Source organism: Papio anubis, chromosome 9 (assembly GCF_008728515.1).
Source record: "Papio anubis isolate 15944 chromosome 9, Panubis1.0, whole genome shotgun sequence".
Classification (NCBI taxonomy): domain Eukaryota; kingdom Metazoa; phylum Chordata; class Mammalia; order Primates; family Cercopithecidae; genus Papio; species Papio anubis.
This window is the reverse complement of record NC_044984.1, coordinates 106,759,880-106,904,058: the sequence shown is the minus strand read 5'-3', so window position 1 is coordinate 106,904,058 and position 144,179 is coordinate 106,759,880. Positions and strand designations below refer to the sequence as shown.

Below are 144,179 nucleotides of genomic sequence, written 5' to 3'. Positions count from 1 at the left end.
TTTTTTTTTTTAAGAGACAAGGTCTCACTCTTGTTGCCCAGGCTGAAGTACAGTGGTGTGATCATAGCTCACAATAGGCTCAACCTCAACTGCTGGGCTCAGGTGATCCTCCCACCTCAGCTGCCTGAGTAGCTAGGACTACAAGGTGCACACTAGCATGGCAGGCTATTTTATTATTATTTTTTTTTGTAGAGACAGAGGATCTCACTATGTTGCCCAGGCTGGTCTTGAGCTCCTGGCCTCAAGCAATCCTCCTGCCTTGGCCTCCCAAGGTGCTGAGATTACAGGCACGAGCCACCGTGTCCAGCCCCCAAACAGCTATCTTTTAAAGAAGATTTCTTCCGGGCCGTAGCTCACACCTGTAATCCCAGTATTTTGGGAGGCTGAGGCGGGCAGATCACTTTAGCTCAGGAGTTCAAGACCAGCCTAAGCAACAAAGTGAGACCTTGTCTCTACAAACAATACAACAAATTAGCCAATCATGGTGGTGCACACCTGTAGTCCCAGGTACTCAGGAGGCAGAGGCAGGAGGAGGGCTTGAACCTGGGAGGCAGAGGTTGCAGTAAGCTGAGGTCGTGCCACTGCACTTCAGCCTGGGTGACAGAGCCAGACCCTATCTCAAAAAACAAACAAACAAACAAAAAAATCCTGGAAACTGTTATCTGACACTTCCCCTTATATGTCATCTACTACAGGGCCTTACCTAGCCACAGTGGAAGCTGGGAAATATATTATTTATTCTGGGTGGCTGTCCTGTGACTATGGAGCGATGGGAGAACCAATAGTGGGGGACAGTCAGAGTCTCAGCCATATCCTCTTAAGTGAAGGTGAGAACCAACCTAGCCGCCCTCCCTTTGCCCTCTCCTCCTTCCTTCCCCACCTCCTCCTCTTCCTTCTCGCCCCCTCCACAATCTCCAACTTATAGGGCACCACACAAACATCCACTGAGAAGGCAGCTTGCTTTATCCTCATGCTTTGAGTAATGACAATGACTCAAACACTACCGTGCCCTCAAGCTGCCCTCTTGAGTAAGTCTTTAGAGTTGTCCATCCATGGAAGGTCAAGTTCCTTTCAATGACAAGTCTAGAGTCATTGACACTAATCAGGCTGTGAGCCCCAAAACCATAGGGACACTGTCCTGTGAGGGTCTTATAGGCATAGGGAGTGAGGGAAGGAAAGAAGGAGAAAATGCTATCAAGCAAAAGGGACTTGCTGCCTGATGGGCTAGAAAACCAATACCATGACACTGGGATTCTGAGAAAAGAAAAGCTTTATATTGAAAGTCAGCTCCCGAAGAGACAGGAATCAAGCTCAAATCTTGTCTCCCAGGGCTGGCTTTAAGCAGTAATTTTATTAGAAAAGGTTTAGGAGGTGGATATTGGAATTAGTAGGTGATTGGTGGAAGGAAAGAGGAAGGCTGGAAAGTTTTGGGCCATGGGCAGTCATCTCTTCCTGCTATCTCATTGGTCTCATGTGCAAATTTGAGGGGAGTTAGTATGAAACACATGGCGGAAAGTCGGGCTGTGACGTCAGCAAGCCCGTTCTGCGCAGACTCCAGTTGGCCCTATTGGGTCCAACCAAGTTCAGCCAGTTCCTTTATCTCCTAAGTGGAGGGAGTTTCCGTGTGTCAGCAAGTTGTTCCTTTTCTTATCTGCCATTCTGGAAACTCAAGATTTTCTGTTAGTCATTGGTTTCTTTAACTCTTTGGAGGATGGTTTCAAAAGAAGTTCTCGCTGTCCAGATTCATCTAGAGCGAGGACTTGTGGTGGTGGTTGAGATTGCACACAATCACCTTGGGAGAAATTCATTCCCTTTTCTATTCCCTTCCAATCCTTCTGCTTATGAGGAGGAGAAAGTCTCAGGCTAGTGCTACAGCGTTCTGAACACCTCTCCCGCCTTTGCTAGTGTCTTTTTCTTTTTCTTTTTAATAAAGAGGGAACAGATCTCAGCCCAGAGCTTTAAGTATCCCTAGATATCCCTCAATATTAAACCTGGCGTGCAGGGCAGATGCTAACTTTTGTTTCACAAGAGTTGATGTTTTATCGAGTAAGTTGCCTTGCTAGAGCTTAATAACGTTGTTTTGTTTGCCTCGTATTTATTGTCATTTACTTTCATTTGGCAAGCAAAAGGATTTTCCATTTATATTTGTGACATTTTTCCTTTTAAATAAATGTCTTTACATTTTAAAAAGTGAATCGATTTAAGGGGAAAAAGAGTTAGCTAAACAATAGTATGGGTGGTACAGGGATATGTTAAAAGCGTAACTGAAATATGAGATACACAGGTTTGATGGAAAATACAATTTATTTACTTATTTTTGTTTGTTTTTATATATTTAGAGACAGGGTCTTACTCCATCTCCCAGGCTGGAGTGCAGTGGTGCCATCATAGCTCACTGTTGCCTTGAACTCCTGGGCTCAAGCGATCCTCCTGCCTCAGCTTCCTGAGTAGCTGGGACTACAGGTGCGTGCCACCACAACCAGCTAATTTATTTTTATTTTTATTTTTGTAGAGGTGGGGGTCTCACTTTGCTACCCAGGCTGATCTCAAACTCCTAGTTTCAATCTATCCTCCCGTCTTGGCCTCCTAAAGTGTTGGTATTACAGTGTGAGCCACCATGCCTAGCTGAAAATACCATTTATAAGGCTAGAAAAGGCCTGTATTCTAATCTGAGTTCTTCCACTGCCCTACTGTGTGGCCTCAGACAAGTCTCTTCATCTCTCTGAGCTTCTATGTCTTTACCTGTAAAAATGAAGAAAACTGGGCTCAGTGGTTGCTAAAATCCCTGCTGTAAATGACAGGAATTCTGGGCATCTATAGAACCCCAAAGTAATTCCTGGGGACCCCAGACATCACTCCTGTAGCGACTTCAGCTTCAATTGTGGCTTGCCTTAATGAACATTTGTGACTACCTAGAACAGCAAACACTTAGCTTAGCGATGGAGATTCATCTGTATTCAGAGCCAGGCGCACTGGTTCATGCCTATAGTCACACCACTTTGGGAGGCCGAGGCGGGAGGATCGCTTGAGCCCAGGAGTTCAAGACCAGCCTGGGCAACATGGCAGAACCCCACCATCTCTACCAAAAAAAACCCCACAAAAATTAGCCAGGTGTAATGGCACATGCCTGTAGTTCTGGCTACTTGGGAAGCTGAGGTTGGAGGATTGCTTGAGCCTGGGAGGCGGAGGTTGCAGTGAGCTGAGATTGTGCCACTGCACTCCAGCCTGGGTGACAGAGCAAGATTCTGTCTCCAAAAAGAAAAAATATCTGTATTCAGAACATTACCAATAAATAAAGATTTTTAAAGCCAGTGGAGAGCCATCTCCCAAACATGCAAAATTAGACTTAATTATTTTTAAAACAATACATCTCTTAATTTGCAAATGAGCAGAACTGAATGCTAAGTAAGGTCTTATTTTGGATGCTAACTACAGTAGCTTTTTCAACTGGAGATTTTCATACTCTGTCTTCACACCTCCCCCCAAATGTTTATTAATAACTCTGCCTTTTCCTTGGTTTTAAATTATCTCTAAATATTAAAGCTTGTGTGCAGAGCAGATGCTAACTTTTGTTGTACATGAGTTGCTTGTCTTATTATGACCCAAAACAAAGACTCATTTCCCATTTTCTCAAAAAATGCTGGGAGATGGTCTATTTCGGAGCTCTGGACTTCCAGCCAGAGGGAGACAAAGACCCACTCTCTGACCCTCAGACATGTCCATACCTGAGTGCCCAGGCATCTCAAGAAATGCATGTTAAAACCACAGTCGGATACCATTTTACACCCATAAATTAGAGAAAATGGAAACATATGACTATAGCAAGTGTTAGCAAGGATGTGGAATTCTTATAAACAAGAAGCCAGTGTAGGAAGGTGGCAGTTTGTGTGGTGGACAGAATGGTGGCTTTAGAGTCATTCATTCAACAAATACTTATTGAGCCCCTACTGGATGCCAGGCGCTATTCTTGGTGCTGGGAATGCAGCAGAGAGTAAGACAGACAAAATGCCTTGCCATGGAGCTGATGTTCTCATGGATAAGCGTGAACCACACACAAAATAAGTAAGTCATAGGGTATGTTAGATAATGAGAGGTGCTAGAGAGAAAAAGAAGGAAAGAAGGAGCAATTGAGGTGGTAAGAAAGAATTGCAAGTGTCAACAGGGCTGTCAGAGAAGAGTCAATGAGATGACTGCTGGGTAGAGACTTTAAAAGGAAACAAGCCTATGTGGATATTTGAGGAAGAGTATTCCAGGCAGGGGGAATAAAAGCCAGTGCAAAGACCCCGTGGTAAGAGCGTGTCTGGTCTGCTTAAGGAAGAACCAGGGGGCCTGTATGACTCCACTACAGTGAGCAAGGAGACGAATTGCAGGACAGAGAGGGAACATCTGGGGCTTATAACCAGGGTAAGACTTTTGGCTTCTACTATAGGGGAGTCACAGGAGAACTCTGAGTAGCATCCCTCAGGCTACTGGGTTGAGAACAGACTATAAGGTGGAAGGGAGTAGGGAGGACATAATCAGGGAGACCCAGGAAGATGCTATTACAATAGTCCAGGTAAGAGGTGATGGTGGGTAGAACAGGTGGGAGCAGCGGGCGTGGGGAAGAGAAGGGAGGTACTGAGTATATTTTAAAAGTAGAATCAGTGGCACATAGACACCATGGAATACTGTGCAGGCATAAAAAAGTATGAGTTCATGTCCTTTGCAGTGACACGGATGAAGCTGGAAAACATTATTCTCAGCAAACTAACACAAGAACAGAAAAACAGCTGGGTGCGGTGGCTCATGCCTGTAATCCTAGCACTTTGGGAGGCCGAGATAGGTGGATCACGAGGTCAGGAGATCGAGACCATCCTGGCTAACACGGTGAAACCCCGTCTCTACTAAAAATACAAAAAATTAGCCGGGTGTAGTGGCGGGCTCCTGTAGTCCCAGCTACTCAGGAGGCTGAGGCAGGAGAATGGTGTGAACCCGGGAGGTGGAGCTTGCAGTGAGCTGAAATTGAGCCACTGCACTCCAGCCTGGGCAACAGAACAAGGCTGTCTCAAAAAAAAAAAAAAAAGAAAGAACAGTAAACCAAGCACCGCATGTTCTCACTCATAAGTGGGAGCTGAACAATGAGAACAGATGGACACATGGAGGGGAACATCACATACCAGGGCCTGTCGCAGAGTAGGGGGCTAGGGGAAGGATACCATTAGAAGAAATATCTAATGTAGATGATGGATTGATGGGTGCAGCAAACTACCATGGCATGTGTATACCTATGTAACAAAACTGCACATTCTCCACATGTACCCCAGAACTTAAAGTATAATAAAATAAATAAATAAAAATAGAATCAATAGACTATACTGACTCCAAATAAAATTAAGTTCGAATCCCAGCTCGTAGGCGTATCAGCTACCTTTGGTGAGCCTCAGTTTCCTCACCTGTAAAATGGGGATAATCATTCCCAACAGGGCTATGGATGAGGAGGCAAGTGAGCTGGCGCACAGTGAATCGAAGTTGCTATTAGTGGCAGTAATAGTAGTTATTTATTTATTTATTTATTTATTTTAATACAAGGTCTCACTCTGTTGCCTAGGCTGGAGTGCAGTGGCATGATCATAGCTCACTGCAACCTCCATCTTCTGGGCTCAAGTGTTCCTCCCACCTCAGCCTCCCCAGTAGCTGGGACTATAGGCACACACCACCATGCCTAGCTAATTTTTGTATTTTTAGTAGAGATGGGGTTTCACCATGTTGGCCAGGCTGGTCTTGAACTCCCGACCTCAAGTAATTCTCCCACCTTGGCCTCCCAAATTGCTGGGATTACAGGCGTCAGCCAACTCGCCTGGCCATTATCATTTTTATCGTCTGCTTCAGCCAGTGTCCCTCTCCCCGGGGCTCTGCAAACCACCCCACAAAGCCTTCTGGAGGCCACCAGGGGTCACGGAGCCATGTTCTGGTATGGAAAAGGAAATGGGTCTGATTGGAGATGGACTCTAAGATGCCAATGTCACCAGCAATGTGCAAACATGGTGGATCACAGGCACAGGAGGGGACTGGCCTGCCTATGACCCATCCTCAGCCAGAGGCCAGGAGCACTCACTGCCTGTCTTCCTTCCCACTCTCCAGCCTCAGCTTCTCTCTCTCTTCCTTGTCCATCTCCTCTCCACCCTGAACTAACTGCAGCCTCTTGTTCTTTTTTTACCTTTTTTTTTTTTTTTAGACAGAGCCTTGCCCTGTTGCCCAGGCTGGAGTGCAGTGGCGTGATGCCGGCTCGCTGCAACCTCCAGCTCCCAGATTCAAGCGATTCTCCTGCCTTGGCCTCCCAGAGTCCTGGGATTACAGGCGTGAGTCACTGCGCCCGGCCAGCCTCTTGTTCTTGATGGAGAAGGTTTGAGCTGCATCTGACAGGCTTGAAGATGTAGGAAAAACATAATAATTATGACCTGCCTTTCCTACTGTCTTTCAGCAAGAGACCCAAAGTGCTTTCCAATGTTAATGAGGCTGCTGAGGTTCCCAGCTGCCAAGCAAGTGGGGCAGGTCACAAACACAGCTGGAGACAGAGCTGTCAGGGTCTTTCTTCCTGCTGCCTTTGAGAGGCCTCCAGGAAGAATCAGAGCTAAATCTGAGAAATATCTGTCCAGTTCCAAAAGGAAAAATGAATCTATGATTTTGGGTCACTTCTTTCAGTGATAGTAAAATGCAACACAGAAAAGAGAAACCAGAAAAGCTTAAAATGTTTGTGAAAGGAATCTTACATAATTAAACTGATTACCAGCAATCAGCTTGTCCACCTCTGCCACAATCAAGCTGGAAATCAGCATCATGTCATTCAGTCGATCAACAAACACTCACTGTCATTTCTCATGTCACTCAGACATGCTCTTTCTTGTTTTGTTTTTTTGTTTTTGTTTTTGTTTTTGAGATGGAGTCTCACTCTGTAACCCAGGGTGGAGTGTGGCTCACTGCAACTTCTGCCTCCCAGGTTCAAGCAATTATCTTGCCTCAGCCTCCCAAGTAGCTGAGATTACAGGCATGTGCCGCTACGCCTGGTTAATTTTTGTATTTTTAGTAGAGATGGGGTTTCACCATGTTGTCCAGGCTGGTCTCGAACTCCTGGACTCAAGTGATCCACCCACCTCAGCCTCCCAAAATGCTGGGATTATAGGGGTGAGCCACCACACCCAGCCTAGACATGCTCTTTCTGACCTCTGTATTTAAAATAGCATCCCACTGACCACCCCCCGCACCATCTCCACCATTCTGTGTTGTCTTACCCTACTTTGTCTTCTTGTACTTATTACTCTACCAAATTAGGATTGTTTATCTGTTTTCTCACTGTTTCCTTCCTCACCTGAAAATAAACCTCATGTCTGCCTTATCTGTGGCTCTGCCCCGGCCCCTAGCACAGCGTCTCACACATTGTAGGACCTCAATACATATTTGTTGCATGAGTGAATGAGAGAGTGAAGGAAGAAAGGTACAGCACTTTGAGGTAGGCAGGACTGATATATCTACATCATTTAACAGCTGAAGAAACAGGCTCAGCCACACGGAAGCCAACAGCCCAAGGAGGAGAAGGGAAAACGACGAACAGGGATGCCTGCTGTGTGCCAGGGACTGCGCCAGGTGTATTGCACAAGTTCTCTCATCTGAACTCTTTAAAAACCCATGAAAAAGTCAGGGTTACCCATATATTACAGATGACTAACAAAGTTCAGAAACTGCCTTGTGGTAGACAGAATAACACCCCCTACCCCCACAAGATAGCCACATCCTAATCCTTGGAACCTGTGAATATGTTACTTTACATGGTGCAAAGGGTAATTATGGTTGCACATAGAATTAGGTTTGTTGACTGGATGCAGTGACTTATACCTGTAATCTCAGCACTTTGGGAGGCCAAGGTGGGAGGATCACTTGAACCCAGGAGTTTCAGACCAGCCTGGGCAACATAGACAGACCCCATCTCTACAAACAAATAAACAAACAAACAAACAAAAAATAGGCAGGCTTGATTTTGCATACCTGTAGTCCCAGCTACTTGGGAGGCTGAGGCAAGAGGATCACTTGAGCAGAGGAAATGGAGGCTGCCGTGAGCCATGATTGTGTCACTGCACTCCAGCCTGGGCAACAGAGCGAAACAAAAGAACTTTTAAAAAATTAAACAGAATTAAATTTGCTAACCTTAAAATAAAGAAATTATCCTGGATTATCTGGGCGGACTCAGTGTAATCACAAGGGTCCTTTAAAGATTGATGAGCACTTGGGAGGCTGAGATGGGAGGATCACCTGAGCCCAGGAGGTCGAGGCTGCAGTGAGCCATGATCATACCGCTGCACTCCAGCACTCCAGCCTGGGCAACAGAGTGAGACTCTGCCTCAAAAAAAAAAAAAAAAATATATATATATATATATATGTGTGTGTGTGTGTGTGTATATATATATATATGTATAGAAGAGGGAGGCAGAGTCAAAGGGATGCAACATGAGAAAGACTAAATCAGCTATTGCTGGCTTTGAAGGTTGAAGGGGCCATGAGCCACAGAATGCAGGCATCCTCTAAGACAGGAGTCGCCAACCCCCAGGCCACCAGTTGGTACTGTCTGTGGCCTCTTAGGAACCAGGCCACACAGAAGGAGGCAAGCGTCAGGCAAGTGAGCAATGCTTCATCTGTATTTATAGCCACTCCCCGTCGCTCACATTACTGCCTGAGCTCCGCCTCCTGTCAGATCAGCAGTGGCATTTAGATTCTCATAGGAGCACGAATCCTATCGCGAACTGCTCATGCAAGGGATCTAGGTTGTGCACTCCTTATGAGACTCTAATGCCTGATGATCTGTCACTGTCTCCCATCACTCCCAGATGGGACCGTCTAGTTGCAGAAAAACAAGCTCAGGCTCCCACTGATTCTACACTGTGGTGAGTTGTATAATTATTTCATTACACATTACAATGTAATAATAATAGAAATAAAGTGCACAATAAATGCAATATGCTTGAATCATCCTGAAACCATCCCCCACACCATCACCATCCCGCGGAAAAACTGTTTTCCGTGAAACCAGTCCCTGGTGCCAAAAAGGCTGGGGACTGCTGCTCTAAGAAGCTGAAGAAGGCAAGAAAACAGATTCTCTTCATAAAGACTCCAAAAAGTGGGCCGGGCGCAGTGGCTTGCGCCTGTAATCCTAGCACTTTGGGAGGATGAGGTGGGTGGATCACCTGAGGTCAGGAGTTTGAGACCAGCCTGACCAACATGGTGAAACCCTATCTCCACTAAACATACAAAATTAGCCAGGCATGGTGGCACATGCCTGTAATCCCAGCTACCTTGGACGCTGAGGCAGGAGAATCCCTTGAACCTGGGAGGCATGGCAAAGGTTGCAATGAACTGAGATCACACCACTGCACTCCAGCCTAGGCAACAGAGCAAGACTCTGTTTCAGAAAAAAGACTTCAAAAAGCAATGCAGGTTTTTGACACCTTGATTTTTGCCTATTGACTTTAGCCCATTGCGGTTCTGACTTTCAGAACTGTCAGATAATGAATCTGCGGTTTTTAAGTCACTGAGTTTGTGGTCATTCATTACGGCAGCCATGGAAGACAAGCACACGCTTCCCCATCACAGAGGAGTAAGGGATTGCAATTAGACCCACAGATCATTGACTGCTTTTGAAGGGAATGTGCTCAGCTCTCAGAGGGACTATCCTGTCCTGAGCTGAGTGAGCAGCAGGGACATGACCCCTCCTGGCCATGACTGATTGCACCTGGGAGGGACAGCCAAACCAAAATAGGTCAAATAGGCCAGGCTCAGTAGCTCATGCCTGTAATCCCAGCACTTTGGGAGGCCAAGGCAGGCGGATCACTTGAAATCAGGAGTTCAAAACCAACCTGGCCAACATGGGAAAACCTCATCTCTAAAAATAGAAAAAAAAAATTAGCCAGGCGTGGTGGTGTGCACCTGTAGTCCCAGCTACTAGGGAGGCTGAGGCAGGAGAATCACTTGAACCCAAGAGGCAGAGATCGCAATGAGCCAAAATCACACTACTACACTCCAGCCTGGGTGACAGAACCAGACTCCATTTAAACAAACAAACAAACAAACAAACAAAAAAACGTCAAATAGCATCTCTCCTTCCTGGGGAATTTGGAATTGAGACAGAAGCCCCAAATAAGTTTCTGTTTAGAGCATCCTCAGGCCAAATCTGGCTTGTGAATGGGATTTACTGGACTCATACAGCATTTTAAAACCATTTTTGTTTGTTTTAACTAGTTACCAATAGGTTTTAATCTTGAAATTTCATAATTTCAGATTCTGGATTGCCTACTTCTCTTCCAAGTTCAGAGCCCCTACCACTAGGAGCCCACATTCCTGCACGGCAATCATTGGCCAGAGCTTAGTGCTTAAAAGGGGGTTGCACTTTCCTCTTGGTCCTATGAACCACAACATCCCATTCGCTTCCCAAGACCCAGTATCCATGAACATCGTCCCTCAGGTTTAAGCTACAGTGTGCCTTTCAGCAGGGAAATGTCTCTTACCCACATGTGGCAGCTGTCTTCCCTTTGCCCCTCCACACCCCTCTCTGGCTTCCCCATCCTACCCAAGGACTGCATCAATGGGCTTTCTGGATTTCAGTTGGGTTTGGCCAATGGGCAATACCAGCAGGAGATCCAGGGCATGGAGAGTGTGCTGTCAGGTTATTTATTTGACTGGCTCCTTCCCAGTGGGGTTGCTGAGGACTGACTGCAGCTCTCCAAGGAAAGCCCATTGGGAGGCCAAGGCAGGAGGATCTTTTGAGTCCAGGAGTTCAAGTCCAGCCTGGGCAACATGGTGGGACCCTGTCTCTACAAAAAATTTTAAAAATTAACTGGGCATGGTGGTGTACATCTGTAGTCCCAGCTACACGGGAGGCTGAGGTGGGAGGATCGCTTAAGCCCAGGAGGTCAAGGCTGCAGTGAGCTATGATCATGCCACTGCATTCCAGACTGGGTAACAAAGCGAGATCTTGTCTCTTAAAAAAAAAGAAAAGGGAACTGAGAAGGCCCTGTGAGTTTCCCTCCACTGTTGTTCCCATTGACATCACCTGCCTGACAAAGGTTCTAAGTTTGAGATCCCCATGTTGTATCTCTTTCGAGTCTTTGAAGAAAGCCCGTGAAGCCACTCTGTTGTTAGATGCATAGAAAAGTAGAGAGAGGAGAGGCGCCCTGATCCTCAGCAGCTTCCCAGTCCTGGCTCCTGTCCCTCAAGAGGACTGGCCATACTTCCACCCTCCTGGGTCCAGGAGCCACCCCTATGGATACCACCACCACCACAGAGACCCCTTGGGCTCAAGCCAGTGTCAGAGTGGGCTTCTCTCTCTTTTTTTTTTTTTTTGAGATGGAGTCTTGCTCTGTCGCCCAAGCTAGAGTGCAATGAGCGATCTTGGCTCACTGCAACCTCCGCCTCCTCAGTTCAAGCAATTCTCCCTGCCTCAGCCCCCCGAGTAGCTGGGATTGCAGGCACCCGCCACCATGCCCAGCGAATTTTGTGTTTTTAGTAGAGGCGGGGTTTCACCATTTTGGCCAGGCTGGTCTTGAACTCCTGACCTCAGGTGATCTGCCCAGCTTAGCCTCCCAAAGTGCTGGGATTACAGGAGTGAGTCACTGCACCTGGCTGGGTTTTTCTTTCTTGATACCAAAAGACCCCTAGCTGCAGAAAAGACTAGATAACACCTCAGGTGGGGTAAATATTTGTCTTCTCTCTATGCAGCTTCTATTTCCTTTTTGATTTGAGGAATTGCCCTGCCCCTTTTACTACAGGTGAGCAGGCTGTCAATTTTGGTGCCAGGCCCACCCTGCCCTGGGGACCACTCTTTAAAGGGTCCTGCTTGGCCTCTGGCCATGTGGGTAAAGAGTTTGTGGGGTCCCAGGAATGTGCCCACCCTGAGTCCATGCCCTTCCTTCCCAGCCTCTCAGAGTGCAGGACAGAACCAAGGGTTAGAAGAGAAGGCAGAGTGGACCATAAACCAAGGGCTGGCCCCTCCCAAGTCACCACATGCTGGTCCATAACTCTGAGGGGTCCAAGATTCTAATTCAAACCTGGCCTTCCAGGTCCTTATTCAGGTATATGTGCCAAGGTAGGAGGACAGATCATACTTCATCTAATAGTTTATCTGGTTGCTTTACCACTTGTAGACAAGTGGTGCAAAGGCTTCCTTTTGTACTCTTGCTTTGAGCGCCGCAAATGTGGGGAGTGGTGCTGCAAGGTACCTCCACCACCCCAGGGCAAGAAGCAGGCATGGAAGCCAACCTTGGCCAATTGGATACCCCCTGCCTACAATCTACTTCCTAAACCTTTGGCTTAACCAAAAACGAACAGATTTCTGTTGCTTGCAACCAAAGAACACTAACAGGACTGCTCAGCCCCAAAGCCCATTTTTCTTTCCATTAGAAAAGGAGGGGCTGGGCGCAGCGGCTCACACCTGTAATCCCAGCACTTTGGGAGGTTGAGGTGGGCTGATCACCTAAGGTTGGGAGTTCGAGACCAGCCTGACCAACATGGTGAAACCCTGTCTCTACTAAAAATACAAAATTAGCTGGGCGTGGTGGTGCATGCCTGTAATCCCAGCTACTCGGGAGGCTGAGGCAGGAGAATCGCTTGAACCCAGGAGGCAGAGTTTGCAGTGAGCTAAGATTGAACCATTGCACTCCAGCCTGGGCAACAATAGTGAAACTCCGTCTCGAAAAAAAATAATTTTTTTTAAAAAGGAGGTAAATACACACTAGGTCTGTATCCATTAAAGACAGAGGATACAGAGAGGGAGGAAGAGGGGGTCGGAAGGCCTCCTCAGGTACATCTCACAAGGAGGTGTCCAGAGACTGAGTTGGTCCCACTCCTTCCTCCCTACCCTTAGACCTACTTCTTTGTCCCCATCCTCTACCCCTCTTTCCCCCACCCCCACTGACTCAGGCATTAAGATCCACTAGGTTATGAGGCCAGGTGTGGTGGGAGCTCATGCTCATAATCCCAACACTTTGGGGGGCCCTGTCTCTACAAAAGAATTTAAAAAGTAGCCAGGCATGGTGGCACCTGTAATCCCAGCTACTTGGGAGGCCAAGCCAGGAGAATCTCTTGAGCCCAGGAAGCTGAGGTTGCCATGAGCCAAGATGGCACCACTGCACTCCACCCTGAGCAACAGAGTGAGACCCTGTCTCAAAAAAAAGATCCACTGAGTTGCACAAAAATGTTGTACATTCAGCTCCAGTCTCCACCCTCCAATGCATCAAACCAAACAAGACAAAAACATTTTTTTCACTAGAAATCATCAAAGCCTCCACACTTGATCCTCTGTCTTCTGTAAATATTTCTGTCTCATCCCCTAAAAGTGATCTCACTGAATGAATGAATAATAATCTGAAGAGAGAACCGAGGGGTGATTTACATCATTTCAATGAGAGCCTCTATTATGCAAAATTATTATTCAAATTATGCAAACATCATCCTCTCAACTGGATGAACTTGCTCCAGCTGGGAGCCGACCATTCTCTGCAGGGCAGCAGGAGGGAGGAAGAGAGATTGGGAGGGAGGAAGAGAGATTATGAGACACTAGAGTGGCTGGGAATGGCCCACGGAAGTGATCGGTGTTTGTGCAGTAAGTTTGCTCCTGCATCAATTTCTCACTTGAAATATGCAAAAATCTCAGTCGGGCTTGGTGGCTCACACCTATAATCCCAGCACTTTGGGAGGCTGAGGCGGGTAGATTACTTGAGGTCAGGAGTTCGAGGCCAGCCTGGCCAACATGGTGAAACTCCATCTCTACTAAAAATGCAAAAATTAGCCAAGCATGGTGGTGGGCGCCTGTAGTCCCAACTACTCAGGAGGCTGAGGCAGGAGAATTGCTTGAACCCGGGAGGCAGAAGTTGCAGTGAGCTGAGATTGCACCATTGCACTCCAGCCTGGGCAACAGAGAGAGACTCTGTCTCATAAAGAAAGAAAAAGAGCGAGAGAGAGAGCGAGCAAGGGAAGGAAGGAAGGAAGGAAGGAAGGAAGGAAGGAAGGAAGGAAGGAGGGAGGAGGGAGGAAGGGAGGGAGGGAGGAGAAGGGGAAGGGGAGGGGAGGGATGGAGACGAAGGAAGGAAGGAAGGAAGGAGAGAGAGAGAGAAAGAAAGGAAAGAAAGAAAAAGAAAGAAAAGAAAGAAAGAAAGAAAGAAAGAAAGAAAGAAAGAAAGAAAGAAAGAAAGGAAGGAAGGAAGGAAGGAAGGAAGGAAGGAAGGAAGGAAGGAAGGAAGGAAGGAGAAAGAGAGAGAGAAAGGAAGGAAGAAAATATGCAAAAATCTTAGTCATTCCTCTTAAATCACAGGAAATAAATCCTTCAGATATTGTGGCTGTAGATCAAGAATACTTGTAACAGCAGCTCTAAATATTCCAAAAATATTGGGAAGAATGGGATTCCTTTCCAGCAGAAGGTCTTATAGATGTGAGACAACCTGCAAAAAAAGTTCAGTTTTCAGGTAAATGAGAGAAAGGACAGACGTTTTGCACAACAGAGACCAGCATCCATTATTTTCAGTGTGGATGTTAATACCGCTAGTAATAACCTTATTCATTTGCCAGAGTTTTGTCCTCTTTTTTTTTTTTTAAGAAAATTGTATTGTGACTTTCACCTGTTTAAGGGCTTTTAGCGGCTTCTACCCAAAGTACAATCAAAGCCCTCATGCTGAGGCCTAAGGCCGCTGTACCCCTTGCACGATGGGGCTCCTTTCTACTTCTCCAGCTATTATCAGAAAGCGGCCCCAATCCAGGCCCCAAGAGAGGGTTCTTGGATCTCATGCAAGAAAGAATTTGGGGTGAGTCCACAGAGTAAAGTGAAAGTAAGTTTATTAAGAAAGTGAAGGAATGAAGAATGGCTCCTCCATAGGCAGAGCAGCGGCATGGGCTGCTTAACTGGGTACACTTACAGTTATTTTGTGATCATATGCTAATCAAGAGGTGGATTATTCATGAGTTTTCTGGGAACTAAGTGGGCCCCGGATCAGAGGGTTCCTTCCCCTTTTAGACCATTTAGGGTAACTTCCTGACGTTGCCGTGGCATTTGTGAACTGTCATGGTGCTCGTGGGAGTGTCTCTTCGAATGCTAATGTATTCTAATTAGCGTGTAATGAGCAGCGAGGACAACCAGAGGTCACTTTCATCGCCATCTTGGTTTTGGTGGGTTTTAGCTGACTTCTTTATGGAAAACTGTTTTATCAACAAGGTCTTTGTGACCTGTATCTTGTGCCAACCACCTATCTCATGCCGTCACTAAGAATGCCTAACCTCCAGGGAATGCAGCCCAGCAGGTCTCAGCCTCATTTTACCCAGCCCCTATTCAAGATGGAGTCACTCTGGTTCCAATGCCTCTGACACAGCCTTTTCCCAGGCTGCTAGCCTGCTCCCTCATCTCCTGCAGCCATACCTTTAACTCCTAGAATAGGCAGGACTCCTTCCTACCCGGGACTGTTGCCTGTGCTGTTTTCTCTGCCAGGAAAGCTCTTCTGCCCATTCCTTGGCTGCCTGCTTCCTTCTCATGCTTCAGGTTTCTTTTTAAGTGTCCCCTCTTCACAGAGACCCTCCCTGACCTCCTAAAACGGGTGCCTCCAACCACCTCTCCCACCTTCCACCCATGCTGCCATTTTTCCTTCACAAGATGCAATTATATACTTATTTGTGCCTTTATTTAATTTTTCATCTGTTTCCCCACCAGGCTATAAACTTCAACAAGGTAGGGATCATATCCATCTTGTTCACAGCTGAAGTTGCAACACCTAGCACAGTGCCTGGCACAGGGTGAACCTGCAATTCAGAAGGAATTAATGGGGTTTGGTGTGGTGGCTCACGACTGTAATCTGAGCACTTTGGGAGGCCAAGGCTGGCGGATCACTTCAGGCCAGGAGTTCGAGACCAGCCTGGCCAACATGGTGAAACCCTGTCTCTACTAAAATATATATATAAATATATACACACATAAAACTTAGCCAGGCATGGTGGCTCGTGCCTATAATCCTAAGTACTCGGGAGGCTGAGGCATGAGAATTGCTTGAACCCAGGAGGTAGAGGTTGCAGTGAGCCGAGATCACACCACTGCACTCCAGCATGGGCAACAGAGCGAGACTGTCTCAAAAGAAAAATAAATAAATAAATACTGTGTATGGAACGGACACAGTGGCTCATGCCTGTAATCACAGCCCTCCAGAAGGCATAGGCGGGAAGATCTCTTGAGACCAGGAGTTCAAGACCAGCCTGGCAAATGTGGCAAAACCCTTTCTGTACAAAAAATACAAACATTAGCTGGCCATAGTGGTGCACACCTTTAGTCCCAGCTACTCACGAGGCTGAAGTGGGAGAATTGCTTGAGCCCAAGAGGTGGAAGTTGCAGTGAGCCGAGACCACACCACTGCACTCCAGCCCGGGTGACAGAGTAAGACTCAGACTAAAAAAAAAAAAAAAAAATTACTGTGTATGATTATGTATGATTTAGCCCTCTAATTATCACATACAAGTTCCTGGGGCACAGAGAGTATGCCTAATGGCCTAAAGAGTAATTATCATAAATGGTGGTAGTGATAACTGTCATTCATTGAGCATATACTGTATGGCAGGTACCATGCTAAGCACTTTATTTACAAGGATTCACTCATCAAATCCCCCTGGACCATGAACCAACCGTGTGACCTTTGGCAAGTCTTGGCTTCTCAACTGTGAACCAGAACTGACAATGCCCACTTGTGTCTCCGTGCCCTGAACAATGCCTTGCACCTAGTGAATAAATATGCTAATAATGACACTATCTGAACACTCACTGTGTGCCTGCTACCATGACTGCCTCATTGATCCCCAAAACAAGGCAGTGGTGTAGGTGTGATTACCACCCACTGTCCAAAGTGGCATTCCCCAGGAAGCTGTCTCTGAGATCAAGTTCAGCATCCAGGTGACATATTAAGGATGTCCCTTGGAATCAATCCCTGGGGACGATTGAGGAAGGAAGCAGGAGTGGGCATAGGCAGAAGTTGAGCTGTGATGCAGGGCCGACCACATCCTAGCCTACCCTACAGGGAGTCCTGGAGCTAAACTGGTAATGTCTCAAGTTGGGTCCAGATGGACAAGCCTTTATGCCCCATCTCGATCTGCCTTGGGCTGTGAACTGTCCCAGGAAGTGGAATAACCTTGAACAAGGTGATTCTGCTGCTGAAGGGATTGCTAAAGGGGTTAACAGCTGAGAGCCACCTGCTGTCAGCACCCCCAGCAGCTGGGGCAGCAAGTCCTCCATTGGAACTGAGGCTTTGATGACATTACCAAACTTGCCCATAGCTCATAGACAAAAACTAGCAGAGTCAGGAGTAGAACCCAGGACTATCTGATGCCCACGTTCCCCGACTCCTTTTTTTTTTTACCACTAGATTGCAAAAAGCAGTGCATTCACCAAAGGAGTTCATAACTACTTGGATAGAGGGAATAAAAAAGAAAACATTCAAAAATGTATCAATCCAAGGTTGGACAGCCTGGGAGCCTGGATATATGATAAATAGGAAGGCTGGGCTGTGGGGCCAGAGCAAGGAAAGATGGCTGGGTCAGGTCTGGCCAAGGTGCCTTTAGCAGAGGTTGCTAGAATGAAAATTTTGCATTCGGGGAAAGATAATGAAATCATCATTTTTAAAAACATCTCTCTGAGATGGCAAAAGGCCAGGGAGATAACCCAGGTTTGTTTTTGTTTTTTTTTTTCCTTTGGAGCGTTGCATGACGGGAAGCACCATTAACACTTGGGAAAGATGAAATGCAGCCGGAAAGATTAAAGAATCTCACTGCACTTTCTTCCAGAGACTGTGAGGACTCAGGCGTGTCCCCAGAGAGAGGTGGCAATTGCAGACAGTTTCACAGATGATGACGAAGTAAAACAAGCACACGATGAGGAAGCAAGCGGTCTAAGCCCCAGCCCCAGCTCTGCATCGACAAACATGCTGTGTGTCCTTGAGCAAGCCACTTGCCCTCTCTGAGCCTCAGTGAGAATGAGTTACAGTGAATAGAGTGAGGCAGGTCTGCTTTACAGAAGCCAGGTATAATAGGGAGTGAAATCAAAAAGGGTTGTCTCCTAATAATGTCTTAGATTGTTTTTTATTTCTTATTTTTTTGTCACAGACACACTTTGCACATCAAGCCTGTAACAAGAGCATTATTTCTACAAAGAAAAGTGCTCATTTCTTTTCCCAGCACTTTGGGGGGCCAAGGTGGGCGGATCATGAGGTCAGGAGTTCGAGACCCCGTCTGGGGTCATGGTTTCACATGGTGAAACCCCATCTCTACTTTAAAAAATACAAAAATTAGCCGGGCCTGGTGGAGGGTGCCTGTAATTCCAGCTACTCGGGAGACTGAGGCAGGAGAATCACTTGAAACCAGAAGGCAGAGGTTGCAGTGAGCCGAGATTGTGCCACTGCACTCCAGCCTGGGCGACAGAGCAAGACTCCATCTCAAAAAAAAAGAAAAGAAAGAAAAATGCTCATTTCTCATTGACTTTGAACACAGTCTCAATCCACCTTTTGTTCTTCCCCTTTCAAAGTGGCACTGGTTAAAATAAATACTTCACTTTTCTCCTAACTCTACTGTAACAGCAGGAATGTGCTGATACATGACAACAAGTGGCACTCAACCACCATGTCACAGACACAGGAAGTGGTAAGGACTCTGGCGAAAGGAATGCTTGGGCCCCCTGGAAAGGGGGTGGCTGCCATTTGTTGCCAGGGAAAAATGCAGACCTGGTATTACCAGGCAGTCCTGTTTTTCAAGAGAAAGCTGAAATCTGGGCTGTATGTGGTGACATGTGCATGTAGTCCCAGGTATTTGGGAGTCTGAGACAGGAGAATTGCTTGAGCCGTGGAGGTCGTGAGGTGGCTGAAGTGAGCCGACCACACCACGACTCCCCAGCCTGGACAACAAAAGGAGACCTGTCGAAAGAAGAAAGAAAGAAAGAGAAAGAAAGAAAGAAAGAAAGAAAGAAAGAAAGAAAGAAAAAGAAAGAAAGAAAAGAAGAAAGAAAGAAAGAAAGGAAAGAAAAAGAGAGAGGAGGGAGAGAGGAGGGAGGAGGAGGACAGGAGGGAGGGAGGGAAAGAGAAATAAAGAAAGAAAGAAAGAAAGAAAGAAAGAAAGAAAGAAAGAAAGAGAAAGAAAGAAAGAAAGAAAGAAAGAGGGAAAGAGGGAAAGAAGGAAACAAAGGAAGGAAGGAAGGGGGAGAGAGAGAGAGAAAGAAAAAGAAAGAAAGAAAGAAAGAAAGAAAGAGAGAGAGAGAGAGAAAGGGAAAGAAGGAAGGAAAGGAAGGAAGGAAGGAAAGAGAAAGAGAGAAAGAAAGAAAGAAAGAGAAAGAAAGGAAGGAAGGAAGGAAGGGAGGGAGGGAAAGAGGAAGGAAGAGAAGAAAGAGAAGGAAGGAAGGAAGAGAAAGAAAGAAAAAAAGGAAAGAAAGAAAGAGAGAGAAAGGAAGGAAGGAAGAGAAGAAAAAGAAAGAAAGGAAGGAGGAAAGGAAGGAAGAAAGAGAGAAAGGAAAGAAAGAAAGGAAAGAAGGAAGGAAGGAAGGAAGGAAGGAGAAAAAGAAAGCTGAAATCTAAATTTGAGTGAAAAATCTCCTTTTCCTCTTCATGTTAACTAATTTGCTTTTTTTTTTTTTTTTTTTTTTTTTTGAGACGGAGTCTCGCTCTGTCGCCCAGGCTGGAGTGCAGTGGCACGATCTCGGCTCACTGCAAGCTCCGCCTCCCGGGTTTGCACCATTCTCCTACCTCAGCCTCCCGGGTAGCTGGGACTACAGGCACCCGCCACCGTGCCTGGCTAGTTTTTTGTATTTTTTAGTAGAGATGGGGTTTCAGCATGTTAGCCAGGGTGGTCTCAATCTCCTGACCTTGTGATCCGCTCGTCTCAGCCTCCCAAAGTGCTGGGATTACAGGCTTGAGCCACCGCACCCGGCCTAATTTGCATATTTTTAAAACCCTGTCTGGGAGGAGAAAATGGGAAGTGACTGTATGATAAATACAGGATTTTCTTTTGGGGTGATGAAAATGTTTTGGAACTAAATAGGGGCTATGGTTGCACCACAATGTGAATGTACTAAATGCCATTGAATGGTACTCATTAAAATTCTTAATTTTATGTTATGTGAATTTCACCTCAATTTAAAAGAAACAAAAACAAAAAATCCTGTCTGGGATCAAATAAAATGCATGTAGGCAGATGCATCTGTAATTCCAGCACCTTGGGAGGCCAAAGTGGGAGGATTGCTGGAGCCCAGAAGTTTGAGACCAGCCTGGGCAACATAAGGAGACTGCATCTCTACAGAAAATTCAAAAATTAGCCAGGCATGGTGGTGGGTATGTGTGGTCCCAGCAACTCCAGAGGTTGAGGTGGGAGAATTGCTTGAGCCTGGGGAATGCAGGCTGCAGTGAGCTATTATCATGCCACTACAGTCCAGTGTAAGACCCTGTCTCAAAAAAGAAAAAAAAAAAAAGATGCATCTATGGATCTATGGGCCACATGCCACCTGAGGGTTGTTGAATGGGATCCCTGGACCAAGCCTCCCAGCTCTGGCTCCATGAATGGACAACAGCCTGGGCACTCCAGTACAGCATCCCATGGGAGACAGGTACATAAATAATGCCATTTGTGGTCCCTAAAAGAGGGCATATGAGGTGTGTTTCATTCCCCTGAAAGCCATGCCAGAGATAGCCGGGGGCCATCCTCCCTAAGTTGTCCTGCCAATTCCAACCAGCGCTGGTGGCTTGGCCTCACCCAGCCTCTGCCTCCAGCACTTGGCATTTCTCGCGCCTGGATGCACCACGCACTGAGGAGCAGCGTGAAAAAGATCATCTGTGAACAGAAGCTTTTTCCTGCAAACTGCTCTCCACAAGTCCTGTGTCCTTGTCCATTCCTCTCTCCCACCCCATGTCTTCTGGTCTCTGAGGTTCTATTAACTCCTTTAAGATCCTTAAATCCTGGAAGATGCTCAACTCTTGCCACACCATGCCCCAGCCCACCACTGCACCCTCATGGCCTTTGTCTGGACTGTCACTTCCACCAGGACAGGCGTTTTGTCTGCTGTGTTTGCTGCTGAGGGCCCCAGGGCCTACAGTAATACCTAGTTTACCCGGCTTGGTGAATCTCTGCTGCTGGATGAATGCTGTTCCCTCTCGAAGACTCAGATCCAGGTCTTTGCCTGCCTGGTTCATGACGAGCCCTCTTGTCATTCAGGCCTCAGGTCAATGTCACCTCCTCAGAGAGGCCTTCCTTGACCACCCTATCTAACCACTGCCTACCCCCGCCCCTCCACCTCCACCACCAAGTCATTCTCTAGCCTAGAGATCAGCAAGTCAAATCCTGCCCACTGCTTGCTTTTTTGTTTGTTTTTGTGTTTTGAGACAGGGTCTCACTCTGTTGCCCAGGCTGCAGTTCAGTGGCACCATCATAGCTCACTGCAGCCTCGGATTCTTGTGCTTAAGCAATCCTCCCACCTCAGCCTCCCAAGTAGCCAGGATTGTAGGCACACACCACCACATCAGCTAATTTTTTTATCTTGGAGAGATGGGGTCTTGTTATGTGGCCCAAGTTGGTCTCAAACTCAAGATCACTGGGCTCAAGTGATTCCTCCTGCCTTAGTTTCCCAGTGTGCTGTACCAGTCTGTTTTTGTAAATAAAGTTTTATTTGAACACAGCCATGCCCATCCATTTGCAGATCATCTGTGGCTGCTTTTGTGCTACAGTGACAGAGTTGAACAGTTGTGGCAGAGATCCTAGGGTTCATGAAACCAAAATATCTAACATCCAACCCTTTACAGAAAAAAATGCGCTGACTCTGCTCGGTCCATTATCCTTCTTTATTTTCATGGCATTTCTCACTGTTTGAAATTGTCTTGTCATTTGTTAACTTGCTACTTGGGCTGTCTGCTCTCACTACAAGGCAAACTTCATGAGGATGGGAATTTTTTTTGAGATAGAGTCTTGCTCTGTCACCCAGCCTGGAGGGCAATGGTGCGATCTCGGCTCACTGCAGCCTCCACTTCCCAGATTCTGCCTCAGCCTCTCAAGTAGCTGGGATTACAGGCACCCACCACCACGCCCAGCTAATTTTTGTATTTTTAGTAGAGATGGGGTTTCACCGTGTTGGCCAGACTGGTCTCAAACTCCTGACCTCAGATGATTCACCGCCTCGGCCACCCAAAGTGCTGGGATTACAGGCGTGAGTCTCCATGCCCAGCCAGAGTGTAGGGATTTTAGTGTGCCTTGTTCACTTGCGGTTACCCTAGGCCCAGAACAGTGCCTGGCACACAGTATACATGCTGGTTACCCTCATTTCTGTCCACTCCCCCCTTGGAGCCATCCTCCACCCTGCCTATGTCCTGGACCAGGAGCTGACCCCCAAGGACTTCTACGCCCTGGTTCCAGGCAGGTCCAGCCAATAGAAACTAGTACTCATAGAGGCCAGGAGGGCAAGAGGAGGAGGAGGTCCAGGTGCTCCCTTCCCACCCGCTTCCTGATCTGGGCTGTTTCATGGCAAAAACTGCGACAATGCACCTCCCTGACAACAGTGCCTGCCAGCAGCCCCTCCTCTAGAGCACTGGCTGTCACTGGGTTCCCCCAACACTCCCTTCACCCAACAGGTGGTAACTGCTCCTCACCACGCTAGCCCCCAGCTCAGTGCCTCAACATACGCTTCAGTTCCCTTGACCTCACCCACCTCGTGATAAACAGTCTTTTTATCAGATTCACCTCAATTGAGACACAGTTAAACTGTGCCTTCTCTTTCCTGGTGGAACCCTGACTGACAGAGCAGATGCTCAATAAATATGGGTGGAAAAAAAAATGAATGAGCAGACAAATAAATGTGTGGCTACAGAGGAGAAATGGAGGATTAGGGGAAGGATTAGGGTTCAGTGTTAGGGACCGATAAGGGTTACAGTTAAGATAAAAGTTAGGAGTAAGGGTTAAGTTTATGGCAAAGTTTAGGACGAGGGGACAGGTAAGATTAGGATTAGGATATAGATAAGGGTTAGGATACAGGTTAAAGTGAGGGTAGGTGTTGGGATGGGGTTAGGGTTAGCATAGGATTAAGGTAAAAACTAGAATTTGGATCTGTTTACAAAGCAGAGGGAGACTGGATGACACAGAAGTCCAGGTGAAGGATGGGCACAGTGGCTCACACCTGTAATCTCAACACTTTGGGAGGCCAAGGTAGGAGGATTGCTTGAGACCAGGAGTTCCAGACCAGCTGGGCAACATAGTGAGACACCCCTCCCCCCATCTCTACAAACAAGTTTTTAAAAATGAGCCAGGTATGGTGGTGCACGCCTATAGTCCCAGTTACATAGGAGGCTGAGGCAGGAGGATGACTTGAACCCAGGAGTCCCAGGGCACAGTGAGCCGAGATCGTACCCCTGCACTCCAGCCTGGGTGACAGAGCAAGAGCCCGTCTCTTGAAAAAAAGAAAAAAGAAAAAAAAAAATCCAGGTGAGCTGCCCACAGCTGTCCCTGATGTAGCATTAAGACTCCTCCATCCGTCTCTGCTGCCTGTAGAATGGGAGGTGCCTGTCCGATGCAAAAAGCCCATTAATTACCCTGGCTAGAGGTCAGCTCCCACACCCACACTCACTCCACAGACAGTACATTTTAACCACCCGCCCAATGATGGCCCTTCACGAGGCACGGGCATCATGACTAAAGGACATCAGACCCCAGCCTTGAGCAAGGTCAGATGCAAGGAGTCCAGCTCTCCCCGTCCCCTTAAATGAAGGCACCAGGCTCTGTGGCTGTGAAAGGAAGACATTTCTCCCTTCAGATAAGCGATTTTATCTCATTTTATCTTAGAGACAAGGTCTTGCTTTGTCACCCAGGCTGGAGTGCAGTGGCACAATCATAGCTCATTGCAGCCTCAAACTTCTGGTCTAAGTGATCATCCCACCACAGGTGGGAAACATCACACCCAGCCAGAGAAGCAGTGTTTTTTTAAACTACCCAGTACTGTTGTTTAGCATATACTCAAGTGCTTCCATCTGGCTTCCTCCTGTGTCCAGTGCAGGCATGTTTGTAATGTATAGAATTCTAGATACCTTGGCCAGGCACAGTGGCTCACGTCTGTAATCCCAGCACTTTGGGAGGCTGAGGCAGGTGGATCACTTGAGGTCAGGAATTCGAGACCAGCCTGGCCAACATGGCAAAACCCCATCTCTACTAAAAATACAAAAATTAGCTGGGTATGGTGGCACATGCCTGTAATCGCAGCTACACGGGAGGCTGAGGCAGGAGAATCACTTGAACCCCAGAGGCTAAGGTTGCAGTGAGCCAAAATCACGCCACTGCACTCCAGTCTGGGCAACAGAGAAAGACTCCATCTCAAAAAAATAAAAAATAGGCCAGGCGTGGTGGCTCACACCTGTAATCCCAGCCCTTTAGGAGGTCGAGGTAGCCAGATCACCGGAGGTCAGGAGTTCAAGACTAGCCTGGCCAACATGGTGAAACCCTATCTCTACTTAAAATACAAAAAAATTAGCCAGGTGTGGTGGTGCACGCATGTAATCCCAGCTACTCAGGAGACTAAGGCAGGAGAATCGCTTGAATCTGGGAGGCAGAGGTTGCAGTGAGCCGAGATCGTACCATTGCACTCCAGCCTGGACAACAGAGTGAGACACTGTGTCAAATTAATTAATTAATTAATTTTAAAAATAGGCAAGAAGATCAATTGAACCCAGGAGTTTGAGGCTGCAGTGAGCCATGATCATTCCACGGCCCTCAGCCAGGATGACAGATTGAGACCCCTGTCTCTTAAAAAATTAAAATAAAATACCAATTACTTAAAGTGGCCAAGGTGTGGAGATTTGTTGTAAGGGGGTGTCACTTCTGTCCTTGACCTGTTGAGAAAACAGTAAGGGTTAATAAAAGCCAGGCACAATTTAAGAGACAGCCTAGGCCAGGCACGGTGGCTCACATCTATAATCCCAACACTTTGGGAGGATGAGATGGGCGGATCACCTGAGGCCAGTAGTTTCAGACAAGCCTGGCCAACATGGTGAAACCTCGTCTCTAATAAAAATATAAAATTTACCAGGGCATGGTGGCGCATGCCTGTAATCCCAGCTGCTCGGGAGGCTGAGGCAGAAGAATCGCTTGAACCCAGGAGGCAGAGGCTACAGTGTGCTGAGATTGCACCACTGCACTCCAGCCTGGGTGACAGAGCGAGACTCTGTCTCAATAAATAAATAAATAAATAAATAAATAAATAAATAAATAAATATGGCCGGGCGCGGTGGCTCATGCCTGTAATCCCAGCACTTTGGGAGGCCAAGGCGGGTGGATCACGAGGTCAGGAGATCAAGACCATCCTGGCTAACAAGGTGTAGCCCCATCTCTACCACAAATACAAAAAATTAGCCGGGGGACCTGGCGGGCGCCTGTAGTCCCAGCTACTCGGGAGGCTGAGGCAGGAGAATGGCGTGAACCCGGGAGGCGGAGCTTGCAGTGAGCGGAGATTGCGCCACCGCACTCCAGCCTGGGCGACAGAAAGACTCCATCTCAAAAAAAAAAAAAAGGTTAGTATCTTCCAGAGAAAGGTGCCTCAAGCTTTGCCTCCTTAAATCCTTGCTATATCCCATAATGGGCCTCTTTTATTTTGCTGTCCAGTATGCACTCCCCCTCATCTGGTAACAGCACCCCTGTTTTCTTTAGGAGAATTCCCCTCCCCAACTTTTAGTCCATGAGGTGTAGGAAAGGCCAATCCACGCTCTCTTCCTAGGGGTTGTCACAGGACCCAGGCCTGATCAATGAGTGCATTCCTTCCTCCTGCCCATAGGGATTGGTTCAGGAGTAGACATGGGACCTGTGGTGATCCAATTCAAGCCAATCCCATAGTCTGTATAAGAACTATCAGGAAAGAGGGGCTCTCTTTTCATAGGCGCTACAGAGAAGGTAGGATGTAAGCCTGGAGATACTGGCAGCCATCTTGCCACCATGAGAAGAGAAATGGCCTCCACACAGCCAACACTGAGTCAAGAGATAAATTCCCTCCAACTTTATTGGAGCCTTGGGATCCAGTCATACCTGAAACTGGACCACTCCCTAGTGAGCACACAACGCAAACTGTTATCTTAGTGGGAGAATAAAAGAGGTGTGTCTCTGGCAGAAGCACTGTAAGCATATGCAAAGGCCCTGAGGCAGAAGCATTTTTGTGAAACAGAAAGCAAGGCATTGTGGCTGGGTTCAAAAAGCAGCCACAGGCAAGAGAGGAAGAAAACGAGATCTGAGAGAATGGCAAGGGCCAGGCCATCCAGGGTAGGTCACAGTAAGGATTTAGATCTTTATTCTAAGGGCAATGGGAGAAGTTTCAAGGAGAGGGTTAATCGTCTGATTTGAGCAGGGGGGTTTGTTTTCTGGTTGTTTTTGTTTTGTTTTGTTTTGTTTAAGACAGTGTTGCTCTGTCATCCAAGCTGGAGTGCAGTGGCACAATCTTGGCTCACTGCAACCTCTGCCTCCTTGGTTAAGCCATTCTCCTGCCTCAGCCTCCCAAATAGGCAGGACTACAGGCACGCACCACCACACCCAGCTAATTTTTGTATTTTTAGTAGAGACGGGGTTTCACCCCGTTGGCCAGGCTGGTCTCGAACTCCAGACCTCAGGTGATCCACCCGCCTCAGCCTCCCAAAGTGTTGGGATTACAGGCGTGAGCCACCGTGCCCAGCCTGATTTAAGTTTTTGCAAAGTTCACTGAGGTTGCTTCAAGGAGAATGCACCGGGGTGAGGAGGCGAGCAGAGTGGATGTTGTGGGGGACCATCTGGGGGACAATTATAATCATCAGGTGAGAGATATGGTGGTCTGTAACAGCATGTGCCTGAGCTGCTGCCCCTGGAAAGACTGTAGAGAGGAGGGGAAGCTGGCCATGTCCTGTACTTTGGCAGCTACGTGATGTGAAAACTAATGCAACTTCTCAAGAAAGATTTGCTGCACCCCGGCAGTCATCCGAATTACCGAATCATGAAGAGTTAACACAATCAATAAATCTACACTTGCTGGGCAAGAGTGCTGTTTTGCATACATACAGCCATGGAGCAAAAAGCCATCAGCTATTTCACTGGTTGCATGCAGTCGCCCTTAAGCTCTAAGAACCTGGAAGCTGGGCCAACCGTGTCTGCCAGACAGAGCCTCTTACACCTGTTTTGTCTTTTCCTGCTTACACTCGTCAATGATTTCTTCACCTGAATGATATTTCTCCTGAGTTACAAAGTGGCAGATGTTAATTATGAATGGAAAAGATTCCTTTACAGGGGAGAAATCTGACAATATCACTTTAACCAGGTAATCAAGGCTAACATCATTGATAATGGGACAAATGACATTACGTGCCTGGTGATGGAATGCACTAAGAACACAGCATCACCCATATCATATTTTTACCAGAAATATTTAACTCCAATGCAATCACCAGGAAGCAATCAAACAAATCCACACTGAGAGACTGTAAGAAATACCTGATCCATGCTCTTCAAGTACCCATGCCATGAAAGACAAAAAGAAGCAAGGGACTGTTCTGGATTCCAAGAGACTGAATAAAAGTGACTAATAAATGCCAGCATGATTCTTAATTGGGTCCTGGGCTTTTTTAGCTGTAAAATACATTACTGGGAAAACTCAAATACTGACTGTATCTCATGTGATAGTATTGTATCAATGTTAAATTTTCTAAATATGAACAATATATTGTTATGAAAAAGGATGTCTGTGTTCTTAGGAGATGCATATTGCAGTATGGAAGGGGTGAAATGCCATGATGTCTGCACTTCGTACCCAGGAAAAAATAATAAGATAGAGATAGATAGATAGATAGATAGATAGACAGACAGACAGGATAGATAGATAGATAGATAGATAGATAGATAGATAGATAGATGATAGATAGATAGATAGATAGATAGATAGATAGATAGATAGATAGGATAGATAGATAGATACAGAGATACAGATATATAGATACAAAATAGATGATAGATACAGATAGATGAATACAGATAGATCAGATAGATAGATAGATAGATAGATAGATAGATAGATAGATAGATAGATAGATAGATAGAACAGATAGTTGGATTGATAGCTAATGATGATAGATAGATGATTGATAGCACACATGTGGCACAGTGTTAAAGATGGCCACATTAGGGTGATGGGTGTGGGTGTTCATCGAATCAGTATATTATTTTTGCAGCTCTTCTGCAGACTTGAAATTTTTCAAATTTAATACATTGTGGGAGGCTGGGCGTGATGGCACTCACCTATAGTTCCAGCTACTTGGGAGGCTGAAGCAAGAGCATTGCTTGAGATTAGGAATTAGAGACTGCAGTATGCTATGATCACACTTATAAATAACCACTGCTCTCCAACCTGGGCAAGATTGCAAGACCTTGATTTAAAAAAAAAAAAAGAAAAGAAAAATTCATAATTTTGTTCAGCACTCTCAGGCATGTGTGCAAACACACACACCCACCCACCCACACACACACACACACACACACACAGGGATTGGTGTCCTACTGTCATTATGGCAAAGAATCATCTTCCTGGTGAAGAACATTGGCATAGCCATGAATCCTGGTTTGCCTGAGACAGCCCCAGTGTACACCTGTAATCTGACATGATTATTAATATTGCACCAAAAAAAAATGCTAGGTATGTCAGAGTTGTTGTCCAAAGTAGAAAGAAACATCACCTTCACCTTCTGAGATATCAGCGTACATTTACTCATTCATTCAACAAACTTGTTCTGACCACCTGGTGGTGAGTCAGAAACTGGGCATACCACACTGAGCAGGGTCAGCAAGGTTCTAGCCCTCAGGGAACTGATGGTCTAAAGCCAGGCTTGGCAAACCACAGCCCGGCCCACAGGCCAGTTCCAGTCCCACTGCTTGTTTTCATATGACCTGTGAATTAGGAGCCATTTTACATTTTTAGATAGTTGGAAAACATTAAAAGAAAAATTAGCTGGGCATGGTGGTGTGTGCCTGTAGTCCCAGCTACTCAGGAAATTAAGGTGGGAGGATCCCTTGAGCCCAGGAGGTCAAGGCTGCAGTAAGCTATGATCCTCCCACTGCACTCCAGCCTGGGTGACAGAGTGAGACCCTCTCTCAAAAAAAAAAAAAAAAAAAGGAAGGAAGGAAAAATGATATTTTGTGATTGTTTTTACGTGAAAATTAAATAAAATTTAAACTTCAATGTTCCTCAATAAAGTTTTATTGGAACACAGTCGTGCTCATTCATTTATGAATCATCTCTGGCTGCTTTTGCACCACAGCAGCAGAGTTGAACAGTCTCGACAGATATCATCGTATGACTCCCAAAAGCATCAAATAGTTACTATCTGGACCTTTATAGGAAAAGTTTGCCAACACTGGTCTAAAGTTGTATTTTCAGTATAGTTTCTAAGGTTTCTGGAAGTGAAGTAAGATCATGCATCTTACTTCAGTAAGATGGTGCATAGCACTTAATAAATGCTCAACCAACAGATGGCAGCTAATGGCCTTGTATTAGTCTGTTCCCACAGTGCTATAAAGGCATACCTTAGAGTGGGTGATTTATAAAGAAAAGAAGTTTAATGGACTCACATGGGTGGGAAGGCCTCAGGAAACTTACAATCATGGCAGCACGTGAAGGAGAAGCAAGGCACGTCTTACATGGCAGCAGGTGAGACAGCGAAGGAGGAGTGCCACACTTTAAACCATAAGATCTCATGAGAACTCACTCACTATGGCAAGAACAGCAAGGGGGAAATCCACCCCCATGATCCAATCACCCCCCACCGCCAGGCCCTTCCTCTGACACGTGGGGATTACAAATTTAGATTATGAGATTTGGGTGGAGCGCAGAGCCAAACCATATCAGGCCTCAATTTACACATCTGTAAAATGAAGATAACCATAGCACTACCCAGTGTGGTTGTTTTGTGGATTTAGTAAGAGAATGCATGTCAGGCACCTTAGCACAGTGCCTGTATATATAAGGGGACTTCAAAAAATCCATGTATATTGAAGTAAAAGATAAAAATATAAAACATAAATTTTATTTCTCAATGTAAGCTCCATCAAGATCATGACTTTCTTTCTTTTTTTTTTTTTTTTTTTTTGAGACAGGGTGTCACTCTGTCACCCAGTCTGGAGTGCAGTGCCACGATCATGGCTCACTGCAGCCTCAATCTCCTAGGTTCAAACAATCCTCTCACCTTAGCCCCTAGAATAGCTGGTATTACAGTAACGTGCCACCATGCCTGTCTACTTAAAAAAAAAAAATTGTAGGGACAGAGTCTTACTATGTTGCCCAAGCTGGTCTTGAACTCCTGACTTCAGGTGATCTTTCTGCCTCAGCCTCCCAAAGTGTTGGGATTATAGGCATGAGCCACTGTGCCCAGCAAATATCATGACGCTTTTGTAAGTCATGATACCAGCCATTTAGTCCATCCCTGAAGAACTGAGCACCCTGGGAATTGAACCATGTCAATGCAGTCTTTTTTACATTATTAACTGAAGAAAAATGGGCCCTTTGAAGATTTTTTTAAGATTAAGAAACAAAAAGAAGTCAGAAGGTGCAAAATCAGAAATGTAAAGTGGACGCCTGATAATTTCCCATCAAAACTCTCACAAAATTGCCCCTGTTTGATGAGAGGAATGAGCAGGAGTGTTGTTGTCATAGTGGAGGAGGACTTTCTGGTGAAGGTTTCCCAGGTGTTTTTCTGGTTAAAGCTTTAGCTAGCTCTCTCAAAACACTCTCATAATCAGCAGATGTTATCATTCTTTGGCCCTCCAGAAAGTCAACAAGCAAAATGCCTGGAGCATACCAGAAAACTGTTGCCGTGACCTTGCTCTTGACCGGTCTGCTTTTGCTTTGCCTGAACCACTTCTACCTCTTGGTAACCATGGCTTCGCCTGGGCTTAGTTTTCAGGGTCATAATAGTAAAGCCATGTTCCATCTCATGTTATAGTTCTTCGAATAAATGTTCAGGATCTTGATCTCACTTGTTTAAATTTCCATTGAAAACTCTGCTTTTGTCTGCAGCTGATCTGGGTGCAATAATTTTACACTCATCGAGTGGCATTGCTCAACTGTAATTTTTCACTCAGAATGGTGTCAGCAGAAGCAATGGAGATTTCTATGATGCTGGCTATTGTTTCTGCTGTTGATCATCAGTCCTCTTCAGTTAGGGCACAAATAAGATTAATTTTCTCCTCAAAAATTGATGTGGATGATCTGCCCCTGTGCCCCTCAATTTTGACATTGTGGGTTTTTGTTTGTTTGTTTGTTTTTTGTTTTGTTTTGTTTTTTTGAGATGGAGTCTCACTCTGTCGCCCAGGCTGGAGTGCAGTGGCGCAATCTTGGCTCAGTGCAACCTCTACCTCCCGGGTTCAAGCGAGTCTCCCACCTCAGCCTCCCGAGTAGCTGGAATGTCAGGCGTGTGCCACCATGCCTGGCTAGTCAATATTGTCTTGTCCATTCTTAAAATGAGATATCTTGTAAACTGCTGATTTATCTAGGGCATTGTCCCCACATGCTTTTCATAAAGCATTAGTGATTTCACCATCCTTCCACCCGAGCTTCACCATAAACCTAATGTTTGTTCTTGCTTCAGTTCTAGCAGAATTCATGTTGCTCTGACAGGAGTTCTTTTCAAACTGATGTCTTATCCTTCTTAGTGCCTCAAACTAGACCCTGTTAAGACATGTTGTAACAAGTTAGTATGAGTGTATTTTGGTGCAAAAAAAACTTGGAGAGCCATACACAGTTGTTTGTTTGTTTGTTTGTTTGTTTGTTTGTTTGTTTGAGATGGAGTCTTGCTCTGTTGCTCAGGCTGGAGTACAATGGTGCCATCTTGGCTCACTGCAATCTCCGCCTCCTGGGTTCAAGTGATTCTTGTGCCTCAGCCTCCCACGTAGCTGAGACTACAGGCACCTGCCATCACACACGGCTAATTTTTGTATTTTCAGTAGAGATGGGGTTTCACCATGTTGGCCAGGCTGGTCTCAATCTCCTGACTTCAAGTGATCCACCTGCCTTGGCCACCCAAAGTGCTGGGATTACAGGCGTGAGCCCCCATGCCCAGTTGTAATTCTTTTTATGCAAACATTGTATTATTTGCTTTTGCACATTGCCAAACGTGCAAAATAAATGGTCTCATTCTGTTCATATGACTCCATGATTGGCTTGTCCCCCTCAACCCTTTGTATGATTTGTCTGTGTTGATGTGATCCACTCCTTTCCACTGATGCATCAGACTTCGGTGTATGGAAAATAACACTGACACCATAACCATTTTTCTTTAAAGGGACGTTTGCAGGGGGTGGTCTTCTGTTGTGGGCTCCTACAAATAAACAATCATTCTCGCCAGCGCAGTGGCTCACACCTGTAATCCCAGCACTCTGGGAGGCTGAGGCAGGTGGATTGCTTGAGCTCAGGAGTTCAAGACCAGCCTGGCAACATAGCAAGACCCTCATCTCTACAAAAAATTCAAAAGTTAGCCGGGCGTGGTGGTGCGTGCTTGTAGTTCCAGCTACTCAGGAGGCTGAGATGGGAGGATCGCTTGAGCCCGAGAGGCAGAGATTGCAGCAAGCCAAGATCCCACCACTGCACTCTAGCCTAAGCAACAGAGCAAGACCTTGCCTCAAAAACAGGCCATGCGTGATGACTCATGCCTATAATCTCAATACTTTGGGAGGCCGAGGTGGGCAGATCACCTGAGGTCAGGAGTTCGAGACCAGCCTGGCCAACATGGTGAAACCCGTCTCTACTAAAAATATAAAAATTGGCCGAGCATGGTGGCAAGTGCCTGAAATCCCAGCTACTTGGAAGGCTGAGGCACGAGAATCACTTGAACCCGGGAGGCAGGGGTTGCAGTGAGTTGAGATCATGCCATTGCACTCCAGCCTGGGTGATAGAGCTAATCTCAGCCTCAAAACAAAACAAAAAAAACAAACCAACAATTGTTCTTATGATGTCTATTAGCTCATTTAATCCTCACAGTGGCACCGGGCAGTATGGTACAATTGTCAGCCACATTCTTCAGTGAGGAAACTGAGGCTCTGGAAGCTTAAGTTACTTACCAAAATCACACAGGCACGACTCCTAACAAGCTCTTGACTCCCAGCCTTCCCCCACTCTCAACTCTTTAAAATCACCCTCTCCAAAATGGAAGCACTTCCCCCAATTATCCAAGGCCAAGGTGATGATCTACCTATCTCTGTTCCCAAGATTAAAAGCCATTAGCAAATAATAACATGTTTGCATCTCCTGTGTGTGTTTGAATTAAATTTCATTCCATACCAAGGAGAAAATCTAACTGAAGACTTCCAATACTAATAATAGACTGTAATAAAAGTAAAAGGGTTTTGCTTAACAATTACCTCTTGGAAGAGCTATCTAAACCCTAATGCAATCTGTGAATATTGTTCACTGATTCTCCCTGCTATGCGTTACCAACTGGTAAATTCATACGACCCAGGAACAGGCTATGTCAAAGGCCTGAAAGACATTCCCTAGCCCCATAGGAAGAACACAGCTGTTTACTGAGCACCCACTAAGCGCCAGGCCATCCATTAACATTAAACTTCTCAACAAGCCGTCCCAGCAAAGTAGACAAAGTAGCTCCATTTTTCTAAAGAGGATGGGCGGATCGAAGGCCTTTACTGACATGCCCAAGGTTGCACAGCTGGTAAATGGCAAAACCAGGACAGTAACCCAAGCCTGCAAAGTTCCAAAACTCTGATTTTCCTCCTAAATCAACATGCCTAGAACAGAATGCTCCATCTGCACCTGCAGCCTAAAACGCAGACGTATTTATCGTCGTCAACCAAAACGTCTGTTTTAACTTACCCTAAGCAGAAACCTGATGGTTGATTGTCAACTCTAAAGATAGGAATTAGATGGTCCTAAATAAGGGTTTTAGTGCATTTGCAAATGTGGAAGTGGTATTCAACACAATAAATCAATGCACAATAGGACATCGCTAGAGAGTAATTTGTGTAGCTGAGGCACTGGGAGTTTCTTCCGTCTATCACTCAAACCATTGTTAGACATTTTCTAAAGCCTTCATACAAAGCAACACTTGGGAGAATCAACACTTTAGAAAGAAAGAAAGAAATTGATTTTCCTATGAGAAAAAAAAAATAATGGTCATGAGAAAGCAACAATCAAACATGGATGAATGAAGATGAAAAAAAACAACTACTTTTTACAAGTCTAGAAATCCGTCAAGACTCAGACATCCGTCACCTCCTGAACAGATTTTAATTTTAGAGTTTGCTTCCTTTACATTTTTTTTTTTCCTTTTCTCTTCCTATGGTTAGATGGATGTAACATATGCTTAGGATTTCACAAATTCAGTTTTGGTAGGTGCAATGTCTAAGAATATCTGAAGCTATTTTCAAGACATTTTGTGATAATGCTTGTCTTGTTCTTTGAAATCTAGTCGTTGGATTTCTTCTTACTCCATAGCTTAGACTTCGTGGCTTCTCTTGTGATATCAAATGATTCTCAAGAGATGAGCTGACCCAGGCATGGGCATAATTTCCAACAGCCTTTATCTCCACATGGAAATCCTCCAGTGCAGTGGCGCATGGTGGCTCATATCTGTAATCCCAGCACTTTGGGAGACCGAAGCGGGAGGATCGCTTAAGTCCATGAGTTCAAGACCAGTGTGGGCAACATAGTGAGATCATGTCTCTACATTAAAAAAAAAAAAAAAAAATTAATTAGCTGGGTGTGGTGATGTGCACCTGTGGTCCCAGCTACTCAGGAGGCCGAGGCAGGGGGATCACCCGAGCCCAGGAGTTCAAGGTTGTAGTGAGCTGTGATCACACTGCTGCACTCCAGCCTGGGAGACAGAGCAAGGTCCCGTCTCTAAGAATAAATCAATAATCCTCCAGTGCAGCTTGTCTCAAACTGCAAATGCACTTGTGAATCCCCTGAAGATCTCGTGGATAAAATGCAGATTCTGATCCAGTGGGGCTTGGGTGGGGTCCAAGACTCTGCATTTCCAACAGTTCCAGGCCAGGCTGAGGCTGCTGATGCACAGGCCATACCTTCAATGTTACTCTCCATTTGCCCCCCATCTCCACCCCAGATCCATTATCTGCCCTGCTCTGTGCCAGGGAGGCTAAGCCCTGCAGGCTGCAGCACCTGCACAGCTTGGCCACCTGGCCTGCAGATGGGCTGGGACAATGAGAGGCAGCCCTGGAGATCAAAGGGAGGCAGGAGAGAGAGGTCAGTGCATTTGGCCCTTCCCTGCTCAGTCCTTCTGGGGCTGCAGCTCCAGCAGGGGAGTCCTTCTCCATGGCTCCAGGTCTTTCCAGATTCCAGGAACACTGTTCTTCCATCCCTGTATACATTTTTTTTTTTTTTTTTTTTTTTTTGAGATGTAGTCTCACTCTATCATCCAGGCTGGAGTGCAGTAGTGCTATCTCAGCTCACTGCAACCTCCACCTCCTGAGTTCAAGCGATTCTCCTGCCTCAGCCTCCCAAGTAGCTAGGATTACAGGCATGTGCCACCACGCCCAGCTAATTTCTGTATTTTTAGTAGAGATAGGGTTACACCATGTTGGTCAGGCTGATATCAAACTTCTGACCTCAGGTGATCCTCCCACCTCAGCCTCCCAAAGTGCTGGGATTACAGACATGAGCCACTATGCCCGGCCTACCATCCTTATATCCTTAAGGCCCAAGGGTACTGCGATAAGCAGAATAATGGGCCCCCAAAGATGTCCTCATCCTCATCCCTGGAATCTGTGAATATGTTACTTTACATGGCAAAAGGGAGTTTGCAGATAGGATTAGGTCAAGGATCTTGAGGTGGGGAGATTATTCTGGATTATCTGGAGGACCTGATATCATCATCAGGGTGTTAATAAGTGGGAGACGAGGCAGGAATGTCTAAAATGAGAAATGTAATGTGAGAAAGGCTTGACTGGCCATCGCCGGCTTTGAAGATGGACGAAGGCGTCACGAGCTAAGGAATGTGGGCAGCCTTGAGAAGCTGGAAAAGGCAAGAGAGCAGATTCTCCCCTAGAGCCCCCCGAAGAAAAACACCCTGCTAATGCAGGTGTACTGAGCTCCTTCCTGATGCAGGTCCCTGGTGTTTCATGGGAGGCCATGTTGCAACCCTGAACTCTGCTGACTTACACAAACAGTCCCTTCTTAAAATTCCCTTCGGTTCAACCCTTGTGAGTGAACTTCGTTTTCTTCCCAGGTGCTGGCAGATATCTGGCACCTCAGATACAACTTTAAAATGTTCAAGACTGAACCCATCATTTTTTCCCCAAATCTGCTCTTCCTTTTGGCTGTCTAGTCCTCAAACGTGCCCAAGCCAATTCCTGCAGCAGGCCATTTGCACGTACACATCCTCTTTCCTGAAATGCTCTCCCTCCAGATCCTCATGTGGCCGCCTTCTCTAGAATGATGTCATTCACTCATTCACTCACCCATTCATACCTACCTTGGGCCAGGCACTCTTCTAGGCACTGGAGATACTGCAATAAACAAGGCCAAGTCCCTGTCCTCTTGGAGCTGGCATCCTCATGAAGAAGACAGACAACTCATCAACAAATAAAAAGAGCAGAATAGGCCGGGCATGGTGGCTCATGCCTGTAATCCCAGCACGCAGAGAGGCCAAGGCGGCTGGATCTCTTGAGGTCAGGATTTCGAGACCAGCCCTGCTATTGGCAAAACCCCATCTCTACTAAAAATACAAAAATTAGCCAGGCGTGGTGGCATGTGCCTGTGGTCTCAGCTACTCGGGAGGCTGAGGCACGAGAATCACTTGAACCCAGGAGGCAGAGGCTGCAGTGCGCTGAGATCCCGCCACTGCACTCCAGCTTGGGCTACAGAGTGAGACTCTGTCTCACAAAAAAAAAAACAAGAAAAGTGTTTGAATATATTGTTGGGTGAATGACAGCATCGTGAGGCAGGAGGCTTGGAAGAGATCACAGAATCACCCAATGCTCCTCAATCAGGGGAAACACTAACGGCCTCCAGGGGAATTTGGTAATGTGTGGGACGTGTGTGGTTGTCACAGTGACTATTGACATTTACTGGGCGGAGGCCCAGGAAGCAAAAAATCCTAAAATATACCAGAGAGTCTGATGCAGTAAAGTTCTGCCCACTCCAAAAGGCCAGTAAAGAATTTGGCTTTTATTCTGAATGTGATGGGAGGCCACCAGGGAACAGGAGGGCAGCGGAATCCCATGTGCATGTTTAACAGACAGCTCTGCGGGGAGAATGGCAGAAGTGGGGTCTGAGTGGAGATGGGGAGGCCACATAAGATCTTAGCAGATCAGAGCTGGGTGCGGTGGCTTACACCTGTAATCCCAGCGACGCAGGAGGCCAAGGCAGGAAGGTCACTTGAGGCCAGGAGTTTGAGACCAGCCTGGCCAACAGTGTAAAACCCTGTCTCTGCTAAAAATATAAAAAAATTAGCTGGGCATGGTGGCGCATACCTGTATTCTCAACTACTCCAAGAGTCTGAGGCATGAAAATTGCTTAAACCTGAGGGGCAGACTGCAGTTGAGGGGAGATCACGCCACTGCACTGCAGCCTGGGTGACAGAGTGAGACTCTGCCTCAAAAAAATAAAATAAAAAACTTAGCCAGAATGGGGGCCTGTGCCTGTAGCCCCAGCTATTAAAGAGGCTGAGGTTGGGGGGATCCCTTGAACCCAGGGGTAGGAGGCTGCAGTGAGCTATGATGGGGCCACTGCACTCCAGCCTGGGTGACAGAGCAAGACCATGTCTCTAGTGGGGGAGAAAAAAATCTCACCATGTTCCAGGAAGACTGGTGCCTACCTTCTTGTCCTTCAGAGATAACAGAGGCTCCCCATGGTGGCAGTTGCAGGGCTGGGGAGAAGCGACAAACTGTGGATATATATTTTGGAAGGACTGTGAGCAGAAGTGGCTGGGGGGCTAAAAAAGCAGGATCTGGAATGGGAGCGGGAAGGAAGGAGTCAAAGCCAACCTCTGCGTTTTTGTTTGTTTGTTTTTGTTTTGTTTGTTTTTGAGACAGAGTCTTGCTTTGTCACCCAGATTGGAGTGCAGTGGTGCAATCTCGGCTCACTGCAACCTCCGTCTCCTGGGTTCAAGCAATCCTCCTGCCTCAGCCTCTCAAGTAGCTGGGATTACAGGTGCCCGCCACCACGCCCGGCTAATTTTCATATTTTTAGTAGAGATGGGGTTTCACCGTATTGGTCAGGCTGTTCTCAAACTCCTGACCTTAGGTCATCCACCCACCTGGGCCTCCCAAAGTGCTGGGATTGCAGGCATGAGCCACTACGCCTAGCCAGTGCCACACTTTTAAACCATCTGATCTCAGGAGAACTCACTCACTATCATGAGAACAGCATGAAGGAAACCACCTCCTTGATCCAATCACCTCCCACCACGTCCTTCTCTCAACGTGTAGGGATTACAAGTCAAGATGAGATTTGGGTGGGGACACAGAGCCAAACCATATCACTCTATAAGCCCGCTGACAGTGTTTGGCACCTAATTGTCAGTAAATTAAAGGAATTATTTCCTTCAATCCTTCGTCTTAAGGTCTTGGTCCAGGCTCCCTCCATAGCTGTTTTGTTTTTCATCTTGTATTCAGCCTGTGTGTGTCTCCTCTCCCTAAATGGGCCATAAAGTCCATTCAGACAGGGATTAAGACAAGTATTTATTTTATATTCCTCAGAGCACCTAGCCCAATGCCTGGTTCATCGTATGCATTAAAAAGTGCTTGAATGGGTGCATGCACGCATACTGCTTGGTAGTTTTGAATACGAAAGAAAATCTGAAATAATTCTCAACTCACTCACCAGGATAATTAAGACTGGTCTCACATGGTGGCTGAGACAAGGTTTCAGCATCCTGGGAGTGCTGAGAATGCATTTCCCAGGCTGTTCTCCCCAGCCCCACTGAGAATTATAGTCACAGCAAGGCCAAAACTGCAACTCACACATAAAGGGTAGCTATCCCACATGCACCTATAGAAGGGCATTTGATTGAAATTGATCCTACTGATCAATAAGTCCAGTCATGGCAGTCAGTTGTAAAGAATTAAATATCTTGGCTGGGCACAGTGACTCAAACCTGTAATCCCAGCACTTTGGCGGGATTACAAGACAGGAGGTTTGCTTGAGCCCAGGAGTTCAAAACCAGCCTGGAGAATATAGTGGGACACCATCTCCACAAAAAAATTTAAAAAAAAAAATAGCTGGGTTTGGTGGCACATGCCTATAGTCCCAGCTACTCAGGAGGCTGAGGTGGGAGGATCACTTGAGCCTGGCAAGCAGAGGTTGCAGTGAGCCCAGATTGCACCACTGCACTCCAGCCTAAACAACGAAGTGAGACCCTGTCTGAAATAATAATAATAATAATAATAAAATATCTTTATTCCTAAACTCAAAACAAGACAGAACCAGAATTCAACAGGCAAAAATGCCAAGAGACATGAAGAATTCCCAGATCACGTGAAAACCACATGGAAAGACGCTCAGCCTCACTTTAAAGAGAAATGTTGCTGGGTGCAGTGGCTCACGCCTATAATCCCAACACTTTGGGAGGCCAAGGTGGATGTATCACTTGAGCTCAGAAGTTCGAGACCAGCCTGTCCAACATAGCAAAACCCTTTCTTTACAAAATATGCAAACAAAAATAGCCAGACGTGGTGGTTTGCGCCTGCAATCTCAGCTACTCGGGAGGCTGAGGCATGAAAATTGCTTGAACCTGGGAGGCAGAGGTTGCAGAGCCAAGATAGCGCCACTGCACTCCAGCCTGGGCAACACAGCAAGACCCTGTGTCAAAAAGAGAGAGAGGACAGAGAGGCGGGGGGGGCGGGGCACAGGGCGCAGTGGCTCACTGGTTCACGCCTGTAATCCCAGCACTTTGGGTGGCCGAGGCAGGTGGATCACCTGAGGTGAGGAGTTTGAGACCAGCCTGGCCAACATGGTGAAACTCAATCTCTACTAAAAAATACAAAAATTAGCCTGGTGTAGTGGTGCATGCCTGTAATTCCAGCCACTGAGGAGGCTGAGGCAAAAGAATTACTTGAATCTGGGAGGGAGAGGTTGCAGCAAGTTGATATTCCGCCACTGCATTCCAACCTGGGGGGCAGAGTAAGCTCAGGTTCTCTGAATTCTAACCTCACTATAATTCACTCCTGTTTGCAACCATCAATTTAAGTTAATAATCTTATCATTGTCTATTCTAATCAAATGACAAATATTTGAATATACATGTCTCCCTGACTACACTGAGCTCCTCAGATGCGTGAAATATTTTCTTCATCTGCTTCCCGGTGCCTAACCCTTATTGGGGATTTAATCTTTGCCAAATGGAAAATTTAGATCCCAAACAAACTCTGTTTAGTTCAGTGTATCTATGGTCTTACCAGGTAGAAATGACAACATGTCTGCACATCACATATAATTCCTTTGTCCATAAACTGCTCACAGATTTGCAGTTATTGCTTTCTTGTAACCCTTATTTCAGTAGCTATATTTTATATCATGATGGTATTTGAGGATCTAAATGGTCTGACCTCCAGTGACTTGAATATCATCAGCTCACTGCTAACTGTCACCACTGACAAAATAGCAAATCTCTATTTCTGGCTCATCCCATTTGCAAATTCAGTGTTTGGAAACTTAGCTAGTTCCTAGGGGAGAAAGAACAGCACCTGCAAAATCAAACCATTCACTTGAGGTCACAGTCCCCTTTTTGCTACTCCGTCATAGAGGCAAAGAGAAGAGAGGGATGAAAGTATACATGTCATATGAGCCAACAGTAGACCCTCACACCGGAAGCTTTTTCATTCACAAGATGATCACGTTGAATAAACCCTTATCTCTCCGCATGATTTGTTGCAGGGATTCCGGCTCTGCCTTTAATGTACTCATTTTCTTGGAAACTCTTCTTGTGAGTAGGAACTACACAAACAGAAGGTCCTTTCATGGCATGACCAAGGACAAGATATTGTCACTGCCCTCTAACATGCGATCCAGGACCTCAAGAAGTATTATGTGGAATGAGGTGTCTCCAAGCAATATTGTATACGGCACCTCTTCTGAAACCCAAGGGTAATCACCAAACAGTATTTTGAAAACCCCGCAGTAATCCTCCAGTGCGATACACACTCTTAGCCCCTTTTCATGGCTCTCATCTTGTTTGGAACTAGTTGTCTCACTTCTGTCTTTTGTCTTGGCTCTGGGCAGCTTCAGGAACTGCCTTCTGACGTGTGCAACGTCTACCTCCCTGGTAGACAGGCATCCCATCAGGTTGTTTCGGGCAGCGTTCCTCCCCAGGGCACAGGTGTAGTGCCTGGTATTTTGAAGGCACTCTGTTATTTTTATTTATTCTTTCGAGAGAGTCTCACTCTGTCACCCAGGCTGGAGTGCAGTGGTGCAATTTTGGCTCACTGCAACCTCTGCCTCCTGGGCTCAAGCAATTCTCATGCCTCAGCCTCCCAAGTAGCTGGGATTACGGGCATGCGCCACCAGGAGCAACTAATTTTAGTATCTTTAGTAGAGGTGGGGTTTCGCCATGTCAGCCAGGCTGATATCGAACCCCTGGCCTCAAGTGATCCGCCCACCTTGGCTTCCCAAAGTGCTAGGATTACAGGTGTGAGTCACTGCGCCTGGACCATGCTCTGTATTTCTGAATGGACAGGTGACAAGACTAACAAACTAAACCAGCTAGATCTGATTAGATGTATTAAACAATTCAGATGAGACTGAGAGGGGGGTCATAGTATTTTACAGTATAAATAAGTAATCCAAATCATTCCTTATATTTATAATAAAGAATAACCACTTGTTTTGCTACCTATAAAATGGTTTCTTTCTGCCCATGTCAGTGCACATTGTTGTCAGAAGAAAGTGGCTCTGTTGGTATGTAATCTAAACCTACTCTAAAGGAAGAGCTGATGTGCCATAGCAGATAATTTACTCCTCCTCCAAGCCTCCTTACCATCCCTTTACTTCTTATCCCCACCTAATACTACTTACATTCAGTTCTGTGTGTTTTCTAACAATTTCCTCTGTGTGTGTGTGTGTGTGTATGTGTGTGTGTGTGCGTGCACACATATGTATTTTTTGGGGGGATGCAGTGAGAATGGGTGAGAAAGGGTCTCACTATGTTACCCAGACTGGTCTCAAACTTCTGGGCTCCTGGGTTCAAGGAATCCTCCCATCTCAGCCTCCAAGTAGCTGAGATTACAGAGGGGCACCACCACACCCAGCATTTCTTCTATACTTTACACAGACTACACTTTTTACTCTTGATTTACTCATAAGTTCTCCCAAATAGAACTCCCTATCTCCCAATGCTATTTCTACAGGAAACTCTCAATGAATTATTGAGGAACTCATGCCTTTATTCTGTATTCCAGGTTACTCTAGGTAAGAGCTGCTAAATGTCAGTATTTTGCCAGTGTGAGAGGTGGAGTGACCAATAATCCCATTTTTCTCCTGGACGTTTCTGATGAAGCAAACGACAAATGCAATCATATAAGAAAATGGTTTTATTCCTAATTTTTAGTTCCCATACAGTTTACAAATACACTTTTACTCTGATAATACAGCTTTGCAACTAGCAAAGCAGTTGCGCTAACACCCATAAATATAGGTGGGGAGACAATTAACATCCACTAATGTTTCTCTACATAAACTATTCTTTTAATGTCATTCTTTAAAAAACAGTTGCAAATAGACTACATAATATACGTGGGCAAAAAGGCAATTAAGTGAATCTCTTGAAACACTAAATGTATAATAAACAGCATATTATCAACATTTACATGATTCACATCAAAATGATGACATCCTAAAACGTATTCCTTTTAAAGGATAGATTTATCAATAAAATATTACATATCTTTTAATACTCTGGTACAATACTTCATATACTGCAGGAAAATTAATTGTAGGTCTAGTCATCAGCTTAATCAGGGATCCTTTTCCCATTAGCTTTTATTAATAAAAGAATCACAATTAGGTCATAAATAAACAGGCAAATTATTAATTACATGATTTGAGGCTTAGGATGAAAACTTGTCAAAATTAGTTTGATATACAGCAAAGTTATACAACACACTAAAACCAACTGTTCAATAGTTTTTGCCTTGTGTGAACTGCCCATAGTGAAAAAGGAACAAATTTTTAGTGATGAAAGACACAATAAACTATATTTTGGAACTTTTCAAGAGGAAGAAGGAAAAAAGATTTCAACAAAATTAAGGGCAAATACAGATCCTAACAAAGGCATCCTGACATCAGGGAGGCCATGTGCTTGCTATATGTAAAACTTGATTCCCCCAACAACATACAGAGAACGAAAACTGCACTGGCTTTGTAGTTATGTCTACAGTCTAAGTTTCCCTTATGGACACTAAGCTACAATAAAACACTTCACAATTGCAAACCTTTCCACAGCCCCCTCAATTAAAAATAACTCAAGATGTTATTAGTTCTTAAAATCCCCAATAAAATAACCTCTAAAAATAATCTTGACCATTTTCCTGGCTGTTTCCCCGAAGCAACTGGGCTCTTTAAAGAATGCACACACACCAAGAAAGTCCTACCCACGTCTTCTCCTCCCCATTTAGCTACATTTGAAAAGACCTTGGTTTCAGTGGGAGAGATGACCGTAAGTTTCAGAAGGGCCACACACTACACATGAAGCGCCTTTTAGGTTTTTTTTTTTTTTTAAGTTATTAAGACTGTGAAATTCAGCTTTTTTTAAAAACCCCAATACCATGTGCCAGATAACTCTTTTACCCCAAAATATAAAATCCTATGCTTATAATTTTAAAATCCTCAGTGAGCTATGGAATATTGTGCATATTTAATACCTACCAGCAACCTAGAAGTAGATGGTATCCATGTGTCTGTCACACCAACTTTCCAAATAACCTCGTTCACCCATTACTGACTGCTCTGGCCCTGGGCTCTCTGACTTCCTCAGAAACCATCTCTTTGGAACTTTCATTTCCACAACTTTTTTTTAAACCTGCACCTTGAGCTTTCTCCATCATCCCAGCCTCTCGGCCTCATTCCATCTCATGTAAAGTAAACTCGTCTGAGAACCTGCGATCATCTTTTACCAAACACATCATAAGCCTTAGCAACCTAGGGACTATGATCACTCTGGCCTTGGCCTAAGTTCACATAAGAACATGACAGTCTGCTGATTTCATGGAGGGAAATCTAAATGAAATCAATCTCTTATAACAAAGCAAGCTAGCCAAGATCAGGTATTTCCATTCTGAGTATAAAAGCAACTGGTCTTAAGCAACAGGCAGAGATGTTAATGTGGAAGATACATTGGTACAATCAAACTCTTGTGTGCTGGTGAAAGACTTTACCCCCAAAGTCGAGTCAAGACAAAACCAAAGCAAAATGGAGAATGAGTCAATGTAACAATGCAATAAAAAGAACAGGATTCAAGCGTCTTGCTGCAAATACTGAACTGGAATCTTTTTCTGTACAAGTTTGACTAGAAAACAGCAGTCACCTTTCCCTAATAAGGGAATCCCTTCAGGCCACACCTGTGTTCTGAAGCAATTCAAAATTCAATGAATATTGGGGGGCGGGGGTGGGGGCTGATATATATTTTGTCAGTGAGAATGGCAGCCAAACTACCTCAGAGTCTCAAAGGACTGAGAGACCTCAGAAAGGAACTACTACCAGGGCTGGATCTAGGCCTTCCTTTTAGGAGCCAAAGTCAGAAGAATCCAAGGAGACCATAACTTCACGGCAAAGATGCCATAGCATTATTACCGTCACAAAAGTCAACCAATGATATTTTCATTGAAATATCCACACTGAATGATGATTCAACATATGAGGCAAAGAGGGATGTCTCTGGAGAAGGCACTTAAGGTAGAACATTAGCAAATCTTACTGGTTGGCTAAAACAAAAATGAGCTCGTTCAGCCTGGCTGGAGGCCTGTTAGGGCTGTTCCTTCTTAGTGTGGCCTGACTAAAAAACAGTGGCATTAAGAAAGAGTCACATTTCCCAAGTCTGGGGATGCCCAGTGGGGTTGTGCTGCTTTCAAAAGCCCTGTGTCTCTAAACACATCCATCCTCACAAGATCAGTTTTCCCAAGTGCTGGTTCCAAAAATAAGTTCAGGGCTGGCAGAAATCATTCAGGAAGCTTCCTGAAGGCCCTCTCTTCATTTCTCAGTCTCACTTTCAGCTTGTCCCAGTTACTATAAGCAGCTTCAGCTTTCCAAGGTCACTAGCAACTTCTACTTTTGCTAATATCCTTGGTTTTCCATGGCACTGGTTGTGACCCTCTATTAGACTAGTGGCCCCCCAATTAACTGCACCTCCACTTCACACCCTTTTCTTGAATCTGAGCTGGGCTTGTGACTTGTTTAGTAAGTAGAGGGCATACCCCAGCTCTCTTCTGATTAGCAAAAATCATCATCATCATCATCATCAACAGAGCGAAGTAGAAGGGACGCTGCGACAATTCTGGACTTAAGTCTTCAGAAGGCCTGGTCACTTCTGCTTTTGAGCTCTTGGGAGCTCTGAGCTGCATGTGAGAGGTCGAGCTACGCTGCCAGCCAGGCCACTGAAAGAGACTACACGGAGAAGGAGAGACTCAGGACTGCAGGCAGAGAGAGAAGCCCAGCCATCCCAGTCTCTCCACTGACCTGCTGACCACATGAGTGGCCACCTGCAGGCTGGCAGAAGAACAGCCCAGCTGAGCCCAGCTCAGATTAAACAACAGTTGGGGGTGGGGCTTTTTAAGCCACTAAAGTTTTGGGTAACTTTGTCAGCAACATTTGACAACCAAAAACACTGGTCATTCATAGATGCCTTTTTTCTAAGTACAAGACAATTACTCAAATACAAAGAAAATACGGCAAACGTTTTCCCACCACAATCTTCTCAGTCAACAGCCAAACTGTAATTGGTCAATGGCTGAAAAAAAAAAAAACAAAAGCCACACCTCTTATCTTAATTCATAAATATCCATGATTCTTTTTCTGTGACTCTTTAATGCCAATACAAAGGTAGACCAGTCAGCTTCTGACAGTCTCAGGCACTGGCTTAATTCTCATTTAGCCAAAAACAGAAGCCATCAAAATGAATTATCCACAACTGGATACATGATGGTAAATGCAATTGTTCTCCTTTTCTAGGATGTTGTTACTTAATTTTCCCAAATCATTTCTTCTTATCATCCCCCGCAATGAGGAAAAATAAAAATTAAACTGGTTAAGGTTATAAAAAGGAAAAAAAAAAGCCTATTACTAGAATTTGAATCCCATAATCTGCAAAATACAGCACACAATTTAACTGCTTCCTCAATTTAAAACAAATTCTATAAAATATAATGTTGTCTACACTGTAGAGATGATTTCTTCTTATCTGAGGAAATGAGTAATTGGGAAGCAGGTATTGTGGAGTTAAAATACAGTGGTCTTCAAATGGTTTCAAATTTTGCTTATCAAAAGGTAGTCAACCACAATGCAAGCCTTCCAAATCCAAATTCTGTCTTCACATAAACTTTCTTGCATCTGTTCTTGATATTTTTAGGGAGAGGGTGAGAGTCCACATCTGGGGAAGAAATAAGTTAGAGTTTTTAAGGAACATATATCTAAAAGCTTAACAAAGCATTAGGTGATTTTAAGGTAGACTTAAAGCTTTTAACTACACTACCCATTGAAGTGGAATTTCGACATGAAATACTGACACTGAGTTTCTACTTTTTTTTTTTTTTTTTTTTTTGAGATGGAGTTTCACTCTTGTGGCCCAGGTTGGAGTGCAATGGCGCGATCTTGGCTCACTATAACCTCCGCCTCTCCTGCTTCAGCCTCCCGAGTAGCTGGGATTACAGGCTTGCGCCACCATGCCCAGCTAATTTTCTATTTTTAGTAGAGACGGGCTTGTCTCTACTATTTTAGTTGGTCAGGCTGGTCTCGAACTCCCGACCTCAGGTGATCCACCCACCTCAGCCTCCCAAAATGCTGGGATTACAGGCGTTAGCCACCATACCCAGATAAGTTTCTAATTTATCATTAAAACATGCATCACATACTTGGCTCACACTTAAAAAAGGTAATTGATAGGGAGGCGACGTATGGCAGAGATGAATTTCCAGCAGCAGAGCTGGAAGGGATGTAGGTGACCCAGTCGGAGGCCAGGTGGTCTAGCACCCCATGCCACACAGCTGGTCAGAAGCTGACTGAAATGAGCACTCAGGCTTCCTGACTTCCAACCACCCAGTGCTGAGTCCCAGTGATTCCCAGATCCCTACAGATCATCCCCCAGCATGGCCTGGGTTAACCAACTCTAATAAAAATTGCAGGAACAGTGATACCTGCACTCTACCACCAGTATCAGCCATTTCTCTGGAATAAGTGCTAGCCTTGCCTCATGCAGAATTAATTCTGTATTTGATTTTAATGTTTAATGAACTCTAAACTAAAACCATCTTGGAAAAAGAAGTACAGAGAGAGGAAAAAGGAGCCTGGTTTGTAAAACTCAATTATGGTACACTTTGCTAAAACATTCCCAAATTGCTTGCCTGCTTAAAAATACTGCCAATTATATAAACAATTAACCAATAGAGCGCTTGCATTTAAATACCTATTTCTGTGCTGAAGTTTTGGCAGATTTTCTCATCTGAAACTTTTCTGCTGTTGCATCAGGCCCACGTTTTCATAGACTCTAGCACTGTCTTCTCTCATTCTGGAGAGAAAAGAAAAAGAAAGACATTTACAAAAATGTACACCATGCTGTTTAAGCTCACATGATATTTATAAAACACATACTACATTCTTTGGGCACCAGATATGGTACAGACACAGTTCCTGTGCCTAGGACCTGATACTCGCAGGGAGAGAAGACATAGCCATACAGCAATATAATTACAGAAGCAGAAGTGAAATAAGGTGGGGTGCGGTGGCTCACGCCTATAATCCCAGAACTTTGGGAGGCCAAGGCGGGTGGATCAAGAGGTCAGGAGTTCGAAACCAGCCTGGCCAATATGGTGAAACCCCGTCTCTACTAAAAATACAAAAATTATCCGGGTGTTGTGGTGCACACCTGTAGTCCCAGCTGCCTGGGAGGCTGAGGCAGAAGAATCTCTTGAACTTGGGAGGTGGAGGTTGCAGTGAGCCAAGATCGTGCCACTGCACTCCAGCCTGGGCGACAGAGTGAGAGTCCACCTCAAAAAAACAACAGAAGTATAATAAACGCCTCGAGTCCTGATGTTCCCTGGTGTCTGGCAGAAAGCAGGTTGTTTTAAGGAGGGCTGTAGGATGAGGCATTTGAATCACACTGTAAAGAATGGTTGGAAACACACACATAGAACAAATCCTATTAATTTCCAGTAGAGGGATCTGAACAGGCAAAAGATCCAAGAAGGGAAAATACAGGAGCAGGCAGACAGTGATGACAGATCTATTTAGCCCCAGCTCAGGTTATGTGAAGGGCAATGGGTGGTTTAGGGCCTAGGACGGAGGACCAAAGCATCAAGATCCTAGACTCCTTTCTGCTGAGCAGGGAGGTGACATCAGAGCAGTCCAGGAGAGTGAGGAACCCAGCAGCTGTGGGTGCCAGGCTGAGAGGGGCCAGTGTATCCCAGATCTGAACCCTACAAGGGGGATGACGGGAACGAAAGGCAGACAGGCTGTCACAGGCATGCCACTGGTACTGAGGGAATCATGACAGCTGATTCGGTCATGCCAACAGGAGGGAAAAGCTTTCCGGCAAGGACTCAGAACCCTGGCATCCAGTTCCATTGAAAATTATTGCAGAGAGCAATTTAAAATATCAATTTTCCCAGGCAGTCCACTGGGAAAGAAAAGAAAAAAGGCAGAAAGAACTGGCAACTTGAAGGAGAAAATACCTCTGCTGTATAATTTCATTTCAATGTTAAATAGAAAGCAAATGTTAACACAAACCTCATATATGCCACCTAAAACATTTATATAGAATATTAAAATCTGCAGGGGCTTAAAAATCCACATCAGAAGCAAACAGAGAGAAGATTCTTAGGGAAAAATAAAAGGTATATGTTATACTAACAAGTGACTTTTGAATATATAGAAAAATAATAACTTATAATTGCTATTCATATAATCAATTTAACAAATGCTTTCCTACTGTGTTTTAAATAAGGAGTCAGGAAGGTTTTTCTGCGAAGGACCTGAGAGTCAGTATTTTAGGCTCTATGTGCCATACGTCGTCTCTGTCACATATTATTCTTCGGGCTTTGTTTTGTTATTGGGTCTTTGTTTTGTGTTGTTTCATTTTACAACCCTTTAAAATCATTCACAGACTATACTGTAACAGGCCATGGCCCAGATCTGGGCTTGCGAGCTATAGTTTGCTGACCCCTGGTTTAAACATCCAAAGTAGATTTCTGTTGACTAGTGGCAAATGAGTGGATCACGGCTGGGCTGACACATTAGTGGTCAATTTATTTACTTTTATTTTGCAAAGAGCCTTAACACATCGTTAAGACATACGACCTTCCTTTGTAACAATCCCCAGCCCATCAAAAGAAAAAGTAGATTCTTCTTGGAGAACCACCACTTGATATACTTAAAATCCCATAGAATCCTAGTTAGCATAGCAATCAGCCTTCAGTTTAGGAATTCTTTTTTTTTTTTTAGACAGAGGTTCACTCTATAGCCCAGGCTGGAGTGCAGTGGCATGATCTCGGCTCACTGCAACATCCGGTTCCTGGGTTCAAGCGATTCTCCTGCGTCGGTCTCCCGAGTAGCTGGGATTACAGACATGTGCCACCATGCCCAGCTAATTTTTGTATTTTTAGTAGAGACAGACTTTCACCATGTTGGCCAGGCTGGTCTCAAACTCCTGGCTTCAAAGTGATCCACCCACCTCGGCCTCCCAAAGCGCTGGGATTACAGGCGTAAGCCACCGTACCTGGCCAGCTTAGGAAAATTAAAACATGGTTGAGATAGCATTAACACAATCCATAGATATCACCAGTCAGAGACACACTAACAGTGAGGCAACAGGAACGTGCACCAGTGAAAGGCATGTGCTACAAACTTATGTTTTTTTGTTGTTTTTGTTTTTTAAACCTTTTTAAACCGCCATGACCAGGTAAAAAGAATTTCCTTCAGTACTACTTACTCTGCACAGGGTGGCGTTGGAGTACAAGGCGGGAGGGGGCTCTGATCTCCACTCGTCTGGTCCGCTAGAGAATACTTAATATTTGTATATTCATGCCCTTTCCTCTTGCTTTTCTGAAATTTAGAAGAGTGCACATGTGAGGGACAATGGATATTTTAAGGGGATAAAAAAGCAAAAAAGGTATTTTGCCCAAAAAAAGAAAAAAGAGAGAGAAAGAAAAAAAAATTGATAGACAGGTTGAGAATACTGATACATTGACTAAACTGTTAGGGGATTCACCTTCTCAAGGTAAATATACAGTAGGAGTGAAAAGTACTTTTGAACCACAGACTTTGAAAGCACAGCGTCACTCATTAACAATTTACTGTACCGAACCAAATGTCCCTGTTTCTAAGAGAGAATTCACACTTTCTTTGCCACATTAGCGTCTAATCATTTCATAGTTCATGTGAAACACATTTCATGGTTTTTCAGGTAAACAGCTGGGAAAGGAACTCCAAAAATAAAATCACCCCAACTAGAAATGGCACACAAGAATGGAAGATGGTAGCACTCTTATCAGAAACAATAACACACTTCATTGTATCTCCCCTCGCCCCTGGAAAAGACTCTGGCACCTTTTTTGTTTGTTTAGAGACAGAGTCTTGCTCTGTTGTTCAGGCTATAGTGCAGTGGCATGATCTCGGCTCACCGCAACCTCTGCCTCTGGGGTTCAAGCGATTTTCATGCCTCAGCTTCCTGAGTAGCTGGGATTACAGATGCCCACCACCATGCCCGGCTAACTTTTTGTATTTTAGTAGAGATAGGGCTTTACCATGTTAGACAGGCTGGTCTTGAACTCCTGAGCTCAGATGATCCACCTGCCTCAGCCTCCCAAAGTGCTAGGATTACAGGCATGAACCACCACACCCGACCCACCTTTAAAACTTCATTTTTGGTTCTGATGATACCCTGGGAGGAAAAAGGCAAAGAAAACCGGCAGTCATGCAGTCTCATCTCAGATGTGGAGTGAACTATATTTGGTAGGACATCTAGTTAGATGGTTTATCACCCTTTTCTACTCCTATAGGCACCTGGAAACAGCCAACTCTGGAAATCTAATCCATCAGATGAGCATCATTATCTAATGTTGACTTCACTATAGGATTGCCCTTAGGGTAGCCGTATCAAATACTAATGTACAAGCGTATAAGCCAGGCCTGGTGGCACAAGCCTGTAGTTCCAGCTACTCAGAAGGCTGAGGCAGGAGCATTGCTTGAGCCTAGGAATTGAAGGCTGCAGTAAGCTATGATCGCACCATTGCACACCAGCCTGGGCAACAGAGCGAGACCCATCTCTAAAAAATAAAAAATAGGGCTGGGCACAGTGGCTTATGCCTGTAATCCCAGCACTTTGGGAGGCCAAAGTAGAAGGATCACTTGAGGTCAAGAGTTCGAGACCAGCCTGGTCAACATGGCAAAACCCTGTCTCTACTAAAAATACAAAAATTAGCTGGGTGTGGTGGCACACACCTATAATTCCAGCTACTCAGGAGGCTGAGGCATGAGAATCACTTGAACCTGGGAGGCGGAGGTTGCAGTGAGCCAGATCAGGCCACTGCACTGCAGCCTGGGTGACGGAGTGAGACTGTCTCAAAAAATAAAAATAAAAAATAATTTTTTGCCTAATACTATTTGCCTCTGTTAAAGTAGCCAAACCAATTTATTAACTGATAAAGCAGTCAGTAAGAACTTATAGTGCAGGGAAGAAGTTGCAAAATAGACATCCAAAGCAAAAATGTTTTGTTTGGTTTATATACTATTTTGATTTTTTGAACAGCCATTTTCTTAAAACAAAGACTTGCAAATAACCATTTCTGAATAGCAGTCGTAAACGTTTAGCACTGAAAAATCTTTGCTTATATAAGAAACAATCCTTAGAAAGATAAAATATAATTCAAAATTAAATATTAAATGGAAGAATTGGCAAGAACTTTTGTTTGTTTTTTTTGTTGTTGTTGTTTTTGAGATGGTCTCGCTCTGTCACCCAGGCTGGAGTGCAGTGGTGTGATCTGGGCTCACTGTAGCCTCTGCCTCTCAGGTTCAAGCAATTCTTTGCCTCAGCCTCCCAAGTAGCTGGCATTACAGGTGTGCACCACAACACCTGGCTTATTTTTGTATTTTCAGTAGAGATAGGGTTTCATCATGTTGGCCAGGCTGGTCTCAAATTCCTGGCGTCAAGTGATCTGCCCGCCTCGGCCTCCCAAAGTGTTGGGGTTACAGGTGTGAGCCACCACACATGGCCCCCTTTTTTTTTTTTTTTTTTTTTTTTTTTAAGAGACAGGGTCTCACTCTGTCACCCAGGCTAGAGCACAGTGGTCTAATCATAGCTCACTGCAGCCTCAAACTCCTGGGCTCAAGCAATCCTCCCACCTCAGCCTCCCAATAGCTGGTACTACAGGCACATGCCACATTCAGCCAAATCTCTTTTTTACTTTTTGTGGAGAGGGGGTCTCATTATGTTGCCCAGACTGGTCTCGAACTCTTGGCCTCAAGTGATATTTCTGCCTCAGCCTCCCAAAGTGCTGGGTTTACAGGCATGAGCCACCATGCCCTGCTAGCAGAGATCATTATTTTAAAACTTACCTGCCAGGCACTGTGACTCGTACGTGTAATCTCAGCACTTTGAGAGGCCAAGGCAGGTGATCACTTGAGGTCAGGAGTTCAAGACAAGCCTGGCCAACATGGTGACACTCCATCTCTACTAAAAATACAAAACTTAGCCGGGTGTGGTGGCGCACACCTGTAGGGGCTGAAGCACCGGAATCACTTGAACCTGGGAGATGGAGATTGCAGTGAGCCAAGATACCACTGCACTCCAGCCTGGGTGACAGAGTGAGACTCCCTCTCAAAAAATAATAATAAAATATTTTTTAAAAAATAAATAAAACTTATCCTGAGGTTTAAAAATCTCAACTCACTTTTTAAAATAAAAATTTTAAATCTATAATAAATAGGAACTGAAGAGTAAAACTGCTTTTTTACTCAATTTTTTTAAAAAGTAACTTTTAAAAACACATGACATGAGATCTACCCTCTTAAGAAACTGTTAGATGTGCAGTATTATTAACTATATATCCACTGCTGTATAGAAGATCCCTGAAGTTTTTTGTCTTATATTACTGAAACTCTATACCCATTTAACAGTTAATCCCTATTTCCCCCCCCTACTCAATACTTCCTTGAAAATAAAAATCAGTATTTCTATTAATACATAAAGTGATTACAACAGAATTTTCTAGTGTGGAATAATTCGTATAAATGAAACAGGAATTGCTTCAATGACTCAAAGGAATCCAAGGAAAAGCATTAAAATGTTGGAACTTGGGCCAGGCATGGTGGCTCATGCCTGTAATCCTAGCACTTTGGGAAGCCGAAGTGGGCGGATCATGAGGTCAGGAGATCGAGACCATCTGGGCTAATACGGTGAAACCCCATCTGTACTGAAAATACACAAAATTAGCCGGGCGCATGGTGGCACGCGCCTGTAGTCCCAGCTACTCGGAGGCTGAGGCAGAAGAATCCCTTGAACCTGGAAGACAGAGCTTGCAGTGAGCTGAGATTACGCCACTGCACTCCAGCCTGTGCAACAGAGCAAGACTCTGTCTCAAAAAAAAAACAAGAAAAAAAAAAATGTTGGAACTTTTTAGCTTCTGTAGAAGACCAAGAAATAAAACTGACTCACAAATCAGATGGGCTCGTCTCAGTACTGTGACAGCACAGGCTGTGTGATAGATCAAGAGAAATTCTCAGGGAATAGGGATTGTTTTGTTTTGATTTGTGTTTGTGGAGTAGAGGGTAATGTGTTTCTGAGGCCTAGAAAATCATCTGAAATTGATCTATCTCCACCCAAATTCAATGTCACAGCACAGTAACCAAGCCTTCTGCAATGTTCATAATAAATCCTATGGCCTTGCCAACTGACACACAACCAAGATTGAGAGAAGGGATCGATCACAAGACTCCAAAATCATCTGGTATTAAGTATCTTTCCATGTGAAGTAACTGATTACACTCATAAACCTTAAATTACAAAAAATCAAAGGCCAAGAGCAGGAAGAGAGGGTAAAATGAAAACACTTGCCTTGGTTACAGAGCAGCCTAGACTACTTGTCCAGTGCACTCTGGGTTCACATTTGAAGACTACAAACACCACGATTCCTTCCACTATCCAATCATGAAATCTTGCTGGTTTTACTTCGCTCTGTGCTCACTGTCAGTCCCACCCACTCTGACCAAACCATGACGGATTCTCACGTGCAGCGCTGCAGCAGCTCCTCCCTGGCCCCTGCAGCTGCTCAAGCCTGGAGCCCACCCATTCTTCACCCTCAAGCCAGAGTCCTCTTTCAAAATGAGGGTCTCTTCTTTTTTTTTTTTTTTTTTTTGAGACGAAGTCTCACTCTGTCACCCAGGCTGGAATGCATTGGCACAATCTCGGCTCACCGCAGTCTCTGCCTCCTGGGTTCAAGTGATTCTCATGCCTCAGCCTCCCAAGTAGCTGAGACCACAGGCATGAGCCACCATGCCCAGCTAATTTTTGTAATTTTGGTAGAGACAGGGTTTCACCATGTTGCCCAGGCTAGTCTCAAACTCTTGGTCTCAAGCGATCCACCCACTTCAGCCTCCCAAAATGCTGGGATTACAGGTGTGAGTCACCACACCTGGCCTAAAATGAGGATCTTTTTATGCCATTCTCTTGCTTCAGACTCCTCAATGACTTCCATTTCCTTCCAAATAAAGTCTAAAATCTGTAATATGCCTATAAGCCCCACCTCTCCCTCCAAACAAAAAATCTGGTCTCAGCTTACTTTTCTAATCCCCCCATCACACTCCACATTGTACCCCAACTCCTTCTACTCCAAACATGCTGGATTTATTTCCATTTCAGGAACACGACTACTTAAATATTGCCAGTGCCTGGCACAGTACAACCTACTTTAATTAATGCAGGAATGAATGAACAAGTATGAAAAAAACAAGGAAATGAAGGGAGCTGTGTGAAGAAACAATAGGGCACATGGGGGCACAGTCTCATGTTAATTCAAATTTTACATCTGGTAAAACTTCAGTTCCATGAGGCAACAACCATGGCTATCTTCTTCACTGTTACAACCTCAGCATCTAATCAATGTCTGCAACAGAAAAGGCACTCAAATATTTCTCAAAGGAATGACAGACACCAAACAAAAAGAAAGTGTTTAATAAAATACGAGCAGCTGAATATCAAGTGCCACACAAGGCCAGTTTAAATCTTGCTCATTTAATGTTGCAACAACTGAAATTCAGCCTGTGCAACCCCATTTCTATTCCAGCTCTGCTATCATGGAATTTTTTTTTTTTTTTTTTTTTTGAGAGAGAGTCTCGCTCTGTCGCCCAGGCTGGAGTGCAGTGGCACAATCTCAGCTCACTGCAACCTCTGCCTCCCAGGTTCAAGTGATTCTCATGCCTCAGCCTCCACAGTATCTGGGATTACAGGCATATGCCACCACGCCTGGCGAATTTTTGTAATTTTGTAGAGACGGGTTTTTACCATGTTGGCCAGGCTGGTCTCAAACTCCTGACCTCAGGTGATCTGCCCGCCTCAGCCTCCCAAAATGCCAGGATTATAGGCCTGACCCATTACAGAATTTTTAAAAGTAATTTCTGTCCTTCAGTATGATTCACTCAGAGAGAACACTGTTCCGATCTCTGCATGCTAAAGTGTAGAGATGCTCCCTGTGTGGTGTGTATTTCATTCAAAGAAGAAGTGCCTAGTTGGCAAATACAATTCTCACAGGGGTATAGGTTAGTAATTCTGAAACTACTTTACACCTATACCAGGGTTGAACAAATGAGTAGATAGGTTGGTGATAATGAGACTGGGGTTTTTCCCTGTTAGAGAAAGAAGTCACAAATAAGCAAAAGGAAGGCAAGAATGAGCCCTGCAGCAATGGATTAGAGTCTGAGACATCAGTATGAACTCATGTTTAGCTTAATATATATACAGATGGCCAGATACAGAAAACAATGATAGATAGATGTGAATCCATGGATTCATATACAGCCATATGTTTTCTAGCTCTATCTGCTGAGAGGGCCTAGAAGCAGCAATGAGCATACCCAACACCCAGACTAGTTTCTAAACCCCAGAGTCTAAAGTAAAAGGAACCAGGGCTCCAGAGAAATGGATGATTCTAGAGCTGTGGCAGGGAACAACAGAAGAGGAGCCTGGAACATCTTTTGTAATGCCAAAGTAGAGAAGCACTCAGAAACAAGAGGGTGGGGACATGTCAAAAGACACAGGAGCCAATCTGAAGAACCTCCCAGTGACCAAAGCTGTAACAATTTGAGCAAGAAAAATAGATTATAACCCAAGGTATAAAATAAATATACATGCGTCTCTATCAATATAAATAATGGAAAAAAACAAATGGAGAGAAGGAACAAATCTTTCTTACAAAGGGACTCTAAATAAGTTATGTAGAAACCAGTCATTCCAGTTTCAATTAAGCTCCAAGAGATGGAGCTTTATTTCCTTCCTCTTGAGTATGGTCTGAACTAAACAACTTTCTTCCAAAGAATTGAACAGGGAAAGGGGAAAAGAGTATAGGCAGTCCCCAACTTCATGATGGTTTGCCTTACGGTTTTTTTTTTTACTTTATGATGGTGCAAAAGCAATACAACCCTTCTGTTTTTCATTCTGAGTACAGTACTCAACATATTACATGAGATACACAACACTTTATTATAAAATAGGCTTTACATGTAGGCTAATGTGTCCTGAGTACATTTAAGGCAGGCTAGGCTAAGCTGTGATGTTTAGTAGGTTAGGTGCATTAAATGTATTTTTGACTTATGATATTTTCAATTTATGATGCGCTTATCAGGCTGTAATCCCATCATAAGTTAAGGAGGATTTGTAATTATACAGTGAGAAAAATCTGGCAGATACTAACTAAACCAACAGACAAGTTCAACATCACCAGGCCATGTTGATAACATTTACCTCCAAGTGATGAGAACACTTAACAATATACCTCTGTGGTATTCTTCCCAAAACTCCATTACTCAAGTCTAATCATGAGAAAACATAAGATTAACACAAGTTGAGGGATATCCTACAAGATATGTGACCAGTACTCTTAAAAATTGTCAAGGTCGCCGGGCATGGTGGCTCACACCTGTAATCCCAGCACTTTGGGAAGCCAAGGCGGGCAGATCACAAGGTCAGGAGATCAAGACCATCCTGACTAACATGGTGAGACCCCCGCCTCTACTAAAAATACAAAAAATTAGCCAGACGTGGTGGCGGGTGCCTGTAGTCCCAGCTACTCGGGAGGCTGAGGCAGGAGAACGGCGTGAACCCAGGAGGCAGGGCTTGTAGTGAGCTGAGATCATGTCACTGCACTCCAGCCTGGGCAACAGAATGAGACTCCATCTCAAAAAAAAAAAAAAAAGAAATCATCAAGGTCATGAAAAACAAGGAAAGCCTAAGAAGCTGTCACAGATTGGAGAAGACTACAGAGACAAGTGTGACCAAACTCAATGTGTGATCGTGAATTGGATCCTGGAATGGAAAAAGGATATTCACTGGAAAACTGGCAAAATCCAATTAAACTCTAGAGTTTAGTTAATAGCAATGTATTGATGTTAATGCTTTAGTTTTGATAAATGTATCATGATTAGGTAAAATGTTAACTTCAGGGGAAACTGGATGAAATGTATAAGGAACTCACTCTACTATACAGAGATATGTATAACGCTCCTCGACTTTATGGGGATACATCCCAATAAACTCATCGTAAGTTGAAAATATCACTAGTCAAAAATGCATTTAAGGTATCTAACCTACCAAACACCACAGGTTAGCCTAGCCTACTTTAAACGTGCTCAGAACACTTACATTAGCCCATAGGTTGGCAATATCATCTCACAATACCTTTTTTAAAATAAAGTGTTGAATGAAAAGTGAAAAACAGAATGGTTGTATTGCTCTCAAACCATCATAAAATCAAAAATCATAAGTCGAACCATCTTAAGTCAGGGACTGTCTGTACACATGTGTGAGGTTTTACAGAGAGGGAACTCAAACAGAGCAGTAATTGATCAGCTAATTGGCAATTCAAAGAACGTTGCAGCAGTACAAACAAGTAGACCCAGTGCCCAGATCTTGGTTTCAAACTACTACTCTTCACTAAAAGGAATCAGGTTCCTTTGAAAAACGGCTGGGAAAGGAGAAGATGAGCCTAGACCATCTTCTAAAGTCTAAAGAAGTGCTTGAAAATGGAAACGGATCAAAAGGACAGAGTACCCAATCTGAAAAGGTTCCCACTAGCCAAATTCAAGTCAATTCAAGCAATAACAACAAAAATAGTAGTAAGGTGCCCATTCTGATAGACATGAATAAATAAATAAGGGAGAAAGAAAAGCCCTTCCTTATGGTAAGCTTGCAACTAAAAACAGAAAAGGGAATGATGAACCTAAAAAGTTCTAGAAGAAAGCATATTGGGAAAGCACCATGACAGTGGTCATGGCAATGGTTTTTAGGATTTGATACCAAAAGCACAGGGAACAAAAGTAAAAATAAACAAGTGGAACAACATCAACATCCAAGTTAAAGTGCAGTGGCACCATCTTCGCTCACTGCAACCTCCGCCTCCCGGGTTCAAGAGATCCTCCTGCCTCAGCCTCCCAAGTAGCTGGGATCACAGGCGTGTGCCACCACACCCAGCTAATTTTTTAGGCTTTTGGTAGAGATGGGGTTTCACCATGTTGGCCAGGCTGGTCTCGAACTCCTGACCTCAAGTGATTCACCCTCCTCCGCCTCCCAAAGTGCTGGGATTATGGGCGCGAGCCACCACGTCCAGCAGGAATATTATTTTTAAAAAGAAGAAAATCCTGTCATTTGCAAGAACATGGATGACATTACGCTAAGTGAAATAAACCATCACTTCCTGATCTCATTTGTATGTGGAATCTAAACCAGTCAAACTCATAAAAACTGAGATTAAAGCAGTGATTACTAGGGGTTGGGGTGGGGAAAACAAGGAGACTTTGGTCAAAGGGTACAAACTTGAAGTTACATAAGATGAATACATTTTGGAGACCTAATGTACAGCATGGTGATTATAGTTAATAATAATGTAATGTCGCTGGGCATGGTGGCTCATGCCTGTAATCTCAGCACTTTGGGAAGCCGAGGTCGGTGGATCACCTGAGATCAGGAGTTCGAGACCAGCCTGGCTAGCATGGTGAAACCCCGTCTCTACTAAAAATACAATAATCAGCCAGGCATGGTGGCACGTGCCTGCAGTCCCAGCTACTTGGGAGGCTTAGGTGGGAGAAGCACCTGAACCCAGGAGGCAAAGGTTCTAGTGTGCCAAGATCATGCCACTGCACTCCAGCCGGGGTGACAAAGGGAGACTCCATCTCAAAAAAAAAAAAATGTACATTTAAAATTTACTAAGAGTGAGGCCGGGCGCGGTGGCTCAAGCCTGTAATCCCAGCACTTTGGGAGGCCGTGGACGGGCGGACGACACGCAGGTCAGGAGATCGAAACCATCCTGGCTTAACACGGTGAAACCCCGCCTCTACTAAAAAAAAAATACAAAAACTAGCTGGATGCAGGTGGCGGGATGCCTTGTGGGGCCCCAGCTACTCCGGAGGCTGAGGCAGGAGAACATGGAACCCAGGAGTGAGCTTGCAGTGAGCTGAGATCCTGCCACAGCACGCCAGCCTGGTGACAGTGACAAGACTCCTGCCCCCAAAAAAAAAAAAAAAATTTACTAAGAGTGGCTGGGCTATGGCTCACACCTGTAATCCCAGCACTTTGAGCTAAGGCAGATCATTTGAGGTCAGGAGTTCGAAATCAACAGCCTACAACGGGTGAAACCCCATCTTCTACTAAAAAATACAAAATTAGCCGGGTGTGATGGCGATGCTCTGTAATCCCAGCTACTGGGGAGGCTGATGGTGAGAATCGCTTGATCCCTGGGAGGGAGGTTGTAATGAGCCAGATTGCAGGCCTGCAATCTGGTAGACTGGGTGACAGAAAGACTCATCTCAAAAAAAAAAAAAGTCACTGAGATGTTGGCTGCATTATTTAACTCAATTTTGAAAATCACTTCACAAAGTATACATATATCAAAATATCATGGTATATACTTTATATACAATTTTTCTTTGCCACTTATACTTTTAAAAGCTGGGGGAAAGGCAATAGTGGAAACAGAAAATTGCTACTTGGCAAATACCACGGTAATAATTTTTTAGGCAAGAGTTTAATCAATGAATATAAAATTAGTAGGCAAAAAGTATTATGAGAAATAGGTAATTTACACAGTCTCTAGTATCTACCAACAAGATATTAACTTAAAAGGGAAAAATAATAACTTTATGGTCAAGAGATTAACTTAAAAGGGAAAAATACTTTTTTTTGCTTAAAAAAATGTAGCAAAAATACTACTTTTTGCTACATTTTTTGCTATGCCTGTAGTCCCAGCTACATTTTGCTCAAGTAACTTTATGGTGGACAAATTTGACAGACACCACCTTATTCAAGTGATCAAAGTTAACACCACTAGTAATGAATCAGATCAACAGTGTGTACCTGATGTGATGTACCAAGAAGACTACAATAACATTTCTGTGACAGTCCTGCCAAAAATGCATGACTAGAATATAGTCAAGAGAAAACACTGGACAAAACCAAATCGAGAGGCATTCTACTAAATAGCTGGCCTAAACTCTTCAAAAACATCCAGGTCATGAAAAATAAGAATGACTGAGAAACTGTTCCAGATTAAAGAGACTAAACTGGCCAGGTGTGGTGGCTCACACCTGTAATCCCCCTTTGGGAGGCCAAGGCAGGAGGGTCACTTGAGCCCAGGAGTTCAAGGTCAACCATGGCAACACGGTGAAGCTCCATCTCTACAAAAAATACAAAACTTAGCCAGGCATGGTGGTGCATGCCTGTGGTGCCAGCTACTCAAGAGGCTGAGGTGGGAGGATCCCCTGAGCCCAAGGAGGTCAAGGCTGCCGTGAGCCATAGTCTCAACACTGCACTCCAACCTGGGCAACAAAGTGAGATCCTGTCTCAAAAAAGAGAAAAAAGATACATTATAACCAAATGCACTGTGTGACCCTGAACTCATAAAAGATACTAGCAGGACAAACTGGCAAAATTTGAGGATGGTCTGTAGGTTAGATGATAGTATTATATCAGTGTTTGTTTTCTGATTTTGATCACTGTATCAAATAATTGTGACATTGGTTATGTAAGAGAAAGGCCTTATTTTTAGAAAATATACACATTTTAGAATGTGTAGGCTTAGATTATTTATTTTTTAAAATGAAATGATATTTAGAGACAAAGCGGTATAAACGTTTGTAAGCAACAAACATTTTACCTTTTACAATTCACACTTTTAATTTTAAACAGAGAGAATAAATGAATGATAAAGTTAAGTATGCTAAAAAGTTAAGTCAGGAAAGTTAGGTAAAGAAAATTCCACAGACTACTTGTGCAAATTTGAGGGGTTTTTTTTTCCCACTACTGTAATTGGAAGTTAGCAAATGTCTTTCGAACTCCCAAAGCGTCATGAACACTTCATAATTACTTGAGAAGTGACTGTAATTCTTCCTTCCTTGTGCTGTTTCTTCTCTTCCTTCCCCACAGTTCTTTACCCATCATTACTTTTTTTCACTGATCCTTTTTTAGCAAATTCTTTCACTCCCAAAGGTCATGAACACTTCATAATTTTAGAAGTGACTGTATTTTAGAATAACCAATTATCCTGAATGAGTTTTTGTTCTTTTGCTTCATTTATAAATCAGTTGGGTTTAATGTTGTGTCTGTCATTTAAACTTTCTACTAAATTAAGTACTTCTTACTTTACCACAATCAGCCAGGCAGCCAGTTCCCAGATAAATTCAAACCACACAATGCAGAAAACTATACATTGCAGGATTTCATTTTTAAAAATAAATAATCGAAGCCTACACATTTTTAAAACCCAGAGGTCACTAGCTCAGTGGCTCACACTTGTAATCCCAACACTTTGGAAACCCAAAGTGGGAGGGTTGTTTGAGCCCAGGAATTCAAGACTAGCCTGGGCAACGCAGTAAGACCTTGTCTCTACAAAATAAAGATAAAAAAATTAGCCGGGCATGGTGCCACAAACTTGTAGTCCTAACTACTCAGAGAGGCTAAGGCAGGAGCACTGGTTGAGCCTAGGAGTTCAAGACCAGCCTGGGCAACATGGCGAAACTGTGACACTACAAAAAATGCAAAAATTAGCTGGGTGTGGTGGCACATGCCTGTAGTACCAGCTACTTGGGAGGCTGAGGTGGGAGGATCGCTTAACCCTGGGAGACTGAGGCTGCAGTGAGCCATGATTGCACCACTGCACTCCAGCCTGGTCAACAGAGAGAGACCTCTCTCATTAAAAAAAAAAAAAAAGACATTCCTGAACATGCTCCAAATTGTAGTAACTATGCTACATTCTCTTTGTATTTACTAGGAAATCCTTCTCTTTGGGCAACTTTTTGCCTAACTATTCTTGGGCCAAATTAAGTATAATGGAAGACATATATAAAATAACTTATAGTAACCATCTAAATATTTCATATCACTTAATACAAATTCAGATTTAAAGCACTGAAGTTGGCCAGGTGCAGTAGCTCACGCCTGTAATCCCAGCACTTTGGGAGGCCGAGGTGGGTGGATCACGAGGTCAGGAGATCAAGACCATCCTGGCTAATACAGTAAAACCCCATCTCTACTATAAATACAAAAAATTAGCCGGGTGCGGTGGTGGGTGCCTGTAGTCCCAGCTACTCGGGAGGCTGAGGCAGGAGAATGGTGTGAACCTGGGAGGCGGAGTTTGCAGTGAGCCGAGATCGTGCCACTGCACTCCAGCCTGGGCAACAGAGCAAGACTCCGTCTCAAAAAATAACAATAATAAATAAAAAATTAAAAAAAATAAAGCACTGAAGTTCAAATTTTGACCTTACATTTCTATACATACAGTTTCTGAAGATGTCTATGTATAATAAAACAATTCCGTATGTCTGTGTGGACTGAAAACCTACTAAACTAATTAGCAGTTACCTTACTTTGGCCCACCAAACTTTGATAACGTGGCTGCTATTCTGCTAGTCTAGAAATCTTTCAAATATTGGTGGCAGGTCCCATTCTGAAAAGAGCTCAGCATTTGGAGAAGCTGAGTTCTCTGGAAGGCAATGAGCAGAGTAATGCAGGCAATCATCACTGATGTTTAGACACTACCCCATCTGCAGCATGGCAATGGGGTTGAGGGGTGGGGGAGAGAAGCACAGCCCCCAAAAGAGCAGTTCTCCTCATTTCCTTCATCTCAGCATATTCCTAATTAACTCAGCTTTGTGCCTGTTATGAATAGCTTCAGATGGAAAGGCTCCAATTCCACATTCCTCTTCATTATGCACAGCTTATTAAAATTGAAATTTCACTGTTTCCAACTCGACCAAATTAGTGGTTCAAACTGCCGTGCGCTATTAAGAGTGAGGCATTCGTTTTAAAGGATGGAATCAGGATAAACATGGCCTGGATCAAGGCTGGAACAGGCTAGAAACTTCAAGGCTTTGAGTTTTACGCTTGCCACGTGAGCCTGGGAACATCAGAACCTTTCTGCATGGCAGTTCTTCAATCTGGCAGGCCAGGCTGATAGGATGGTGCCCTTCCCTAAGCTCCTCTGCGGTGAAAAATCAGAGCTGAGAAGTAGAGAATAATTAACAGTTTCCAGAAGCCCTTTTAGTTGGGAGTTTGTTTCCCATTCCCAAATCAAACAGTTGTCTATCAGAGCCTCTCCTCCTGCTCAAAAGGAGAGCGTATCCAAGAGGCCTAGAAAGAGAATGCGAATCTGCATGCCAGCCCTCAGGCTGGTACCTGCTCTTCTTCAATCCTGCGCTGTAGTGTTTCAATATAATGCTGGACCGCCATATAGATAAATCGGTACTGTGCTTCTGTCTGGACCATCCCTGACCTCTGAGACCGCACCATCTGGATGGTTTTGGGAACGTCAATGTCGCAGTCAACACCTACGAAGGAAACATCAAGAAGAATAAAGAGAAACTGCAGAACCAGGATGAAGTTGTTTACACACAACTTTTAGTGGACTCACAGACAATGCTGATTTAGTCTTTGTTGTTTTAATTGAGCATGTTGCAATGGCTACAGTGTTGAACTTCTGACCAATACCAAAGATCCCAGAAGACTACATAAATAATAAAGTGGCAGAGGTCAGGATTCCCTCACTTTCCAACAAATCACCCCATACTGTAAACAAGGTTCAGGTGGCTGGATAGAGACCACCACTGTGTATGCAACAAAAGGCCATGGCAGTGGGTTCAGCAGCTCCTAGACTTCATTTTATGCCAAAAGCTCAAATAGTGTCACTTCTGTTCTCAAGCAGACACAGTGAATCAGCCCAGATTTTTGTGAAAAATTTTTCCCATTCAACCTCTCTTCCCTAGGCTGTTTTCACGAGCACTTTCCTTCCATAAACTAAAAACAGAAACTGTCACTTCTTGCCCGCCAGATGACCCACCTTTCTCTCTGATGATGTCAATAAGAATATCAATCACGATGAATGTCCCTGTCCGGCCAATTCCAGCACTGCAGGCAGAAGGACAAAAAGCAGGGACAACAGAATCATTCATGGGGGTTTCAGACTCAAAACCAAGCCATTAGTATTAACAGAAACAATGTCTACTCTTGGGAGCTATTTATAAAATTGTCTCTTTATGTTTGAAAATATGTTGGCAAAAAGCACAGGGCTTTGGAGTCAGCCCAAACCTGCTCTTGGAGTTCAGCTTCTCCAGTACAACGTGCCTGAGTTAAGTCCCTTAACCTCTCTGACCCTCAGTTTCCGCATCTGTGAAATGGGGACAACAGCACATACCATACAGAGTGCTGGTTGGACAGAATGAAACAGGAATCGTATACAAAAAAATACATCAAAATTACTGAAAGAGGGCCAGGCACAGTGGTTCTCGCCTATAATCCCAGCACTTTGGGAGGCCGAAGCAAGAGGATCACTTAAGACCAGGAGTTCCAGACCAGCCTGGTCAACATAGCAATACCTCGTCTCTACTAAAAACAGAAAAATTAGCCAGGCATGTTGTCATGCACCTGTAATCCCAGCTACTCAGGAGGCTGAGACATGAGAATTGCTTGAACCTAGAAAGCAGAGGTTGCAGTGAGCTGAGATCGCACCACTGCACTCCAGCCTGGGTGACAGAGTGAGACTCTGTCTCAAAAAATAATAATAATAAAGTTACTGAAATAGAAGAAATAAATACTTTTAAAAATTAAAAACAAAAAACATTGTGCTCAGAGGCTGGCTCAATAAATGGTAGCTTCTTTAACAACTGGACAAATAAAAAAGTTTCACATATATCTACCTGCCCAAGAAATGAATGAGATTTAGGAGACCCAGTGTTCCCCAGCATAATCATGAAGCCCAAACTGGAGAATCAGCAGCCCACAAACTCATTACAAAGGTCACAGCACAGCTTCCTTCAAAGGCCTTGGTAGAAAGCAGCTGGAAGCTTGTGAGGCAAACAAATATAGTGTTGGGGAAGAAATATATTTATGGTAGAAGAGAACAGAATGGGCCAGGTGTGGTGGCTCACACTTACAATCCCAGCACTTTGGGAGGACAAGGCAGGTGGGTCACTTGAGGTCAAGCATTCGAGACCAGTCTGGCCAACATGACAAAACTTTGTCTCTATCAAAATACAAAAATTAGCCGGGCATGGTGTCAGACACCTGTAATCTCAGCTACTTGGGAGACTGAGGCAGAAGAATGGCCTGAACCCAGGAGGCGGAAGTTGCAGTGAGCGAAGATGGTGCCACTGCACTCCAGCCTGGGCAATAGAGCAAGACTCCATCTCAAAAACGAAAAAAAAAAGAGAGAGAGAGGACAGAACCACAAGGAGGTGAATCATAGAAGAAAAGAAGACAAAAGGGAACCAAGCAAAAATGACTTAAGGGATCCTCAAGAATCAGGTCTATTTCCACTACATCCCCATCACCTCAATACCTACAAAGCAGTCAACAGCTACAAAGCAAACATCACAAAGAATAAGGAGAAACTGCAGAGCGAGGATGAAGTTGTTTAATGCACAACTTCTAGTGGACTCAGAGAGCATGCTGACTTAGTCTTTGCTGTTTTAACTGAGCATGTTACAATGGCCATGGCCAATGGCAGTGCTGTAGGGTCTAGGAGAAATATGCCTTGGGATCAAAATGTCCCCTAATGCAGTTGCTCTATGCCTCAAACAGATATTAAATTCTTTCTACAGTTAAAAAGCTAGGGGTAGATAGGTAAAAGCAAGCCTTGGGCACTAAGAGACAGGGACAGGCTGTGGCCTAGAAGGGCAGCAGGAGCTGTCACCTGCAGTGCACCACGACCGGCCCTGCATCCATGATGCTCTCCTGCTTATGGTGCACCTCCTCCAGGAAGTCCAGCACGCCCCCAGGGTCGCTGGGCACTCCGTGGTCCGGCCAGGTCCGAAAGTGGTATTGCCAGACCGTTCTCTCCGTATTCCCCTGGAGTAGAGCCAAGAAAAACCAGAAAAGAATTAAATAAATCAAGAGGTTGAGGAATCACCCAGTTCCGAGCTTTCCTAAATCCAATGTGAGCCAATGGAGAAGAAAAGAATCTCCCCAGGTTCCACTGAGAGGTCCTCTTCATGAGGTTCCCAGAACTAGTCTCCTTTTCGGCAATCCTGCAGGCAACTCTTTGCCTCTGTCATATGAACCAAGAGGTCTGGTATGGCAATTTGTTCTTTCAGGTAACTACACCCTGAATCATCTCTCTGAATTACCAGCAACAGGTAACATCCCCGTTCCTCTGCATCCCTGTGGCACTCAGCTCTGGAGGGAACTGAGACCTCAAGGGACCCAGGTCTCTCCTCCCAGCAGAAGAGGAAGCAGATGAGGAAACAGGCATTCACTTAAGACATTCATTCCTCTTTGTTTTTTTGATACCCAACCTTCCCCACACAGACTTCTATTGTAGTATATAAACACAGACTTCTATTGTAGTATTGTTCTTTTTTTTCCCCCCCCAAGACAGAGTCTTACTCTGTCACCCAGGCTGGAGTGCAGAGGCGTGATCTTGGCTCACTGCAACCTCTGCCTCCCAGGTTCAAGCGATTCTCCTGACTCAGCCTCCCAAGTAGCTGGGATTACAGGCATGCACCACCATGCCCAGCTAATTTTTGTATTTTTAGTAGAGATGGGGTTTTGCCATGTTGGCCAGGCTGGTTTCAAACTCCTGACCTCAGGTGATCTGCCTGGTACAGGCGTGAGCCACCCAGCCTGGTCAGTATTTTTCTATTTTAAACTTGTATTTAATGCAAAGCAGATAAGAACACAGGCTTTGCTATCAGATAACTAGATTTAGGCTCCAATTCCAGGCACTCACTCACGTGGCCCTTGGATATCTCTAAACCTCAATTTCTTCATTTGCAAAGTGGGAATAATAATCTCTCTCTCTCATAATGCAATTGTAAGGACTCGACAAGCTCGCTGAAACACTCAGTCTCTGCCCAGCAAATAGGAAGAGACTCAGCACATTACGGCTATTTTGAGGATAATGATAATTTATAAAGATCAACAATGGCACCAAGGCTACAGAAGACCAAAAAGTATCACGTTTCTTGCTACATCTTCTTCCTATATAAGTGGAGACAATATAAGCTAAGTGACTTTTTTTTTGAGACAGTCTCACTCTGTCATCCAAGCTGGTGTGCAGTGGCTTGATCTCAGCTCACAGGAACCTCCACCTCCTGGGTTCAAGCAATTCTTGTGCCTCAGACTCGACTCCTGAGTAGCTGGGACTACAGGCGTGTGCCACCATATCCAGCTAATTTTTAGTATTTTTAGTAGAGACAGGGTTTCGCCATGTTGGCCAGGCTGGTCTTGTACTTCTGACCTCAAGTAATCCACTGGCCTCGGCCTCCCAAATGGCAGGGATTATAGGTGTGAGCCACTTTGCCCAGCCTTAAGTGACATTTTCAAAAGGGATTTAAAAAGATACTTTTCTCTTTTTTCTTCTTCTTTTCTTTTTTTTTATTTATTTTTAAGAGACAGGGTCTCGCTCTGTTGCCAAGGCTGGAGTGTAGTGGCATAATCACAGCTCACTGCAGCCCTGAACTCCTAAGCTAATGCAATCCTCTTGCCTCAGCCTCCCAAAGTACTGGGATTACAGGCGTGAGCCACCGTGCCCAGCCCTCTCTCCCATTTCTACTTGACAGCTACATTGTTCCAGTTCCTCTCACTATCTCTACCATAGATTCAACCTCCATCCCTCCCCATCATCAGAATGACTGGACCCTCTCTGACATCAGAAATCTAAACATCCCACCCTGGGCCACAACCACACTGGCTTCCAGATCCTTCTGGTCCCCTTGTCACTTCAAGTAGCCTCCAGACCACTGACCCCTCCCTCCACTTTGCCAACTGCATCCTCCTGCCCCCGTCCCCCTCATCCAGCCAGGAGTCCCCATGCTCTGGGGACAGTCTCTGTCTACCATGTGCCTCCACTCCTTGACCTCCTCTCCATCCACTGCACCTGTGCAAAGCCCCGGGCCTGGATGAACCATGTACTTTCTGTTTTGTGCCCTAGGAGCCAAGTGTCCTTCGAGAAAAACCAGGGGATGGGTATCAGTATATTTTCATGTTCATCACCTCAACTGGGCACTTGGCACAGCACAGACATTTCTGGACTTCTTGCCCTGCTACACAATTATGATTTCATCTTTTCTCCCTTTCTTCAAATATTCTCTCTCTTCTTATTCCCTCTGACTGTCTGTTGATGGCCTTGCCTCAAGCTTCCAAGAGGATGGGGAAAGTAATCACTCAGTTCACCTACCAGCATCTGTGGCCACCTTCTCCTTCTGCCCTCCTGTTGCCACAGAAAAAAATGTCCCTCTATTGAGCAAAACTGATCCATCCACGACGCTCTGCATCCCACCTCCCCTCCACATCCCACCTCCACCCTTGCCTCCCTGACCGCTCCACTTCAATGTGTCCAAGGCATCTCAAACTTTGTGTGTCCACAAAGAGGTCCTTGATCCTCTCAGCTTCCTCAGGTCCACTGCCATCCCCCCGCCGACTCTTCTCAAGTTAGAAAACTGCCAGTCACCCTGCACACCACCCTCGCCCTTGGTACACTCCTTCACTGAATCCCTGCACGTCTGCCTCCAGTCAGCTCTACTGGGTCCTCTTCTTTCAGGCACCCTGGCCACTAGCCTAGTTCAAGCCCTATTATTTTTTACTCTGACAACTGTAGTACCTCCAAATTGGTCCTAATCCCTAGAACAACTCCTGCCCCCTCCAGTCTCTACGGGGTGGAAGGGACTCTCTTAAAAGCTTAAATCCAACTCTGGCTGCTTACTACACTTAGGACAAACCTCCACAACCTCCTTTGCTGACTCAAACACATTGTTCCCTATGCCTTAAGAACCTCCCTTCCCTTGGCCAGATGCGCTAGCTCATGCCTGTAATCCCAGCACCTTGGGAGGCTGCATGTGGCAGCAGGATCACCTAAGTCCAGGAGTTCAAGACCACCCTGGGCAACATAATGAGACACCTGTCTCTATAAAAAATTTAACAATTGGGTGGGCATGGTGGCACACGCCTGTAGTCCCAAGCTACATGGGAGGCTGAGGCGAGAGGATCGCCTGAGCTTAGGAGGTTGAGGCTGCAGTGAGCCGTGAACGCACCAGTGCACTCCAGTCTGGGTGACAGAACAAAATTCTCGGTTTCAAAAAAAACAAACAAAAGTCCCTTCCCCTTCTTCCCCCTCCAAATGAACCCTAAACTCCTGCATTTTTTTCTTTGTAGCCCTGATTACGGTTTATAATGATATATTTATATGTGCGATTACTGGGCTGGTAGATTACTGGCCAGTACAGCGTACACTTGGGAGTGCAGGGATTCCATCTGTTTTGTTTCCCAGCTCTATCTCCAGCAAGCAGCATGGTGCCAGGAACCAAGAGGTCATTGAACAAATATCTCTGAATGAATAGATGAATGTCCACATGACTGTTCAGATGCCCAGCTGAACATATCCAGAAGAAAACAAATCACTGCCCACATCAGACCTCCTTCCAGCTTTTGTGGTGTCTGCCACAGCACCACTGTCCACTCAGACTCAGACTTCTACAATGTGTCTTGAATCCCTCTTCCTCATCCAAAAGCCAAACAATCCCCATGCCCTGCAGACTTCACCCCCCGGCACCTCTCACATCTACTGCTTCTCTCCCAGTTTATTCTGGCATTTTATATAATATTCCATTCCAAAGGAAGGAACAAAAAAGAACAACTGCGGAAGTCTGTGGATACTTGGAGAGGAGGCCATCAACCTAGGCCCCTGCAGAGGACTCCTAACAGGCCTTGCAGCCACTCAGGTCACCCTATCCCAATCTCCCACCCAGGGCTAGTCTCAAACTCCTGGGCTCAAGCGATCCACCCGCCTCAGCCTCCCAAAGTGCTGGGATTACAGGCGTGAGCCACGGCGCCTGGCCAGTTATTTGTTTTTAAATCATCCATCTCCCTAGGCTTGATGAGTGCAGGAACACCAACTGCCTTGCTCACAATGTACCAGTACTGCCTAAACTGTACCTGGCACATAGAAGGAACCCAATAAATGGCTACTGAATCAATGAGTGAGCGAATGCATGCATGTATGCAAACATGAGTAACGGCAAGACCCTGAATTCCTACGCACCATCAATAATTCCCAAAGTCTCTAGAATACGACAATATACTTACTTGTCCAACCTTTGAAAGTTTAAGTTCTCTTAGCGTATAGTCATGAGCGGCACTTTCTTTGACGTTCCTAACACGCATGACGCCATATTCTTTTAGAGCATACTCATCAGGCCAGTATTTGACACATTTACTCTGGAAGGGATCAGAAAAAAAGAAAGTTAATTCTGAGAACTCTGAAATAAAAGCCTAAACCAGCAACAAACAAATGTTCAAGTCTTGCTTAATAACCACCAACATGGAAAATGGCCAGTTTAGCATCTGTCAGGTTTTCAAGGAAAAGGAAAGAAGAGTTCAAATAAGAAAAGCAGGCGTTCAGAGGACCAGGCAGCAGTGGGAGGAGAAAGGCTGCTGGTGCAGTTACCTGATGCAAGCACATGTCAAAGCAGAGTCAATGTTTGTTTATCTGTAAAGAATCAGGCCAGGTGCAGTGGGTCATGCCTGTAATCCTACCACTTTGGGTGGCTGAGGTGGGCAGATCACTTAAGACCAGGGGTTCGAGACCAGCCTGGCCAACATGGTGAAACCCCATCTCTACTAAAAATACAAAAATTAGCCAGGCATGGTAGCAGGCACCTGTAATCCCAGCTACTTGGGAGGCTGAGGCAGGAGAATTATTTGAACCTGGGAGGCGGAGGTTGCAGTGAGCTGAGATCATGCCACTGCACTTCAGCCTGGGCGACAGAGAGAGGTTCTGTCTCAAAAAAAAAAAAAAAAAAAAAAGGAAGAGTTCAAACAAGAAAAGCAGGTGCTGGGAGAACCAGGCAGAAGTGGGAGGAGAAAGGCGGCTCGTGCAGTTGTCTGATCCAAGCACATGTCAAAGGAGAGTCAATGCTTGCTTATTTATCGCTAAAGAATCAAAGATGCAGAGAGAAGGACTAACCAATGTGAGAGTGCTGGCTAGCAACCACTGAGGTCTGAATTCTAAGATCTGCCAGTCACTCCATAGGGAAGGCAAGCACAGATTCTGGAGGAGTCTAGGCTGCCCAACGAGCCAGACTGTCTGCTTCATTTCCGCACCAGTGTAGGAGGACTCTGTGCCTTATCTAACCCAAGTGTGAATAACTCTATCACAGAAAGGCAGCCCATGGGGTTTTGAACCAGCTGCTTTTTCTATATCCAGACCCATCTGATACCTCCTCTACACGTCACTTTCCCTTAACTGGGTGCCTGGGAATGCCAAGTCTGCAGTAGCTGCTGGCTTCAAGAGCAGGCGGATTGAAAAATATGGCACCAGGAAAACCATTCTTGCTGCCAAAAAGGAAGCTACTTCACTCAGTGAGATGAGTTTGTATCTATTTGGTGATATGTTCTGGGCAGAGAATGCTTCTGTGTTCTGTTGTTTTCTGGGCAGTCATCCACACCACTCACTTTCCAAAACCACCAAGACACAAATATCAGCAAGAGAAATTTACCTTGTATCTTAGGAAGACAGAGAAATTTACAGACATAAAACTGGAAATAAGAGAGCCGCTACAGACATCAACAGTCAGAGTCAATGATTAATTGAAAGAAAAAAAGAAAACATGGTAGGAGGAACGTTCAATAAAAGGATGTGGTCTTGGTCAGGCGCAGTGGCTCACACCTGTAATTCCAGCGCTTTGGGAAGCCGAGTGGATCACTCGAGGCCAGGAGTTCCAGACCAGCCTGGCCAACATGGTGAAACTCTGTCTCTACTAAAATTACAAAAATTAGCCAGGTGTAGTGGCACAGCCTGTAATCCCAGCTACTCAGGAGGCTGAGGCAGGAGAATCGCTTGAATCCAGGAGGTGGAGACTGTAGTGATCCAAGATCGTGCCACTGCATTGCAGCCTGAGTGACAGAGTAAGACACAGTCTCAAAACAAAAAAAAAAAAAAAAAAAAAAGAAGGATGTGGTCTTTTATTTATTACGATTCTCAATTCAGCTTTCCCTCCAGTATTTTGTAGATTCAAATACCTCAGACAAATTTGATGCCAATTTTAGTTTCCCCAAATAAACACTCCTAATATTAATTGTACTCTATGCTGTCACTGGCCAATCAAGGCTGAGGACTGCTCCCAGTCATTACACGGAACTCACCAGAGAATATAAAATTAAATCATGACCCTGAAAAGAACGTTTTAGCTAACTTTAAACATCAGCAAACTGCTGCAGCCCTCCCCCTAGTTTCTAAACTCCTGTGGAAACCTTGGCAAACAAATTCTAAAATGTGAGAACTAATACATTGTCTTTTAAAATAGAGCCCAGGAATCAAACACAGTCCACAGTCTGGTTTGTCTTCTGCGCACTGGGGGGATACTGAGAGTAGGTTGTCAGAAAGGTCTGTGGAGAGAATCAACGCCCATCATGTCATCCTCTTGGCACCACCAAAGTAAAGAGGAAGAATGAGACAGGGAGCAGAGACTAGGACATGGTGGCGAGGGGTGGGGCAGGGTGATTTGGCCCTAATGCCTGTCTATCCAGGAGAGCTTCTGAAAGGGACTGATACTGACTCCTCTAAAGCAACACAAGACCCCTCTCTTCACAATCTTCATGTCTTCTGAGTACATCCTACAGCTATAATCAGGCAAAAAGGAGGATGAAGGACTTCATTCTTCCTATCCACATTTAGGGCAAAAAACACTTGCCTGAAGCAGAAACTACAAAGATGTTTTAATCAGTCTATTATTTCAGGAACACTGCAGGCAGTTGCTGAAGGAAACCTTTGTTTCACGATGGCCAGATCTGGCCTCAAAGGTATTCAGAAGTATACCAACTAGGAGTACAACAATGAAAGTCTTATGAAAATCACACTGCCCTTCACATCCAATATGAAAATTACAGTAGGAAGGCTCAACTCCAAAGTTCTCCATCTGCCTTACGTTTAATTTATAGGTATGACTGCTACATTCCACACAAAATCTTAAATAAACCAATTAAAGGATATCTAAAAAAGAACTTTCACCAGAACACAAACAAAAACACAGAACTTTTCCATATTTTTAAAAAAAACCACCATGGTGGGCTCACTTCGAGATAACACAGAGGGCTGTCACTCGATAAGATTTGTCTGCTTTTCTGTAGGTGTGGGATGCTACAATTTATTTTTTTAATCTGAAGTGTCTTGAAGAGTATGGAGTAATGCGTCCTAGGCAGGTGCTGCTGGTGGGAGTGAGCACTGGGGCAACCATTTGGGAGGACAGTTAGGCAGAGTTAATTAAAATGGACAACATGGCCAGGCATAGTGGCTCACGCCTGTAATCCCAGCACTTTGGGAGGTCGAGGCAGGAGGATCACCTAAGGTCAGGGGTTCCGAGACCAGCCTGGCCAACACGGCAAAACCCCATCTCTACTAAAAATACAAAAATTAGCCAGGCTTGGTGGCACGCACCTGTAGTCCCAGCTACCTGGGAGGCTGAGGCAATCAGAATCATTTGAACTGGGAGGTAGAGGCTGCAGTGAGCTGAGATCGTGCCACTGCACTCCGGCCTGGGCAACAGACCGAGATCCTCTCTCTAAAAACAAAAAACAAGGCCGGGCGCGGTGGCTCAAGCCTGTAATCCCAGCACTTTGGGAGGCCGAGATGGGCGGATCACGAGGTCAGGAGATCGAGACCATCCTGGCTAACACGGTGAAACCCCGTCTCTACTAAGAAATACAAAAAATAGCCGGGCGAGGTGGCAGCGCCTGTAGTCCCAGCTACTCGGGAGGCTGAGGCCGGAGAATGGCGTGAACCCGGGAGGCGGAGCTTGCAGTGAGCTGAGATCCGGCCACTGCACTCCAGCCTGGGCGACAGCGCGAGACTCCGTCTCAAAAAAAAATAAATAAATAAAAATAAAAATAAAAACAAAAAACAACAACAGAAATACTCCATACGTTCAAAAGGTAAGGAAAATGCTACATGTTAACAGGAAAGATATAGATGATACTAACACTTCTAGAGATGAAAAATACAATGTCTGCAGTGAAAAATACTCTGGATAGGATTAAGAGCGGATGACATACTGCAGAAGATTAACTTAGAGACATAGCAAAAGAAGCTATTCAAAATGAAACATCGGGGGAAGAAACTGAATAAAATAAACCAAGTGTCAGTGGGCTACAAGACAACTTCAAGTAGCCTAATACATGTATGACTTGTGTCCTAGGACAAGGTTGGACAGGGTACTTTTTTTTTTTTTTTTAAGAGATGCGGTCTTACTACATTGCCCAGGCTGCTCTCAAACTCCGGACCTCAAGTGATCCACCCGCCTCGACACCCCACAGTGCTGGGACTATAGGCATTAGCCACCATGCCCAGCCCAGGGTATGTATCTGAAGAAACTAAGACTGAACATTATCCAAATTTAAGGAAAACTACAAATCCATGGAGCCAAGAAGCTTAACAAACCCCAAGCAGAAGAAACATAAAGAAAACTACACCAAGGAATAACATAATCAAATTTCTCCTAGTCCCTTTTTTTCAGAGAATCAGTTAGAGTAAGCTTAATTCATTTATTCAATTCCTAAACATGGCCAATCTGACACATGTGATACTTTAAAAACAGTTTAGCAGAAAAGAAGTTTCTGTGATTTACCTTTCCTCTCTCCACTTCTTTCGTTGTCATGACAATCACTCGGGAGTTTTCTTGGAACACCATCCGCCAAAAGTCGTTCACTGTGTTCTGCAGGCAGCCTTGTGTGGCAATGTAACTCTTTTTGGGCTTTGAATTGTTGCACTTGGTTTCAAATTCAGGCTAGAAATTTAGGAAGAAAATTCTTCAAACATCTTAAAGTTGCTTTCAGGACATGAGGAAGGATTTAAAATACAAAAATAGGCTAGCAATGTATGGTCAGAAAACACTGTGAAAAGCAAAGCTTACCATGATGATATTTGCATTGATGTAATCTGAAACAGGCTCATTGGGATCACCATCATGTAGGACAACCCTGGTATGATCAACTAGAAGAAAAAGAGACCACAGTCATGCAAGTCCTCGGACTGCTTCAGGAAAAACCAGTTCAAATCAGTTAATCCCCAGCCTAATCCAAGTTTTGTCCATTTAATGATTAAAAAAAAAAGAAAAATTAAAGCCCAGGTAAGCACGACAGTAACATGAACACTGCCTGATGCCTCTCATAATGCTATCTTCACAATTTCCTAGTTTTGATCATATGCTATGGGTATATAGGATGTTATCACTGGGTATATGGGAAGCTGAGAGAAGGTACAAGAAAACTCTCTCTGCTATTTGTGTAACTTCTTATGAGTTCCAAAATTGTTTCAAACCAAGAAATTTTGGACTGGGCACAGTAGCTCAGGCCTGTAATTTCAGCATTTTGGGAGGCCAAGGCAGGTGGATCATATGAGGTCAGGAGTTCGAGATCAGCCTGGCCAACATGACAAAACCCTGTCTCTATTAAAAATGAAAACATTAGCCAGGCATGTTGGTGCACATCTGTAATCCTAGCTACTCGGGAGTCTAAGGAGCAAAAATCGCTTGAACCCGAGAGGCGGACATTGCAGTGAGCCGAGATCACACCACTGCACTCCAGCCTGGATGACAGAGTGAGACTCGGTCTCAAAAAAAAAGAAAAGGGGAGGGGGAGTTTTAAAAAAAAAAGAAGACTGAAGTATAGATATATGACATGATGTCTGAGATGTGCTTCAAAATAATTCAAGGAGAGAGAAGATATGGATCAGAGTATAGATGAAACCGAGACTGCGCATGAGTTGATAATTGTTGAAGCTGGGTGATGGGCACATGGGGTTCTATCTGCTCTTGAATATATTTGAAAACTTCCATAATAAAGAGGGTTTTTGTTGTTGTTGTTGTTGTTTTTAATTTCTTTTTTGAGACAGGGTTTTCCTCTGTCACCCAGGCTGGAGTGCAACAGCACTATCTCAGCTCTCTGCAACCTCTGCCTCCTGGGCTCAAGCAATTCTTGTGCCTTAGCCTCCTGAGTAACTGGGATTACAGGTGCGTGCCACCACACCTGGCTAATTTTTGTATTTTTAGTAGAGATGGAGCTTCGCCATGTTGGCCAGGCTGGTCTTGAACCTCTGACCTCAGACGATCTGCCCACCTTGGCCTCCCAAAGTGCTGGGATTACAGGTGTGAGCCACCGCACCCAGCCAGGTATCTTTTAGTGAAGCATAATGCAGTGGACTATCACAAGGCTCCGATAGTATCAACTGTCCAAATTGTGTACAAAAATCCATTATTGGTATAAAAATCTGAGTGTTCTACCTACACGACATATTTTGCAATGGGAATTAGTAAGACAGTCGTGTGTCTTAAAAGAAGAATGTCCTTTCTGCTTCAGACTCCTCATCTTTAAGGAAATGAGATGTTCATCAGAGGAAACATCTAAACAAGACCTTTAAGGGAGGGCAAAGCGATGTTCTATTTAGATACTGCATACCTTTGGTCCCTTCACTTTCCCATACACTTTATACCATATAAATACCACTAGACCCCTGAGCAGACGTCAAAACTTAGACATAGAAAGGACAAGGTGGCCAGGCACGGTGGTCCACACCTGTAATCCCGGAACTTTAAGAGGCCAAGGCAGGAGGATAGTTTGGGCCCAGGAGGTCAACACCAGCCTGGGCAACATAGTGAAACTCTATTTCTAAAAATTGAAAAAATAAATTCCAAAAAAAAAGGATAAGGCTTCCTCAAGGTCACTAGTACCATGCTGCAGCTCAAACTGCTTCTGTGCAAATTCCTCACTGCCTTTTCTCAGTATTACGAATGCCTCCACTTTCCCCCATCCTCACATACACACATTACAATATCCATGTAGATATGATATACATATATACCATGTATATGTACATATGCATGCAGAAAGAGAACAACTATGTTTCATGCATAGACACACACAAAGGACGGTTTACAAGATTTGACAAAATGGTTCTGACCTGATAAGACATGAGAGCAATGCTCTCCAAATTTGATCATGGCTCCCAATCACACAGTTTTTCAATGCTGAAATATATACACATATGCACTATATGCAAGCAAGCCTTATTTGTAAGTTGGATAAATACAGTATGCATAGCCAGGTACAGTCGCTCATGCCTGTAATCCCAGCACTTTGGGAAGCCAAAGCAGGAGGATTGCTTGAGCCTAGGAGTTCCAGATCAGCCTGGGCAATACAGTGAGACCCCCATCTCTATATACAATCAATCAATCAATAAAACATTATGCACTCACTGCAATCAATGTAGGCCTCAGATAAATTTTTCTTTTCCTTTTTTTTTTTTTAGGGAAAGGATATAAATAAAGAGAAGTTGTAAATGTTCCTTCCTTTCTCCTCAGTGCACTGCCTTGCACAGCACATCAATGGAGAACCCCCTGCATTAGAGTGTGATGCTAAGAACAGTGACTTTGGGGGCTCTAGTGCCAGTTCTCCCGCCCACTCCCCTTCACTTATAACCTGCTAAAATGGTCTAGGAAACCAGGATACTAAGAATGCCTCCTTCCTGTGCATGTGATATAGATTAAGTGAGATAAAAATGCAAAAGTTCAGCATAGAGTTAGACCTCAGGAGAGAGGAACTGTGACTGGTTTAGTGCAGTTTCTGAGATCCTCATGCAAGGCCTACATCCTTCCAGGGTTTTTTCCCTCCTGGTTCAACTTGGGCTTTGCCTGGTGGCATTTGGGTGTTACAGAAGGTATAGCCGGGCACAGTGGCTCACACCTGTAATCCCAACAATTTGGGAGGCCAGTGAAGGCAGATCGTTTGAGCCCAGGAATTCGAGACCAGCCTGGACAACATAACGAAACCCTGTCTCTACAAAAAAAAAATTACAAAAAATATGTACATATACATGGTATATATGTATATCATATCTACATGGATATTGTAGAGTACAGTAGCTGGGCATGGTAGCACGTGCCTCTAATCCCAGCTACATTGGAGGCTGCAGTAGGAAGGACCACTTGAGCACGGGAGGTTGAGGCTGCAGTGATCCATGATCATACCACTGCACTCCAGCCTGGGCAACAGGGTAAGACCCTGTCTCAAAAATAAATAAATAAATAAGTAGAAAAAAAGAAGGTCTACATCCTTCCAGGCCTTTTTTCCTCATGATTCAACTTGGGTTTTGCCAGGTGGCATTTGGGTGTTACAGAAGGTACAGCCAGGCACAATGGCTTACGCTGGTAATCCCAACAGTTTGGGAGGCTGAGGCAGGAGGACCACTTGAACCCAGGAGTTCAAGACCAGCTTGGGCAACATAGGGAGACCCTGCTCTACTAAAAAATTTATTATTTTTTTAAATTGTTTTTTGTTTTGAGACAGAGTCTCACTCTGTCGCCCAGCCTGGAGTGCAGTGGTGCTCACTGCACCTCCAGCTCACTGCAACCTCTGCCTCCCAGGTTCAAGTGATTTTCCTGCCTCAGCCTCAGTCTCCCAAGTAGCTAGGATTACAGGCATCCACCACCACACTGGCTAATTTTTGCAATTTTTAGTAGAGATGGGGTTTTACCATGTCGGCCAGGCTACTCTCAAACTCCTAAACACAGGTGATCCACCCACCTCGGCCTCCCAAAGTGCTGGGATTACAGGCGTGAGCCACTGTACCCGGCCTACAAAAAAAAATTGTAAAATCAGCCGGGTTTTTTTTGAGACAGAGTTTTACTCTTATCGCCCAGGCTAGAGTGCAATGGCGCGATCTCGGCTCACTGCAACCTCCGTCTCCTGGGTTCAACCAATTTCCCACCTCAGCCTCCCGAGTAGCTGGGATTACAGGCACCCACCACCACACCCGGCTAATTTTTCTATTTTTAGTAGAGACGGGGTTTCACCATGTTGGCCAGGTTGGTCTTGAACTCCTGATCAGAGGTGATCTGCCCGCCTTGGCCTCCCAAAGTGCTGGGATTACAGGAGTGAGCCACCACGCCCGGCCCACGAAGTCTTCTTCTGAGCAAAGTTTAGGTATATACCCTTTCTCCAGTAACTTGAGCTCAGGGGATCAGCAAGCAGAACGGTTCTAAGAGCCCTCAGGAGGTGTTTGTCTGTTTCTCACATAAGGGAACTGAGTCCCAGAAAGGAGACAGGCCTTACCCAGGACTCACAGGCCCAGTGAGGAGGAGTCAAGACACAAATCTGGCACCCTGAGGTCCCTGACACTGAGAGATCTCAAGCCTTGAGATGATCTATCTTGGGCAGACAGAAAATTAATTAACAGAAGGAACCAATCGCAGACAAAGCCACCTAGTGGCAACTTTACTCAGTAATCAGCATCACAGGAGCTCAGTGAATGAAGCCATCAGCCCCCACCATGGTTGATTATTTTGGAAACTGCTTGCAATTAAAGAAGCTAAGGTCTCAGATGTGCTAACAAGAGCACATGACCCTGAGGAAAAGTACAGAGGTGCTAGGAATCAAAATCTCCAAGAGTGACTATTACTGAGAGGAATATTGATACTTACAGGGCAGGATGTTTTTATATCTATTTTTGTTTTTGTTTTCTTGCCTTTGACCCTCTTTTCGGCTGTACAGAAGTTTGCACTCCTGTTGTTGTAGTGTCTGGAAAGAAAGAAAAGTCAATATTATCACGTGTCAAAGAGTCACAGTAAAAGAAAAAAGTCTGGCTCAGCATTCCTTCTTTAAGGAATTCATTCTAGGAAATGTTCACAGTTGTATGCAATAGCTACAAGAATGTTCAACTGAGTCGGGCATGGTGGCTCACACCTGTAATCCCCACACTTTGGGAGGCTGAGGTGGGCAGATCACTTCAGGCCAGGAGTTCGAAACCAGCCTGGCCCACATGGTAAAAACCACATCTCCACCAAAAATACAAAAATTAGCCAGGCATGGGCACCTGTAATCCCAACTACATGGGAGGGTGACACAGGAATCACTTGAGCAGAGATCATGCCACTGCACTCCAGCCTGGGCGACAGAGCAAGACTCTTATTTAAAAAAAAAAAAAAAAAAAAGGTTCATCTGAACGCTGCAACAACAGTGGAGAAATGCTGAAAATAATATAAATGTCTAACAGGAGAGAACCGCCTAAATAAAACCATTGTTCATTCACACAAAAGAATGTTCTATGTCCATTTAAAAAGATGTACTAGGAAAATAACACCTTGGAAAGATGATCAAAGTGAAAAGAAAGTCAAACCTTCAAAATAGTATATGATGTAATCATATGCTTGCATTCACCTATGTACAAAAGAAATGGCATAAGGACACCGTGATGTGCATCTGTAGTCCCAGCTACTCAGGAGGCTGAGGCTGGAGGATCGCTTGAGCCCAGAAGTTCAAGACCAGCCTGGGCAACAAAATGAGATGCTATCTCAAAAAGAAAAACAATTTTTAAATTTTTTTTCCTTAAAAAAAAAGGCAGAAGGCCAGGTGCAGTGGCTCACACCTGTAATCCTAGTACTTTGGGAGGCCAAGGCGGGAGGATCACCTGAGGTCAGGAGTTCAAAACCAGTCTGGCCAACATGACGAAACCCCGTCTCTACTAAAAATACAAAAATTAGCCAGGCGTGATGGCACACCCCTGTAATCCCAGGTACTCGGGAGGCTGAGGCATGAGAATCGCTTGAACCCAGGAGGCAGAGGTTGCAGAGAGCCGAGATCACGTCCCTGCACTCCAGCCTGGGTAACAGAGGGGGACGCCATCTCGGGGAAAAAAAAAAAAAAAGTGGGAGAAGAACCAAATAGGTAATGGTGATTTCTTTTCCCCCAAGGTAGCAGGATTATGAAGTCCTTTTCTTGTTTTTTTTTCCCACTGCGTTCTCCCTTAAATTTTCTACAATGAAAAAATAGAATATTTATAAGAAGAAAAATCTTTAAAAATAACAATTATAAAGAATGAAACCCAGCAAGGATTGGCGTAGCATACACAAATAACAGCTGTGATCTATATTCTTTTTTTCTTCTTTTTTTTAAATAAGACAAGTTCTCTCTCTCTCTCTCTCTCTCTCTCTTTCTTTCTTTCTTTCTGTTTATTGTATGATGGAGCCACTGCACTCCAGCCTGTGTGGCAAAACAAGATCCTGTCTCAAAAAAAAAGTCAATTTCAAGGGCTAATCAGTTTACAAAAAGCCTAGTGTTTAATGGGAAATCACAAATAGGCAAATCAAGAAAGTAAAAGGTAGGCTAAGAAAAGAAAATTTATATATAAAATGCCAAAACGGCTACCCTCAAAGAGTCCTACAAGGAAAAACAGAGTCATATTTCACAACACAGCAGCCCTGTTTTATTTCCATTTCAGTTATCTGAATTTCACAAATAAGTATAAAAGTCTGGACTTTAAATTGGTATTTGACTCTCAGTTTCAAAATGCAACCTTCAGCCTGGACATAAGCTCATCACAAAAGCGTTTAATTAGCTGAAACCTGGACAAAAATAAAACCTAATGTAGGCAGAACTGTGACAAGAAATCAGTCATTTGATTTTTTTTTAATGAGCTCAGGGGTAAGGAGTCAAAGCAGTTTGCCCTCTCTGGGCAAGCATTTCTTTGGACTGTGAGCCAGTCTTACCAAGCAATACTGCTGTGTTAGGAAGAAAGTTTAACCTTGATTTTTAGACAGGTTATTAAGGTGAGGTTCAAAAAGAAATTCAAACACTGAACTGAATCAATCACTTCAACTAAATGAAGTGAAACGACATCAACAAAAAATACAATACCGGGGGAGGGAGACTGGGACTAATTAGCAGCTTGATTTAAAACAAACTTGGCAGGAAAGTATTCAGGTCTTCATTTATGAACCCAACTTCACATGACACTTCACTGAGGTGGGGGGTGGCAGGGTGCACGTGGCCAAAGCAATCACTATGCAAGGTGAATTTCCTCCAGTTCCTGTTTAATTACCCTTCAACTTCTGCCTCCACTTTCAAGATCAAGTCCAAGCTGTTCAGGATGATGCACGAGGCCTTCTAATCTCTGAGCTAATCAGGGCTTGCCTCTTAAGTTCCCTTCTGTTTTGCCAAGCTACTTTGCCTGTCTGTGCCTCAGTTTCCTCCAGTGTGAAATGAGCGCAATCCTTTCCACCCCAAAGGGCTGGGGTGAGGGTCAAATGAGATGCATGTACATCACTATACCGTGTGTGAAATACAACAAAGCAAGTACATAGATACTGGCTCTTGCTATGAAATCAATATTGCTACATGAACTCTACAATGGCTACTCCACATGTGGTCTGTAGACCAGCAGCATTAGCACCACCTGGGAGCTAGTTAGAAACCCAGGCCCAGGTCCTACCCAGACTTAATCAAAATATGTATTTTTGCTTGAGGACAGGAGGTCAAGACCAGCCTGGGCAATATGGTGAGAGCTGGCCTGTACAAAAAATTTAAAGATTAGCCAGGCATAGTGGCATGCACCTGTAGTCCCAGCTACTCGAGAGTCTGAGGTAGGAGGATTACTTGAGCCCAGAAAGTCAAGGCTGCAGGGAGCCGTGACTGCACCACTGCAGGCCAGCCTAGGCAACAAAGCAAGAATCTGTTCCAAAAAAAAAAGCATCTTCAAGATGCTTTGGCATCTCTGCATACCACCTCTTATGCTATTTGTTTCCTTTAACTGACCTCCGCTTTTTCTCCTTCACAAAATATATTTCAAAAAGAAACTGCCTCAGCCAGGCCCGGTAGCTCATACCTATAATCCCAGAGCACTTTGGGAGGCCAAGGCAGGCGGATCACCTGAGGTCAGGAGTTCGAAACCAGCCCAGCCAACATGGCAAAACCTAGTCTCTACTAAAAACACAAAAATTAGCCGGGAGTGGCGGTGGGCTCCTGTAATCTCAGCTACTTGGGAGGCTGAGGCAGGAGAATCACTTAAACCCAGGAAGCAGAGGTTGCAGCGAGCCAAGATTGTGCCACTGTACTCTAGCCTAGGTGACAGAGTGAGATCCTGTCTCCAAAAAAAAAAAAAGAAAAAAGAAATTGCTCTCACTTGCACATATTTTTTAAAAATTTCACTCTATATATATAGAAGGTAAGCAGAAAAGGGAATATAACAAAAATGAAATATTACCAAATTCTACTTAGATACTGGGGCATTCCTGAGGCTTTGTTAAAAGAAAAAAAAAAAAAAGACACAGGCAAACGTTAGAGGTAGATGTTAAAGACTTACTACTACCATATGGAGACCTTCTTCAGGCTTCATCTAAGGACCAGATAAGGATGAAAAAGAGAAAGCCTTTCTCGTTTGCTAATTCATCTTACCTACTGTGATGGGGTAACACCAAGAATCATCTCAAAACACAAATGGAACACTTTGCCAGACTAAATTCAGAGTTCCAGACCAGGGAAATCCTCATCAATATTCATTTTGGCTGGGCCACCCATCATCAGGTCTGCCAGAGGCTTCCCTTATTCCTTTTTTTTCCTTGGGACAGGGTCATGCTCTGTCGCCCAGGCTGGAATGCAGTGATGCGATCACAGCTCACTATAACCTCATACTCCTGGGTTCAAGTGATCCTCGCACCCCAGTCTCTTGAGTAGCTGGGTCTTCAGGCACACACCACCACACCTGGCTAATTATTTTACTTTTTGGAAATACAGGATCTCACTATGTTGCCCAGGCTGGTCTCACACTCGAGGACTCCAGCCCTGCTCTGGCCTCAGCCTCCCAAAGCACTGAGATTACAGGCGTGAGCCACTGCGCCTGTCCTGCGCTTTCCTTATCATGCAGTAAGTTCCCAATCACCTCTTCCAGGCAGACTTGGGGTTTGAACAGTGCACAGTCAAGATGGCTGCTGGGTCCAGAGACTTCCACAGAGGACAGGACAGGCACCGCTGCATCCCAGGCACAGGTGGGTGCTAATTGCCAGCAGCTGACAGCTGTCACAGATTGATAGTAGCTAACAGCGCATCTCTCTCCCAGCTCCTTCCCTAGTGCACCCATTAGCCCAGCCTCGTCTGCACCTGGGGCTCAAGTTGCCTAAACATATTTCATTTCCCATAGCAGAAGATGCCATCCATCTAGAGATTGCAAATACAAACAACTCAGAAGTTGTGACTTTCCATGCTCTGCTCACAGAGGCTCCCAAATGCCATCTGCTAAGGGCGCTTCCTCCCCAGCACCAGGCTTATGGCTCTAAGCTCCAGAAGAATATCAAATAAACCCTGCTCTCCAGGAGAATACATTCCTGTCAGGGTTTATCTTCCACAAGCTCCCTCCCACCAGTAGTCCCCGGGGCACAAAAGCTACTAATGACCTGTCAAGCTGAATGTCACCGCATCTCCATCCTTCTCCACTGGCCTTGGCAGGGATGCTAATGAGGAGACTTAGGGCAGGCAGCAAAAAGGACAATGTAAAGCAGGGACACAGGCTGCCAGACACCCCATTTTCCCAAATTATACATCCAAAGGGTTTGCACCAAACTGTGAACTCTCAAAAAGGACCAGAGGCTAGTTACAGTCACCTGACTGCAGGAGTCTAAACAGATCGAGAGCCAAAGTGCATAAAACTATTAAATCTAATGATATGGTTTGAATGTCTGTCCCCTCCAAATCTCATGTTGAAATGTGACCTCCAGTGTTGGAGATGGGGCCTAAAGGAAGGTAGTGGATCCTTCATGAATGTTTTGGTGCCAGTGAGTGAGTTCTTGCTCTAAGTTCACATGCAATCTGGTTGTTTAAAAGAGTGTGGTGGCCGCGCACAGTGGCTCACGCCTGTAATCCCAGCACTTTGGGAGGCCGAGGCGGGCGGATTACTTGAGATCAGGAGTCCAAGACCAGCCTGGCCAACACGGTGAAACCCCGTCTGTACTAAAAATACAAAAATCTGCTGGGCATTGTGATGCGCGCCTGTAGTCCCAGCTACTCAGGAGGCTGAGGCAGGAGAATTACTTGAACCTGGGAGGCAGAGGCTGCAGTGAGCTGAGATCACGTCACTGCACTCCAACCTGGGCAAAAGAGTGAGACACTGTCTCAAATTAAAAAAAAAAAAAAAAAAGGCCGGACGCGGTGGCTCAAGCCTGTAATCCCAGCACTTTGGGAGGCCAAGACGAGCGGATCACGAGGTCAGGAGATCAAGACCATCCTGGCTAACACGGTGAAACCCCTTCTCTACCAAAAAATATAAAAAACTAGCCGGGCGAGGTGGCGGACGCCTGTAGTCTCAGCTACTCGGGAGGCTGAGGCAGGAGAATGGCGTAAACCCGGGAGGCGGAGCTTGCAGTGAGCTGAGATCCGGCCACTGCACTCCAGCCTGGGCGACAGAGCCAGACTCCGTCCCAAAAAGAAAAAGAAAAAAAGAGTGTGACACCCACCCCACCCTCGCCACCGCTCCGGCCATGTGATCGTCTGCTCTCCCTTTGCCTTCCTCTATGACCGGAAGTTTCCTGAGACCCTCACCAGAAGCAGATGCTGGAGTCATGCTTGTACAGCCTGTAGAACCATAAGCCAATTAAACTTCTTGTCTTTATAAATTACCTAGCCTCAGATATTCCTTTAGAGCAGTGCAAAACAGCCTAACACACCTAATAAACTATTAAAACGTATCCACAGAAAGTCAATGTCCTAATCCATGTTGTACAAGTGAGTGCCCAACAGCACTACTGACTCTGGAGGAGGTAAGTTTTCATTGTCTCCCTTATGTAAATGTAAGACTATCCCTTACATTTGTGACCACTGAACATTCTTGCTACCCAGCCCAGACCCCTGCCAACCTAAATGCCAGGAGTAGCAACCCAGTGACTGCAATAACCAAAATAGAGCCCAGAGGCTTCCAAAGCCCTGGTTTGATAACCACTGGACCTGGCTCTTGACTAGAATTTCAAGAATGAAAGTGGAGGAAAAGGACCAAGGAGAGAGGCAGACAGAAAACAAACTGGCTGAGTCAGGCATCCCCAGGCACCATGACGATGCCCTAATGACCATTTCGCCCGTACTGCTCTGAGCAACAGAGCCAAATACCTAGGGAAGAAAAATAATGACACTCACATTATGGCCAGACCAACCTGTATGGTTACTTTACTTACTTTATTTCTTTCTTAAATATTTTATATTTTTAATTATTGGCCCACCAAGTAGAGAGATTACTTTTTAAAACAAAGATACGGCCAGAGGCCATGGCTCACTCCTGTAATCCTAACACTTTGGGAGGCTGAGGCAGGCGGATCACCTGAGGTCAGGAGTTTGAGACCAGCCTGGCCAACATGGTGAAACCCCATCTGTACTAAAAATACAAAAATTAGCTGGGTGTGGTGGCGCACACCTGGAATGCCAGCTACTTGGGAGGCTGAGGCAGGATAATCCTTTGAGGCCAGGAGTTCAAAACCAGCCTGGGCAACATAGTGAGACCCCCATCTCTGCAAAAATTGAAAAATTTGCCAGGCATGGTGGCACATGCCTGTAGTCCCAGCTACTCTGGAGGCTGACGCAGGAGGATCCCTTGAACCCAAGAGTTCAAGGCTGTAGTGAGCTGATTGTGCTACTGCACTCAAGCCTGGGAGACAGAGCAAGACCCTATCTCAAAAATGAATAAATAAATAAAAAGGCATGGTCCTTGGAGGAAAACAGGTCTGACACATGAAACAGCAGCAAATAGTACAAGACAAATCTATAACTGTGTGATTTTTAATTATGCACTGTGGAATTTAAGGAATGAGATCCGTGAAATTAACTGAAGAAGGTTTCTGGGAGGAGCTGAAGTTGAAAACAGGTAAAAAATTTAGATGGGTATAGACAAGAAAGGGAAGCAACCTGGCAAGTTGGGGGTGGGGGGCGAGTGCAAAGGTGGCATGAAGCCAGCGAGCATGCGGGAGAGTGAAGGAGACCAGGCAGCAAGTCTGGAAGCTATGAACTAGGAAGTAGGGGGAAAGGAGAAGAGATGGCGAGAGTGAGAAAAACAGTGGGGGCCTTAAGAACTGGGCAGGAGAATCTCAATGGCTGAGTGAAAGAAAGCATGGCATGGTAGACATGGAGTCAGAAGTCCTCAGGTTCAAACCTCAGCCAACCATTTGCCAGTCACATCCCTGGGGGCAACTTTCTCACTTCTGGAAGTCACTTTCTTCATCTTCAAAACAAAATAGGTGACCAGGCATAGAGGCTCACACATGTAATTTCAGCACTTTGGGAGACTAAGGTGGGCAGACTGCTTGAGCCTAAGGGTTCAAGACCAGCCTGGGCAACATGGTGAAACCCCGTCCCTACTAAAAATAGAAAAAATTAGCCAGGCGTGTTGGCGCGCACCAGTAGTCCTAGCTATTTGGGAGTCTGAGGTGGGAGGGTCACCTGAGCCCAGGAAGTTGTGAGCCAAGATCATGCCACTGCACTCTGGCCCAGGCAACAGAGTGAGACTCTACCACAAAAACAACGACACAAAAAAAGCCATGGGGGACGTGGGGAGATAAGGAACAAAAGAGAAAGAAATACTCCAACAGATAGAAAGGAATTTCTCCAGAATATAACATTTAGCTTATGGAATAAAACCTCTAACTACTGAAATGTTCTAACCATAGGAAGGTAGGAGCTCCTCTACTAAGTCTGGGAACTCAGGCGTAGATAGAAAACCCTAGTTAAAGGGCAAGCCTGCCACCCTGGAGCATTTTTAAGCATGAGGTTGGAGCCCTGCTTGAGGGTTTTGTTCCCTGCGGTGTTGCTTAATCACCAATGGGAAGATTTCCGCTAGAGATCACCGACAAGAATTATTATTCTAGACACAGCTCTGGGGTGCAGTTAAAGTCCTGTTTCCATAAAACCTAACCATCTCAAAGTAGAATTTATAGCTCCCCTAAGCAGGATGTAATCACTTTAAAGAAATCAAACTGGACTGTGGATGTGAAGACACACTAGCTTCTCCTGGAGAACATCAGTTAGCAGAGCGGCTGGTGGAATCCGGGACATCTATGAAGCTGTCAGTGAAATGACCACAATGCTAGTGCAAGCTGAAAACAGCTTTGGACCACCACAGAGAAGACAGGCTAGCATGACAGCAGGCTGGGCTTTAAAACAAGAAATAAATGAATTACTAAGGTAAACAAGTGTTAAAGCCCTAGGAAAAAATAACTCCAGGTAATAAGGTGTTGTATGGGGGTTTCTTGTTTGGGGCTTTTGAGGGGTTTTTTGGTATTGCAGTATTTTTTAAATCTAAAAATGGTTTAAAAACTAAAATCTTTCTGAAATTCAGCACTACCAATTCTTGGGCACGTGGGTACAGGGATCTCAAAGACTAAAACGCACATCCTACATCCATCCACCTGGCTAGCTTAGTTGGTAGAGACGAGACTTAAACTGTGGTTTCACCACACCTCAAACAGGGGCTCCACACGAACACAAATTGTTGGATAACAAAGCAGAACATCTCAAAGCAAAGCCCAGAACGTTCCTCCATATGTTGTAAGCATCAGATAGTTATTCTTTGAACAGACACAGAGGGTCTGAGTCCAATACTACTCTCTTGATACAGGAAATAGCTCAGATCCAACATGCCACAGATACTTATTTTGTTCCTACTGTGTGCCAGGCTTTCAGCTGGATTCTGGGGCTACAGGGAACAAAATAGGACTGCCTGTCTTTGTGGGGTCTGTGGACTGATCTGGGTTATTTTCCTAGAAAATATGCACATAGGCCAGGCACAGTGGCACGTGCCTGAAATCCCAGCACTTTGGGAGGCTAAGGCAGGAAGATTGCTTGAGGCCAGGAGTTCAAGACTAGCCTGGCTGCACATGTACCTGGGAACTTAAAATAAAATAAAGACCAGCCTGGGCAACATAGCGAGACACCGTCTCTTAAAAAAAGTTAAAATTTAAAAAAGGAAATTTGCAAATAGCAGACATAGAACAGTAGGATCAAACTGTGCCTCTTTACTGTTCCCTATCAGTTTCATCTGAGCAAAAACCTCTTTTTAATTTTTTTTTTTTTTTGAGACGGAGTCTCACTCTGTCGCCCAGGCTGGAGTACAGTGGCCGGATCTCAGCTCACTGCAAGCTCTGCCTCCCGGGTTTACACCATTCTCCTGCCTCAGCCTCCTGAGTAGCTGGGACTACAGGCGTCTGCCACTTCGCCTGGCTAGTTTTTTGTATTTTTTGGTAGAGAAGGGGTTTCACCGTGTTAGCCAGGATGGTCTCGATCTCCTGACCTCGTGATCCACCCGTCTCGGCCTCCCAAAGTGCTGGGATTACAGGCATGAGCCACTGCACCCGGCCCGTTTTTGTTTTGTTTTGTTTTTTGGGACAGAGTCTCACTCTGTCGCCCAGGCTGAAATGCAGTAGTGCAATCTCGACCCACTACAAACTCCACCTCCTGGGTCCAAGTGATTCTACTGCCTCAGCCTCCCGAATAGCTGATATTACATAGGTGCTCACCACCACGCCTGGCTAATTTTTGTATTTTTAGTAGAGACAGGATTTCACCATGTTGGTAAAACCATTTCACCGCCAGGCTGGTCTCGAATTCCTGGCCTCAAGCAATCAGCCTGCATCGGCCTCTCAAATGCTGGGATTACAGGCATGAGCCACCACACCCAGCCATAAAACCTCTCTTTATTCCAACAGACTTTCCTATGTTATCTGCTTCTGTGGACTCATAGCACATTACACCAATACCCACACAAATTATTTATGAACTTCAAGGATGGTAAGTACTATAAAGGAAGGGATGTGTTGCTATGCACACACATATAACAGGAAGAATGCCCAAGCATGGGGATGGGAATCAAGGAAGGTTTCTTTGCAAAAATGCCCTTGATGCTGGGGACTGAAGAATGAAGAGATGTTAGCCAAATGAAGAAGTGAGGCAAGAAGAACATTCTAGCACAATCCCAACTGTAATATCATAAAATTCATTGAAGAATCATCTTCCAATTGAATGTCTCACAGGCAACTGAAACTTCAACATATCCAAAATAAAACCCGATCACCTCCCCCAAAGACTGTTCCTTCCAGTCCTCCACGCCTAAGAAAATGGCAACTCCATCCTACCCAGTTGCTCAAGTCAAAAGTGTTCATCTTATTCTTGACTCAGTTCTGTCATGCTATACGATCTATCAAATCCACCTTCAAATATTGGCAATTCTACCTTCAAAATAGCTCTAGAACCCAACCACCTCTACTGCTGCTGTCCTGAGCCAAGCACCATCACTTTTCTGCTCAGATGATTATAACAGCCTCCCTCCTGGTCTCCCTACCTCCACCTACCCCTCATAGACTGTCCTCCACGCAGCAGCCAGAGTGATCCCCTTGCTTCTGTACTTAAAACTTTTCACAAGCTTTCCATCTTCCTCCAAGTAAAAGCAAAAGGCCTTCTAGTGACCCACAATGCCCTTCATGATGGGACCCGTCCACCATTGCTCTACCTCTATCTCCCTCTTGAGAGAGGGTCTCACTGTGTCACCCACGGTGGAGTGCAGTGGCATAATCAGGGCTCACTGCAGCCTCGAACTCCTGGGTTCAAGTGATCCTCCTGCCTCAGCCTCCCTACAGGTGTGCACCACCATGCCCAGCTCTTTTTTTTCTTTTTTTCTTTTTTTTGTAGATAACCCGAGGTCTGGCTCCATTGCCCAGGCTGATTTCAAACTCCTCCCACTTCAGCCTCCCAAAATGCGGGGATTGTAGGCATGAGCCACCGTACCTGGCCTTTTCAACTTCTGTCTTGTACATTTCCCATCCACTCCAATTGTACTGGCCCGTGTGCAGATTGTGCAACATGGTAAACAAACCCCCACTTCAGGGCTTTTGCACTTGCTGTTCCCTCTACCTGGAATGTTCTCCCTGAGGTTATATGCATGGTTGACTCCATTATTTCCCTCAGAGCTTTGCTCAAATGCCACTTTATCAAAGAGACCTAAACAGTAAAGGCCTATCAAAATACCCTTTTAATCTTACACTACTTTGTTTTCTCTGTAGCACTTAACACCATCTCACAGATTAAACACTGAACTGTTTCTTTGTTTACTGCCTGTCTCTCCCACTTCACTGTACACTCCATAAAGACTGATTTGTTCACTGCTCCATCCCCAAAACCTAGAATAGAACCAGACATAGAGTCAGTGTTCAATCAATATTTGCTGAATGAAGCAAGGAATAAGTCACTGCCACCAGCAGTGTCTACAGTTTTTGGTAGATATTTTTGGGACATCTGCCCAACTCGCTACAACCCTCATCACTGAAAACTATTTCTCCCCAAATGTGTCCACAGCAGACACTTTTGTTCTACATGATCATGTCATTGACATTGTTCTTTGGACTAGAGATGGATGGCATCTGAGTCAATGAGAGTCTCTGAAACTTTGGTACAAAGACTGAAAGTTGCTAGTTTCAGTATCTGAAAGGGGCAAGAAGTAGGGTTTGTAAGTCAAGAGGCAGAAAAATCTACTGAAGGAAAAAGAATGAAGCAGGTGTATGGAGAGCAGGGATACTGGATACAGAGTGGGGTTAAAGGAGGAAGACAAATGGAAAGAAGAAAGCCCGAGGGACTGTCCATCCACAACCTGGGTCCTGCAGTGCCTTGCAGTCGGTTGCGATGTCCAGTCTCAGCCCACAGTGCCACCTGGCAGCTCAGGCCTATAGGACTCAACAGGGAGCAGTAGGCACAGAGAGAGGGCAAAAACCTTTTCTTTTTTTTTTTTTTTTCTTTTTTTTTTTTTGATACAGAGTTTTGCTCTGTCACCCAGGCTGGAGTGCAGTGGCAAAATCTCAGCTCACTGCAACCTCTGCCTCCCAGGTTTAAGCAATCCCCCCTGCCTTAGCCTCCCTAGTAGCTGGTATTACAGGTGCCTGCCACCATGCCCGGCTAATTTTTTGTATTTTTTAGTAGAGATGGGGTTTCGCCATGTTGGCCAGGCTGGTCTTGAACTCCTGACCTCAGGTAATCCGCCCGCCTCAGCCTCCCAAATTGCTGGGATTACCGGCGTGAGCCACCACGCCCGGCCCAAAAACCTTTTCAATACAACCATGCAAATATGCACTTCACCACAACGCACACAGCCGATTCAAGTGTACAATAACGCACACACTGCAGACACAAAATTGCAGAATTATAACTGGCCTTTTCATTTAGTTAGTGTCAGTCTCATTTGAGCAGAACTTTACTTTATTTCAACAACTCTAAAAATATTATCCATCTCTTTACATTCTTGAGCAGAGATACTGCAGGAAGTGAGAGATATTTACACAGATCACAAATGGACAATCTGTTGGACACAGTGGCATATGTCTGTAATTCCAGCCTCTCAGGAGGATCACTTGAGCCCAGGAGTTCAAGGCTGCAGTGCACTATGACAGTGCCTGTAAAGAGACACTGCACTCTAGCCTGGGCAGGATAGTGAGACCCCATCTCTTTAAAAAAACTTAATAATTGGCCAGGCATGGTGGCTCATGCCTGTAATCCCAACACTTCGGGAGCCCAAGGCAGCCAGATCACTTGAGATCAGGAGTTTGAGACCAGCCTGGCCAACATGGAGAAATCCCATCCCTACTAAAAATACAAAAAAATTGGCTGGGAGTGGTAGTGCGTGCCTGTAATCCCAGCTACTTGGGTGGCTGAGGCACAAGAATCACTCGAACCTGGGAGGTGGAGGTTGCAGTAAGCTGAGATCACACCTCTGCACTCAAGCCCGGGCGACAGAGTGAGACTCCATCTCAAAAATAATAATAATAATAACTAATAAAAATTAAAATAAAAAAGAAATAGGCAATCTGTAGGGAAAAAAAATCAAAGACTTGGGTTTGCAATGTCTAGATCATATAACATATCCTAGAAGAAAATCATCAACCTGAATTTATTTCAGCAGCAAAGGAAAAAAGAACCAAAGAGCTTCACAAGAGACTTTACATTTTAAAGTGCATCAAAGGCAAAAGTAATGTCTTCTGGATAAAGATACCTGAAATGACATGTAGAACTTTACAGAACACCAGGAGCCAGGCATAGAAACAAATCAGAGTTAAATTACCAATGGCATTGCAATTTAGAGCTCTGGTTTGTTCTAAAGACTATCAGAGCACGCTGTAAGAAGAAAGTGATTCCAAATTTATCATCTTCCAGGAAACAACTAAGGTACAATCACTAAAATGATAATGCTTTGCTATTGTGGATCAACTTTAGCTTCAGAGGATTTAGATTATGAGTATCTGCTTTCAAGTTTCTAATTTTTTCGATAATGGCTTATTCTGTTCTCAGCCTTATTTCCCTGGTTCCAACCTCAAAGAGCAATTTTTTAAAACAGACTGAATTTGAGAAGCAAGTACACAGGAGATCTAGAAAGCAGGCCATCAGCTATTTAGATATAGCTTCAATTTCCATGAAACGTTAATGCCCTAATTTAGTGCACAACAATTTTACCACCTCAGTCTGACCTCTATGGAGAGCCTGTAGAGTATAGATATGATCTCGTTATTTTCCACTTCCTCCTAAAGTCAACTCAATTTTTCCCTTTTGTTGTTAATAATGTATAAAAGATGACCACAATTTGAGATGTGACAGTGTGAAATCATCAGGTCAGCATTTAGAACCAACCATCTTTTTCCATGGCCAGAAGAGTCAGGCTAAGAGTTCCTTCTAAACTCACATCTTGACCCCACCGATGGAATTTGCAAAAAATACCCCATTGCCACACAAGCCCTTCGTGAAAGTCTGACTTTGTTCCTAAGCTTCGTTCTAAGTGACCCTAGTATTAAAGAAGCTCCCATGGTACCAGATAACCTGTAATGTTTTTGTTTTAAAGAAATTAATTTTTGCCAGGTGTGGTGACTCACACTTTAGGAGGCCAAAGCAGGAAGATCATTTGAGCCCAGGAGTTTGAGACCAGCCTGGGCAACATAGCGAGACCCTCTTTTCTTCTTCTTCTTCTCTTTTTACTTTGTGTGTCTATTATTTTAAATAATTTTAAAATGTTAAAAAATTTATTTTGAAAAATGCTGTAATTTTTAAGTTCACGGTCATTTACACAAATGATCAACTCAGGTATCATTTGTAAAGGAAGTATAAGAGTCTATTGAATCTAGATTACAAAATAGCTCACTATTTTTTACATTTAACCAAAATTTTAATTAAAACAAGTAGTTTGCAAATGTTATACTAAAAAGTTAAAGCATGCTAACCAAAGTCATGTATAATAAAAGTTATAGATGAATAATAACCACCATTTTATAATACAGAACATAAAAAATGTTAATATTACCAGTAGTCAGCAAAAGTAAAACAGGATGCATACACAAGGCTATTCACTGTAATCCTCTTTGGAATATATTTGGAAACTACCCAAATGTCCATCAATAGGTTGAATAAACTATGGTACAACTACACAATGGATTACTATACAGTAAAAAAATGAATAGAGACTATCTCTAGACACTACTATGGAGTGATGTCCAGGACATTTAAAAAAGCAAGATTAGAAAAAAGTATGTAAAGTTATGCTATTGCTTAAGAAAAAAATGGGATATGGGAATATCTTCTTATATTTTTGAAATGTAATGATAAACCATAACTTTTCATACTATGGCTAAAATGTAGACAGGAAAGGACAAGGATAGAAGGTAGACTTCTTTGAATATACTTTGTTTTTTCAATTTGACTATCAAATCCAGTATTTGTGTAATTATAAATAAAACTTAACAGAAAGAGATTTTTTAAATGAAACAAATAAACTAACCATGTACCCAATTAGCATACAGCCACACAGACAGAAGGACGATTACAAATGAGTCTAAGGCACAGGAATTTTTTTTTATATATATTTGTTAAAAACAGAGTCCCTGCTCTGTCACCCTGGAGTACAGTATCACAATCATATCTCACTGCAGCTTCAAACTCCTGGGCTTAAGCCTTCTCTCGCCACAGCCTCTCGATAGCTGGGGCTACAGGTACATGCCACCATGTCTGGTTAATTTTTAATTTTCTTTTGTAGAGACAGGGTCTCACTGTATTGCCCCGGCTGGTCTCAAACTCCTGAGCTCCAGCGATCCTCCCTTCTTGGCCTCCCAAAGTGCTGGGATTATAGGCGTGAGCCTCTGTGCCCAGCAGCATACAGTAACCTGACTACACATTTCTGAAGGATTTTTTTTGAAAACTGCAAAAAATATTAAACTGTTTTCAGTAATCATATTATTGGGAAGTCATTATTCTGAGATTGCTGTGTGTAATGTGGGATAAAACAAATGAATAATCTTATTATGGCTTCAAGAAGTAGGATTTTTGGCACTAGAGAAAGGAGATACATGGGTAAGATCAACGAGGTTAGTAAAAATCTGGAAGCCCTGAGTTTGATTTGGAAGTATCAACTGAACCCATAATAGATTTCAAATCAGGAAAAAAAATCTGGCCAGGCTTGTTGGCTCACGCCTGTTGTATACCTATAATCCCAGCACACTGGGAGGCTGAGGCAGGAGGATCACTTGAGCTCTGGAGTTCGAGACCAACCTGAGCAACATAATAAGACCATATCTCTACTAAAAATAAAAATAAAACAATTAGCTGGGCATGGTGGTATGTGCCTGTAGTCCCAGCTACGCAGGAGGCTGAGGTGGAAAGACTGCTTGAGCCCAAACACTCAAGACCAGCCTCATCTCTACAAAAAGATGATGAGACCTCATCATCTCTACAAAAAAATCGCCAGGTATGGTGGCATGCACCTGTGGTCCCAACTACACAGGAAGCTGAGGCAGGAGGATCCCCCGAGCCCAAGAGTTCGCGACTGTGTATTTGCACCATTGCACACCAGCCTGAGCAACACAGCGAGACCTGCCTCAGAAAAAAAAAAGAAAAGAAAAAGGAAACTGCTTAGTAAGAAGGAAGAAATCAACAATGATTTCTCGGCAATGAAAAGCTTTTTATAGAAATATTCCAACCTAACAAATGAAGAGGAATGATAAAATCACAATATCACTACCATACCGTCCCTTTTGAATTAATGGATCTAAGTAATAATGATCAGGAGCTGCTAAGAAAATCAGAGAAGAAACAACAGGACATAAGCACCTCCTGAAACACCACCATGCATGCTGTCTTGCCAAAGAAAACTTATATCCAATAAAGTATCTAGATATATCAACTTCCAAGAAATATAAGGGATGGATACATGGTTAAGTCCACCACAGAGAGGCACTCAGCAAAATCCAGACTATAAGTAATTCTCAGGACTAAGGATCTGCTTTCTTCAACAGCAGAAAAGACAGGGAGATGGGGAAGGAAGACAGAGCAAGAGAGATGGAAGGGGCGTCAAAGTATTCAAAGGGACTTAAGATTTTTTTTTCTTTTTTGAGATGGAGTCTTACTCCGTCTCCAGGCTGGAGTGCAGTGGTGTGATCTCGGCTCACTGCAACTGCTGCCTCCCGGGTTCAAGCGATTCTCCTGCCTCAGCCTTCCGAGTAGCTGGGACTACAGGCATGCACCACCACGCCCAACTAATTTTTGTATTTTTAATAGAGACGGGTTTTCACCATGTTGGCCAGGATGGTCTCGATCTCTTGACCTCATGATCCACCCACCTCGGCCTCCCAAAGTGCTGGGATTACAGTCGTGTGCCACCATGCCCAGCCTTAAGATTTTTAAAACAGAAATACTATGAGACTTAGTCAACCACAGTGTGTGAAACTTATCTGAAAAATTATTGAACAAAATATTTTTTAATTATAAGACAACTGGTATAATATGAATGTTGGGTTATGGGGTGCATTTTTAAGGATTCCACAAATATTGAAATATTTATAAATAAAAAATATGTCGGGGATAATTGATAAAGCTGATAATGGCATATCAGGATCCTTTATATGAATCTGTTTTATACACATTTGAAATTTTTTCATAATCAAGGTGGAAGAAAGCACTCCCAATTCAAACAAATTGCTGCCGGGCACAGTGGCTCATGCCTGTAATCCCAGCACTTTGGGAAGCCGAGGTGGGTGGATTACCTGAGGTCGGAAGTTTGAGACCAGCATGGCCAACATGGTGAAACCCCATCTCTACTAAAAATACAAAAACTAGCCAGGCGAGGTGGCGGGCACCCATAGTCCCAGCTACTTGGGAGGCTGAGACAAGAGAATCACTTGAGCCCAGGAGGTGGAGGTTGCAGCGAGCTGAGAACGCACCACTGCACTCCAGCCTGGGCAACAGAGCGAGACTGTCTAAAAAGGGAAAAAAAACAAATTGCGTGTCTGTGTGTGTGTGTGTGTGTGTGTGTGTAGCAATCAGGAAAATGTGAATAGTGACTGATATATGTCAATATTAAGGAATTATCGCTAATAGTTTTAGATATGATAATGCTATTCAGGTTATAATTTTTTGAAATAAAATAGTTACAGATGAAAGATGTGTAAGATTTGCTTCAAGGCCGGGAACAGTGGCTCACACCTATAATCCCAGCACTTTGGGAGGCCAAGGCAGGCGGATCACCTGAGATCAGGAGTTTGAGACCATCCTGGCCAACATAGTGAAAATGCCGTCCCTACTAAAAATACAAAATTGGCTGGCGTGAGGTGGTGCTCTCCTGTAATCCCAGTTACTCAGGAGGCTGGGGGCACAGAATAAAAGCTTGAACCGGGGCCGGAGGTTGTGGTGAGCCAAGATCAAGCCACTGTACTCCAGCCTGGGGGACAGAGACTCTACCTCAAAAAAAAAAGAATTATTTGCTTCAAGACAAGTCAGGGCTGGGGGAGTGAGTGGGGCATAGTCAAAAAAGACTGGCCATAATTGGCCGGGCGCTGTGGCTCAAGCCTGTAATCCCAACTTTGGGAGGCTGAGGCGGGATCGAGGTCAGGAGATAGAGACCATCACAATACAACACGGTGAAACCCGTCTCTACTAAAAAAAAAAAAAAAAAAAAAAAAAAAAAGCTTAGCCGGTGAGGTGGCGGGGTGCTGCGCAGTCCCACCTGCTACTTGGGAGGCTGAAGCGGGAGAGAGCGGCTAAGCCTGGAGGCAGAGCTTGCAGTGAGCTGAGATCCCGGCCACTGCACTCCAGCCCTGAAGACAGGCGAGACTCCGTCTCAAAAAAGATTGGCCATAATGTCAACAGTTGTTAATGCTGGGTGTCAGGTATACTGCTATAACTATCCCGTTCTCTCTACTTTTGATTATAATTGAAATTTTCCGCACTAAAAAATTTTGGAAAAATCGGTTTTCCATTCAATTTTGATGAGTGATTTCTAAAACTTCTGTATCTCCCCATCTTACCTCATGAGGCTTTATGAAGGTGAAATGAAGTGAACATAATGTAATGAATGACTGCTGAAATGCTGCCTTTTATTATCTAGGCAGGTGGAGGACAAGGAAGGCAACAGTGAGGCTGAGACTTCAAAATTCTGACTCATTATGTTTATCATCATTTTTTTTTTTCTTTTGGGACAGGTTCTGGCTGTTGCTTAGGCTGAAGTGCACCGGCGTGATCTCAGCTCACTGCAGCCTCAACCTCCCAGGCTCAAGCAATCCTCCCACCTCAACCCCCAGAGTAGCTGGGACTGCGGGTGTGCACCACCACACCCGGCTACTTTCTGTATTTTTTGTAGAGACGGGGTTTTACCATGTTGCCCAGCCTGGTCTCAAACTCCTGGAATCAAGTGATCTGCCTGCCTCTCCCTCTCAAAGTGCTGAGATTACAGGAGTGAGCCACCATGCCCAGCCTATCATCACTTTTTCACTGATGCTTTTCATCACTGTTTTCCTTCTCTCAACTAGAAGCTCCCTTTAAAGGCAGTAACCCTATCTGTCTTGTTCACCAGTGTCTTCAGAGCCTAACCCAATGCCTGGGATGAGAGAATAAACTCAAATTCAAGTCTCTGTTCAGCAATGTTGAGCAAAGACTGAGAATGTTCTATTCTACACCCCTCCCCGGTGCTGGAATTCAATCAATATCTGTGGTACGGGCCAGGCACAGTGGCTCACGCATGTAATTTCAACACTTTGAGAGGCCAAGACAGAAGAATTGTTTGAGCTCAGAAGTTCAAGACCAACCTGAGTAACATAGTGAGACCCCATATCTACAAAAAATGAAAAATTAGCTGGGTATAGTGGTGCACACCTGTAGTCCCAGCTACTCAGGAGGCTAAAGTGGGAGGATGGCATGAGCCCAGAAGCTGGAAGCTGCAGTGAGCTATAACTGCACCACTATACTCCAGTCTGGGCAGCAAAGTGAGACCCTGTCTCAGAAGGAAAAAAAGAAAACAAAACAAACAAACAAAAAAAAACTGTGGTATGAAGGTTGAACAATTTACTTAACCTCCCTTAGGTCCCTCAGCTGGAAAATGGGAAATCATATCTATCTCAGCAAGTTGTTCACACATACTGTGGCTAAAAGGACTTTATTTGCCCAGTCATTCACTTATTCATTCATTCCACAAATACTTATAAATTGTAGTCCTACAAAAAGCGTAGAATAATCATTCCCATAAAACAGAACAGGAAAATAAAATGATGTAAACATGAGTTAAATGTAAATACTCATTCAACAAACATTTACGGAGTTTGTGCCATGTTCCAGGCACTGTGCTATGTGCTGGGGACAACTGCAAAGGTAAATATGCCAGAATCCTTGTTTTTGAAGTTTTCTGTCAAATGGATGAGGAGAAAACAAAAGAGATCACATTGTCAATGGGTAAGTGACATAGAAGAGTGCAATGGGAACACATCACATTCCCATCGGGGACATTGTCCAACCCAAGTTAGTTTCAGGAAAGAGATCAGTTCACTTACAGTCAGGAAACAACAGATGCTGGAGAGGATGTAGAGAAATAGGAACACTTTTACATTGTTGGTGGGAGTGTAAATTAGTTGAACTATTGTGCATGACAGTATGGTGATTCCTTAAGGATCTAGAACCAGAAATACCATTTGACCCAGCAATCCCATTACTGAGTATATACCCAAAGGATTATAAATCATTCTACTATAAAGACATATATGCACATGTATGTTTATTGCAGCACTATTTAAAATAGCAAAGACTTGGAACCAACCCAAATGCCCATCAATGATAGACTGGATAAAGAAAATGGGGGCACATATACACCATGGAATACTATGCAGCCATAAAAAATAATGAGTTCATGTCTTTGCAGGGTCATGGATGAAGCTGGAAACCATCATTCTCAGCAAACTAACACAGGAACAGAAAACCAAACAATGAGAACACGTGGACACAGGGAGGGGAACATCACACACACTATCTGGGGATGGGGGGGAACTCCTGGACTCAAGTGGTCCGCCTGCCTCACCCTCTCAAAGTGCTGAGATTACAGGAGTGAGCCACCACACCCAGCCTATCATCACTTTTTCACTGATGCATTAAAGGGGAGGGAGAGCATTAGGACAAATACCTAATGCATGCAGGGCTTAAAACCTAGATGATGGGTTGTTGTGTGCAGCAAACCACCATGGCACATGTATACCTATGTAACAAACCTGCACGTTCTGCACATATATCCCAGAACTTAAAGTATAATAAACAAAAATAATTAAAAAAAAAAAAAAGAAATCAGTTCACTTAACTTACCAGAGTCATCAATTTGAACTCTGAAATTAAAGCCACCACATTTCGCATGTCAAGGTGGGTGGATCACTTGAGCCCAAGAGTTCAAGACCAGCCTGGGCAACATTGCAAAACCCCATCTCTACAAAAAAATACAAAAATTAGATGGGCGTGGTGGCGTGTGCCTGTAGTCCCAGCTACTCAGGAAGCTGAAGTAGGAGGATCACTTGAGCCCAAGAGTTCAAGACCAGCCTGGGCAATGCTGCAAAACCTCACCTCTACCAAAACTACAAAAATTAGCCAGGCATGGTGGCATGTGCCTGTAGTATCAGCTACTCAGGAGGCTGAGATGGGAGGATCACTTGAGCCCAGGGAGGTCGGGGCTGCACTGAACCAAGATCACGCCACTACACTCCAGCCTTGGTGACAGAGCAAGACCCTGTCTCAAAAAAAAAAAAAAAGCCACCACAAGGTGTTTCTCTTTTATTCATACCCATTTGCTGCACTAAGGCTATAGATTCTTTCTAAAGACCCCAGGGCATGTTGGAAATCTTCCAAAGAAATTAGATCCTTTTGTTTCTCTGAGATTTTGCCACCAGTCCAAACCAAAAGAGCCAAATGGAGCGGCTGGCACATCCATTGACTACTCACTGCCAACTCCCTTCCCTCAGAACACAATGCTCTTCTATTTCGAAGAAGCCCTCGTAGCAACTTGTTCCACGTCAATCAATGGCTGAATTAAAAAAGGACGTCAATTTCAACTCTCTCAGGTCCAATTCCAAACACAAGACCAACTTCTCCTCCACTAAAAATAGGATATAACAACTCACGAAAAAACAGTTTTTTAATAACTTACCTCAAATTCTTCCCAAAAGCCTTGTTTGACTTTATCTGTGGTCTCAGCTAATTTGCTTAGTTCTCGAACTCTGCTTTCTATTTCAGCAGCATTTATACGAGTCGTGTTAAGGGGCTGATCGAGTACGGCAGTTGATGTAAAATAAAGAAAATATTACAGAAAAGGTTGTTAATGCAAAAATAAACAAAAAACAAAAAACACTTCTATGTTGATACTCATAAAGGCACGGACAGAGGGTTCGTAGGACCCTGTAATTCACAATAAAGGTTTTCAAATAGTTTCACCACCTTTTCTGTTCAGCCAGAAAATGTGTCTTTCTTCAGTCTCCACGTACACTTTATTTTGCTGATATAAATTCAAGTCTATTTTTCCTTTTTTTTTTTTTTTTTGAGACGGAGTATTGCTCTGTCGCCCAGGCTAGAGTGCAGTGGCGCGATCTTGGCTCACTGCAAACTCCGCCTCCCAGGTTCACGCCATTCACCTGCCTCAGCCTCCCGAGTAGCTGGGACTACAGGCGCCCACCACCACGCCCGGCTAATTTTTTGTATTTTCGGTAGAGACGGGGTTTCACCGTGTTAACCAGGATGGTCTCAATCTCCTGACCTTGTGATCCGCCAGCCTTGGCCTCCCAAAGTGCTGGGATTACAGGCGTGAGCCACCACGCCCGGCCAAGTCTATTTTTCCTTATGAATAGACTACAACATTATTTAGAGAGATTATATCATTTTCCACTATCATAAAGGTGAACTTTGAAATAGCAACAATGCCAAAGTGAATAAGTGGGGTTACCTAAAGGTAACCAGAAGTGGATCTATAATGAAAATTTGCTTTAAAACTGTGTACGGCCTTAGGCCAGGCACAGTGGCTCACGCCTATAATCCCAGCAGTTTGAGAGGCTGAGGCGGGCAGATCACTTGAGGTCAGGAGTTCAAGACCAGCCTGGCTACATGGTGAAACCCCATCTCTACTAAAAACACAAAACTTAGCTGGGTGTAGTGGCACCACCTGTAATCCCAGCTACTCAGGAGACTGAGGCAGGAGAAGCTCTTGGAGCCGGGACACAGAGGTTGCAGTGAGCCAAGAACACGCCACTACATTCCAGCCTGGGTGACAGAGCAAAACTCTGTCTCAAAACAAAACAAAAAACAAAAAACCTCTGTAAGGCCTTTCACAGATAAATATGGGAATAACATAAATCTGGAATATGTTTCCAAGTACTATAGGAGGCAGTCAGTGAGTGGAGTAATAATAAGAAAAGATTTAGGGCTGGGTGTAGTGGCTCACGCCTGTAATCCCAAAACTTTGGGAGGCTGAGGCAGGCGGATCACCTAAGACCGGGAATTCGAGACCAGCCTGGCCAACATTGTGAAACCTCGTCTCTATTAAAAATACAAAAATTAGCCGGGCATGGTGGCAGGTACCTGTAGTCCCAGCTAATCAGGAGCCTGAGACAGGAGAATCGCTTGAACCCAGGATGTAGAGGTTGCAGTGAGCCGAGATTGCACCACTGCACTCCAGACTGGGTGGCAGAGTAAGACTGTCTCAAAAAAAAAAAGATTTGATGAGTTGAAGCTGGGATGGGTACACAGAGGCTGATGACACTATTCTGTCTACCTCTGTATGTCTGCAAAATTCTCTATTAGGACTTTTTTAAGGTTTTTTTTTTTTGAGACAGAGTTTTGCTCTTGTTGCCCAGGCTGGAGTGCAATGGCGCAGTCTCAGCTCACCACAACCTCCACCTCCCAGGTTCAAGCGATTCTCCTGCCTCAGCCTTCCCAAGTAGCTGGGATCATAGGCATGCACCACCAAGCCTGGCTAATTTTGTATTTTTAGTAGAGATGGGGTTTCTCCGTGTGGGTCAGGCTGGTCTTGAACTCCCAAACTCAGGTGATCCACCCACCTCGGCCTCCCAAAGTGCTGGGATTACAGGCGTGAGCCACCGCGCTCGGCTTTTTTAAGTTTTTAAGGAGAAAGCTTGAGCTTTCCAATCCGCTCACCTGCTTGAGTTGTAATACTGTACCCAGTGTTTCCACCATAGGATTCTTCTTGTAATGTTCCACAAGATCTGTCAAAGAATCAAACCGTTCTCCTCCGCCAACGTCATATTTCAGTTCCTTTCAAAATAAACAGATGACGTTTATTATTTGTTACCTTTATGTTACATTGGTGTTTTCAAGCACTCTCATATTCACTGCAGCATTATTCACAATAGCTAGTATATGGAGAAAACTTAAATGTCCATCAAAAGATAGATAATAGGCTGGGTGCAGTGGCTCACGCCTAAATTCCAGCACTTTGGGAGGCCAAGACGGGCGGATCACTTGAAGTCAGGAGTTCGAGACCAGTCTGGCCAACATGGTGAAATCCTGTACCCACTAAAAATACAAAAATTAGCCAGGCTTGGTGGTGGATGCCTGTAATCCCTGCTACTCAGGACGGTGAGGCACGAGAATCACTTGAGCCCAAGAGGCAGAGGTTGCAGTGAGCCAACTGCACTTTAGCCTGGGTGACAGAGGGAGACTCTATCTCAAAAAAAAAGATAAATAATAAAAATGTGGTGTGTGTATACAAATATACTAAAAGCGTAAATATACTCAATATACTCAAGTATAATAATATAGTAAATATGCTAATATACTAATATACTAACCATACTAATACATTAAGTATAATAAAAGCATATATGATCTTGACTAAGTGAGCAAAGAAAATCTGCCTTTGGATCAGGCACAGTAGTTCACATCTGTAATCCTAACACTTTGGGAGGTTGAAGCAGGCAAGCCTCTTGAGCCCTAGTTCAAGACCACCCTGGGCAATGTGGCGAAACACCATCTCTACAAAAAATACAAACACTAGCTGGGCATGGTGGCACACACCTGTAGTCCCAGCTACTCAAGAGGGTGAGTGAAGGAAGATCAACTGAGCCCAGGGAGGTTGAGGCTGCAGTGAGCCATGACAGAGCAAGATCCAGTCTCAAACGAATAAATAAATAAATATTTTAAAATAAATAAACAGAAGGTTAGGCACAGTGGCTCACACCTGTAATCCCAGCACTTTGGGAGGCCAAGGCGAGTGGATCACGAGGTCAAGAGATTGAGACCATCCTGGCCAACATGGTGAAACCCCACCTCTACTTAAAAAAATACAAAAAATTAGCCGGGCATGGTGGCAGCCGCCTGTAATCCCAGCTACTTGGGAGGCTGAGGCAGAAGAATCACTTAAACCCAAGAGGCGGAGGTTGCAGTGAGCCGAGATCACGCCATTGCACTCCAGCCTGGGCAAAAAGAGCAAAACTGTCTCACCAAAAAAAAAAAAAAAAAAAAAAAAAAACAGAAAGACAATCTGACTTTGAATGTAACAGTGTTTGTCTTCTTCCAGCAGAAAAATCACTCAAAGATTTGGGTCACCAGACCCAATGTGGTGAAACTCCATCTCTAGGTGACAGGGCAAGACTCTGTCTAAAAAACATAAATTAATTAATTAATTAGAATAAAATAAATAAATAAATAAATAATTTTTTTAAAAAAAGACAATCTGACTTTGAATGTAATGGTGTCTGTCTTTTTCCAGCAAAAAAATCACCCAAAGACAACATCTTGCCAGGCCCATAGTTCAACTGGAGATTTACCTGACAGCGAATCATAACATGGGTCACTTTAGACTTGCCGTCATTGCTCTCCCCTTTGTCATCACCGGTGCGCACAGAGAGAACAAAATCTCCAGGGTGGCTCTGGCTCTCTCGTACAAGAAAACTACCATGTTTTCCTTTTTCAGTTAACAATTTCTCTGCTTCTTTCCCAGAGAGGTGTCCATGAAACCACCTAAAGTTTTTAAAAAATAAAAAAGAATTTAGCTCTACTATGGGTGCATGTTGTTCTTTCACAAAACTACTACATACAGTCAGCTCTCCTAAACACAATTAAAAAACAGACACATTCCTCCAAGGGATTGATCAATCCCACCTGAGACAGAAAATTTGCATCCCATGCGGGCAGGAAAAACTGCAAAGATGGTAAGAATGACCACTAAACTTCTTAATTGAGCCCAGTCGTTTAGAGACAAATGCCCCCAATCTTTCCTGTTTTTTTTTTTAATCCCTCCTCTTTTAAAAATGCAATTTGCCATTCATACACTGCCCAATCTTAAAAGGACCAACTATTTAATTATAGCCATTTAAATAAGTTACAGGCCAGGTATAGTGGCTAATGCCTGTAATCCCAACACTTTGGAAGGCCAAGGCAGGAAGATCACTCGAGGTCAGGAGTTCAAGACCAGTCTGGGAAACACAGTGAAATCTATCTTTACAAAACAATTAAAAATTAGCATGGTGGCATCTGCCTGTAATTCCAGCTACAATATGAGGCCGAGGCAGGAGGATCACTTGAGTCCAGGAGGTTGAGACTGCAGTGAGCTATGATCATGCCACCACACTCTAGCTTGGGTGACAGAGCAAGACCCTGTCTCAAAAATAAAGTTGGCCGGACACGGTGGCTCACGCCTGTAATCCCAACACTTTGGGAGACTGAAGCAGGTGGATCACCTGAGGTCAAGAGTTCGAGACCAGCCTGACCAACATGGTGAAACCCTGTCTCTGCTAAAAATAAAAAATTAGCCAGGCGTGGTGGCGAGTGCCTGTAATCCCAGCTACTCAGGAGGCTGAGGCAGGAGAATCACTTGAACCCAGGAGGTGAAGGTTGCAGTGAGCTGAGATCGCACCACTGCACTCCAGCCTGGGTGACAAGAGCGAAACTCTATCTCAAAATAAATAAATAAATAAATAATTTTAAAAATAAAGTCGTAATAAAAAGTTGTAATAGAGACAGGCTCGGTGGCTCATGCCTATAATCCCAGCACTTTGAGAGGCCGAGGTGGGCAGATCACCTGAGGTCAGAAGTTCGAGACCAGCCTGGCAAACAGGACAAAACCCTGTCTCTACTAACAATACAAAAATTAACTGGGCATGGTGGCACATGCCTGTAGTCCCAGCTACTTGGGAGGCTGAGGCAAGAGAATTACTTGAATCTGGGAGGCGGAAGTTGTAGTGAGCCAAGATCACGCCACTTGACTCCAGCCTGGGTGACAGAGTGAGACTCCATCTCAAATTAAAAAAAAAAAAAAGAAAGAAAAAGTTGTAATAGAGACAGAAAATCATTTTGAATGTTTGTCCTTGCTTTGGCATGTAAACACTCAATTAAAAAGGATCTTCATTATAAATTAATTCAAACATTTCAACCTTTTCCATATATACAACCTATAATTCAACAGCCTCCAGTGTCTTTGGACTATATCCTGAGTGATCATCTCAAACTGTGTAATGCACGTAAGACTTGGAGTAAAAATGAGGGATTTTGCTAAAAATATGAATTCCCAGGCTCCACAGCCAGCAATATCAATACACTTAAGTCTGAATGAGGCCCAGGAATCTGCATTTAAACCAGCACATCAGACAGTCCTGATGCAGGCATCCAAGGCCATCCAAGGACAGACTTTGAGACAATACTGCTCCATGTTACTATGGGAAGCATTTTAACCTAGTTCTATTAATAAAGTGGCTTTTTCCCTCAGGATCTTGGTCAGAAAGCAAGCACTATCATGGCAGGTGGTGTTAATGGCTCATCATCAAACGAATAAACTTTGAGTTATTTTTCATCCACATTCAACTGAAAACAGTAAAATTTAGAAATAAACTGTACAGAGTTGGCTGACAGCCTTTTGCCTGAAGCTATAGTGGTAGCTAGAGAAACAAATTATCAGCACATAATAGCACTGACATAAAGGTATAAGCTAATAAAATCATACCTGAAGACACAAAATATACAAACTAAGAGATCCTGAATTTGCACCAAGTCAGAGAGGAGACTGGGAGTGTACAAAACAAATACAATCAATAAATAAGTCAAGCCCATGCTTTCATCAGGCTAGTTCCAATACAGGGGGACAGATCTTGAAAATAACACAATTCTCTCTAAGTAAGGTCACTCTCACATAATTGTGGAGATAACATTAAAAGAATTGATGAAAAAGCTGACCCTCTGAGCTCTCTGCTTTTCCACTTCTGAGCTTAAACTGACATCTGTTGGTGGCACTGCTGAATAACTGGTCGAGAGCCACCATAGAAAACTGCTGCTATTTTGGTGTCTCCATTATCATTTGTTTTCTTCTAATAACTCTCAAAGATTATCCGCCAAAGTTCAATAAGTCTTAAAACTAATACATGTAACCAAGTATATGCAGGAATGCTATGCAATCCCCATAGGATGAGTGTAAGTAACACTGATTAAAACTTTTGCAAGAAAAAGGTACTCTGAAAATAATTTGATGCTATTAGTCTCACTTTAATAATTCTTTAAAGATTACAGCTCAAAAAACAGTCACAAGCCTTTGGAGTCAGAAAGTCATACACAGACCTCAGTCATGCATTTCTGACACATAGGGCACAAGGGAGCAGCAAACTTTGTGGTCACTAAAATGTTACTGACCTTTCAGAGGTAGGATCTGCACAGTTCAGAGGATATTTAAGCTCAATAACATCTCCATTCTTCTCTTTTAATTGCCCGTGATGTTCCATGTAATACTGGACCAACTCTGCCAAAGTGGCAAATTTCTCCCCTCCATACAGGTCATAGTAATCACCAGTGTTCTGAATCTTGATGTGGGTGACAGCTCCATTTCTTCTAAAATAGTCCATTGGAAAGGGAGGCAAGGGGACAAATAACGAGTTACACCAGTAAAATCAGATCTCATGTTCCACGTCAGATTTCATCTAAATGTTGAAAGAAACCCAAGAAACGAATTTACCCATTCCCTATAAGAAATATGATGGGTGAAATAACCACATAATCAACCAACTCAACATAAAGGTCTTTTTGTTTACCTTGCATATGTTTGCTCTTGTTGCCCAGGCTGGAGTGCAATGGCGAGATCTTGCCTCACCGCAACCTTCGCCTCCCAGGTTCAAGCAATTCTCCTGCCTCAGCCTCCTGAGAAGCTGGGATTACAGGAATGCGCCACCACGCTCGGCTAATTTTGTATTTTTAGTAGAGATGGGGCTTCTCCATTTTGGTCAGGCTGGTTTCAAATTCCTAATCTCAGGTGATCCACCCACCTCAGGTGATCCTCCCAAAGTGCTGGGATTACAGGCATGAGCCACCACGCCCTACCTATCTGGTATATCTTCTATTTTGAAAGACTGGCCTATCAAATTGCATATATTAAGTAACAATAACTGAATAGCTACCAAAAAACATTTTGCTTTTTAATCATAAAAATGTATAAACAGGCCGGGCGCGGTGGCTCACGCCTGTAATCCCAGCACTTTGGGAGGCCGAGGCGGGCGGATCACAAGGTCAGGAGATCGAGACCACAGTGAAACCCCGTCTCTACTAAAAATACAAAAAATTAGCCGGGCGCGGTGGTGGGCGCCTGTAGTCCCAGCTACTCAGGAGGCTGAGGCAGGAGAATGGCGTGAGCCCGGGAGGCGGAGCTTGCAGTGAGCCGAGATCGCGCCACTGCACTCCAGCCTGGGCGACAGCGCGAGACTCTGTCTCAAAAAAAAAAAAAAAAAAAATGTATAAACAAATTGTGTTACATTACTATTCACACAATGGAATACTATGCATTGCAAAAATTGCTGTTACTATTCATGCAATGGGATACCATGCAGCAATTTGTTTGTTTTGTTTGTTTGTTTGCTTTTTTGTTTTTGAGACAGAGTCTCACTCTGTCGCCCAGGCTGGAGTACAGTGGCACAATCTCAGCTCACTGCAAGCTCCACATCCCAGGTTCACGCCATTCTCCTGCTTCAGCCTCTCAAGTAGCTGGGACTACAGGTGCCCGCCACCATGCCAGGCTAATTTTTTTTGTATTTTTAGTAGAGACAGGGTTTCACCCTGTTAGCCAGGATGGTATCTGTCTCCTGACCTCGTGATCTGCCCACCTCTGCCTCCCAAAGTGCTGGGATTACAGGCATGAGCCACCGTGCCCGGCTACTATGCAGCAATTAAAAAAAAAAAAAAATGATAGCCAGGCACAGTGGCTCACGTCTGTAATCCCAGCATTTTGGGAGGCTGAGGTGAGAGGATCACCTGAGGTCAGGAGTTCGAGACCAGCCTGGCCAACACGGTGAAACCCTGTCCCTACTAAAAATACAAAAATTAGCCAGGAGTGGTGGCGGGAACCTATAATCCCACCTACTGGGGAGGCTGAGGCAGGAGAATTGCTTTAACCTGGGAGGCAGAGGTTGCGGTAAGCCGAGATCACGCCACTGCACTCCAGCCTGGGCAACAAGAGTGAAACTCTGACTCAAAAAAAATAAAAATAAAAATAAAAAGACACATGTAATTTTAAAGACACATGTAATGACACAGTTTTGAATATGAGGTAGTGTTATCCCAAAGCACGAAACAATATATGCAAAAGGTTACTACATTCATGGAGGCATTATATATCATTTTAAAATACTGGACGCAACTAAATCGCTACCTGCTGGTGACAGTATATAGAAGTTATGAAATATTCACATGATAGAATGCTATCCAGCTGATTAAAAAGATGAGAGAGATCACTACAAGATTTAGGTAAGTGAAAAAAAATTACAAAGAAATATATTTAATGTTCTACTTGATGTGTAAAAATAAAAGGAAAATAGTAATAAAAATATAAATTTGCTTATTTTTGTAAAAAGAAACATAGGGCTGGGCATGGTGGCTCATGCCTATAATCCCAGCACTTTGGGAGGCCGAGGCAGGCAGATCCCTTGAGGTCAAGAGTTTGAGATTAGCCTGGACAACATGGTGAAACCCCATCACTACTAAAAATACAAAAATTAGCTGGGCGCGGTGGTGTAATCCCAACTACTTAGGTGGCTGCGTCATCAAAATCACTTGAACCCAGGAGGCGGAGGTTGCAGTGAGCTAAGATTGTGCCACTACACTCCGGTCTGGGCAACAGAGCAAGATTGTCTCAAAAAAAAAAGAAAGAAAGAAAAAGAATAAAAGAAACACATAAGAATAAACAAGAAATTAATAGAAATGGCTACCTACAGGATGGAGATAGTGTGGTACAAAGAAGTAGGAGTAAGAATGAGATTTGTCAGGCCAGGCGCGATAGCTCACGCCTGTTACCCCAGCACTTTGGGAGGCCAGGCAGGTGGATCACTTTAAGTCAGGAGGTCAGGACCAGCCTGGCCAACATGGTAAAACCTAGTCTCTACAAAAAAATACAAAAATTAACCGGGCACGGTGGCACACGCCTGTAATCCTAGCTACTCAGGAGGCTGAGGCAGGAGAACTGCTTGAACCCAGGAGGCTGAGGTTGCAGTGACCCAAGATTGTGGCCACTGCACTCCAGCCTAGGCGAAAGAGCAAGACTTTGTCTCAAAAAAAAAGTCAGGCATGGTAGCTCATGCCTGTAATTCCAGCACTTTGGGAGGCCAAGACAGGTGGATCACCTGAGGTCAGGAGTTTGAGACCAGCCTGGTCAACACGGTGAAACCCCATCTCTACTAAAAATACAAAAATTAGCTGGGCATGGTGGAACACACCTGTAATCCCAGCTACTCTGGAGGCTGAGGCAGGAGAATGGCTTGAACCCAGGAGGCAGAGGTTGCAGTGAGCTGAGATCATGCCATTGCACTTCAGCCTGGGCAATAAGAGTGAAACTCCTTCTCAAAAAAAAAAAAAAAAAAAATTAGATCTTTATCAATCAGCATAGAGCTCAAAAAAAATTTTTAAGTTGCAAAATGATACATACATTATAAATCCATGTATGTGAATTTTTAAAACACAAAAACCAACTTTGTATTGTTCATACACAGTACAAATGCAGTACAACTATAAAAATATGTTCAGGAAGAATATATGCCAACCTCTTGGTGGTTTCCTCTGGGGAATGAGGGAGGGAAACGAGCCTGGGCAGGGGAACAAAGGGGACCACAACTTCCTCAGTCATGTTTTACTTGTTGATAAAGTGAGCTGAAGAAACTCTTAACAAGTATTTTTCTTGTTAAGAAATCAACAGAGTCTGAGTGTGGTGGCTCATGTCTGTAATCCCAACATTTGGGAGGCTGAGGCAGGAGGATCACTTGAGGCTAAGAGTTAAAGATCAGCCTTGGTAATACAGTGAGACCTCATCTCTACAAAAAATATTTTTGAAAAGTGCTGAGCATGGTGGCACAAGCCTGGAGTCCCAGATACCCAGGAGGCTGAGGCAGGAGGATCACTTGAGCCCAGGAGTTCAAGGCTGCTGTAAGCTGTGATCGCACCACTGCACTCCAGCCTGGACAAGAGAGCAAGAGCTTGTCTCAAAAAAAGAAGGCCAGGCATGGTGGCTCACACCTGTAATCCTAACACTTTGGGAGGCTGAGGCAGAAGGATTGCGTGAGGCCAGGAGTTCAAGGCCAACCTGGCCAACATTGGAAGATCCCACCTCTATAAAAAAAAATTGAAAAGAAATAAAATTTTTAAATAAATCAACAGGAAGGAAAAGAAAAATGCAGAAACCAGGTTCAAGATGCGTGGAACAAGGCTTAAGCACTGGAGGGCTTAAGAACTTCTATGACCTGCTCCAACTCACCTTCCATGAGGTCTCAGGGGGAGAAGAAGGGCCCTTCTTATTCCCCTTCTGCTAAATGTCCAGGAGGCCACTCCGCAAACCCTGAAGGCAGCCCAGGGCTCAGGGAAGGCCTTCAAGCTGGAAATGCAGGCAGCAAGCTGTCCAAGCATGGTTTTACCACCTCCTACCTGGAAAACACTCTCAGAATTCTCTCTCTTCATTCCAACTTACCTAACGGAAAGTGTGAAGTCTCCAGGGTTACTTTTACTAGGCCTTGCCAAAAAACTGCCATCAACTCCTCTTGTCAACAGTAGGTTTTCCGCCTCCACACCAGTGATATTTGGGTGAAACCATCTTAAAAAGAGAGAGAGAGTAAGTAATAATTAAAAAAAAAAAAAACACACTGTCAGCACTACTTTCCACAACAACACAGCTAAGATGCATTATGAGCAGAGTAGTTTTAGAAAATACAAATCAAGACCTTCCCTGTCCCTTCCCCCTCTTCTCCTTAGTCAATGCCTCCTCCCTGCCTTTCCCTTGGTAGAGACCTGGGATTCAGTAGGCGGGGCTGGGGATATGATCAGAGGGACTGGGACTAGGGTATTAAGACTGTGCACTGATGGGGCCAGGCCCAAGAAAACAGACCATGTGGTCGCAAGACTGAGCACATGGAATAAATATCCATAAACTAGAGGCAGGGCACAGTGGCTCACGCCTGTAATCTCAACATGTTGGGAGGCCGAAGCAGGTGGATCACCTGAGGTTGGGAGTTTGGAAGCAGCCTGACCAACATGGAGAAACCTGTCTCTAATAAAAATACAAAATTAGCTGGGCGTGGTGGTGCATGCCTGTAACCCCAGCTACTTCAGAGGCTAAGGCAGGAGAATTGCTTGAACCCGAGAGGTGGAGGTTGCAGTGAGCCAAGATTGCACCACTGCACTCCAGCCTGGGCAACAAGAGCGAAACTCCATCTCAAATAAAAAAAAAAGAATAAATAAACTACTTAATAAATAAGTTACCATGTTGAGGATAGCAAGCCAGGTTTCTCACTGTTGGGAAGGGAGACACATATATGAGAAGGGAGAAAGCCAGAATAAATTCCATGATGTTAGACTGTAATTGGAGGTATTAGTGCAAACTCTAATTTTTAATATATATATGTAAAGACAGATATGTAGATACAGAAATATATATGTATATGTATGATTCTGAATGGGAGCAGTGGCTCACGCCTATAATCCCAGCACTTTGGGAAGCCAAGGTGGGCAGATCACTTGAGGTCAGGAGCTGGAGACCATCCTGGCCAACATGGTGAAACCCCATCTCTACTAAAAATACAAAAATTAGCCAGGCGTGGTGGTGGGCACCTGTAATCCCAGCTACTCAGGAGGCTGAGACAGGAGAATTGCTTGAACCCAGGAGGCAGAGGTTGCAGTGAGCCATGATTGTGCCACTGCACTCCAGCCTGGGTGACAGAGCAAGACTCCATCTCAAAATAATAATAATAATAAAGAAATATAGTCCGGGCACGGTGGCTCACTCCAGTAATTCCAGCACTTTGGGAGGCTGAGGCAGGTGGATCACAAGGTCAGGAGATCGAGACCATCCTGGCTAACACGGGGAAACCCCGTCTCTACTAAAAATACAAAAAATTAGCGGGGCGTGTAGTCCCAGCTACTCGGGAGGCTAAGGTAGGAGAATGGTGTGAACCCGGGAGGTGGAGCTTGCAGGAGTCGGTAGATTACAGCCACTGCACCTGTGAGCCTGGGCGACACAGAGATCCATCTCAAAAACAAGAAATAGGGCATGCTTCGTGTATGTACATGTTTTTATGATTACACACACACACACACACACACATTTCCTAGGTCTCTTCTGAAAGGGTTTGGAAGTAATGACACTCCAGTAGCAATCACACCTAACACCTCTATCTTGGTTTCTACATATTGGGTTTTTCATTCTCCGATGAAAGGAACTGGCCTCAGGCCGGGCTGGCTCAAGCCTGTAATCCCAGCATCTTTGGGAGGCCGGTATGGTGGATCACGAGGTCAGGAGATCGACCATCCTTACATCACGGTGAAACCCCGCCTCTACTAAAAATACAAAAACTAGTCAAGGCGGGTGGCGATGCCTGTAGTCCCAGCTACCGGGAGGCTGAGGCGGAGAATGGCTTGAACCCGGGAGGTGGAGCTTGCAGTGAGCCGAGATCAGCGCACCGCACTCCAGCCTGGCATTGTGATGCAGACCCGCCTCAAAAAAAAAAAAAAAAAAAAAAGAAAAAAAAAAAGAAAGGAACTGGCCTCTTTGAAGAAATGGCTGATCCCAGGGTTGGGGCAGTAAAAGTAAGAAGATGAACTTGGAACATCCTATTGTGGGCCAGTAAGAAAGAGTTCCAACAAGGAGCTATGAAAAGGACACAAGAGACAAATTGCAGGATCCTCCGCTGGCCAAAGTAGGGACAATTTGTACCTCAAAATAAGCAATGACAGTAACAGATTATAACCCATGGAATAAAATAGGAAATATTTTGGTTTCCTTTTTGAGGCGGAGGGGCTGCTTCTGTCACCAGGGCTAGAGTGCAGTGGCCCTCGCTCACTGCAGCTCGGCCTGGAAACACGCCATTCTCCCGTTTCAGTTCCTCCTCGAGTAGCTGGGACTACAGGCAATTCCACACTACCCGGCTAGTTTTTACTTTAGAGACGGGAGCACTGCAGCCAGGATGGTTCTATCTTCCTGATCCGCGGATTCATTGCCTCGGCCTCCAGTGTTGGATACAGGCTTGAGCCACCGCTACCGGCCGGTTTCCTATTTTTTTAACTAATTGTTTGCTTAAAAATTGAAACATGGAGGCTGGGTGCGGTGTCTCACGCCTGTAATCCCAGAATTTTGGGAGGCCGAGGTGGGCAGATCACTTGAGGTCAGGAGTTCAAGACCAGCCTGACCAACATGGTGAAACCCCATCTCTACTAAAAATACAAAACTTAGCCGGGCATGGTGGCACGCATCTGTAATCCCACCTACTCGGGAAGCTGAGGCAAGAGAATCACTTGAACCCAGGGAGCTGAAGTTGCAGTAGGCTGAGATCATGCCACTACACTCCAGCCTGGGTGACAGAGTGAAGACCTTGCCTCAAAAAAGAAAAAAAAACAGTGGAAGTATCATATGATCCAAGAAAAAAAAAAAATGGAAGTACCGTATGATCCAGAAATTCCACTTCCAGGTATATACTCAAAGTAATTGAAAACAGGGATTCAAATTGGTATATTTCTATAACTCATATTCATAGCAGCATTATTTGCAAAAGCCAAAAGGTGAAAGGAAACAGCATATATAGATGGATGAATAGATAAACATTCTACAGCGTATATAGATGGAAGAATAGATAAACATTCTAAGTGAACTAAGCCAGTGACTAAAGGACAATGTTATAGTTTGAATGCCTGTCCCCTCAGGTTGAAACTTAATCCTCAGCCAGGCACAGTGGTTCATGCCTATAATCCCAACACTTTGCGGGGCTGAGATGGGAAGATCGCTGGAGCCCAGGAGTTCAAGACCAGCCCGGGCAACATAAAGAAACCCCATCTCTACAAAAATTGCAAAAATTAGGGCCAGGTGCAGTGGCTCACACCTGTAATCCTAGCGTGTTGGGAGGCCAAGGCAGGTGGTTCACTCGAGCCCAGGAGTTCAAGACCAGCTTGGGCAACATGGTGAAACCCAGTCTCTACAAAAAATATAAAAATTAGTCAGGAATGGTGGTGTATGCCTATAGTCCCAGCTACTAAGGAGGCTGAGGTGGGAGGATCACCTGAGCCCAGGAGGTCAAGGTTGCAGTGAGCCAAGATCATACCACTACACTCCAAGCCAGGCAACAGAATAAGACCCTGTCTCAAAAAAAAGGCCAAGCACGGTGGCTCACGCCTGTAATCCCAACAGTTTGGGAGGCTGAGGCGGGCAGATCATGAGGTCAGGAGTTCGAGACCAGTCTGACTAAGAGGGCAAAATCCTGTCTAAACTAAAAATACAAAATTAGGCAGGCGAGGTGGCGCAGGTCTGTAATCCCAGTTACTCTAGAGGCTGAAGCAGAAGAATCACTTAAATCTGGGAGACGGAGGTTGCAGTGAGCTGAGATCGCGCCATTGCACTCCAGCCTGGGCAACAAAAGCAAAATTCTGTCTCCAAAAAAAAAAAAAAAAAGATATAACCATGAAGAGGAGTCAGGCGGGATGCAAAGAAATATCCAAATTAAAGGCCAGTAACAAGACTTAGCAAGTAATGCATGCATTAATGCATAACCTGGAAATATAATGGACCAAAACAAACAAAATAAAAGGGAAGAAGAGTTTTTGTGGTTGTTTTGTCTTTTGCTATAAGGATATTACTGCAACAATTTGATAGAGGTACAAAGATTTGATAGTAGTCTTGTTATAATATACATTTTGGTGATATACTGTGGTTATGTAACCAAGTATCCTTGATTTTTAGGACATATACACTGAAGTATTTCGGAGCAATGAGACGCCATGTCTGCATTTTACCCTCAAGTGGTTCCAACAAAACTTAAATACAGAGACACATATATATACTCATGTATATATACATGTGTATTTTATATGTAGATGTGCATTTTATATATAAAATACATACATATACATGCAATACATATATATGTGTAGTGTATATATAATTTATATATATAGATATATTACACAGAAAGAAAGAGAGAGAGAAGGCAAACATGGCACAGGTTGAGTATCCCAAATCTAAAATGCTCCAAAATCCACGGCCAGGCGCAGTGGTTCACTCCTGTAATCCCAGCACTTTGGGAGGCCAAGGCAGGTGGATCACCTAAGGTCAGGAGTTCAAGACCAGCCTAGCCAACATGGTGAAACCCTGTCTCTACTAAAAACACAAAAATTAACTGGGCATGGTGTCACGTGCCTGTAATCCCAGCTACTCAGGAGGCTGAGGCAGGGAGAATTGCCTGAACCTGGGAGGCAGAGGTTGCAGTAAGCCGAGATTGTGCCACTTGCACTGTAGCCTGGGCAACAAAGCGAGACTCTGTCTCAAAAAAAAATGGGCCGGGCTTGGTGGCTCAGCCTGGTCACTTTGGGAGGCTGAGGCGGGCAGATCACCTGAGGTCAAGAGTTCAAGACCAGCCTGGCCAACATGGTGAAACCCATCTCTACTAAAAATACAAAAATCAGCCGGCATGATGGCAGACGCCTATAGTCCCAACCACTCAGGGGGCTGAGGCAAGAGAATCACTTGAACCCAGAAGGTGGAGTTTCCAATGAGCCAAGATCGCTCACTGCACTCCATCCTGGGTGATGGAGCAAGACTCCATCTCAAAAAATAAATTAATTAAATAAATAAATAAAGTGCCCATATGACACTCAAAGGAAATGCTCATCACAGCATTTCAAGTATTTCAGATTTGAGATTTGGGGATTAGAGATGCTTAAGTATATAATAAAAATATTCCAAAATTTGAAAAAATCTGAAATCGAAAACACTTCTGGTCCCAAGCATTTTGGATAAGGGATACTCAAGCTGTATAAGGTTGACTTGTAAATCTGGATGAAAAGTAAACATGAATTATTTGTACTATTTTGCAACTTTTATTTAAATTTGAAATTATTTCAAACTAAATGTTTTTTAAAACCCACAAATGATGAAATCCATCATGAATGGCATCTGCTTCAGAGGAGACCTCTCTAGTTTCCAGCAAAAAGATATTCCTCAGAGATTCCAAAAGTCACTGAGATTCATGGCAACAGTAACTTCTAACGTCAAATTATCCTGGATCTTTCTAGGCTAACAGAATGCTCTGAAATGCTCCCAGGAATATAAGTCAATACTAAATGCAGAGTTCTGGTATTGACAATCAAGTGAACTTTTAAGAGACTTCTCCACAAATATTGACCCAATTCAAGTATCTTACAATAGAGAAAGAGACCAGGCACAGTGGCTCACGCCTGTAATCCCAACACTTTGGGAGGCCAAGGTGGGCAGATCACCTGAGGTCAGGAGTTCAAGACCAGCCTGGGCAAAATGGCAAAACCCTGTCTCTACAAAAAATACAAACATTAGCCAGGTGTGGTGCCATATGCCTGCAGTCCCAGTTACTCAGGAGGCTAAGGTGGGAGGATGACTTGAGCCTGGGAGGCAGAAACTGCAGTGAGCAGAGATCGCACCACTGTACTCCAGCCTGGGCAACAGAGCGAGACCTTCTCTCAGATTTGAAAAAAAAAAAAAAGGGCTGGGCGAGGTGGCTCACACCTGTAATCCCAGCACTTTGGGAGGCCGAGGGGGGTGGGTCACCTGAGGTTGGGAGCTCGAGACCAGCCTGACCAACATGGAGAAATTCTGTCCCTACTAAAAACACAAAATTAGCCGGGCATGGTGGTGCATGCCTGTAATCCCAGCTACTCGGGAGGCTGAGGCAGGAGAATCGCTTGAAACCGGGAAGCAGAGGTTGCGGTAAGCTGAGATCACCACCACTGCACTCCAACCTGGGCAACAACACAAAACTCCATCTCAAAAAAAAAGAAAAGAAAAATCGTAAAGCTCAGATCAAAATAATGAAATACTCATTTGCTTTTTTTTTTTTTTTTTTTTTTTTTTTGAGACAGAGTCTCACTCTATTGCCCAGGCTGGAGTGCAGTGGCATGATCTCGGCTCACTGCAAGGTCCGCCTCCTGGGTTCACACCATTCTCCTGCCTCAGCCTCCTGAGTAGCTGAGACTACAGGTGCCCGCCACCACGCCCGGCTAATTTTTTGTATTTTTAGTAGAGACGGAGTTTCACCGTGTTAGCCAGGATGGTCTCGATCTCCTGACCTTGTGATCCGCCCGCCTCGGCCTCCTAAAGTGCTGGGATTACAGGCGTGAGCCACCGCGCCCGGCCCTCATTTGCTTTTTACTCCCTCTGAGAGCTTGTCAGATTGAGTCTTGGCCCAGTGACTCATACCTATAATCCCAGCACTTTGGGAGGCCGAGGCAGGCGAATCACCTGAAGTCAGGAGTTTGAGACCAGCCTGGCCAACATGGTGAAACCCCATCTGTACTAAAAATACAAAAATTAGCCGAAAGTAGTGGCATGCAGCTGTAATCCCAGATACTCGAGAGGCTGAGGCAGAAGAATCACTTGAACCCAGGAAGCAAAGGTGCAATGAGCTGAGATCGCGCCACTGTGCTCCAGACTAGGCGACAGAGCAAGACTCTCGTCTAAAAAAAAAAAAAAAAAAAAAAAAAAAAAAAAAAAGGCCAGGGGCGCGGTGGCTCATGCCTGTAATCCCAGCACTTTGGGGAGGCCAAGGCAGGCGGATCACGAGGTCAGGAGATCAAGACCCTCCTGGCTAACATGGTGAAACCCCATCTCTACTAAAAATACAAAAAAATTAGCTGGGTGTGGTGGTGGGCACCTGTAGTCCCAGCTACCTGGGAGGCTGAGGCAGGAGAATAGCATGAACCCAGGAGGCGGAGCTTGCAGTGAGCCAAGATCGCACCACTGCACTCCAGCCTGGGTGACAGAGTGAGACTCCGTCTGAAAAAAAAAGAAGACTGAGACAGAATAGAATTTCACCCAGGAAAATGTCAACCTCAATTTATGTGACACCTATTATTCTAGCACCCAATACTTTTGCATTCAGAATGGTTAAACTATTCTGTTAAGAAAAAAAAACCCTTGCTTGCAGCTTCTTTCATCTGTGGTTCCCACATAGACGCCCAGAGCTCTAAGGGATCAAAAAGTAATGACAACTGGCTTCTAGCTATTTATAATTTTTCAAAAAGGTATAATGAAACTCTTACATTAAGCCTCAGTTTGTCTACGTACATAAGCTAATTAAAATGTCAACTCTCTTTTGCTTTTGGCTGCAAAACAATTATGCTAATTAGGTGTGGCAGCTGGAAACTGAGTGGCATATGTGCCTTCTACCAAGAGGAAAAAAAAGGAAAAACTAATTATTATATAATACAGGTGTGGCGACCAAATCTTTCAGAATATTGGGTTTATGGTTTGGGTTTAAAAAAAAAAAGATAATCCAGCCATGCACGGTGGCTCATGCCTGTAATCCCAGCACTTTGGGAGGCCAAGGCGGGTAGATCACCTGAGGTCAGGAGTTTGAGACTAGCCTGGCCAACACAGTGAAACCCCCGTCTCTACTAAAAATACAAAAAATCAGCCAGGTATGGTGGCATACGCCTGTAGTCCCAGCTACTCGGGAGGCTGAGACAGGCGAATCACCTGAACCTGGGAGGCAAAGGTTACAGTGAGCCGAGATCACAGCACTGCACTCCAGCCTGAGCGAAAGAGCGAGACTCCGTCTCAAAAAATAATAATAATAATAATAATACAAAAATTAGTTGGGCATGGTGGCTGGGGCCTGGCGCCTGTAATCCCAGCTACTTGGAAGGCTGAGGCATGAGAATCACTTGAACCCCAGAGGCAGAGGTTACAGTGAGCTGAAATCACACCACTCCACTCTAGCCTCGGCAACAGGGGCAGACTCCATCTCAAAAATATAATAAAATAAACATAAATTAAAAATTTTTTTTTTTAAAAAGGCAGTCCCTTCCCCAAATGACGGGCTGAGAATCACTAACACATGGTGGCAAAGCCTTAGGGGTAGCCACATAGACTCTGGTGCCAGATTGTCTTGGTCTGAAGCCCACCTCTCTGTGACCCTGGGCTAAGTTAAGTCCTCTGTTAAGTCCTATAAAATGGAAGGTGTAATAGTACCCATGTCATAGTGTTGTTGAGAGGATAAAATGAGTTAATATTTATAAGGTATCTAGAAGAGTGCCTGGACTTTCAGGTAGCCAAGGACAACGATGATTGCCTAAATCCATCTCTACCCACACATCCTTCAAAACCAACATAGAATTAAAAACAAAACAAGTCAGGCACAATGGTTCATGCCTGTAAATCCCAGGGTTTTGGGAGGCTGAGGTGGGAGGATTGCTTAAGGCCAGGTGTTCAAGACCAGCTTGGGCAACATAGCAAGATCCTATCTCTACAAAAAATTTAAAAAGTAGCCGGGGGCCAGGCGCAGTGGCTCAAGTCTGTAATCCCAGCACTTTGGGAGGCCAAGGCGGGTGGATCACTTGAGGTCAAGAGTTCAAGACCAGCGGGGCCAACATGGTGAAACCCTGTTTCTACAAAAAATTACAAAAATTAGCTGGGTATGGTGGCATGCACCTGCAGTCTCAGCTACTCGGGAGGCTGAGGTGAGAGAATTGCTTGAACCTGGGAGGCAGAAGTTGCAGAGAGCCGAGATTGCGCCACTACTCAACAGTCTGGTGGACAGAGCAAGACTTCGTCTCAAAAAGAAAAAAAAAAATTAGTCAGGGATGGTGGTGTGCTCCTGTAGTCCCAGCTACTCAGGAGGCTGAGGTGGGACACCTAAGCCCAGCAGCTTGAGGATGCAGTAAGCTATGATCAAGATGCCACTGCACTCCAGCCAGAGCAAGCAGGGGACCCTGTCTCTAAGAAATACACACAAGAAAACAATAAACAAATAAAATGACGTGAAAACCACACCCTCAGCTTAAGAGAATGCCCAAACTTCCAGATTACCTGTAAGCAAAAAAAGAAAATATACCAAACGTCAGTGAGTGACTGCTCATCCTCCTACTCCAAGCCTTTGTGCAAAAGAAGAGCATTCTGAGAAAAACAGCATGGTGTAGAGAACAGGGGAGCTAGTGGCAGGCCTAAAATTGCTCTAAAACCACCCCCAGAAACAGAAAGTCCACCCGAAGTGTGAAAATACTGCTGGTACATCAGAGCCCTGTTTATGGAAAGGGGCGTGATTCCAGGGGGAAAGACTAAAAAGTTGTGGAAATAAGTCAGAAAACCTAGAACAAATGCGTAATTTTTCGGGGAAATGCAGTCTACAAAAATTAACCCATTAGAGTAAGAAAACTTAGGCAGACCAATTTGTATTAAAAAAAAATAGAGGGAGCCTCTCTGAACCTACTCTGGTTCAGAGGCTACCTGATTAAAAATAAGAAAAAAATAAGAGAAAACAATTAAGGAACTACTGCACAGAAAATCACCAGGTCCAGATGGATTCCCAGTGGAATTCTACCAAATCTTCAAAGACCAAATAGTCTCAATTCTTAAAATTATTCCTGAGTACTAAAAAGAAAGGAAAACTTCCAACTTCCTTTTACAAAGTAAACATAACACTGATACCTATACCAGATAAAGACGGCACAAAGAAAAACAACAACTAGAGACCAATGGTACTCATGAATATTGATACAGAACTTCTAAACAAAATATAAAAAGAATCCAATACCACATTTAGAAAATAATGCACCATAACCAAGTGGTTAGAACCAGATATCATACCACATATCAGAATAAATTTTAGGCTGGACACGGTGGCTAACACCCGTAATCCCAGCACTTTGGGAGGCAAAGGCGGGTGGATCACTTGAGATCAGTAGTTCGAGACCAGCCTGGCCAACATAGCAAAACCCCATCTGTACTAAAAAAAAATACAAAAATTGGCCAGGTGTGGCAGCAGGTGCCTGTAATACCAGTTACTCAGGAGGTCGAGGCAGGAGAATCGCTTGAACCCAGGAGGCAGGAGGCAGAGGCTGCAGAGAGCCAAGATCATTCCACTGCACTCCAGCCTAAGTGACACAGTGAGACCCTGTCTCAAAAAAATAAAATAGAATAAATAATAAACATAAAAGATGAAACAATGCAATACTAGAGGAAAACATGGGTGAATTTCTTGTTAACCTTAGAATAAGGAAAGGCTTTCCACGACTCAAAATCCAGGGACAATAAAAAAAAGATTAATAAATCTGGGATAATTTTAACATCACCTTTCATCGACAATTGAATTGCTTTTTAAGAAAAATTCACTAAATGGTAAAACCTCAAAGACTGAAGTCAGTTCTAACTTGCAATTTGAGAGTCTTTAAACAAACCATTCTTTGGAAACCAAGAAACTTAAATTCAACTCCATTCAGAGGCGGACAACTTACAACCCACAGTCCCTCCCACTGAGTTCAGTGCTATTCTCAGCCAAAAAAAACAAAAAACCTTCATGTCAATTATAAAAGCAATGACATGCCAAGGCTCAGAAAAACAGCCATACTATTAAAGCTGGATGCATATTTTGCTCTTCTAGCACTTACTCATGTTTTTCAACCCAAAAGACTAATACCCATGTAAGGGGAGAAGTATCAGGAAAATGCTTCTGAAAAACATATTTTAAAAATTTGATTTGAAGCATCTCTTGGTTATTGAAGCAACCTACACAGCCAAACCACTGTCTCAAATCCCAGAATGTCACATCTCTTGGGCAAGCTAATTAATCTCTCTGCTTCGGTTTTTACATCAACAAAATGTGGATAATAATAGTGCTTGCCTCATAAGAAATGAGAATTAATGCACATAAAACAATTATAAAGCATATAAAATTAAAGCTTGTTTGCTTGTTGTTACCTTAATGAATACATAAAACTATTATTGACTATAATTTCTCTACCATGGATTGTAGGTTTCATTAATATGCAATTACTCTAGTATTAAATAACTTATTATTTAATAATCTTTATCTTGAATGCTACTTAGCCCAATATTATTGGTACCACCTGACTCTCTTTTGCCTATGTTTGTTTTATTTATTCTTTGCCATTCTGGGCCAATTTGTCTTTTTAAAGCAGAACACAATTAAATTTTTTTTCTTTTTTCAAAATATTTTTATAAAATAGAGATGGGGTCCCACTATGTTGTCCAGGCTGGTCTCGAACTCCTGGGCTCAAGTGATCCTCCCACCTCAGCCTCCCAAAGTGCTGGGATTATGGGTGTAAGCCACCATGCCCAGCCTGGATTTTTTCTTTTAATTCCATCTGGGTCAGCCATTAATTGAAGGACTTAATCCATTGTCACTGACAGCTCATGTTTGGTATCGTATCTGCTGATTGTTTCCTACTTTCAATTTTTTGTTTTCTGTCTTCTGCCACTTAGTGACTTCAGTGCCTGTCTACTTCAGGCAGATACCTGTTTCTTATTCTAACAAGATCCTAATTATTTTAAATTATACTGGTAGCTATATTGTAGCATTTAAAAAAAACACCTTAATCCTACAGTTCCCAGGTTATTATTGAAGGGAAAATAACTTTTGCCTCTCTTGGATGGGAAGTGAAGAATTTCTGGCTGTTGCTCTACTAGTCCCCATTAAATGAAATACAGCAGGCTCAGCAGTTGCTTCATTTTAACCACCAGTTAAATAGCCTAGGCCCACACAATCTACCTGCTTATCTGTTCCCTGACTGTCACCACTGTCATCTCTTCTTTTTTAAAAATAGATTCTAAAAGAATTTATCATATTTGTCCTTGACCTCACCCCTGTGATGGCAGCCTCAAACATACTATTATTAACTGCTTTTATGAAGATCTTTGTACAGGGCGGGGCAAGGTGGCTCACACCTGTAATCCCAGCAGTTTGGGATGCTGAGGTGGAAGGATTGCTTGAGGCCAGGAGGTCACGATCAGCTTGGGTAACGTAAGGAAACCCTATCTCTACAAAAAATTTAAAAATTGGTGGGGCATTGATGGCACACACTTGCAGTCCCAGTTACTTGGGAAGCTGAGATGGAAGGATTGCCTGAGCCTGGGATGTCGGGTTGCAATGAGCTGTGATTGTGCCACTGAGCTCCAGCCTGGGCAATAGCACTTTAGGAGGCCAAGGCGGGCAGATCACTTGAGGCCAGGAGTTCCAGATCACCCTGGGCAACATGATAAAACCCCATCTCTACCAAAAATACAAAAATTAACTGGGCATGGTGGTGCGTGCCTGTAGTCCCAGCTACTTGGGAGGCTGAGGCACAAGAATCACTTGAACCTAGCAGGTGAAGGTTGCAGTGAGCCAAGATCACACCACTGCACTCCAGCCTGGGCAACAGAGACTGTCTCAAAAAAAACAAACAAACAAACCCACAGCCTTGTATGTATACATATATACACTGACATAAATGTGCATGTGCATATACACACTCCCTCTGTGCCTGTGTGAGACACACTCGACACACACAGAAATGGGATTCTCTTGTTTTACACTCTGATTTTTTCACATACTACAACTTGAAAATCTTTCTTTTTTTTTTTTTTTGTTTCGTTTTTTTTGAAATGGAGTCTTGCTCTCTTGCCAGGTTGGAATGCAGTGGCGGGATCTTGGCTCACTGCAACCTCCACCTCCCAGGTTCAAGCAACTCTCCTACCTCAGCCTCCTGAGTAGCTGGCACTACAGGTGCATGCCACCATGCCCAGCTAATTTTTGTATTTTTAGTAGAGACCAGGTTTCACCATGTTGGCCAGGATGGTCTTGATCTCTTGATCTTGTGATCTGCCCGCCTCAGCCTCCTAAAGTACTGGGATTACAGGCGTGAGCCACCGCACCTGACTGTAGATCTTTCTATATCATTACTGTGTTGGGGTTTTTTTGTTGTTGTTTTTAGACAGGTTGCACAGGTTGGAATGCAGAGGTGTGATCATGGCTCACTGCTGCCTCAACCTCCCAGCCTCAAGCAATCCTCCCACCTCAGCCTCCTGAGTAGCTGGGACTACAGGAATGCACCACTATGCCCAACTAATTTTTTTATTTTTTGTAGAAATGGAGTCTTGCTATCTTGCTCTGCCTGGTCTCGAACTCCTGGCCTCAGTCCTCCTGGCAATGCCTCCCAAAGTGTTGGGATTACACGTGTGAGCCACCATACCTGGCCCACATCCAGGACTTCTTAACATTTTATGGGGGGGTATTTTTTTTTTTTTTTTTGAGATAGGGTCTCACTCTATCTCCCGGCCTGGAGTGCAGTGGCACAATCATGGCTCACTACAGCCTTAACCTGCCAGGCACAAGCGATCCCTCCGATCTCAGCCTCCTCAGTAGCTGAGACCAAACCTGGCTAATTTTTTTATTTTTCCTTTGTAGAGACAGGGTCTTGCTATGTTGCCCAGGCTGGCCCCAAACTCCTGGCTTCAAGCAATCCTCCTTCTTTGGCCACCCAAAGTGTTGAGATTATAGGCATGAGCCACTGCGCCCAGCCAGTATCCCTTTTTTCAATGGCTACGTAATACCCCGTTGTATGAATGTGCCATCCATAATCTGACCCTTCTTACAGGACATTTATGTTATCCTCTGGTTTTTTGTTATTACAAATAATGCAGCAGAACATATCCTTCACAATCATTTTTACATACTTTTACAAATAAATCTGTAACATTAAAGTTTTAGAAATAAAATGGCTTTGTCAAGATACGGTCATGTATTGCTTAACATCAGGAATATGTTCTGAGAAATGCATTATTAGGTGATTTCGTCATTGTGCAAACATCATGAAGCGTACTTACACAAACTAGATGGCAGAGCCTACTGCACACCTGGGCTATATGGTATAACCTATTGCTCCTAGGCTACACACCTGTACGGCATGCTACTGTACTGAATACTGTAGTTAACTGTAACACAGTGGTATTTGTGTATCTGAACACATCCATACATAGAAAAGGTACAGTTTAAATATAATATAAAAGGTTAAAAATGGTGGCCAGGTGCAGTGGCTCACACCTGTAATCCCAGCACTTTGGGAGGCTGAGGCAGGTGGATCACTTGAGGTCAGGAGTTCAAGACCAGCCTGGCCAACATGGTGAAACCCCATCTCTACTAAATATACAAAAATTAGCCAGGCTTGGTGGCGTGCACCTGCAGTCCTAGCTACCCAGGAAGCTGAGGTAGGAGAATCACTTGAACCCAGGAGATGGGAGGTTTCAGTGAACCCAGATCACGCCACTATACCCCAGCCTGGGTGACACAGCAAGATTCCATCTCCAAAAAAAAAGGTTAAAAATGGTATGTCTATACAGGACAGCTCCATTATAATCTTTTCTTTTTTTTTTTTTTTTGAGATGGGGTTTTGCTATGTTGTCCCCACTGGTCTCAAACTCCTAAGTTCAAAAGATTCTCCTGCCTGGCCTACCAAAGTGCTGCGATTACAGATGTGAGCCACCATGGCCCGGTCCATTATATTCCTTTTTTTTTTTTTTTTTTTTTTTTTGAGATGGAGTCTTGCCTTGTCGTCTAGACTGTAGTGCAGTGGCCCGATCTCACCTCACTGCAACCTCCGCCTCCCGGGTTCAAGCAATTCTCCTGCCTCAGCCTCCTGAGTAGCTGGGATTACAGGCACCCACCACCACACCCGGCTAATTTTTTTGTATGTTTTTAGTTGAGATAGGGTTTTACCATGTTGGCCATGCTGGCCTCAAACTCCTGACTTCAGACAATCTGCCCACCTCGGCCTCCCAAAGTGCTGGGATTACAGGCGTGAGCCACCGCGCCCAGCCCATTATATTCTTATGGGACCACCATTATGTATGCCGTCCATCATCAACTGAACCATCATTATGTGGCACATGACTGTATATAATTTTTTTATTTTGACAAATATTGTTAGACCACCCTCAAAATAAGGTACTGGTCTGGATGGGCATACAGTGTGAAATCTGCTGTTTTCCCTCACTTGTGCCAATGCTGCATATATTACCAGACTCTTTCATCTTTGTCTATCTGATCAATGGAAAATGATGCCATGTTAGTTTGCATTTCTTTGTAAGACTGAGCACTTTTTCATGTTTTCAGACCACTTGTTTTTCCTTTTCTATGAGTTGTCAGTTTGTCGTTGCTCATGTCCTATTAGATTTTTTTCTTATTGATTTGTAGTTCTTGATATAACTAGAATATTACCCTTTACTGTATGTGTTGCAAATATTTGTCTCCGTTTTTTTGGGGGTTTTTTTTTTGCCCCCCTTTTTAGTCTGTGGCATTTTTTTTTCGTACAGAGGTTCATGTTGGCATAGTTAAATTTATCAGATTTTTCCATTATGATTTCTGGGTTTCTTGCCATGCTTAGAAACTGTCTTAATTCACAGCAGTGTTGTGTGGTAGAAATTAATTAATACATGGAAAATGCTTAGCACAGAACCCGCCCTTGGATTTTCACCTTTGGAACTAGAAATTTAGATGTTATCCGGAAGAAAACATTTAGAATAAAGTCACAGACCTTAATGGGACCCTGCACAGCATGGCCCCTGGTTGACTCTGGTTCTCTGATCACATCTCTGATTTCCTCCAATTGCCACATGTGACTTTTACATGTGCTTTTCCCTCTGGTGGTCCCACCGTCAGATCCCCCATCCTACCTTCTCAATAAACCCCCTGCTTCTCAGGGGTGATACTCAACATAGCAACATAGCATCTAATCACACATTTCTACAGCCTCCAGGTTGAAGGCTAGACTGGCAGTTCCATGAGGGCAAAGGACATGTCTATTTCTTTTACTGTTTTTTAGAGATAAGGTCTCGTTCTGCCCCCAGGCTGGAGCGCAGTGGCATGATCATGGCTCACTGCAGCTCCAACTCCTGGGCTCAAGCAATCCTCCCACCTCAGCCTCCCGAGTAGGAACATGTCTCTTTCTTCACCACCGTAACCGCAGCCCCTAGCAAATGGTTAATACAGAGCAGTTCCTTACTAAACATTTGTGGCCAGAAGGGAAGGAAGAGCAATCTTGGGGTGAGCCCCATCACTACTCTCTCCTACATCCACACAGTTTCACATCTGTGACCTGGGTGGTGTCAACAGGAGGCTGTCAAGGATGACTCCAACTTTCACGTACTCAAGAGGAAGAGGCAGAAGGTAGCTGACAAAGCCCTCTTCAAACTGGTCCCACCAGCTCTTTATGTGGCAAAAAGATGGTCATTGTTTTTAATACACAGTCTCTTCTTACCCAATCGGTGGTGATGACAAGGATATTTTTCCCTATCTGTATGCTACTGTAGTCATTTTAATAAGAATTTGCAAAGTGAATGTCTAGGGCACCTATGCATATGAGCCAAAAACTTGCCCCAAAGCCTCCCCATGCATTTGGAAACACCAAATGTTGATATCTGAAACTAACTTGCAGTCTGGGTAACAAAGTAAGACCTCATCTCCAGAAAAAAAAAAAAAAATTTAATTAGCTGGGTGATGGCACATGCCTATAGTCATAGCTACTCTAAAGGCTGAGGCAGAGGCCAAAGGTTTGAGACCAGCCTGGGCAACATAGTGAGACCTCGTCTCTAGAAAAAAAAAAAAAATGTTTTTTAATTACCCAGGCATGGTGGCCCACATCTGTGGTCCCATTTACTTTAGAGGCTGAGATGGAAGGATTGCTTGAGCCCAAGCATCTGAGGCTGCAGTAAGCCATGACTGTGCCATTACACTCCAGGCTGGGTGATAGACCAAGACCCTGTCTCAAGATAAAAATGAAACAACAACAACAACAACAAACCTATATGAATCACAAAATAAAAAAGATGATTTATCCATACTTATATTGTTACAAACACTAATTTTTCCACAATTATGAACTGGCTCTGATAATAAGAAAAAAGCAATATATGGCTAGGCATGGTGGCTCACACCTTTAATCCCAGCACTTTGGGAGGCTGAGGCAGGTAGATCACCTGAAGTCAGGAATTCAAGACCAGCCTGACCAACATGGTGAAACCCCATCTCTACTAAAAATGCAAAAATTAGCTGGGTGTGGTGGCATGCAACTGTAATCCCAGCTACTTGAGAGGCTGAGGCACAAGCATCACTTGAACTCAGGAGACGGAGGTTTCAGTGAGCTGAGATGGTACCACTGCACTCCAGCCCGGGCAACACAGCAAGACTCTGTCTCAGAAAAGATAAATGTAATATGTTGGCTATGATACATTACAGCTGGTTAAAATTACAGCTATACTTACTGAATGTTTGCCACGTGACTGTGTGCAAAGCAGACTTGAGAAATCAAACTTTTCACTACTACATTCTGCTATTTATTTCTAAAAATTTCTTTTTTTAAATACCCTTGTTCTTGCTCTTATCTCATATTTCTAAAAATTTCTTTTTTTGTTGTTGTTGTTTTTTTTTTTGAGACGGAGTCTCGCTCTGGCACCCAGGCTGGAGCACAGTAACACAATCTCAGCTCACTGCAACCTCCACTCCCGGGTTCAAGCGATTCTCCTGCCTCAGCCTCCCAAGTAGCTGGAATTACAGGCATGTACCACCACACCCAGCTAATCTTTCTGTATTTTCAGTAGAGACAGGGTTTCACCATGTTGGCCATGGTCTCAAACTCCTGACCTCAAGTGATCTGCCCGCCTCGGCCTCCCAAAGTGCTGGGATTACAGGAGGCATGAGCCACTGCACCTGGCCCACCCTGTCTCTTAAAAAAAAAAGTAGTTTCAACTGCCAAAGGTGAAACTAGGTAAACACCACCTACATCCATCAGCTAGATCAGCAACAGAAGATAAGGTAGGTGGTCTTCTCCTTTACCCTTTTATTAAATAAACTGTATTATTTCATTTACAACTTATAATTATGCTATCCTGTTATTAAGAACAAACAGATGAGAATAGTATTTTCAGGGAAACTTAGTAACCAGTATTTAGCACAGAGGCTGGAGACAGTAAGGACTTAATAAACATTAGTTTTCACTATTATTATCATTATTATTATTAGTGGATGTTATGCAGGATAGATACTTCTCATGCATAATTTTGTTAGTTTCACATAGGCAATTGTGACATGTATATCATTTAAGTTAACACTGCTTTTTCATATACTTCCTCATGGCTCTGGAACTGTCTCTACATTATTTCAAGCAATAGTTAGAGGCTGGACACGGTGGCTCACACTTGTAATCCCAGCACTTTGGGAAGCCAAGGAGGGCAGATCACCTGTGGTCAGGAGTTCAAGACCAGCCTGATCAACGTGGAGAAACCCCATCTCTATACAAAATTAGCCTGGTGTGGTGGCACATGCCTATAATCCCAGCTACTCGAGAGGCTGAGGGAGGATAATAGCTTGAACCCAGGAGGCGGAGGTTGCAGTGAGCTGAGATCACACCATTGCACTCTAGCCTGGGCAACAGGAGCAAAACTCCATCTCAAAAATAAATAAATAAAAAATATATAGTTAGAAATTGAAATGGCTATTCCATGACCATCTACTTGAGCTTTAGTAGATTTTAAACTTCCTTCTATAGCTTTTTTTTTTTTCCAAAAAGTATTCATAATTACCAAAATGCTTCCTGGTTACAGGTTTAATACGTGTATTCAATCACTGACAATTTTGTGATTTGCAACTTGCTTATCACTAGAGTAAGGAGCAGTTAGAGTTAATTCGACCCTGAGAACTTAGTAAGGGAAGATAAAGAACAGTGGAATTAATAAAAATCTTTATGTAGGGCCAGCCTCAAACGTTATAAGCACTTGTAATATTAGTAAGTGAGGCAAAAAAAAAAAAAAGACAACACATATCTTGACCATCTCACACCTAGCATAATTTGACACAATAGGATTTAGTTTACAAACCGAACCAATAAATGAAAACTGCAATGTAAGTACATCCATATAACCTGGGAGGAGGGGAAATGGCAAATCAGTATGGCCTCATTTGAGTTTATCAACAACTTTATTACAATTAATACAGAATGATTACAGTTAATTACAATTGACACAGAGGGTCCAGATAAGATGAGAAGAGACAAATAAATGTTCAGTCCTCACCATTTATATAGTAGGCACTTGATCAATGGCTGCTGAGTGAATGAATTTTGATAGGAGTAAAGGATGAAAAGACACTGATGGGCTAGGCACAGTGGCTTATGCCTACAATGCCAACACTTTGGGAAACTGAGGCATGAGAATCACTTGAGCTAGGAGCGCAAGACCAGCCTGGGCAACATAGCAAGACCCCATCTCTATAAAAAATGAAAAACTTAGCTGGGCATAGTTGTATGCACCTGTGGCCCCATTTACTCGGGAGGCTGAGGCAAGAGGATCACTTGAGCCCAGGAGTTTGAGCTTTGATGAGCTATGATTGCATCATTGCAATCCAGTGTGGGTGATAGAGCAAGACCTTGTCTCAAAAAAAATAAATAAATAAATATAAAAACAAAAAAACACTGAAGGGAGGGGGTAGAGAAAGAGTTACGAGGAGAGGGAAGTAAGCATCCTTCTCCTCATCTTGCTCATTCTAACACCTGCAAAACCTGCCAGCTCCCGACAATCCCTTCTAACCAGCCATCATCTAGCATTATCTATATCTATATCTATATATTTTTTTGAGACAAGGTCTCACTCTGTCACCCAGGCTGGAGTTCAATGACATGATCTCAGCTCACTGCAACCTCTACCTCCCAGGTTCAAGCAATTCTCCTGTCTCAACCTCCCAAGTGGCTGGGACTACAGGCATGCACCACCACGCCTGGCTAATTTTTGTATTTTCTGTAGAGACAGGGTTTCGCCCATGTTGCCCAGGCTGGTCTTGAACTCCTCAGTTCAGGTGACCTGCCAGCCTCAGCCCCCCAAAGTACTGGTATTACAGGTATGAGCCACCGCGCCTGACCATTGTCTATATTTATTAAGGATTACTGGCCAGGTGCAGTGGCTCACACCTGTAATCTCAGCACTCTGGGAGTCCAAGGAGGGAGGATTGGTTGAGCCCCAGAGTTCAAGCCCAGCCTGAGCAACATAGTGAGACCTCGTATCTACAAAAATAAAATAAAATAAATTTTAAAAGATAATAAGGTCATAATACAGCCTAGGTAGGTACCACTCATCTCACAGAAAGACACACACACACACACACACACACACACACCCCAGCAATTGGGGAAAAGAGCCTCAAATCAGTGTCTAAAATAAGCTCCAGGGCCTATTACACATGACCCCTCTGTTAAGTGGGTTTTAAAAAATGGAAGACATAATTCCTGTCTGTAAGAGTTTACATTTCTCAGCAACAAAAAGAGAAAAAAAAAAAAAAGTTTTGGCCAGGTGTGCCGGCTCACGCCTGTAATCCCATCACTTTGGGAGGCCAAGGCAGGTAGATCACCTGAAGTCAGGAGTTCAAGACCAGCCTGGCCAACATGGCGAAACCCTGTCTCTACTAAAAATACAAAAATTACCCAGGTGTGGTGGCACATGCCTGTAATTCCAGCTATTCGGGAGGCTGAAGCAGGAGAATCAGGTTAATCAGTGGGGCAGAGGTTGCAGTGAGGCAAGACGGTGCCACTGCACTCTAGCCTGCCCTACAAGAGTGAAACTCTGTATCGAAAAAAAAAAAAAAGAGTTTACAAACCTGAACTATTTGCCAGGAAATCACACCCAAAATCTGAATGCAGATCTGCAAAGGCTTGGGACTTATGTCAAGTGAGTTTTTAAAAAAGATGCTGATGAAACAAAAAGAAAATACAATGATGCTGAATATTTTATCTATGCATCCCCCTCCCCCAGTGATGTGGGGAAACAGTCAAGCTGGCCAGTAATTTCAGGAACTTCATCTCAAGGCTGCTATACTGAGAAAGGAGGTTTAGGCGGGGGGCGGCGGCCCACACCTGTAATCCCAGCACTTGGGGAGAATCGCTTGAGCCCAGGAGTTCAGACCTCATCTCTACAAAAAATCAAAAAAATTAGCCGAATGTGGTGGTGCACGCCTGCAGTTCCAGCTACTCAGGAGGCTGAGGAGGGTGTATCCCTTGAGCCCAGGAGGTTGAGGCTACAGTAAGCTATGATTGCAACATCACCCTCTAACCTGGGTGACAGAGTGAGACCTTGTCTCAAAAAAAAGAGGGGTGAAATTTAAACTAGGGATCCAAAGTCTAATTTCAGGGTGGGAGCGGTTTGAGGGATGAGAAATTACTTAATGGGTATAATTTACATTATTCAGGTGATGGTACACTAAAAGCCCAGACTTCAATGCTGGACAATAGATTCACGTAACAAAACTGCATTTGTAACCTTTAAATGTATAAAGTCTAATTTCAGTTTCTTATATGCATATAAATTTATATCTTTCTTACCTGCTACTCCAAAAAAATTATTATATTTGTTCTTGGGGAGTAAGTTTATAGTTTGTTACTTTCTACAGATTACAAGAATATTCCTCATTTCTAATCTAATTAAATTTTAATATCCTATAGTAAGAGAGTAAGTTATGCAGAAAAAAAAAGGGGTCAATAGGGACAAGTATCATAAGTAAAAGGCTACAAAAAAGTTAAATTCTTGAAAAGTGTTCTAATGCATGCTACACTGTATTTCATTTAACTAGCCCCCCATTGATGAACATTTCAGCTGTCTCCAACATTTTGCCATCACCAACAATAATGCAATAAATATCCTACTGAATGTAAAAATTTTTTTGAAGTTGTTAGGCAGGGCGCAGTGGCTCACGTCTGTAATCTCCAACACTTTGGAGGCCGAGGCGGGTGGATCGCCGGAGCTCAGGAGTTTGAGACCAGCCTGGGCAACATGGCAAAACCCCACCTCTACACACACACACACACACACACACACAATTAGCCAGACATGGTGGCATGTGCCTGCAGTCCCAGCCACTTGGGAGACTGAGGTGGGAGAATCACTTGAGCCTGGCAGGCAGAGGTTGCAGTGAGCTGAGGTCATGAGCCTGGGTGACAGAGTAAGACCCCATCTCAAAAAAAAAAAAGCTGGGCGCGGTGGCTCACGCCTGTAATCCCAGCACTTTGGGAGGCCGAGGCGGGCGGATCACGAGGTCAGGAGATCAAGACCATCCTGGCTAACACAGTGAAACCCCGTCTCTACTAAAAATACAAAAAATTAGCCAGGCGTGGTGGCAGCCACCTGTAGTCCCAGCTACTTGGGAGGCTGAGACAGGAGAATGGCATGAACCTGGGAGGCGGAGCTTGCAGTGAGCCAAGACTGGGCCACTGCACTCCAGCCTGGGTGACAGAGTGAGACTCCGTCTAAAAAAAAAAAAAAAATTGTTAAAGCAGCTTTTTATCTTTTTTTTTTTTTTTAAAGCAGCTTTTTAATGGTAGTGCATAGCTATGTCTTTATAAATCACTATTTTCTCATGGAGTTTCATTGGTCAGCATCTCTGCTTTGATGACAAGACAATAAATAAAAACTACCTCCAAAAAAGACTTTCCACAAACTACTTCTACCCAAGTTCAAAGCCTCTCTCATCACTTGTCTCATCTCCCTGAATCTACTCCTGCCTCCTACAATCCTTCCTTCACAGCAGCCAGAGAAATATTTTAAAATAGATCAGCTCATGCCACTCCCCTGATCACATCCTTCTATGATTTTGCATTGCTCTAAAAATACAATCTGCACTCCTCTCCATGGTCCACATGACACTAAAGACATTAAGAATCCCTGTGTGGTCTGCTCCCACCTACCTCCCATCTTCCCAGCCTCACAGTTCCCACATGTGCTCTCTCCCAGTCTTCAATCACTTCAAGATCTTCTCCCACTTCAGCACTTTTGCATGTGCTGTTTCCTAAAACCTGGAATACTCAATGCCTAGCACGGTACCTGGCACAGAGTTACCCCATGATAAATAGTTCTTCAATGGATGGATAGATATTCCATTAGAGTGGGCCAGTGAGATGATAAAAACTTGAACCATTTTCTTTAAAATAGACATTGTAAAGGCCAAGTACAGTGGTTCACATCTGCAATGCTAGCACTCTGGAAGGCCAAGGCAGGCAGATAGCTTGAGGAGTTTGAGACCAGCCTGGGCAACATAGCAAGACCCTATTTCTACAAAAGAAATAGAAAAATTGGACAAGTTTGATGCCATGTGCCTGTAGTCAGTCCCAGCTACTCAGGAGGCTGAGATGGGAGGATCACTTGAGCCCAGGAGGTCGAGGCTGCAGTGAACCAAGATTATGCCACGGCACTCTCCAGCCTGGGCAACAGGGTAAGACCCTGTGTCGAAAAAAAAAAAAAAAAAAAAAAAAACACATTGTGCATGTGTATATACATGTGTAGACAGATATACACATTACAGAAACACATACAATGTGTCTTTGTGTTTATGAGTATACAAATATACATATATACACATACATTCTAAACAGTATAATCTATACCAATAAATTTCCAGTTTCAGGCTGGTGTGGTAGCTCATGTCTATAATCCCAGCCCTTTGGAAGGCCAAGGTGGGCAGATTACTTGAGGCCAGGAGTTCGAGACCAGCCTGGCCAACATGGTAAAACCCCATCTCTACTAAAAATATAAAAATTAGCCAGACTTGGTGGCATGCACCTGTAATCCCAGCTACTTGGGAGGCTGAGGCACAAGAATTGTTTGAACCAAAGAGGTGCAGGTTGCAGTGGGCCAAGATTATATCACTGCACTCGAGCCTGGATGATGGAGTGAGATTCTATTTAAAAAAAAAAAAAATTCAAATTTCATTTTGGTACTAGCTTTATCAAATTAATTTGATGCTGGCATAAAAGTCTGTCTCCCTCCCTAAATTCAGTGCTCCTCACGAACATGGATAGTATTTTTCCTATTTCAGTGTTGTCAAAGAGCATCAGATATACACATTTGCTCAAGGCACAAAGTCCTCCAAAATTCACAGTAAGAACTGGGCTGCATTTTAGGGCATCTGAATCCATTTCAGGGTCTCCAATCCTTGGTTGGGGTCCACAACACCCAGAGACCTTGCCAACATCACTTTTTGCCTCTTTCTTCCTTAAAAACATTGGCGTTGGATGGCAAGTGTTGTCTGTGTTTCCCAGAGGGAAGGGGAATAAACTGAGTGTCTCTATTGTTCTGTGGCTGCCTAACAAAGTACACCACGGCCTGCTAGGAACAATTACAAACATGAGTTGGCTCTGCTTTTCCAGCATCATGTGCCACTCATAACAGTCTCCACATTAACCATGGACATGAGGGATAAGTCATCTTAGCAGTGGCCCCTGCACTTGAGCAACTCTAACCAAAAACTTGGCCTGACATCGGGACCTAACGTTAATAAAGACATCCCAGTTTCAACTGGAAAGACACAGAACTGTTAGTTTTCAGCAAGGCAAGTTTATTTACTCCTGCAGGAGATAAACAAACGTGGCCACCAGAGAGAGCCCAGGACAAAATGTACTTGACCTGCAAGAGATAAACCAAAAGCCTCCAGTCTCAGAACAAGCTCAATTTTCTGCCCCTCTCAGCTCATCGTCGCATATGGATTTCAGAGGAACAAAAACAGATGTAAAGGAGGTACCACATGCTGAAGGAAGAGTTGGAAAATATAGGCAGTTGGTTTCACAAAGGCAGAGAAGGGCAGAGAAGCAACCTCAAAATCTAAACCCAGTACTATCACTGCTATATGATCAAGGAAGGAGTCACTTAATTGCTCAATGCCTTAGTTTCCCTACCTATGATGCTGAGAGATATCAGTACATTGAGTATACTTACATTTTAATTACTGGATGCATATAAAAGTCTAACCCAAAAGGAGTTATTTTGATAATTAAGCAAAACAAAATTCAGACCACTAATCGTCATTCAGGTCACCTATCAAAACTAACTGCATTCTCCCATCCTCACATTTCTGTAGGATTTTTTTCCCTCCTAGAATTTATTACTACCTGAAATTATCCTATTTAGTCATGTGTTTGTCTGCTGTCTCTCAGCCATGAAAATAGCAATATTGGCTGGGCGCGATGGCTCACGCCTGTAATCCCAGCACTTTGGGAGGCTGAGGCAGGTGGATCACCTGAGGTCGGGAGTTCGAGACAAGCCTGACCAACATGGGGAAACCCCGTCCCTACTAAAAATACAAAATTAGCCAGACGTGGTGGCGCATGCCTGTAATCCCAGCTACTCGGGAGGCTGAGGCAGGAGAATCGCTTGAATTTGGGAGGCAGAGGTTGTGGTGAGCCAAAATCGTGCCATTGCACTCCAGCCTGGGTAACAAGAGTGAAACTCCGTCTCAAAAAAAAAAAGAAAGAGAAAAGAAAGAAAGAAACTAGCAATATTTTCCTATCTTACTGCTTTATCCTGCCTGGCTCATTAACTTCCTGTTGAATGAATTAATACTAGGTTAAAGTAATTTGAAGGCCAGACACAGTGGCTCATGCCTGTAATCCCAGCACTTTGGGAGGCCAAGGCAGGAAGATCGCTTGAGCCCAGGAGTTTGAGACCAGTCTAGCCAACCTGGCAAAACTCTGTCTCTACAAAAAAATACAAAAATTAGCCGGGTGTGGTGGTGCACACTTGTAGTCCCAGTAATCAGCAAGCTGAGGAGGAAGGATGGATTGAGCCTAGGAAAACAAGGCTGCAGTGATCGCACCACTGCACTCCAGCCTGGGCAACAAAGAGAGACTCTATCTCAAAAAAACATAATAATAACAATAATAATAAAATTCTAGGGCTGGGCAGGGTGTCTCACGCCTATAATCCCAACACTGCAGTAGGCCAAGGTGAGAGGATCGCTTGAACCCAGGGGTTTGAGACTGCCCTGGGCAACACAGTGAGACCCCATCTCTATTCAAACAATTTAAAAATTTTTTAAAAACAAAAAAATTTTAGGAGGTATAAACTAATATATAGTGACAGAAAGCAGAACAGTGGCTAAGAACAAACGAGGGATTACAAAAAACATGAGGCAAAATTACGAGGGGCAATAGATGTGTTCATTATCTTGATTGTGGTGGTGGTTTCCCAAGTGTATATGTATGTCAAAACTGATCAAATTGTACATTTAAATATATGCATTTAATTGCATGTCATTTATAGCTCATTAAGGCTGGTTAATAAAACAGACTTATAATCTAAAAAATGATAAATCATTCAAAATTCTGTGTATTATGTTCATAATCTGGCTTTTTGGGTGGCACACAATACCAGGGCTGGAGGGGAAAAGGAACTACTCCATTTCAAACTGTCATCTTTACCACTTGCTGCTTTGACTATGCCCACACTTCCATGCTTCTAAACTAACAAACTGGACAATGTAGGGTCTATTACTACACAGATCTTTTCCCAACCCTCAGCCCCCTAAAGCAGCAAATCCTTACTTGTCTGGAAGAGCAGACACCAAGGCTCAATGACTATTAGACAGATTAAAGAATAGACAACTGTTTATTTAAAAGCTCCCTAAAGAATTAGAACATTTGAGGCTATACACTGTTCCGTTGAAATGCAGTTATATATTACCCAGATCCGCAAGCACTTGCCAACAGACCTGTCCAAGTCACCCACTTCCTACGAGTTCTGTTTTCTTTTTTCTCCCCTTTTTAAATTCCAGATCCATGTAAGAATAACATGCCAGGTCTGTTTGGAGGAGACATTCCTAATATTTTGAAAAATCTCATTCAAGCCGGGTGCGGTGGCTCATGCCTGTAATTCCAGCACTTTGGGAGGCCGAGGCAGGCGGATCTCAAGGTCAGGAGTTTGAGACCAACCTGGCCAACATAGTGAAACCCCGTCTCTACTAAAAATACAAAACTTGGCAGGGCACGGTGGCTCATGCTTGTAATTCCAGCACTTTGGGAGGCCGAGGCGGGCAGATCACAAGGTCAGGAGATCGAGACCATCCCGGCTAACATGGTGAAACCCCGTCTCTACTAAAAATACAAAACATTCGCCAGACGTCGTGGCGGGCACCTGTAGTCCCAGCTACTTGAGAGGCTGAGGCAGGAGGATGGCTTGAACCCGGAAGGCGGAGCTTGTAGTGAGCCGAGATTGCGCCATGGCACTCCAGCCTGGGCAAGAGAGCGAGACTCTGTTTCAAAAAAAAAAATTAGCCGGGCATAGTGGCATGCCGGTAGTCCCAGCTACTTGGGAGGTTGAGGCAGGAGAATCGCTTGAACCTAGGAGGCGGAGGTTGTGGTGAGCCGAGATCGTGCCACTGCACTCCAGCCTGGGCTGTTAACAGAGTGAGACTCCGTCTCAAAAAAAGAGAAAAAAAAGAAAGAAAAAAAAATCTCATTCAAATAGCCTCAATAGCTTGAATCGTTTTTTAAATGTCTGAGACAGTGACCATAATTGAACAACCATGGAAAAAAATAGACAATGGGTCTTAAGTGTGAGTGGTATATAGAGTGATTATATAAAATAGCAGGATCATTATCTGAAAACAAGTTACACTACTGTTTGACAACAAAATTAAGGCTTACAAGTGGTTAGCAATAGTTACAAAATAATAGAAGCAACATAGTGATTAAAAGTAGGGATTCTGTCTCCACCACCTACTAGCTGTGAGGTTAAGCAATCTACTTAACCTCTCCAAAACTCGGTTTACTCATCTTTACAATGGGGATAATAGTAGCCATCTGATAGGGCTGTCGTCAGAACTAAGCAAATGTTAGCTATTAGTAGTAATATTACCCTGATCTTTCAAAGGATCTCATTAACTCACTAATTCTCCTTAGTTTCAAATCTTGTCATTTACTAGCATGTTGCTTCTGGGCCTCGGTTTCCTCATCCATAAAACGGGTACCAGTAAAGTGACCTGACTGTTAAGGTTGCAGTGAAGGATTAAATAACGAGATGCGGCTCCCTTCCTTTCCATCTCCCAAAGCGAAGATCGCAGAGGAAGGAAATACTTCTAGTGGCTGCAGATACAGTCAGTTTTTCCATTTCTGGCACGTGAGGGGTGGGAGAAAAAGAAGACACAAAGGGGCACATAAAAGGGTCAGGGGTCCTTCGTGAAGACCCCAAACGCACGCAAGTGGCACAGTGACCCAGAACGACTAGACCACTGGGGGCCCGGCCCCGCGCAACTCCCATCTCGTGTCCCAAGGAGCCTCCCCAAGTGAGCAGGGTTATTTCGGAATCACCATGAGGCAATTCTCATGAGGCAATGGGTCAGGAATGCGGCGCTGAGCCGGGCCGCTGGCGCCCGTGGTTCCCTAGGCGGCTCTACCTGCCCCAGGCCTGACGGGCATCCCCCGGGCTGCCGCAGCCGGAACTCAGGGAGGCAGGAAATGAATGGGGACCCAAGGGGTGGGGGCGCGGTGGGGCCGGCCCCCGGGCCGAGGAGGGACAGGGGACGAGGAGGGAACTGGCCCCCAATGCCGATCCGGGGCGGGAGCCCGAAGCCCGGCCGGGGCGCCCCCTTCCGGACGGGGCTGACCGAACGCGGCGGGGGCCGGGCCGAGGCCCGGGCCGGGCCCCTCGGGGCTCCTCACCTCCGCGATGTCATGTTCCTCCCGCCCTCCGGCTCCGCGACGGACCCGCTCCTTGCTCAAGCTCCGCTAGGCTCGGTCACATCGGGCTGGCCCGAGGGAGGCCCGCTCGGGACCGGACGCGGGGCAGAGCCAGCCGGCCGCGCACAGACCCCCCTCCAGGCCTGGGGATCCCGGAGACTGTGCAGCCGCCCCCCGGCCCGGCTCGCTCCTCCTCCGCCCCCGCCCTTCGCCGCCGTCGCCCCCGTGATGTCACCGCTAGCGACGCCCGCAGCCACTTCCTGCTTCCCGTCAGCCGAGGACCGAGCCACGGCCGGGAATGGCAGTGCGGGGGTTCCGCGGAGGCGCTAAGCGCAGCGTCCAAAGCATCCTTGCTTCCTCCCGGAAATCGCGGCCGCCGGGTGTGAGCTGCGCGCTCGGCGGCTACGCCACTCCACCGACCGGGCGCGTCCGGGCCCACTGCCACATCGATTTCATTCATTTCGTTCCACAAATCGCCGCTCTACTCATTAGCTGTGGAACCTTGGGGAAATTACCTACTGTCTCCGAGCCTCAGTTTCCTCCATTAGGCTGGGCGCGGTGGCTCACGCCCGTAACCCCAACAATTTAGGAGGCTGCGGCAAGAGGGTCGCTTAAGCCTAGGAGCTAGAGGCCAGCCTGGGCAAAAAAGACCTCATCTCTACAAAAAATGTAAAACCCTAACCAGGCGTGGAGGCTGCGGCGGGAGGATAACTTAAGCCCGGGAAGTCGGTGCTGCAGTGAGTCGTGATCACGCCACTGCCCTCCAGCCTGGGCGACAGGGCAAGACACTGCCTAAAAAAACTAGTAATAGACCGGGCGCGGTGGCTCACGCCCGTAATCCCAGCACTTTGGGAGGCCGAGGCGGGCGGATCACGAGGTCAAGAGATCGAGACCATCCTGGCCAACATGGTCTCCACTAAAAATTCAAAAATGAGCTGGACGTGGTGGCGTTCGCCTGTAATACCAGCTACTTGGGAGGCTGAGGCAGGAGAATCGCTTGAACCTGGGAGGCAGAGGTTGCAGTGAGCCGAGGTCGCACCACTGCACTCCAGCCTGCAATAGAGCCAAACTCCGTCTCAATAATAATAATAACAACAAATACTACTTTGGGGTGGGAGCAGTGGCACACGCCTGAAATCCCAGCACTTCCCTTTGGGAGGCTGAGGCGGGCGAATCGCTTGAGTCCAGGAGTTGGGAACCAGCCCCAGCAAAATAGTGAAATCCCATCTCTACAAAAAATACAAAAATTAGCCGGGCGTGGTGGCACGCGCCTGTAGTCCCAGCTACTGGGGAGGCTGAGGTGAGAGAATTGCTTGAGCCTGGAGGGTCGAGGCTGCTGCGAGCCGAGATCAGGCCACTGCACTCAGGCCAGGTATGGTGGCTCACACCTTCATCCCAGCACTTTGGGAGGCCGAGGCAGGAGGATTGCTTGAGCCTAGGAGTTCAAGATCAGCCGGGGCAACATGGCACGACCCTGTCTCTAAAACAAAAAACAAACAAACAAAAAAGCTGGGTGGTGGGGAAGTATTATTTTGGACACTGTGAAGCTCGAGGAAGAGGGCAAGGCCAGAAACAGAGAAGCCAGTCAAAATACGGGAATACTGTAGTATTCTGGTCTGGGAATAATGGTGACTCAGACCAGATTGAGAAGAGTAGAGTTTTTTACTTGATTGATGCCCATATGACTCATTGAAGGCTACAGATCTAGCTGGGTGTGGTGGCTCACACCTGTAATCTCAGCACTTTGGGAGGCCAAGGTGGGTGGATCATCTGAGGTCAGGAGTTCAAGACCAGCCTGGCCAACATGGTGAAACCCCATCTCAACTAAAAATACAAAGATTAGTCGGGGTTGGTGGCGCACACCTGTAGTCCCAGCTACTCCGGAGGCTGAGATGGGAGAATTGCTTGAACCAGACAGGCAGAGGTTGCAGTGAGCCCAGATCACACCACTGCACTCCAGCCTGGGCGACAGGACAAGACTCTTTCTCAAAATAAATAAATAAAGGCTACAGATCTAGTGAATGGCAGAGCCATAAGTTTAACCCATATCTATATAGCTCCAGCATCCTCATGTTTTAATGCTTGCCCATTTCATTCATATACAAATGACTCTCATACTGTGTGCTAACTGCTTCAGCACTCATGTGCTCCTTACAGAGATCACCTTTAATATATGTCAATTTAATTCACATAATAGCCATTCAACAAGCATTTGTCCCTCTCCCTAGACCTGGCCACCTAGATGACAAGCAACATTTTAACTGATCTCAGGCCTGCAGGCCTAAACTTCCTAATCCAATCTCCACATAGTAGCCAGAGTAATCTAAACTACAAAACTAGGTGGGGCACCGTAGCTCATGCCTGTAATCCCCGCACTTTGAGAGGCCAAGGCAGGTGGCTCACCTGAGGTCAGGAGTTCGAGGCCAGTCTGGCCAACATGGTGAAACCTCGTCT

The 144,179-nt window shown here is 44.5% G+C and overlaps 1 protein-coding gene across 2 annotated transcripts; it reads right to left on the bottom strand.

Moving 5' to 3' along the window:
- Positions 1-42,522: 42,522 nt before the first annotated feature.
- Positions 42,523-141,930, bottom strand: PTPN11 (protein tyrosine phosphatase non-receptor type 11). 2 transcript variants are annotated; one of them, XM_017946217.3, is made up of 16 exons: positions 141,708-141,930; positions 112,933-113,055; positions 108,630-108,824; positions 105,779-105,971; positions 104,148-104,264; positions 102,151-102,264; positions 80,366-80,462; positions 75,803-75,882; positions 75,518-75,676; positions 70,983-71,114; positions 66,595-66,761; positions 64,744-64,811; positions 64,083-64,234; positions 50,142-50,254; positions 47,622-47,723; positions 42,523-46,589 (listed from the first exon to the last, which is right to left on the bottom strand). In XM_017946217.3, the coding sequence occupies exons 1-15, from the start codon at positions 141,719-141,721 to the stop codon at positions 47,654-47,656; spliced, it is 1,794 nt and encodes a 597-aa protein (XP_017801706.2). In that variant the 5' UTR covers positions 141,722-141,930; the 3' UTR covers positions 42,523-46,589; positions 47,622-47,653. The 2 variants fall into 2 exon arrangements, with proteins under 2 accessions (XP_017801706.2, XP_021778661.1); XM_021922969.2 differs by having other exon boundaries at positions 66,595-66,749.
- Between the last annotated feature and the right edge of the window lie 2,249 nt (positions 141,931-144,179).

Excerpts from the sequence above, each read along its gene's own strand:
- PTPN11 (XM_017946217.3), bottom strand. Across the intron at positions 108,825-112,932 it reads GACTTCACACTTTCCGTTAG|AAGAAATGGAGCTGTCACCC; the intron begins GTAAGTTGGAAT and ends GGACTATTTTAG. Across the intron at positions 75,677-75,802 it reads TCAATGCAAATATCATCATG|CCTGAATTTGAAACCAAGTG; the intron begins GTAAGCTTTGCT and ends CTAAATTTCTAG.